This window comes from Rhipicephalus microplus, chromosome X, assembly GCF_043290135.1.
Source record: "Rhipicephalus microplus isolate Deutch F79 chromosome X, USDA_Rmic, whole genome shotgun sequence".
NCBI lineage: Eukaryota > Metazoa > Arthropoda > Arachnida > Ixodida > Ixodidae > Rhipicephalus > Rhipicephalus microplus.
The window spans coordinates 278,900,602-279,044,780 of record NC_134710.1 but is presented as its reverse complement, the minus strand read 5'-3'; the positions used below and the strand labels follow the sequence as shown (position 1 = coordinate 279,044,780).

Below are 144,179 nucleotides of genomic sequence, written 5' to 3'. Positions count from 1 at the left end.
TCTCTTGCAGAGAGGGTCTCCCCCCACCAAAGAGATGTCCGAAGAACGCGAACAGCAATTTAACAGAGGCCCTCGATTTCATCTTCCCCTCCCGCCAGACCTAGCTACCGTGGCGATCGGCGAGACATTCGTAAGAAATAAACAAAGAATGGAGAAAACGACGAGGACCTCAGCCCAGTCGCGCAAAGTGAGAGGAAAGGGCATTCTGTCCACGTGTCGCGTTGGTGTCGCCGTTGGCCTGCCACGCATCTGTGAAAATGCATCTCCTCCGCGCTCTGTTACCCAACAGGACCATCACTGCGGAACGCACCGGCGCACCTGGTATGCTCCGCGCGCGGGACGCCTGCGAAGAACGGCGCGAGGTGGTGCACATTCCGAACGGTTTATCTTGGATCTCAGAGACGAGCGGATTGTTTTGTCAGGCCGAAGAAAGGACACGCATCAGTGGACACCCCTCCTCCCACTTTCTAAAATGCTGCGGCACTGCTGGCTCTGGACAAATGGGAGAACTGAAGAAGGAGGGAAAGGAAGATGCTAAACAGCCCTCTCGTGCAGCGAAAACAAATAACAACACCTCCGAGGCGTTCTTTGTTTTCTAAGCCTATTTGCCTGGCCGCCACTTATTTCTCTCTCCCACAACGTCCGCGACAGACACGCACCTATGGAGGAGGAACGACCGCTGGCGCGCTAGAACAAAAGCTGATAAAGAACGCGGAGACGTACGTAGTTGAGTGTGTTTCGCGGCATTAAAAATCAGGGGAAGGGTGTGTATGTTACACTCGGAGAGGTGGTCACATGCGTGGTCGAAAAAAGGAGGGGGGAAATACAGGCCCCCAAGTACGGGACATCCTTTCGTTTCTGGAACACTTCGCACAACCGTAGCCGCGGATAACATCGCGCGGGGGTTCACTCACGCTGCAGTGGCGATAACTAGGACGCCGCGAGCGCGCATGCTGCGCTGTAGTATACTACGTGTACGCAAGAACACGATGCCCACGGCCGCTCCGCTTAGCATCGTCGCTGCAGCTGTTTTGGCACGAGTGGTCAGCTGCGAAGAAGGGGAAACAGAACCGGCAACCGAGAAAATAAGAAAGAAAGAGGGTCAGGCGCAAGAACGCGAAAGCAGAAGCGACGTCTCGGCCCGTTTTGCACCGGCGGCCGCCCGAAGGACCCGCGAAGAAAAACGCTACAGCTGATTTGCAATTGCAGAGAAAGGGGGGGGGGGGGGTTCATGCAATAAAGACATCTACAAAGATCGCAATCCGGACGGACAAAGTAATAGCGAGTAGCAAGGTGGTGTGCACCAAAAGTCTTCGCTTCATTAGAATCTCCGCGACACACATAGGCACTCCAACGCCTCCCTTCTCTATTTTCTGCGTGCTTTCTAATCTGGTGCTACATCGAACGGTGAACAGTTGAACGCCATGAATGGTGTCAGCCGTAAGCTTCCTGTAACGTTCGGCGTAGATTATTAGTCGGGAGTGTCCTACTCGGGTGTGGTCTAGAAAACAACCGCTCGTCGTTTCTGTTCATGCTCTCGTGGGGTTCAGTGGCCCGTTCGCCCGATTTGTGCGTATGCATGAGCGAGATTACCAGAACGGGTTTTCTCGGCGAACGCGCCACTTACCATTAGCCTCGTCCAGGATAGTTCAGATCAGTTCGTTCTCGTTGAAGCGTGCAGTAAAACATTGGTCCAAGCGCTGACTGATTGACTATTTGATCCGTTTTAACGGGACCGAACACGTCGCGCCTTGCAGTGAAGTGCTTCGTGTTAATTCTAGTCATTTAAGCTTCCGAGAGTGTGCTGAAAGCTAACTTCTCATGCACGAATGATTTTTGTTACACCTCCTTCTAATATCACTGCCGAAGTTGGGATCCGGCCTACGATTTTCGGTCTGGAGCTTCTCCTCCTAGGTAGAAGACACGATCACTGTACCATTGTGTTGACAGCGACCAACGACGGGGCTTCTCAGATAATTTTAGCCACGTTTGAAGATGATGCAGGCAATACAGACAAAAGCTCGTACAATATGGCAGTTGTTATATCATACATCTTTGATCATTCCTTTCACGAAAAATACAATTTTTGCACATAAGTGAGTAGGTAATGAAAAAACAAAAAAACAAAAAATAAAACAAGCAACACTTTGGCTAAGAATAGCTCATATAATCTGCATATGGCGCCGTCTGTTTCCCCAAACTTTGCACATTAAACATACAATGGCACCCTAAAAAAATCTACTTAGGGCAAAAACAGCAACAACAAGAAAGCTCCGTGGGAAAAAGATATAGCATATGAAGATTCTAATAAGAGGAACGCTATATGTTGTATCGTTTCATCCCTGTTGCATGGGTCTCATCTGCAGAGGTGTCTGCTATTCCTATGCGAAAAAGAGTACACTTTCGTCCTAACCACAGAAGATACAGTAAAGTTGCGTCACGACAGGAACGGTGTGATGGAACTTGAAGCTTCTTCGATGTGTACAGTTTATGTATAGGTGATAGTTCCCTCCACTTCGATCGCTCAACCAATTTTTCGATGTGTCAGCGAATGTTATGCAAGTGAACGCAACGTTTTTTGTAAATACGCTGAACCAACTCGACAGCAGACCTTTTCACAAATAAAAAATTTTTTGGTTGTGGCTCTGCGCTTCGCAGGCCAGCAAAGCAATGTACGCATTGGTACTGTTTTTAAAATCGGTCAGGTTAAGAGATCTCTGGTACGCGTGCAATGGACAGGCACGCATGTACCACGGCAGTGCTTTTCTTTCTCTTACTTCTTTTTTTCTTTATTTCTCTCTTTATTTCTTCCTTTCTTTTTCTCTTCCTTTCTTTCTTTTAATCCATTCTTCTGTTCTACTATGCAGTGTAGAGTAGCAAACCGGACGTGCGTCTGATTGACCTCTTTGCCTTTCATTCCTTTTCCATCCTCCCTCCTCCTCCTTTTAAGAGTTATCACCGTGGCCATTTATCGTTTCTGCGTGTCATCACGATAAAAAAAGATAATGAGTACGCGACAAAGCGTAATGTTTCTGGACGATAACATACATTGAGTGGATTAGGGCTCGTCGCTCACTAAGCTGTTTCTACGATGCTGGTTCTCTCATTTTTATTTGCTTATTACGTCATCATGAAATCAAAAGTGCGCATCTCATTTTTTTTACTTTCTTATCTCTTAAACCTTTTGCTGATAGACTAGCTTGTTAATATAAAAAAAACTGGCCTTATGGCCGAATAAACTAATGGATATCTTCACCTGCCAAGCGTCACTGCTTGAGGCACACCTTTATCAGGCATGACACGCGCACAAGCTCTAAGCTGTCATGCCACTGCGTGTAATGAAGTAGAAAAAAATTTCACCTGACCAAGAAATTAGACAGCGTAGTGTACCCTTATTAGGCTGTTAAAAAACAACAGCTTGTCATGGCCCTGAGGTGTATCTCAACCAATTACAAGTGTGAAGCTTCCTCCTCCTAAAGGTTACTCTTTTTGGGTTTAGAGCTTAGAGTTTAGAATCAATGAAAGATCGTGCCAGACAGACGAATCTTTGCTGACATGGTTGCGTGCGCTTTGAACAAGCACTAGAACGCAGCACTGTGACTTAAGGCTAATTTGTGTGCACCAACTGACGACAATGCTTGATGTAGTGCTGTCTATAGCTGCGAGCGTGTCTCACATCCAGTTGTAGCGTAGGCGAGAACGAACTCGTTCCTGAAGAAAAGATTGGTGGGGAAACTTTGTAGATGGGGTACATGGCGTAAGATCTGATCCGTTAATGCCCGAATCGTGAAGGAAGATTCATTATCAAAGGGAAAATTGCCATCTACCACGATGTGGCAAAAAGACGCTGAAGATACCGATATGCATTTCTGTTAAGCTAATGTCTCTCAGTTAAATAAATATTGTGCATAAGCAATCAACGATGATTGCCAATATAATACGAGTAGCCATATGTATTTGTTTCAAGAGACGTGTTTCGTTATATTACGTTAATCATGCGCATCACAGTGTAAGATACGTCACAGAAAAGGTACGTACGCATCACTTGTTGTTCTATTGTGTAATCTTGTAGGGAATGATGTTGCTATGACCCGAAAAACGTGGCACTTGATCTCGGCCATTGTTGTCGAATTTCGAGATCAAATTCTCGAGGCCCGTGTAATTAGTATTAGGAAACTAGAGCTATAGCATACTGTCGGGTTGTTATAACAAAGGTCTAGACCCTTTCACCATTTACAAACACAGGCTCTTGATGAAATCTGGTTTTCTTCATCGATGTGCCTCAATAGCATCGGTAGACAGCGAGAGCTTTAAAATATATCCCGCTGATTTTCAAAGTTTTCTTCTCCTAATGGGCAAAATATATTCAAATAAATGTTTCCTTGAGCTACATCAAATTATAAGAGCTTATGCACGTTCCTTTAATGTGAAAAACAAAAGAGAGACTTTCCTTACCCTTGAAAAGAACTTCAAGACGTACTTTTAGATTCGACGTTAGGAGCTGATAAATCAGGTGACCGAAAGTGTTTTGGGGTATACGCCTGCCACCTTGAAAGCGTCTATATCAACCCCAGCCATACGCCGTTTAGCAACGTTTTTACCGCGGTAGGTGCTTGGAAGCATGCTCCATCTGACGGAGTTGAAAGGCGGCGGACAACGAAGCGCCCAATAACTGGTAATCAGGATCCGCAGAGAAGTTAGATAAGTGTCGAAAAGTCAATTCGCGAACTAAAGAATTTTATTCGCAATAAAAAACCAGCCTGTTGTTTTCATGCGAATACAATCAGCCTGTTACAATGCATGCTTTAAGGTAGCTATAGACGCTGGTAGGTACGTCTTCATGTTTGTGATGCGTTGCTGGGTATGAAAAACGAGAAACAACCCAAAGTGATGCGCAATCACCATGTATTTTTTTCGCACCTTTAAGCGCATCACAAGCATGAAGACAATGCATGGTTTTCATTTATATACTTTACGTGTCGTTTTCAGTTTACTGTTTTTCTCGATTTAACTTTTTTTCCCCTTTTTATGTCATCCCTTCAACTTAATCACAATATGTGGGGTTTTGCGTCCCAAAATACGCGATATGATTATGAGAACGCTGTAGTAGAGGACTCGGCAAATTTAGACCATCTAGTGTTCTTCAACGCGCACTGACATCGCACAGTTCAGGGTACTCTATCCCACCACCATCAAAGTGCTACCGCCGTGGCAAACATTGAACCTGCGACCTGCGGGTCAGCAGCCGAACACCATAACCACCCCGCCATCGCCCGGACCACCTCCTAAACTTAGTGGAGTTCTATAATGTGGAGTTTCAGTAGCGTCACTGCACTTTACTATTTCTCTCATGATCGTCTCCAAAGGAATGAAGGGAACCGAAAGGCACAAGGCAGTATGGTTAACCAAGCGAGCACATAGTTGGCTACTCTACGCTGGGGAACTGAGAAAAATAGAGAGGATGGAGGGAAGAAACAAAAATGAAAGGTGTATTCACTGATGTACTTACGTGGGGTCAGACCACCAGTCAAAACAGCAAGTGCAGGGCCTTCGTGCAAGGCAGTACATTTACGAACTCTGTGTTCTTTTAAGCAGCACCTGCACCCAAGTCACCAATGGTAAAGTCGATGCAATGCGCTCGACAGTGTTTGTATTTCTGAAGCAGATTTACAGAGCAGTTAATAACGCTGCTTGTGACGGCTGTAGTTGTGAAGAGGACTTCAAACGCATGTCGTGACTGCACACAGGTGATCACTTGCGACGGCGCTATGAAGATTTAGCACCCGATGATTGCCAGAATAATCCCTTTAGAAATACCCACTTTATATGCCATTACAGCAAAGCTCTGTGAACGCGTTGCTGCAACAGCTAAATTTATACCCTTTGCCAGCGGCCGAGAGGCGCATATGACTAGGTATAGCTCTTTTGGGAATTCTTGCGTTAATCACTGATTAGTCATTCGCTTGTAGCGTGACTATAATATATAGGCTTTGTAATGATACCAGCTGTTGTAAATTAGACTGAGGTAATTTTTGATTGAAAGATCAGCGTTTTAGATCTAAAAAAAATGTACTGACTGCCCATGCTGAAGAGAAGAAACCAGGCTGCATCCTTTTCATGTGTTTTATTCAAACGTGTTCATTACAATGATTTCTTTTTTACCACAGATGATATCGCGGTAAGATCTGAGCACGCTTAATGAACTTCATATCCGGCTTAGTATCGCATGTAGGGAGTGACGGTGCCGTCGGCCATTGTCCCTCATTACGCGCCGGGCCGATCGGCAAAGCTATCAGGCCGGCTTGCCCTTTCACCTCAAGCGCGTTAGGCCGCGTGCAGCGCACCCATGAATCCTGTTCTCGATGCGATGCCATTGAGATGGCACGAGGTGCTAATAATTAGGTCAGTTTCCCGTGAGAGCCACTATGAGTACACGAACACTGGCTGGAAATATGTTATATGCACGCTCTGGCGTTGCTTTTTAAAACGAAGGTTTCTGTGCCAGGGATATGGCGGATTGAGACGGTTCATATTAGGATAGAGGTGCTTGAAGATCTCAAACTCGAACTCACTCCTCCAAATGCATGCTGGCCTCCTGCCTGGTTAACAATTTCGCTGCATAGGGATTTTGTCATTCCAAGTCCAATGCATAGGATAGAGGCAGTATTTAATAATTCCCCATGGATGTGCTCTTAACTTCGACTTATTTGTTCCACCGAGTCAAGGATTACCTTCATTACGGGTCACCTGTTTCAAACGGGTCGATGAGTGAATGCAAAATGAGCGAAAAATTTTTGAAAAGAAATCTTAAAAGCAATAGCAAAAGAAAAAAAGTTGGTCATTTCGATAATCGAAGAACGCCAGAAAGTAATATCTTTCTGAAGTGGGCGTTCATCTGCTTATTCTATAGTAGACAACCCTCAAGGAACAGGCAGTGAAAACCAGACCCTCACGTAAAAAAAGAACATCTGCCTTTATTTCCCTAGGGCATCTTCGTGCTTACACATACGTATTGTCGGTGACTATGACATGGCACTGGCAGGTTTTATGGTGGTTGCCTCGGACACTCCTATCCTTCTAAACAAAAAAAAAAGTACAGGTGTTCAGAAGGCCTTCGGGGTGATAACGGCTCAATTTATTTACTACCTTAAAAGGCTTGGGTATACTTTGTTCAGGAGTGGAAAAAATCGGAGAGGCTGACGTGCCCTTGATGTTGAAGCGACACCAGAGCCGTCGAATGTTGCGAGCTTTGTGGCCGCGCCGTGAGGCGTCACCACCATCGAAACGACGACAGCACACCGCCGGCGACGGCAAACGAAAATCTATCTAAGCCAGTTTTTCGACGATTTTATTTTAGGACGTAATGATGATACGCTTGAAAACTGCTTCTCATTTAATTTTAAGCATTTATAAGCATGAATAGTGGGAATGCGTTGAATATTGCAAAGTGATCCACTTCAGCTGGCAGCGCGAACCCTAAAAGAAGCAGTCGTGCCACATTGGTCGTGAAAGCACGCGGATTACGTTGATATTGAAAACAGAAAGTCTGCCGAATACTGTCAACAAGGTGTTACGACATCTACAGCTACACAAGTGCTGGATCAGTATACTTTTACTTACTGCAGCGAAGGTTTCGTAGAGTGCGATTGATATATCAGCCAGCGCTGGACAGCTTCTATGCTCCAGGCGTCTGCGTTGGGGCTACGCCTAGTACGTAGCTTGTTTGCACATGAACGCTAATGCTTGCATACTGTTCACTGCTATACACGCTAGAAGGTTACTTATGTGGTCTTTATTTCATGTAAACATCGATCGATTGACTCGCAATAAAACAATTTATTGCTGCAAGCTTGTGTGATCAGCGTTGTCATTTCGCTCGGCCTGTATGCGGCATCACAACTTACTAAAACAAGTCTGCAAGATACCTGTGAGATTCTAATAAGTAGTTTACTGCAAAGTACTATATACCAGCTAGAGAAATTGAGAAACGGAGCTGCTCCAACGAGCGGGGACAGCCATGACGCAGAAGCAGACGACCATGGTCGCGAACAACCAGCCGCCATATCGAAACGTCTCGGTGCTTTGAAACCTATTTCGTTTTATACGCAGCTGTATATTATACTAAGATATTGATACAAAACAGCCGCTAAACACGGCTGCATGAAACAGGAGGACGAAGTGGGTTTTTCCGTTGGATGCTGGTCTGGCGCCATCTTACTCGTCGAGTTCTGTGCGCTGTAAATAGATCATGAAACAAGTTACTCGTAACATTATTGGTGGAGGTGCGGGGTACACCACCCTCGTCAGTCCAAGCCACCACCTACGTCACACTCCCGCACCTCCGGGATCCCGGCACTTTCTCCGGTGATGGTACGATCGACCTCGACACTTGGCTGAAGCGGTACGAGCGCGTCAGTGCAACTCACCGCTGGGATCCCACGCTCATGATCGCCAACGTGCTTTTCTACCTGGACGGCACTCCCCGAACATAGTTTGAAAGCCACGAAGCCGACATAACGAGCTGGGATCTCTTCAAAGAAAAGATACGTGACCTGTTTGGCGATTCATTTGGTCGTCAGCTCGCTGCGAAGTAGGCTCTTGCCACACGGGCCCAGTCTTCTACCGAATCGTACGTCTCCTACATTCTTGACGCTTTGGCCCTTTCTTCCAAGGCCGACCAGTCCATGTCCGAAGACGAAAAGGTTAACCACGTCTTGAAAGGCATTGCCGACGATGCTTTCAACCTGCTGGTTTTTAACAACATCTCGAGCATCGACAACATCCTTAAAGAATGCCGACGTCTCGAACAAGCTAAAGCCTGCCGTGTAGCCCAAAACATCGTGCGCCTTCCAAACACAGCGGCCACCTCTTCGTGTGACGACGTCTTCCACCAGGCCCCTCCATGTGACAACCTCACACGCGTCATTCGTCGAGAGGTCGAGGCAGCACAACCGGTAGCCACGCCACTACCGACGCCTACGCCTTCCCCGAGCACGATTTCTTTGATACAAGCCGTCGTTCGTCAAGAGCTATCGAATGTCGGCCTACATCCTGTACCTGCCGTATACTCTGCTGCACCTTCTTTTCGTCCCCCTTCTGCTCCTCGCATACAACGCAATCCGTCCGAATGGCGTACCCTTGATGACTGGCCCATATGTTTCAACTGTCGACGCGTTGGCCATATCGCACGTCACTGCCGCAGCCGCTGGGCTCCACCATCCCATTATGCACCTCAGTATCACACCACTTCTGCTCGCCAATCGTCCCCATCACTTTCTCCATCAACGCCGACCACATTTTCCGCTCCTACAGCACCTCCCAGCAGACCTCACTACGACCGGTCACCGTCCCCTGCTCGTCGTCAGTCCCGGTCGCCCCCACAACGCCGTGCTGCCTCCCCGACCTATTCGCAGCATCTCCGACCGGAAAACTAGGCCGTGCAGCTTCTGGAGGTGGAGCTGCGTTGACGACCTTCGTAATAAATCCTCGATTAACGTTAACAACGAACCGGAACCTTTTGGACGTTACTGTCGACAATGTTCGTGTCAGTGCGTTGATAGATACTGGCGCGCATGTGTCCATTATGAGTGCTAACCTTCGCCGCCGACTTAGAAAAGTTGTCACACCCGCCCTCAACCGAGCTGTACGAGTCGCCGATGGAGGAACTGCCGCAATTCTTGGTATGTGCTCTGCGCGAGTGTCTATTGGGGAGAGAAGCACTGTCGTTCTTTTCGCCGTTATCGAACAATGCCCTCATGAACTCATTCTCGGTATAGATTTTCTAGCCACGCACTCTGCCCTCATAGACTGTTCAGCTGGCTCTCTCCATCTCGATTTACCCCTCTTTTCCGACCCGCCTAGCCCACCGCAAACCAGCCTCTGCTGCATTGATTTCACGCGTCTCCCTCCTAACTCCGTCACACATGTCGACTTATCCTCCACGCCGCCAGTACCTGATGGTGATTACATGGTGGCCCCGATTCCTGAAGTGATGCTTACGCATGGGGTTGCTGTGCCGCATATGATTCTGACGATTAAGAGAAACCGCACCTTCCTTCCACTGGTCAACTTTTCACTCACCACCCAAGTTCTGCCACAGGGTATCTCCCTGGGCAAAATTACTGCTCTCCAAGATGACCATGTCGAGCCCTTCAGAGTTGACGATTGCTGCAGCTCAGTCAGTGGTTCCACTTCATCACGTTCTTGGGGTGCCGACATTGAGCGAATGGTGTTATCGGACCTCACGTCTGAGCAAGCTTCAGCGCTTTGCCACGTTCTTGAGGGCTATCGTAGCATTTTCGACTTTGCCAGCAACTCTTTAGGCCAAACGACCATTGTCACCCATCGCATAAATACTGGCCATGCAACCCCCATTCACCGACGCCCCTACCGTGTGTCGGCGTCGGAGCGTGCAATATTACAACATGAAGTCGGCAAAATGCTTGCGAAAAACATAATCGAGCCTTCTTGCAGCCCCTGGGCTTCTCCAGTCGTATTGGTTAAAAAGAAAGATGGAACATGGCGCTTTTGTGTCGATTACCGTCACCTTAACAAAATTACCAAAAAAGACGTTTATCCTTTACCTCGCATCGACGACGCCCTCGACTGCCATTACGGTGCCACATATTTTTCAACTATTGACCTCCGGTCAGGGTACTGGCAGATCGCCGTCGACGAGATGACCGCGAGAAGACCGCATTCATCACTCCTGATGGTCTTTATCAGTTTAAGGTGATGCCCTTTGGACTCTGCAATGCACCAGCCACATTTGAAAGAATGATGGACTCATTGCTCCAAGGGTTGAAATGGTCCACCTGCTTGTGTTACCTTGACGATGTTATTGTCTTTGCGCCCACATTCGACACGCATCTTGATCGTTTGTCAGCTATTTTGGACATTTTTCGTCGAGCCGGACTCCAGCTTAGCGCCTCCAAGTGCCACTTCGCTCGTCGCCAAATTTCCGTGCTTGGTCACCTTGTCGATGTTCAAGGCGTGCGTCCAGACCCAGAGAAAATTCGTGCAGTCACGAACTTTCCCGTTCCGAGGACCACAAAGGATGTCCGCAGTTTTGTGGGGTTGTGCTCGTATTTCAGACGCTTTGTTAAGGACTTTGCGACCATTGCACGCCCACTCACAGACCTCTTGAAGAAAGACGTCTCGTTTACCTGGGGCCATGATCAAGCGTCATCGTTTTCGCAACTTATGACACTGCTTACAACGCCACCAATCTTGGCTCACTTTGATCCATTAGCCCCAACCGAGGTTCACACGGACGCCAGTGGACACGGCATAGGAGCTGTGCTATTGCAGCAACAACGCGGACACGACCGTGTTATAGCCTACGCAAGTCGACTACTATCTCCAGCCGAGCGCAACTATTCCATCACGGAGCGCGAGTGCCTCGCCCTTGTATGGGCAGTCGCCAAGTTTCGCCCATACCTGTACGGGCGCTCATTCCGTGTTGTCACGGATCATCACGCGCTCTGCTAGCTAGCCTCCCAGAAGGACCCCACGGGACGTCTCGCTCGTTGGGCTCTACGCCTTCAAGAGTACACGTTCTCGGTAATGTACAAAACAGGGCGATTACATCAGGATGCGGATTGTTTATCCCGCTACCCTGTTGACGAAGCAACCGATACCGACGCTATCACGGACGTTTTTTCCGTGTCGCAGCTGTTAAACATCGGCGAAGAGCAACGTCGGGATGCTTCTTTACGAGCCATCATTGACAAACTGGAGTCAACGCCACGCGACCCGTCCCTACGAATGTTTTTGGTGAAAGACGGGATCCTATATCGCCGAAACCTTGATTCCTTCGGATCAGACTTACTTCCTGCCATCCCAGCGCACCTGCGTTCCTCTGTCCTGCATCTACTCCATGACGCTCCCATAACGGGCCATTTGGGCGTTTCTCGCACGTACGATCGAGTACGACGTCGGTTTTTTTGGCCTGGACTTGCCCGCTCTGTTCGACGCTATGTCGCCGCTTGTGAGCCCTGTCAGCGTCGCAAAACGCCGTCTGCCCTCCCAGCAGGCTACCTTCAGCCAATCGACGTTCCCAACGAGCCTTTCTTTCGAGTTGGTCTCGACCAGTTGGGCCCTTTTCCACTCTCCACAGCCGGAAATAAATGGATTGCTGTTGCCACGGACTACGCGACGCGGTACGCAATCACACGAGCACTTTCGACCAGCTGCGCTACCGACGTTGCGGACTTTCTGCTGTACGACATAATATTAGTGCACGGTGCTCCCCGTCAACTTCTCACCGACCATGGCCGCACGTTCTTATCAGCTGTCGTTCATGAAATACTGAGGTCTTGTCATACCAAGCACAAATTTACTACGTCGTACCATCCCCAGTCAAATGGCCTCACGGAGCGCCTTAACAGGACCCTAACCGATATGCTTGCCAAATACGTTGCGCCAGACCACCACGATTGGGACATTCATTCGCCGTATGTGACGTTCGCCTACAACTCATCTCGTCACAACACTGCCGGATATTCGCCCTTCTATCTACTATATGGCCGGGACCCAACTCTACCTTTAGACACGTTACTACCTGCGGCCACTGAATATGCTGGTGAAGCCATTGCCCGCGCCGACCACGCGCGCCAAGTCGCCCGTAACCGTCTACAGGCTTCACAGGCGCGCCAACAACAGCTCTACAATTCTCACCATAGGGACGTGCACTTTTCTCCGGGTTCTCTCGTGCTCCTCTGGTCACCTACTCGGCGTGTGGGACTGTCGGAAAAACTGTTGTCGCCCTACACAGGACCATTCCGTATCGTTCGCCAAGTGACAGACGTCACGTACGAGATTGTTCCAACTGATCCAACAAAGTCATCGTCAGCTCCGAGCGACATTGTTCACGTGGCTCGGCTAAAGCCCTATTACCCCCCTTTGACATCATCTGCGTAAATTTAGCACCGGGACGGTGCTTCTACCGCCGGGGGTTATGATACAAAACAGCCGCTAAACACGGCTGCATGAAAGAGGAGGACGAAGTGGGTTTTTCCGTTGGATGCTGGTCTGGCGCCATCTTACTCGTCGAGTTCTGTGCGCTGTAAATAGATCAATAAACAAGTTACTCGTAACATTATTATTAATTTCTATTTGTTCAAAAAAGATGTTTGAGTGCAGGAGATAATGAACACTTTTTCAGTTGTCAGTAAAATAGTAATTTTGCAATCTTTGTACAGCTGCCGCCGGAATCGAGACGGCGCTATAATCGCGTACAATTTTCGTCTCCATTTGTTGCACACCTCCACCGCTTCCCTTTGATTGCGCTTCCCGTCATATTTCTCAAAGCACCGCTTTAGAAAGAGAGCTTTTTATTGAAGGAAGAAAAAAAACTAAACAGAAAATAGCTGGCGTAGACAAATCGCTAAACTGCAGCTGTGCGTGAGGATGAAGATGAAGAATGGACAAACAGGAACGGAGAGAGAAAAAATGAACACAATACAAACGAAGCAATAGAATAAAAATAAACAAAACACATTGAGTTTTCAGGCACTTAGGCGAGTACGCGCGCTATGGCCGAGTCATTCATTGTGTGAATGCAAGACACAACAAAAATGTCTCATCTATGCTACTATAATATGTAAGCATAAATTTCACCATACACGATCATGGAAACACATTTGCTGCAACGACGTTTATTTGCGAGTGTTCTTGGTGGTGTCATCAAAATCTAACGTCTGGCCAGAGAACATCCGCGAAGTTGCTGGTGGTGCAGTCACACATCAAAGCTGGCATCAAAGGTTATGTGGAACAGCTGTTTTATGCTCAGTTGGAATTTGCTGGCTGCGTTGCTGCTTGAGATGCCTCTGTTTCTCGAGTTGCTTCATTGAAACATTCGACCTCGTATCTGGATGCAACTGTTAAGGTTCAGCTGTTGTCTTTGTAGAAAGTGTCATGTAGATTATAAGCATACGATCTTTTTGGCACGTGAATCTGTCTTCGGTGTCTTTAAATTTGGCTTGATGATAACGCCAAAGTCTGTAGCACCATTCTAGACACCATTTGTGACCTAAGAAGCCATTCCATTTGCGATACCTTTTACCATTGTTCTCCGCCATGTTGATGGCTAGTAATGTCAGCAGAGTTGTGTGCCAATGAATGTATATTGTTCTGTGTACCAGCATCACTTAATACCAGTTGCACTTGATGTCATTCTTTGGCGCGACAGTCATCAGCGCTGCCGTGTTCATTGGCATTGCATCGGCACTGCCGCTTTCTAATATTCGCTTGTGGCTTCCATCACGACAAAGGTTTCTTTAGTCGTATAGAGGGTCACATTAGGAAGTCCTGCAGGCGTGGTCGTGGCGCTGATTCGTAATTAATGCCTGCCACTATAGGATGAAGCATTCTTCGGCCTTGGGACGTGTCAAAATCACCAAGAGCAAAGTTATAAGGCAAAGGGACGAGTTCCTGCTGCCTCGCTAGTATGACATAGTGTTCAATAAAACTTCAATGTTGTAACGACATCTGTTTGTTCTGGCGAAAAATGCTTTTGTAGAGCGCCAAACGTAGTTGGTAAACCTGTCCCAGACAGAATCGTTAGTGGCAGTGGATCCTGCAGCAGTGAACATGTGGCCGACCCCCAAGAGGGTGAACGCGGCTCACTATTATAATTTACGACGTTGCTAGCAATATAATACCCGGTCACACAGGAAACCTAGTGTCACTTACATAGAATGTCATTCGTTTTCAATGTAATTTGTTCATTGCCGCATGATAAACTAATGCCCTTCGATGAAAACATTTTCTGCTGAATGAGTTCCCGAAACAAATTCCCATTTGATCTCAGAGCGAACGCATATTCTCGATACCAAGGTACTTCTAGGAAGGTGACTGTTGAAGTCATCATCGTCATCATTATTCTCAGCCTGTGTTAGCCCACTGCGGAACAAGGGCCTCTCCCAATGATGTCCAGTTTACCTTGTCCTGCACCAGCTGATTGTATTTTATCCCTGCCCCGACTGTGTTTGTTTTCTGTCTCTTGGTAACCATTCTGCTGCTCTCACTGTCCATGGGTTGTCTATTCTACGCATTACGTGACCAGCCAATCTCATCTTTTTTTTGCTAGATGTCAGCTCTAAAATATCTGTAGCTCCTGTCCGTTCTCTTATTCATTCTACCTTCCTCCGATATCTCAATGTCATTGCGATATCATTCTACGTTTTATTGCACGCTGTGTAATCCTCTGGTTTCGCTCTGATTGGTTTGTTCTTCTCAAAAGGACAGACTGATGGCAAGTTAATTGGTAGTAGCGAAAAGAATCACACACACAGTGCTGTTTCCCGCCTCGATCTGTCCGTGTGCTTTTTTGCACTACAATTTTGAATTGTTATTCTCCATGATTCAGTGCCTTACGTCCGAACTGGCAGTATGCTGTGGGTGTATACTTTTCACTCTATTGATAGTTGCAGATTTTCTCACGTTACTTGAGAGTGCCCGCCTCATGCGCTCCGGTCAATTTTTATGCGTCAGTGTGTGTGTGTGTGTGTGTGTGTGTGTGTGTGTGTGTGTGTGTTTGGGTGTGTGTGTGTGTGTGTGTGTGTGTTTGTGTGTGTGTGAAAGAGAGAGAGAGAAAGAGAGAGAGAGAGAGAGAGAGAGAGAGAGAGATTAGGTTCTCCCATGAGTAGTTGCCTGTGGGCATACATATTCTTCTATGCCTTCCAATGTATGGTTTTCGATCTTAAATTATTTCTGCTTCGCCAGGCCATTTAAAATTATCTTTGTCTACGACATATTGGATTTGAGGCCTACCTTAATACTTTCTTGGTTTCATTTCTCAGTCATTCTTTTTGCAATTCGTTTCCATCGTTATCTGAAGAGCACGATGTCATATGCAAATAGTAGCTTGTCAAGCTATTATTCGCCAACCTCGATTCCCGTTTCTTTCCAGTCGAGATTCTTAAACGCTTCAGGTATTGGTTATTCCTAAATGGCCTATTTTTTTCTAGGTTAACTTATGACTGCTTTGAGGACATATTTGCAAGCGCGCAAGTTTCTAAAAGGAAAAGCTATTTTCAATCGCAGTGGCTGCATGCCGGCCTTGTATCATTTGTGCTCAGTTCTCGTTGTTGCCCTCAGAGGGGAAAAAAATGGCAGCATATCCACGGAGTAAATGATGGAGAGTGGGGCGAAGCATTCGTCCGTTAATTCGTTCTTGCTTCCGTTCGTCCATGCGTCCGTCTGTGTGACCGTCCACGCATCCATCCGCCCGTCCGTGGGTGCGTCTGTTCGTGCGTCCGTCCCTGCGTTTGTCCATGCATCCACCTCTGCGTCCGTTCATGCGTCCATCCATGCATCTGTCTGTGTGTCCGCTCGTCCATCTATTCAACACTCCAAGTACCACCATCTCGCATATTTTTATCATATTGTTACGGGGAAGATTTATTCACCGAGAGCTGGTCTTGCTAACAGCTTAAAGAGCGCACAGTCATGCAGGCCAACGGGAGAAGCTCGAGAGTCCAACCCACAACAACCACGTTGTCGTCTTCTTCATTCGGGTGCCAATTCAGCTGTGTCGGGGCGACAGTTCCATACACGTATCAATATATTCCCCATATAGAAGCACCGCCATCCAGCGGACATTCCAATTACTAAACGAGAGGTGGCACACGCACACTTTTTTACGGCTTGCGCTTCGGGTCTACTTCCCACCTTTAACCACCGCGAGTTCATGGTATATACTAGTTCACTGTATTCATGGCACTGCGGCCCAACGCTCTCTAAACCTTTCTAAAACCAAGGAGGTTGCGCCCAGCGAGCATAACGTAGAAACCTTTTTCTGTCAGATAGTGCTCAATGTACATGGCAATGGCCGCTAATGGGAAATGAGAGACAGGAGAATTCGGCTTTTACTTTCTTACGGCTTGTGCTTCGTATCTACTTCCCACCTTTAACCACCTCGAGTTCATTCGTGGTATATAGCTAGTTGATTGTATTCATGGCAGTGCGGCTAAATGCTCGCTAAACCTTTCTAAAACTAAGGAGGTTACACCCAGCGAGTGTAACGTAACAACCATTTCTTGTCAGATAGTGCTCGATGTACATGCCAATGGCTGCTCATGAGGATCGCAGCGAGCGCATTAACTAAAAGCCGAATGCTCCTGTCTCTATTTCCCCATTAGCAGCCATTGGCAGGTGCATTGAGCACTATCTTTTATTGTTCAACAACGCACAGAAGTAATCTCTCACCGGCACAACCTTGGAGGTCAAGATGTTATACTTGTTATACACTACAACGGCTACGAGGGACGAACGGGTGCCGTTATAAAGAGTTTCGCCTTTAAAACAAGCCTTTCCTTTCTCTGTTTTGTTGCCAGTGTGTTGATCGCCCGACTGCATTTGTTTTGGTTAATAAGGTGTTGACTTCACGAATTAGTTGCCGTTGTCTCATTTCAACCACCACGGCGCCTGTTGGGCTCCCACGCTGCCGTTGCCCCTCCCCCCCCTCCTTTTCAATTGGTGCTCGGCCTGACTTCATTGGTGTCGTGCACCTGTAGCAAGTTATCTAAAACATCTGCGTTTGTATTGTTGACGCAGCTTTTTAGCGATCACTTTTTTTTTTCGAGAATTCACGCATGTTTCATGCAATGTCAAATAGATTTTCATTTCTCCCAGAGTTATCGCTCAGGTGGGCTAAGGGAATGGTCAACACTTTTAAAATGCTATATATTTTCATCGTGTGACAGACAGGTAAAATGACATGGAGTTCACATAATGTCATTTGTTCTGAATGACGTTAGATTGGTCATGTAAAAGGGGTATACTTGACACAAGGTTTCCAATACATTTGCCTTAAACGGATCGAAGGCGAGGGCCACCTTCGACTTTTTCTTCTCCGTCGACTGACTCATTTCTCGACCCCCGAAAGATTCCTGCATCTGACGTGGCTTTGTACTGCCTCCGAGTTAGAAGGCGTTGCGAGCATTATATATCTGGAGCGTTTATTGCAGTGCCTCGTGAATCGTTCAGCTTTTGATGATCGTCCATCTCAGCGGCTCCGCTTGTTCTTACGTCCAATGACTCGAGCTTGCCAACACCCGGCATTCTGAATTCAAGTGGATGGCAACGTCCAGAAAGGAGCCTGACAGAAAGAGCAAGATCAAGTATTTCCCCTTCTTATCAAGTATTCCGCCGTGATAGATCGTCTAGGGGCGGCGGTGTTGCCATTCTGGTAAAACATGGAATTAACTGTACTGCTTTGCAACAGATAAGCAATCATGAGAGCCTTACTTTAAAAGCATCTTGTTGGGGGCGTTGTTTTCTCATTTTTGCGGTTTATCGTCCACCCGATTCCCCACCGGAGTACTTAAAAGCTTTATATGACCATATGGCGACATTTCGGCATGACAGAATTTTTCTGGTAGGCGATTTTAACTTGCCTGGCGTTGATTGGGAAATTACTATTTGCAGTACAGGATTAAGCACTCACGCGTCTTACCTTTTTGATATAATGTTTAGCTATGCCATGCACCAAATCATAAAACAACCAACACGTGTTTCAGGGTCAAGCAGCTCGATGCTTGATCTAGTTTTTCTGAGCCGTATAATTGAAAATGTTACCATGAATGTTAGTAGCGGTATTTTTGACCATTTAATTGTTGAGTTTTCCTGTGTTTTTGAAAATATACGCTACCCCGGGCCTCGGCCCAAATCTGTACTTGTCAAAAATTTTTCAATGGCCCAGGATGAAAGTGTGCTAGACCATCTCGACATTTCCCTCAGTTGGTTTTGTGGTTCCGATGCCGTCGAATTGTAGAATTAATTCAAAAACATTTGTTTATATTGCCTCGACAACTTCATTCCAAACAAAATAAGACATGTACGAAAAAGAACTCCATGGACAACGCGTGAAGTTTTGCATATCAAAAGGAAAATCAAAAGGCTAAGACGAGGAGCGGCTGACCATAATACTATTAGTGCCAACCAAATCGTTCTCAACTCCGCAGTCGCTAACTGAAAGCGTGTGTACTTTGAAAATACTTTGCCAAACTATATCAGGAATGCCCCACAGAAGTTTTGGCGTTTCCTGTCCAGTAAAAAAAAGCCTATAAAACAACTTAACTGCGGTGGCATGCTCCTTGTTGAACCTCTCCATATTGCTGAACATTTTGATGCTTATTTACAAAGTGTTTTTTTCTAAATCGAGTGATCCCATGGCTACAATCCATGTGCCTTCAGCTCCCGATGATGACTTTATATCTTTACCTGGTGTTGTTTCATTGCTCCTTAACCTTAAAACAAAAGCTTCCCCAGGCCCGGACAAATTGCCCAATATTTTTCTTCGTCGTTATGCCGAGATGTTGGCTCAATTTCTGGTTATAATTTTTCGCGCATATCTTTCAATCGCAATTGTACCTCCTGACTGAAAAATAGCCCGCTTGGTACCCGTCTTCAAAAAAGGTGACCCTGCATGCCCTTGTAATTACAGGCCAATTTCAATGACATCATCGTGTTGCAAACTTCTTGAGCATATCATAGCTAACTACATTCACAAATTTTTACATGACCGTAATTTGCTTTCTCCTGTTCAACATGGTTTTAGAAAAGGTTTCTCTACAGTAACGCAATTAACATCGGTTGTTCACAGTTTTGCCGCCATTCTTGACAAGTCGGGCCTAGTAGATGCTATTTTTCTAGATTTCTCCAAAGCTTTTCATGTTGTTTCCCATGTTCACCTTATCAATAAATTATAATCTACTGGTCTTCCTGCATTTATAGTTGCCTGGATATCTTCGTACCTGAGTAACCGCAAGCAATTCGTTCGCATTGATAATGACTGTTCACAATCCCTCCCCGTGTCATCTGGTGTCCCGCAAGAAAGTGTCTAAGGTCCTTTAATTGTTTCTCATATGTGTTAACGATATTGTGAATCTAATTACTGGCCCTGTTCAAATAAGGCTGTTTGCAGATGATTGTGTATTATTTAATGAAATAACATGCCGCGAAGACCAATTAGTATTGAATTCCAATCTTTGTAATATATATGACTGGTGTACTAAGTGAAATATAAACCTAAATGCCGACAAATCACTTTTTATGAAAATAACCAATAAGGAAAATTCTCTATCCTTCCCTTACAACCTTTCAGGACAACTTTTGAACGAAGTTACAGAATATAAGTACCTTGGTCTTACCATAACTAACACTTTAAGTTGGAACAAGCACATTTCAGACATTTGTTCGTCATCCTTTCGTAAACTGAGCCTTTTAAGACATAAGCTCAAACATGCTCCTGCAAGTGTTAGAATGCTAGCCTATACATCTATTGTAAGACCTAAATTGGAGTATGCATGTATAATCTGGGACCCTTACACAAAAACTAACATTCATGCACTTGAGATGTTTCAGCGTAAAGCGGTTCGGTTCGTTTACTCTAAATACCGTTCGAGCGATTCCCCAACCCAACTCATGAGAGACCATAACATACCAACCTTAGAACTAAGACGTAAAATCCAAAAATTAAAATTTCTTTATCTTCTCAAAAATAACAAATTGTCAATGAGACCAGGACAATACATCCAACCACTCACCACTCGCAGAACACGACACCGGCATGCCGACTCTCTAACGCCCTTCAATGCTAGAACTAACATTTTCAAGTTCTCCTTTTTCCCGCGCAGTGTAACCGAATGGAATCAATTACCAGCATTATTCATAAATAACATAGACTCAATTGAACATATTGTATCTTGACCTGTATTGTTAAAGTGTTAAATGTTCTTTCTTATTCATTGTTTGAGTTCTGTCCTTATTCTTCGCGCTTTTCATGTTCTTGATCTTCTGTTGTCCTTATTACGAGCTTTGTAAATACGTCCCTCCTGCTTGGGCCCTTCACTGGGCCTGCAGTATTAAGTAAATAAATAAATAAATAAATAAATAAGAGAAGAAAACAGTTTCTGTTGCTCTACCGGCAGTGCCAAGGTTCGGCATAAGCAAGCTATGTTTTCAAATAATAAGAATGCACGTAAAACCATCGGTTACGCTACTTCGCAAGAACTAATAGAAAAATAATTTTCAATTGTACTCTGAAAAATGATAAAAAAATGTCTAGAGGCAGCTTCGCACTAGTGGTACCAAGCCTGAAGGAAGAGTGGAGCTTGCTTGTTTGTTTGTTTCCAGTCTGGTGACCATGCGGCTATCCTGTTAATTATTTGCGAAGCATTTCTCGTTGAACTTCAGCGAGTTTGACCGTATCTATCTATCTATCTATCTATCTATCTATCTATCTATCTATCTATCTATCTATCTATCTATCTATCTATCTATCTATCTATCTATCTATCTATCTATCAGTTAATCAATCAATCAATCAATCAATCAATCAATCAATCAATCAATCAATCAATCAATCTATCTATCTATCTATCTATCTATCTATCTATCTATCTATCTATCTATCTATCTATCTATCTATCTATCTATCGATCTATCTATCTATCTATCTATCTATCTATCTATCTATCTATCTATCTATCTATCTATCTATCTATCTATCTATCTATCTATCTATCTATCTATCTATCTATCTGTCTGTCTGTCTGTCTGTCTGTCTGTCTGTCTGTCTGTCTGTCTGTCTGTCTGTCTGTCTGTCCGTGTGTCTGTCCAGACGCCAACGACTTTTAGCTCTCCTGGCCATTTCGGTAACGTGATCTCTACCGAAATTGGTTTGGCATGACATGACTGTATGATGAACATAAGTGACTAGTCATAACATGATAATCATGACATGTATGTTATGCATGTCATTATTGACATATCATGGTCTTGCTGCTCCCGCGGTGCTTTCGTTCACATGACTTATCGCAAATCTGGTTTAATATGACATACCTGCAGGGCGAACATAAGTGACAGGCCCTCACGTGGTGATCAGGACATGCGTGTCCTGTAATAACATGACTACATGTCATACTAATGATGTCCTCATGGTCGTTTTGCTAGCTTCGACGCTCACCCAAATTGGTATTACGTGACGGTAATGAATGATGAAGTTATATGACTGGTGTGAACATGATAATCATGACATGCGTGTCATGTAAGAACATGACTACATACCACGCCCTTGATGCACTTCTGGTCATTTCGCTAGCTTCACATTTGCGAAACTCGGTAGTATTTCGTGATGTGAATGAATGACGAACGTATATGACTGGTGCAAACATGATAATCATGGTATACGTGTCTTGGAAGAACATGACTACATACCACGCTCAAGATGTGCTCGCAGCCGTTTTGCTACGCTCACATATACCAAATTCGGTATTACGTGATGAGAATAGACAATGATGCAAAATGAAACGTCCAAACATGACAATCATGACATGCGTGTCATGTAAAATATGACTACATGCTACGCCCATAGTGCGCTCCTGGTCGCTTCCCTAGCTTCACTTATACCAAATTTAATGTTACGTGACGTCAGTGAATGAGTCAGTGAATGAAGAAGGCATATAACTGGTGCAAACATGATAATCGTGACATGGGTGCCATGTGAAAACCTGACAACATACCACGCTCATGGCGCGTTCGTGGTCGTTTTGCTGGCTTCGCATATACCAAATTTAGTATTTCGTAACGTAACTGTGACGACGAAGGTAACAGACACATCCAAACATGATTATCATGACATGCGCGTCATGTAAAACATGACTACATGCTACACTCACTGCGCGCTCACGGCGATTTCGCTAGCTCTACAGATACCCAATTTGGTTTCACATGACGTGAATAGGCGATGAAGGTAAATGACACGTCCAAACATCATAACTCTTATTACCTATAATCATAGTGCTACTTTCAAGCATATCTTGTCCGCAGACAAAAGAGATGCTATTCGGAAATTGCGGGACTGCACAGATATTGTTAGTAAGCTCGCCGACAAATGGGGCGCTGTTGTGATAATGAACGCTTCTGACTACATCGCCGAAAAAATGAGTTGTGGGATTCTAGATACTATAAACGGCTAGACCAGGACCCAACAAGGGAATTCAAACGCATTTCTGAAGACTCACTCGTATAGCTTTTTCAAAAATGGCTGCATAAGGTAAAAGATGAGGCAGTCATTAATTCCTTTCAGTCCTGTAGCAGGAAGGTTTTATTGACTTCCTAAGACACACAAGGTAAACAACCATGGTCACCCTATAGAGTCTGCTATCGGCAGTGTGATTGAACCACTCGCTAAGTATGTTGACAGCTTCATTAAAACAACACCTCATTCCTTCCCGTCGTATCTTAAGGATACGAACGACTTTCTAACCGACATTCTGGAACTCGATGTACCTAACAACTCGATACTCGTCACACTAGACTTGGCTTCACTTTACACAAACATTCCTCACGACGATGGCATTCGGTCAGTAGTTAACGCTTATGCCGACTAAGTCTTTCATAAACCTGTTGACAGCCTAACTCTTGCCAGTCTTCTTCAGCTAATTCTGCAACTAAACAACTTTGACCTCAATGGCTTGCACTACATTCAGATGAGTGGTACCTTAATGGGCACTAAGATTGGACCACATTACGCTAACATATTGTTACGTGAAGGCATACGGGGAACTACGCGTGTGAAGATATATTTGCACAGTGCCAACGCGCAAGTCAAAATGGAGAACAAGAGCTGTGTCCTACACCAAAATCACGTCGTCTTCTTCGGCGCCTATCTAACCGCGTTAGTGGGACACTGTCTCATAACATAACCCCCGGGTGCTGAAGCACCGTCTCGGTGCTTTCTATGATGTTTCCGAGTGGTAAAGTTTAAGGCGAAACACATGAACAATATCTGTAGACAGTGAAGGGGAGGAAGAAGCCTCAAGCGGGGCTATCTCGTAGGTCACATCTGTCACCTGGCGCAATATGCGGTAGGGTCCTAAGTAGCGGGAAAGCAGTTTTTCAGAAAGTCCAACGCGCCTAGTCGGAGTCCACAGTAGCACAAGAATATTTATGAGTCAATTCAAGAGCATGATACTTGATACGTGTGCCCTAAAACCATTCTTGTATAAGCGCTTCATAGACGTCATCTTTCTCATAAAGCATCATGGAGAGGCTGAACGTTTCTCTTTCATTTCAAACTTTAATGGCGTAATGGCGTTCATCCATCAATCTCGTTCTCGCCCATATACTCAAATTCCGCAATCAATTTTCGGGACGTCACAGTTTTCTTGTCTGATAATAAGTTGACGACAAATCTTTTCCGAAAACCAACACTACAAACACCGCTATCTGCATTTCGAAAGTAGTCATATGTCAAGCATAACAAGACGAGCATTCCATGCAGTCAGGCACTCATATTTAAAAGATTGTGCTCCACGCAATCGGGCTTTCGTGATAACTGTTAGAAGCTGCATAATGCACCTACACGTCATAAGTACCCGGCCCAAATAATCGACGATGCCATTCATCATGCCATGGCAGTAGGTAGACACGGTCTTTTTAACTGGAAGGAGCGCACTTGACAGCGACCATCTCCTAACCTAGTCTTGACGCATTCTGCATTCTTCATCCCTGCCTTAAGCCACGGTGCAAGGTGGGTATTCACATGACTACCACAGCGTTAGTCAAAAGTTCAGCGTCCAGTTTAACGATAAAAGTTAAAGGGAGCTTCGACTGTGGTACCAGCAACTGCGTCTATCTGCTGGAATACTCAGCTTGGAAATTTCAATAGGTCACACTGAAACGCAAATCTCGTTAAAGCGAGGCGTTAAACACTGAGTCACCCTGGAGCACGTCGGAAACGCCAATCTCCCCAATGCTATTTACCGCGTGCTTACAGGAGGTTTTCAGAAGCCCAGAAAGGGAACAGTTAGGGATAAAAGTTAATGGAGAGTACCTTAGTAACCTGCGCTTCGCCGATGACATTGCATTGCTGAGTAACTCCGGGGACGAATTGCAACTCATGATTATGGAGTTAGACAAGGAGATCAGAAAGGTGGGTCTTAAAATGAATCGGCAGAAAACGAAAGTAATGTACAACAACCTCGGAAAAGAGCAGTGCTTCGAGATAGGTAATAGTGCACTTCAAGTTGTAAAAGACTATGTCTACTTAGGGCAGGTAATAACTGCGGAGCCGAACCATGAGATTGAAGTAACTAGAAGAATAAGAATGGGGTGGAGCACATTTGGCAAGGACTCTCAAATTATGACAGGTAGATTGTCACTATCCCTCAAGAGGAAGGTATATAACAGCTGTATCTTGCCGGTACTTAGCTACGGAGCAGAAACCTGGAGACTTACAAAGAGGGTTCAGCTTAAATTGAGGACGGCGCAGCGAGGAATGGAAAGAAAAATGGTAGGTGTAACCTTAAGAGACAAGAAGAGAGCAGAGTGGATTAGGAAACAAACCGGGGTTAAGGATATCATAGTTGAAATCGAGAAGAGGAAATAGACATGGGCCGTGCATGTAGCACGTAGACAGGATAACCACTGGGTATTAGGGGAACTAACTGGATTTCTAGAGAAGGCAAGTGGGTTAGGGGGAGACAGAAGGTTAGCTGGGCAGATGAGATTAAGAAGTTTGTGGGTATAAATTGGCAGCAGCAAGCACAGGACCGAGTTGACTGGCGGAACATGGGAGGGGCCTTTGTCCTGCAGTGGACGTAGTCAGGCTGCTGCTGCTGCTGCTGCTGCTGCTGCTTATGATAATGATGGTGATGATGATGATAATAATGAAACACCATTCAGATTACGTTTCAATAACCCCAAGGCACACGTGACCACATATCCTAACCTTCCCTTTTCGAAGCACGTCAGCATACCGGGGCATTCGCTTGACCAACTTACAGCAACGATATTAGAATATGGTTTTCGATCAAACCACAAAAGAGAGAAAAGCGAATCCTTTCTTATCTATAAATTTGTGACCTTAATATCTGGTAATAAGGAAAGCGCTGAAAAGCTGACATTCATGACCACATAATAGATCAGCCATTCTCGCATACACCTGTTAATTAATCGCACTTGTACATTTTCTCTACTTGTTTTCGGCTGTTCCCACCAGCTTCTGTGGCGCGCCTTGCTGAGTTCATTTTAATCACTGCCACAGTTTTTATATTTTATATTTTTAGATTTTACCTTTTATTGCATTGTTGGTTTGCCCTTGTTACTGTTGGCACACTTCATTTGTCATACACGTTCACTTCACATTTTCACCGTTCTATTTTTTACCTTTTTATTCTTGTTGGTTTACCCTTGTTACCATTAGCACACTTCATTTGTTATATACGTTCACTGCCCATTTTCACCGCTGTTGCTGTTTACCTACTTGTTTTTGTTAATTTATACTGGTTTGTGTTAGCCTTTCAAAACGTTTTCTTCTTCTTTTTTTTCACTTCATTTGTTGTACACTTACCCTGTGATGCGCCCTGGCGAACCCTGCTCACTGCGCTTATACACCGCAGTGACGGTGTGAAAAATGTGTTGGTCAAATTTTCTTTTTCTTATTGATTTTTTCCTTGCGTGAGTTTTCGTGTCCACAAGTAAGCCTGTTCATGCGTATAGCCCACACTTTGTACTTGAAAGCTGTCTCTTACCCACAAATTTTTTTTCATGATGTCATGACTATCTCTCATTAGTGCCTATGTTTATTGATAATTAATGATATATGCTGTATCTATTACGATTATAGTTTAGCACGTGTTAAGGGCCCCCACCATACTCATGTATTTAAGAAGTGCGTTTTTGCCTGTGATCTGTATTTTACTTGACGAAGGCGGGCCCTCTTGCCAAAACGTCAAAAATTGGCCCTTTCAAGGAGGTGCCCCCCCCCCCCCGAAGTCAAGGATGCTCCCTCCCCCCCCGAAAAAATATTTCGGCCTGTATACGCCCCTGCTGCAGAGCACTGCTCAAATGTTTCCAGTAGAAAACATGGCATTTCTGCTTTTCAGGTTACGAATGCTGTGACTTTGGTATTTTGCAGTGCTCACCGATGGCAATAAATGCACTAAACAATCTGCATTCCTGAAATTTTTAGCTCAGTGTATCTATATTTAGACGCTTGTCGCTAATCGCAAGTAATGAAAGAGTTAGTGAATTTCAAGTTGATTTCTGGTTTATCTAACACCGACTAAGCATACTCACTTTACTTTGCCAAATACGCAATTGCATATTTCAGTAGCTGAACAGGCTGGGCTAAGCGCTGCTATAGGCTCAGCGGCGCGAGTGTGATTCCTATAGCCATGGAGGCTGCAATACAATGGGTAGCGAAATGAAATATCAGTCGAGTACTTAGATTTAGGTGCACGTTAAATACCCCCATGTGGTCAAAATAAATTTGGAGATCGCACTACGCAAGCTTAATCGCCATCTCGGCATGTAAAATCCCCTTTCAGTGTCTGCTGCTGCTGAGCGCGAGTTGGCGAGTTGGCTTTTGGCTACGGAAGACGTAATGAAAAATGTTTTGACACGCAGAGTTGGAGGCACCTCTAAAAAACCGAGAGTTTGAGAGTAAATATGAAGCACTCTATAAAGCTGAATGCCACATAACACAAGTATTCCTTCGGTATGTTATAAACTCAAATAAGCCAAGTGAACTGAGGACCGAACCTGTCTGCTCAATTATTAGGACAGCAGCAGCGATGACCCGGCATACGGTCAGCTTACAGAATTTGGACCTCAAATTTGGTTTGCGTAAGGCCTCGAAATGTGCGGCACTGCTTCCTGCCGCACATTTCGCAGCAGGAAGCAGTGCCGTAGGTCGTATCGCAAGAGAAATTAAACCGCAGCATCTTTTTCGAATGGCCAATGTTCTGACTGCAGGTCACACATCATATCGCCCAAGCTGACAACTAAACAATCACCGGTGCGGGGGCCAATCGCAGTCGCATATATAATTCGTAAAAAAATTGTCTGGAGAAGCGAGTGCTAGATATGGTTTTCGCCATGCTAATCGAGCGAATTTTCTAAGTGCACTATGCCGCTTATATTTATACGTAATTGATGCTATAACATATTTACATAGTACAATTGGAATACTATTAATCGTGGGAAATTCTCTGTCAGACAAAGAGGAGTGTTTATTTCATCCCGGACTTCTTCAAACAACGCTTGCCTACAGACCAGGCTATCAGTGGCAGGTTACCGCTTCACACCAGCAAACAAATTCGACTGCACTTCAGATCAAACAGTTCCCGCCCTCTGGTAACGATCCCGCCCTTGCGTGTAGACCCATGACACCGGAGCGGGCTGAGGCAGAGCGTGTGGTTTTCAATAGTCGGTGAATGGGGCCACACGGGCGACGCCCTTGGTGCGATGAGAAATGGCTGATAAGAGAAGGATGACAGTCGCCGGCTGTTGAAAACAGCCCCGTTGAAGCCGATTTCGCAAGGGTGCCGCTTGTGAGTCCCGCGCACTCACACCCGGAATGCCTCGGCTTTGTTGTGCAAACTGCATGTATGTAAACATGTATGTACACTTACCGTGTCCACCGCGGACAAGTATTGATGGCGACCACTAAGAGTGGGGGGTAGACTCCTCCAGGAGACGGTGCGTCATTAGGGATGGGGGAAGACCTAAGGACGACGGATGCACACGAAAACGATCATGATGGGCGAGGAAAGAAAACGTTCCCGCTTCCGTTTTGCGCAACCGAAGACGCGCTACTTCTTTGGCAGCAGGGTAATTGGGTCCACCCGGCGGTCTTTAGCAATGCCGGACGATTTTTTTACGCCGCTCAAGCACGCGAGGAGGCGGCGCGCTGTCCAGCGCTGATGCATGCACGCTGCATCGCCTGAAAAGGGGAATGAGGCCGTCTTCAGCGGTTGAAGCGAACGATGGCCGCGCAGAGCTCGTGTGACGGTCACGTTAGTGTACAATGTTCAATAGCGCCAACAACATTACACTTACGGGAGCTCTGGCGAAAGAATTCCTCTATCGAGCGGTAGAAGGGCAGACAGATAACTTTAAAAAGCTTCGTTACTACGAAGCACGAGCGTACGAGAGTGGTTAACTACAGACCTTCACAGAACACTCATTACAGTCACACCGTGAGCTAAAAGAGCGGCCGTCTAAGAGCTTGTTGTAACCTCTTTTAGGGCCCCTGCTGACGTACGCTTGCCATGCACACACTATGACCTAATCCATCATCACTTTGCGAAGTATCGAAGCAATAAGTACGCGTCTGTGAGCCAATATTGGCACCTATGTAGCAAAATATTTTGTTGGTGCTGTGGCTGGTGATGACAATGAAATATGCCAGAGCCGTTTGTAATGGGTGGTGAACTTTAGGCACCAGACTTAATTCGCAATTCACATGGTGGGACGTCTGACATCATTCCGTGTTTATATGACGCAATATTACATCTGCTAACGTGATTCCTCGGGTTCCTCGCCCGACATGACGCCTGTATAGGGCTTTTTTTCCAATACCCCTTTCACCAATGGCATGACTTCATGGTGAAATACTTAAGTGTCACGCAGAATACCATAGTTCAATTTTTTTCTTATTCGTTGTGCGTGACAGCTGTGACGACACATAGGGCGATGAATGACATTGATGGCAAAACCGGCTGTTGTAGCGTGCTCATAAAAGCTCACGTTGTAAAAACATTGATTTGACAATTCAACGACCAAGTTTCGGCGGGTGCTTTTGCAGTTACCCCACCATCGTAGATAGCAACAGCGTAAATTCGCAATCTGATAACGTAAATGATGCGGTCAGACGGTGGGTTCATGCACAGTAGCTTCGTGAGATTCGTAACAAGAACGGCAGTCAAAACAGCGGCAGCGTGCTCTCCCACTGCGCTAATCAGCGGTCTATATTCGACTCGTTTTGTCCGCAACTCTTGGAATGTACTTGTCAAAACCATCGTATATGAAAATAAGGAACGCCGTTTGTGGGGTCCCCGGATTAATTTTATCACAAGTGGTTATTTAACGTGCACGAAAATATAAGTGCAGCGGGTGTTCTTGTTCTTCGTGCCACTTGAAACGCGGCCACCATGGCCTGAAATTGAAGCCAGGTCCTTCAGCTCGGCAGCATGATACCTTACTCCTTGTATTGTATCGCATTCCGGCTCGTTACAGTCCAGATCGCATTCAACTAATACTATTTTCATCATCTCTGGCAGTTGCCTTCCTCAGTAACCCTTCCATTCATGCCATGTGGCGAAGTGTAAACGCTACCGACTCCGCAATACAAAAGTTCACCGGTGAGTAAGAAATAACAACGCTAAATAGAAATAAAAATGAGTTGTCCATCCATCCATCCATCCATCCATCCATCCATCCATCCATCCATCCATCCATCCATCCGTCCGTCCGTCCATCCGTCTGTCCATTCATGTTTAAATGGATATACATAACCCATAGACAGGGGGGGGGGGGCGGGGGGAGTAGGGCCGTCGCAGTAGCTCAGTTGGTAGAGCATCGGACGCGTCATTTAAAGGTCGCAGATTCGGTCTCTGTCCAGGGCAAAGTATCTTTTTGCCCACTTGTCTTTTTTCACCTTTAAACTACAATTACCTCATCTAACATCTATAATACTTTCCTTGGCATGATTTTCTGTTAGATCTGATTTGAAAATTCAGTGTCACTTATAGTTGGGACTCTTCCTTTTTCTTTTACAAAGCATTTTGTTATGTGAACGATGAGTCGATAGACGGTAGTCTGCAGCCTGTTTATTGAATGGATCTACAGTGGCGGTTGAAGTGTTAACAGGTTTAACGAATTCAGAGCCCGAGTAGAGATCTTCAATCACTCAGATCGACACACACGCGCACGGTATACTGAGAGGCTACCATTGTGCATGCAGCAATATTCTATGTATCCGGGTCATGACGTGTGAAATGTGTAAACGTACCTCATTTATTAGAGCAAAAGCTGTTATGAGATCACAACTGGGGTCACGCGCAGTTTTCCGACGCTGCCGTCGGTATCCGTAACCACATCGCGCGACATTGAAAAAAAAAAACCTAGCACCAATAGTACAGTGGGGCTCGAACCCGGGTTTGCTGGGTGCCAGCCCTGTATTCTACCACTAAGTATGTGTTTGTCAAACTTAACCTTAGGCAGGCTTGATGTCGGGAAAGCAATCACGTTAATTCGACTTATAAAGCGTTAAAACAGCGAAAGAACAACCAGTCGTCGCACTATGCGAGCAGCGTAACGAGTGGGCCGTCTAATGCTCCAAACCATCACAAAAACTTGTTCTTGTCCCCCTATTAATTGTGACGAACACCAATTTCAGCCATATTTTCTCATCGTCGTCAGCCACTGCATCAACAATTGGCACAAAATTCCGTGCAAGTGTTAAGCGGATACCATGCTTCTGAGAATAATGACAAGAAATACCATAACGAATGGCAGCCTACTACCTAAATAAATTTATTATTAATGACCTACTGGGTATGAAGCAAGCGTGCTTGTAGTAGTTACGCAATGAGTGTTTTGAAAAGGCTCGGAAAGGCTGCTCTTCTAGCTTTCGCTGTGACTGTGCTGCGCCTTCCGCTCAGGCCTCGCGTTTTTTTTATCTGATTAGGAATAATTTATTTACTCATTCTTTCATTTATTATGAATAATAAATAATGCCCGCAGGCGTAAAATATTAGCAGATTTTCGCCAAAATTAAAGTGTTTGAAGGGAACCCACTTTTATTGGAGAAGTTACGTGTTTCATGTACTCAACAGACGATGGACGCGGCAAGCGTTGGCTCGAAATTATTTTACGCTTCCCTCTGGCGACTTTTTATGCGTCAGAAATTTAAAACTCTTCGCACGGGTACATGTAGCGTTGCCACCTGTCCGGTTTATAACAGCGGGTGGGGTGCCGGTCCGCACCCGCCGTCAAAGGCCTTTTTTTTTTTTTTCAGAACGGCAAACGAAGCGTGATTCTAGTCCCGGGTGTTTTTATGTCAGGAATTGGACTATTAGGTTATCACAGTGTGCCGTTTTGTTTGTAGATCCGGTTTATATGGGCTCGAGCAAAGTAATAGTACATTAAATTTTTCTGCAAGTCAAAGACCCGACATGACGTCTATTATTCAAAGTTAATTTAATCTCCTGGTGACTCATCCCCTCTTCACAGACACGGAAACACACGTCGAAGTGCTGGTTTTTTGTTCGAGAGATGGTAGTAACCATGTATACATACCTAAGATGACTCATAAAATGACCCACTACAGGTCATAAAAAATTGGGGGACCCTAAAGCTTCAACTTTAGGAGTTGAACATGATAGTGATCTTCTTTTCCTAGTGCGTACTTCAAACACATAGTGCATGAAACCTTTCCAAACTTGCTATACCTCAACTAGGTGGCCTTAAGGAAACAGGTGCAGTACCTTGTGTACCTTTTGTAGTGCGTTACTGGCTTTAAACCACGAAGTCCTTATGATAATCACTTGTTCGGATGCCCGATTGCAATGGCCGCTTTTAATAACATTATTACGGCAATGTTTCATGTTGTATTATGACACATGTATACAGGACACCTACATGTGTTTGTGAAGCATGCCACTTTCACTGCATTTCCAAGAAGACGAAGGTAATTTCATTACAATCGCAAGCATACGCGTGAGCATGTGGTAGAACATCCACTGGCTACGCAAGCCACCCGAGTTCGATCTCCTCTCTATTTCTTTGCATCGCTCACGATTTTTCAGTTATGCGTATGATGATAAGTTTTCACTCATAATCAATGACACCGACGCCAGAATTTCTGCGAAACGAGGTCTTTAACACCATCGCGGTAATATATGCGGCCTGATGTAAGTACGAATCGCCACGCCGTAGTGCTGGAAAAATAAAGCAAGACCATACATTTGCTGCAGCAAGTAATCACATCATGGGGGTGGGACATGAGGGCAGCTGGAGGGCATATAGCTGCTGCGGCAAGAAAACGTGCCAAACAGTCGCAGTGGAAGTAAGTATGTCGACACAGTTGCCACAACAAGTCATTCTACCATAAGCTAACCTCCATTAAACTGACTGATGGTGGCTAACGTTCTCATATTCAAAAAGTGATTTTGCCGAGACAGTTCTCCAGTACAGCATTTCATCCACAATCTGATTTTTACTGAAGACCAAAACTGATTGACTCGATCAGGATCGCTAGGTTCATTACGTTCCGTGCATTTTCTCACGTGAAATGTCAAGGTTACGCCATGCTACGAAAAAAAGAGCAGAGGCTGACGTTGATCCTCAGAACTTCTGTCGAGTGTAGCCAGCCTGAGCTTGCCGAAAAAACATGAAATAACTTCGTAGCAGATGCGCACACCACACGTAGCAACCTACGGCACCTAAGCGTGCCCCGCCGTGGTGGTCTAGTGGCTAAGGTACTCGGCTGCTGACCCGCAGGTCGCGGGATTGAATCCCGACTGCGGCGGCTGCATTTCCGATGGAGGCGGAAGTGTTGTAGGCCTGTGTGCTCAGATTTGGGTGCACGGTGAAGAACCCCAGGTGGTCGAAATTTCCGGAGTCCTCCACTACAGCGTCTCTCATAATCATACGGTGGTTTTGGGACGTTAAATGCCACATATAAATCAATCACCTAGGCGCTCACCTGAAGTTGGCCAGGTGTGAAGCAGATAAAGCTGAAAATAAATCATAGAGGCTGTAGCTATAAAGTGCATCCGCTGCGGTTATCCGCATTGAGTGAAAATTGTTCACGTGCGCATGTGCAAATCATAGCATGCTGCGTATAGTTGTGCTACAACCCGCAAATCAGCTTTGCCTTCCGATCAAACAAGCGCAATATGTTCAATGAAATAACATCTAAAAGGCAACATTTTTCAGCTTTGGTGGTTCCACTTACTTCATCACTGCCCTGTGAAGCAGAGGATTCAACAAACCATACCGTGACGAAAATTTCCTCCTTATGCTAGCAAGTACATACAGTTACAACATGTCATCCTCATATATAAATAAAGGGGATCCTCTGGTTATGAACCAGATGAGCCCCTTCATGCTTTCTTTAGTGTTGATGGCTCGTTGTTCTGCTTGGTCAGACCAACGCACCACACCAACAATCCGGCCCCCTAGACAACACATGGAAGTAATCCAATAAACAAAAGAACTTCACAAAATGACGGTATGATCAATGGTAACCAATGGTTACAATTCATCTGCCGATAAAAAAAATTTTGGGCTCGTCCGGGATTTGAACCCGGGACCTCTCGCACCCTAAGCGAGAATCATACCCCTAGACCAACGAGCCGACACATGCGCTGGCTGTATCTGTGCAGTTATGCTACTTGTAATTTTGGTCAACTGCGCAGAATTAACACAGTTAAAGAAAGCCCTAAATTGGTAACGTTCATCTCATGCGAACGCAGCACTAAAAAAATTATCGGCATTGTGCATAATTTGCTCACAGGTACTGTCTCACAATGCTACATGACTTTTTAACTAATGCCTTCTGTATTGTCGTCTTCCTTTTTTCAGTGGCTTGGAAATTCAGCACAATTTGAATTCTCGCGTTCTTCCCTTTTCTTTCGCAGAACATATCTGGTCATGGGGTACGAAATGTGCAGACATATATGGTATTTACACATTTATTATGAATGATAAATATTGACATCAAGTGTGATAGAATACATGCTTCTCCCTTAAGTTAACTTTTTCTAAGTGAATAGACTATGATGGGAACAGTGGCGTATTTTATGTGCTCAAGTAGCTAAGGACGCGGCAGGCGTTGGCACGAAATGATTTTACGCTTTCAGCTAGCTTTTTTTTTATGCGAAAAAAATTGAAAACTATACTGCCTTTGGTAAACTGTACTTGCGTGCGCCCTTAAGCGGACTCATTACAGGCCATAGCAATATATAAAATTTATGTAGGTATTGGTCAGAATGCCGTTGTGCTTTAGACAACACCATGCCAATGCCGCAGCAAGTAACCAAATCAACAGCATCAAATTTGGGCTTGTTGTATATGCATGGTATTACTGTCAGTTCAAGCGCAACCAAATCATATAGATAAAGCATGAGGACAGCCGGAGCGTACACCTGCTGCAGAAACTCAATGTTCCACGAAGTCGTAGCTGAATAAGGTATATCGCTACAGTTGCTGCGACAAATATTATACCATAAGCTAAACTCAATTCAGTTGCCTCAGAGTGGCTAGCGTTGTCATATCCAAATAAAGATTATGCTAAGATAATTTCCCAGGAACGTGTTTCCCCCGGAATCATACTTTTACCCATGAACAAAACTGGTTTGTTTGATCAAGACCATTAGGTTCATTACGTTCATTGTACTCGTTCTGAAGGCTAAATGTCAGGGTTGTTCCACGTTACGAAAGCAAGACCTGAAGATAAAGTTGAACCTGAGTGTCATTGTTTACATGCTTTACGTTAACGTGACGTCCTGAAGGACATGGGAGGGACATGGCAGAATGTCTGTCAAGGGTAGTCAGTCATCAGCCTGTGAAAAACGGCCTAATAATCCCGATGGCGATGATCACGCCACAAGTAACATTCTGCGGGGCAATAGATTTCCCGTCACCATCTCAATTTAATTTAGGTTCCTTCGATTTTGTATGCAATGTGCATAATATTACACCATGCTTTGTATGTTTCTGCTACAACTACAAATTGAGCTAGGCCTCTTGATCAAACTAACGCAATGTTTTAAAAGAATAACATCTAAATGGCACTTTTCTCGGCGATGGATGTTCTCCTTGAATTTTCATGGTCCTGTGAAGTCAAGAACGAACGAAATTAAAATAAAGTGAAAAAATATCTTCCGCATGTTCGCTAGCACAAGCAATGACCACATGCCATCCCCGCACTTCTATAAAATTCTCCTCGGAATTTCGATTCAATAAGCCCACCCATGCTTTCTGGAGTGTCGACGGCTCGTTGGTCTGGGTAGTGAGACCGACGCATCGGCCACACTCGAGAGCACATGGAAGTTGTCTGGTGAACTGGAAGGCTTGATAAAGAAACTTCACAGAATAAAAGTACGATGAATACGAAGCAATGGTCATATTTCCTTTTCGAATAAAATAAAGATCCTGCCGGATTTGAACCCAGCACCTCTCGCACCCAAAGCGAGAGTCATACACCGAAACCAACAATTTTTAAAGACGATAGTCTTTCTTGGCGACCTTGGACAGAAAACTTTTGGTCTTTCTGTCGGTCGGTCTGTCTGTCTGTCTGTACAATTGTCTGTTTGTCCGCCCCAACGACACCTCAAACGGCACCAAACGGCCAACACCATCCGCAGCACCCGCCAATATTGCTCAAGGTTTAGCGCTCAGAGTTGTGCGATTGTCAATTAAAAAGCAAATATTGCGCATATATGAGGCGCCATAACAACACGTCTATGTTTTGCATGTCTGCCTTTATACTAGAAGAGGCACACAGAAGTAACTCTAAGGACTGCAGCGTTTATCGCGCTGCGCTGACAGTGCAACGCGATGCTGAAAGAGGTGTTTCCAACGCTTTGCTACGACGACACGGTGGTGGCACCTGCCCGTCGCTTTGCATTCTACACCTTATCACCTCCGAGACTGGCGCGTATCTTTCTCCGCGGTCGCGCGCGCTTTCGTTTTCGAAGACAACTTCCAGATTACGCTTGTGTCTAACGTGCCTAGATGCACTTGTTTGCCTCCGCTACACGCTCGAGGCAGTCTAACGCAGCACCTTCAGAATACCATTCACAGATTTTCTTGCGCAGAACATCAAATAAACGTTTTGTTCACTCTCTCCAGACGCTAGATTATCGTCTTTCGACGACATTTACAGTGTAACATGTAGATTCGGGCCAATTTGTCTTTTATTTATTGAGCCTAGACCAGCGAGTTCACATGCATTGCTGGGAAAACTTCTCTGGTGTGGAACGTTATCGGCTTTTTACTCTCGATGGTGAGACCAACGGGTAGACCAGACCGCACAGTACATAGAAGTTGTCTGATAAAATGAACGGCTATAGCAAGGAACTTCACCAAATAAAAGTGGGTTGATTAAGAAGCATTGGTCGCATTTTTTCCTCCGAATATTAAAAAAAAACATCACCGCATGAACACTCTGTACAAATGGTAAACCAGAGAAAGATGAAACGTACGGCCCCAGTATTTAGCAATGGGGTCAACCCGACGCTGTACGGAAGCCTTTCATAATTATTGGTTACAAATTCGTGCTTCTTAATTAGGTTGGACACACGTTTCGCTTGGATATACCACTGTTTAGTTCTCATGCCATATATGTATCTCGCTTGATCACGGTCATTGAGGAGTGTAATGAGCGGATTAATGCGCTTCGCAATGCTTTAATAGAGACTTTTAGTTTAGTGTACGCAAGGATGTGAATTCTCAACGTGCCGCGCGCTGCGTATACGCTACGTTTAAAGGTGCCCCCTACAGCATTAGTTTACCGGGCGCAACATCTGAAACGTGTACTGCACCTGAGCATAAATAGGCCTTCCTCCGAGTGTTGCTTCACACTATCTCTGGAAGCAAGCTGTAATAACCAATATTCATCGATGCAACACACACGTCAAAGCACGAGACAAGGCATCTTTGCCGAGGACGAGTGCTGGTTTGGCGTGTTCAGGCTAGGATGAATGAGGGACGGCTAACTTGACATTTACAGCTAACTTAACATTTATTGTGGCTACAGACACTTTCTTACACCACGAAAAAACACACAGGGGTTGCTAAACCCTCCATACAAATATTCCCAGATTCGTGCCGGCGTCTTCAAGTGTCACTGCTCACGTGCCGTGAAAGCTGCTTTAACAATGATGAGGGCGCCATGTGCGAGAAAAATCTCCCGAGTTTCGCAGAACATGAACGTGCATCCGCATGCACGCTATAAATGCTTGACTAGAACAAGCCTTTACTTTCTAACGCTTTGAATGCTTTGCTGCTGATCATTCAGACATCTTCCGGTTAGACACACGTCGCAACCACCACTGTTCAAAGGTATCAAACACAACACACGACGCCCCGTAAGAAAACCACAAATCCGTTGCGGTGCTTTTTTTCTTGACCTATCCTTTTTTACTCCCACTGCCCCATCCCCTGTGGCGACCTCTTGACGTGTCGTGCAAGTGATAGACAGTTACGGGTGGCACTTTTCTCTTCTTTTCCTTGTCATAATCACTTAGACAGAGAGAGAGAAAGAATGGTGCTTCACGCCACCATCGGGTTCCTGGTTCTTCTTGAATGAAGTTGTCCGGTCGTCCAACGTTGTACTCCGGCTTAGCAGCGATCGCCGTCCACTGAACCTGTTCACCTATTGGCCTCGGGTTACTTATTTAGGTTCCAAATCCATTGAAACGCACACAGACTTCGTTCGCTGCCGCGACCATCGTTGCGTGGCCGTTCGCAGACATCTTGTCTGTTTTAGTGTCGGCAGCTCGAGATCTCGCGAGAGCTGCCGGTAAGCTACGCAACGACCGTAGTGGGCGCAACATGAGCGCCGATACCTAGCGTGTGCATCTCCTGCGTGCGGAAACGTTGGCATCTACCTTAGGTTGAGCGCATGCGCACACTTGCCCCCTCTCGCGCGATGCGTACGCTATACGCCCTTGCGCGCACTGAACTAAAACTCTCTAATCGCAGGGGTTGTTCTCGAGCCACAGGCAGTCACAGGCGTCGCAGCCGAAACCAAAGTGCTGCTGGAGAAATTCCCACCGAAAGCGGGCATTCGCCCTGCCGAACGAGCTCCCACAGTCATCACGTTGACGCCGCAACGCCGCTTGTTCGGCGCGGCGTGTTTAAAAGCGCTTCACATCGCGAGCTAACTTGGCTTCGTGGTTTGCAGGTTCCGCACGGCACCTGCGCTTGCATTTCCGTTCGTGCTTTAGCGCGGCTTGGAAGGCTGCTGGATAATCCGTATGCAGTTCCTGCTGGCTTGCAGCCTCCTGGGCGTGTTTTTGTGCCCGGGCAGCACAATCAGCGCGGAAATGCGAGCGCTCTCACAGTTCCACTTTCAGCGCTCTTCTGGAGTTGTCCGTGGCTTACCCATGTGGAAAGTCTTAGTATAGGAACTGATGCCCGCGTGCTTGGCTCCCTGGCAGCGACGGGATGGATGACGCCACTTGTAACAGAACCAATGAAACGCGTGCTTGTGTATGACGCAGAAAACGACGTAACTCATAGTACAGCCACTGGAGACTGCTCGTGACACCGCTCCCGGACAGTTTTTCGTTTCTCCTAGCCATATGCATCTTCCGCTGTAAAAATGAGGTTTTGTCCGGGATTTGAAATCGGGACTTCTCGCACCCTCAGCGAGATTCATACCCCATAGACAATTTTCCCCAGCTGTTTTGTCCAGTCAAAGCTGGCATGTTAGCTTCTCACCTCAGTTACGGCCACGTCCTCTTCGCTTGCTCAATGCGCTCCCTGGGGCAACTGGCTGGGAAAAGGCCAGTTACGGTCACGGGATCAAACATGGTGGCAATAAAAACACAGTGAAAACAAGAGAGAAAGGAGAACGACATCACGTGGGCAGCCGTGGCAAGCCAAGTTGTTTTGAAGCCAGAAGTGTCGCACGTGACCTTTCCCGGCAAGATCAACAAAGCAACGAGACTTACCGATACTTCGGTATATCGTGCCCGGTAGCTTTTAGTCGAAGACTACTGCTTCGGCGCCGTCCAGTCGGTTCACGCAGGAGGTTCAAAAACAAATCGTTACTGAGACTACCGAAATGTACCGCACGCTATGACGTTTTCTAACGTGTCTGGCGTTCGCGGTGGTTGTGTTACGTAATGCTCCCTCCTTTGTTTTTCCTTCCTTCATGGCAGCGCCTGTGTGCCACTGCCATGGCCGCTGCGCAAAATTGTCTCCACCTCACGACCACCTTCTGTAGCAGCACAGTCAAGCCTACAAAGCCGAACCACCTACTTTTTTATACGCTTTTGCTTGTAGTCCGTCAAACCCCGCCGCGGTGGTCTAGTGGCTGAGGTACTCGGCTGCTGACCCGCATGTCGCGGGATCGAATCCCGGCTGCAGCAGCTGCATTTTTGACGGAGGCGGAAATGTTGTAGGCCCGTGTGCTCAGATTTGGGTGCACATTAAAGAACCCCAGGGGGTCGAAATTTCTGGAGCCCTCCACAGCGGCGTCTCTCATAATCATATGGTGGTTTTGGGACGTTAAACCACACATATCATTGTAGTCCGTCAAGGCTAATACTTTTGTTTATATAAGGAATGTTTAATTTTCGTCACCTTGATAGACCATTCTTTCATGTTCATCATGGCTTGTATCAATATATTCTGTAGCTCAAAAAAGTATAAAAAACAAATTATATCTATAATATGCTCAAAATCATTCGCGTTATTATGATAAAGCTTATTTCGTGTGGTATTTTCGTTTTTCCTAGTTTTCAGGATTTCTGGTGTCGATTGACTTTTTCCCTGCTCCACAAAACAACGATGGCCTCACTCGGTTGCAACAAGCTCACGTCGAAGCTCGTGAGTGACCATGAATACGTGATCCTTAGCAGAACTGTATTCATCGAGCTGATAGAAATCAAGACAGCGTGGCTTTGTAAGATTTTTCGTTCCACGTATGTGCAGTCACCGAGATAAGAGATGTATGTGATTGATAACACACGGAAGATAAAACAACGACAGCGCAAAAGTTCGCTCAATGCGATAGCCTCCTTGAAAGTGACACCGGCGACTGGTCAGTCTTCAGGAAAACCAGCTGCTTTAAAGCAAAAATTTATTGAAAACTGTACGTAAAGGCAATGTCAATTTTCGTAGATTGTAATCTATACGCGCTCGATATATCGATTACCTACTGTATCTTATAAAATGACGCAAGAGATTGCGAACTGTTACACCATGTGCACCATGCGTGTACACAGGAAGCTTCTTTGACACTTAGCAATGACGGCAGGCGCGTTTATGTCTGTTGAGTGGCTGACTGGGAAAAACAGTGTTCTTGACCGAGAAAAAAGTGCATTTTACGCGCTTGTATTTACGAACATGCGACACCCGCTCTGTGCCCGCTCGTGCCCAGTCGTGGCCGAAATATTTGTGACCCATCGATGCCTTCGCGTTCACAAACAAAACAGCGTGAGCGTCTCTAAATAGATTTCGCTGCTTCAAAAGCTAAACAGCGACAATAATACCCCATTACTCGCCGAAATTTAGGACATGGTTATTTGCATTGCGTTGCATTTCCTAGCAGACAGTTTCGGCTCGACCATGCGCTCTTTTTATCCTGCAAACTATATATACCACTTCCATAAACTTGCTCCATGTATTCCTTCAAATAGGACTATTTCATTGCTTTCCACAAAACGATTGCAAGCATTACTCTATGCTGCTACCTTGCACGCAGCCTTGAACTGCTGGCCGATGGCTGTTTTAATGGAATTGGTAGAAGATCATAGCAACGATTCCACGTGGTTTTCCTTCGTTAGTGTAGCCATGAGCATGCCAAGGCTTGTCAAATCTTTCAATTATTGCGAAATATAACCAGTCCTTTTAAACACAGTTTAAAAATATCATCAAAAGCCTAGGATGCTCGTGCGAAACAGTATGTGTTGAATGCACAATCAAAAAAAGTATTCGGGAGCTCACCCGAGAGTCTAACCTGGCACTTCGCGCACCCGAAGCATGACTCATACTCCTAGACCAACCGGATTCTTTTTGTTGTTCTTTGATTACTTCAGTGCTCTAGATTCCAAAAATGGCACAAAATTTTACAATTGTTTTATATACAACAATGATTCTATGAGAGATAGCCAGCCAGATACATTAATTGGCATTTTTTTGCAATCAACAAACAAAGTCAGAGAAACGCGCAGAAACACGGGCTTAGAAGACATCCCCAAAACACCCCAACCCGGTATTCCAGAAAACAAATGCTCAATGACTTCGCGTTTGCAAAAGTAAAAGCAGTGGTCAACCCACGGAACAAACACACTTTTTGCAGACAACGACGCCTTCAATGGCAAACAACCAGAATTAAGCTCAAAGAAGAAAGTTTTAACATCCAGGCAAACAGGCTGCTTGTTACGCTAAAGCTTCACCCGAGTCTCTTCTTTCTTCGGTTAGATTCAGAGGTCAAACACAAGGTTGGTTTGAAAAGATTATCGAGTCAAGTCGCTTCCTGGAGGCCCGATTCTCCATTAAATATTTAGGCAATGTGTCCCGTATAAGAAGGTATATGAGGATTTCTGTGATGTTGTTCTCTCGATTTCTTTTTACGGCCTTCTAAACAGCCATGGAACGTGCAGCCTCCTAGACCAATGAGCCAAATATTCCTCGAAACAATAATTCACTGGAAGCTCATTATTTTAACATAAGTATAAGTATGACCTGACAGCTCTAAATACAAGTTGTTTCCCATCCAGGCAATTTCTTGTGGTCTCCGGAACCACTTTGCCATATTGGACATGGGTGGCCTTATATTTTCCTAGCATTCCCTTCGGCAAGCATTAACTTCTGTCCAGTGACCTGGTAGCCCTTATGGCACGATCATATTCAGGAATTTTTAGTTCACAACATATGCATCACTCAACTGATTGGCATCGATCTATCTACTGGCGGATACATTTCTTCGTTTCCCAGTACGTGGCAACCATAAAACGTCCCGATAAAAAGAATCAAGTTTTCTAGTTTCATGTTTGTGTAAACTCCGGCACTCGCACCCATTGCAAGTTGGGCTTTAGTTTTTAAGCTGGGGCCATGTGTTACGTTTTTTGAAGGCGCTACACTGTTATTTGTCCTAATACATTTCTTTGGTGTATTTCTTTGATGGAGAATTATTTACAAAAAAATATGAAGAATAACAATACCGATAACCTCTCACGCCGAGGAAATACGCACCTATTGAATATCCCTGCCTTACGAAAAATGTGACAGGAAGAAGCTCTTGCGCTACCAACCACAGAGACAAGTTTGTGGCATACCTCACTTGTTCTCTTGTTATTGAATCAATCACCGTTAAATCGGCACACCTGAATCAAAAGCGAAGCAGAAGAGGAAGAGAATGAAAACAAAGAAGAGGACAAAGAGACCACATGCCGTGCATGATTAAGACTTTTTTTTGGCTATGCACGGACTGGTGGTCTTTTAAAGCAGATTGCTTATTAAAAATAAAGCTAGGATTTAAGATGAACAAGCATTTTCGGTCACGTCGTAGCGAATTGCCAGACAAAAAAAAAAATGAAATAAAAAATGGGCTCGTCCGGGATTTGAACCCGGGACCTCTCGCACCCAAAGCGAGAATCATACCCCTAGACCAACGAGCCGCTTTAGCGTAGGGCTAATTGTACTGTTCCAGTTTCTCGGTATGTTGATCGCGTACCAGAAGAGTGTAAAACAAAACCCTAAATAGGCATCATTCATCACATGTGAACAGAGCAGGCGAAAAAAATGATCGGGTTTGTCCAAAATTTCATCCCCAGTTCTTCATCGCAATACGACAATCTTTCTTCTTCATCAATGACTGCCTCATTGTCTTCTTTCTTTTCATCAGTCACATCAATTTCAGTGTCATTTAACTAGCTGGCGCTCTTGCCATTTCTTTCGCAGGATATATTGTAACGGAAATGACGAGTCAATAGACGGTAGTCTGCCACCTGTTTACCCGATGTATCTACAGTGGTGGTTGCAGCGCTAACCAGTTCAACTAATTCCGAGCCCGAGTAGACATCTTCCTTCTCATCGATCGATACACACGTGCTTGGTCTACTGAGACGATAACAATATGCATGCAGATAGATAATATGTATCCAGTCATGACGTGTGAAATCTGCAAACTTACCCTGTTTATTTTTATTCATTTTATAGGAATATTCTATTTACTCAATCATTTACTTATTCTGAAAAATAAATATTGCCCTCAAGCGTAAAATATTAGCAGCTTTTCGCCAAAACTAATTAGTTCGAAGGCAACGCATTAACATTGGAGCAGTTACTTGTTTCATGTATCTACAATTTTGCAAAGCGTAAGAAATTGTCAACGGCCGCCACACTTGGCAGGCAGACGAGAAAGTAAGCGTTCCCTTCACCGCTATTATGTCGTCTGTTTCTTTCTTTCGCCGTTTGGTTGTGCCGTCAAGGTGAATGGACAGTTATTTTATAATGTAATATGCGTAAATGAGAAACGCTAGTGAAGGTTTTCTTTTAAGGAAGCTTTATTTACGAAGCCGTGTTCACTTTTGAGCCGAAGCCTCACTAGACACTAGCCAACACAAGCCTCGCAGACACGCATACCGTCAATCCCAGTGCTCTAATGAGGCCCCTTAGTAAATTCGCATAGACGGTGGCGCCGCACTTTCTTCAATGTAGTATTGTTAGAAGCTCTGTGCTAAATTAATCTCCTGGTGACTTCTTCACCCCTACACACACACGCACACAAACGTCGAAGTGTCGCTATTTGTTAAGATGACTCATATTATTACCCTTAAGGAAACAAGCGCATTTGCTTGTATACTTTTTGTAGTGGGTTACCAGCTTTAAACCACGAAGTCGCAAGATAATCAATTATTCAGATTGTAAAGGGCGCTTGTAATAGAATTATATGGCAATATTTCATGCTGTCATGGGATGCATGCATACAGGACGTCTTTGTTTGTGAAGCATGTAACCTTCACAACATTTTCAAAAAGAAGAAGTTTTTTTTATTTATTATACTCACAAGAACACGCATGAGCGTGCGGTTGGACAACCACTGGCTACGCAAGCGATCTCAGTTCCATCCCCACTTTTGCCTAGGATTTTTTCAACTATTTCTGTGCATCACTCCCAACTCTTTGTTCAGGCATGTGATGATGTTTTGGCGTTTATAATAAACGACGCCGACACCGACGCCAGAATTTGAGCAAAACGAGATCTTTAAAAGCATCGCATTAATATATGCGTTCTGATGCAAATATCAGTTGCAATGCCGTAGTGCTGGAGAAACAAAGCAAGAATATACCGATGCCGCAGCAAGCATTCACATCATGTGGGTGGGGCAGGAGGGCAGCTGGAGTGCACAGCTGCTTTGGCAAGTAATTGTGCCCCTCGTGGCACAAATAATTGTGCCAGTCGTAGCGGAAGTAAGCATGTCGATGCAGTTGCAGCAACAAATGATTGTACTATATCCTAACCTCCGTTCAGCTGACTGAACGTGGCTATCGTTCTTATATGAAAAAGTGGAATAAGCTGAGACAATTCCCTATAGTAAAGCGTTTAATCCAGAATCTTATTTTTACTGAAGACCGAACCTGATTTACTCGATAAGGGCCATTAGGTTCATTTCGTTCCTTAAATACTCTGATTTGAAATTTCATAGTTGAGCCTCGTTACTAAAGCATGAGCGGAGGCTGACGTTGACCCTACGTGTCATTGGTTAGAGGCGTCACGTCAACGTGAAGTCCTGAGAGGCAAGGTGGGAAAAAGAACTTCTATCGAGCGTAGCCACCCTCAGCCTGCTGAAAAACCATGAAATAAGTCCGCAGGCGATCAGCACTCCACGTTTAGAAACCTGCGGCACCTAACCATGCTCGTCCACACCTTTATTTCAATTTAGGTCATTTCGATTCCTTCGTATGTACTACCTAAACGAGAATGTATATGAGGTGATGTAGCCTGCTTTTTTCCTTTGCCAATGCAACGATGCATTGCCGAAGGAAAGTCTCCGCTGTTTTTCTTCGCTCTACCAGGAGACCCTGCCGACTTTGTGTAGTGGTCCACATGTGAAGGAGACAAAGCTGAAGATATGTCATAAAAGCTGGATCTACAAAAGGGATCTGCTGCGATTATCCACTATGCATGAGGTTTGTTGACGTGCGCGTGTGCAAATCATAGCATGCTGGGTATATTTGTGCCAGAACCCGCAATTCAGCTGTGGTGTCTCATCAAACTAGCGCAATATCCTCTGATTTCGATGTGTCAACTACCAAGCCACCAAAATGTACCTCGCGCAATATATTTAATGAAATAACATCTTCAAGGCAACATTTCTGAGCTTTGGTGCCTTCGCTTCCTTCGTTATTGCCCTTTGAAGCAGAGGGCAAAAAAAATCACAAAGTGACAAAAATTTCTTTCATATGCTCATTTTCTTGAAGATGGTGCATGATATCCGGAACACAGGGTCAGGAACTTCCATGGAAATGGCATCGTACATACCGAAGTTGATCGATGTTTACGAAACACACTTTGCTTCCTCTTCCTCCGAAACGAGCAGTTCCGGAGGAGGAGGACGTATTTAATTGAAGACAACAATAAAATTTATCCACAATGTACGTGACTAGCGATAACAATATAAACAATAACAATAACACTTCAAACATTAGCGATTAGAACGTTAATATAAACAATAAAATTATAATAAAAACTATTAGCGAGATACGGGATTCATTTATCAAGAAATTATAATGTTCTTTCGCATAAGTACGACGTGAACGAAGACAGGTACTGGCCCCTAGGAAGTGGCAGCCTTGGGACAGGACAGCCAGCTGGTGCTGTGCTAACGTCCCTCCGTACACAAGCACTAGCTGTCTATTGGATGGAGTCGTAAGCGTACTTGTGTGCATCCTGGGCTACATGGATGGCCGGGCGATTTGCGGGTTGGCAACAGGACCACCGCCATGGGAGTCTGCGCTGCTGGTAGGACGGGTTCTCGAGGCCAGTGTCACTCCTAATCGAGGGTGGAATAGGCAGCACGAATGCCGCAGTCTTTCAAGATCCAGTATGTACGCAGCCAATCAAGTTCCGGACGGCCAAGGCAATCGTAACCGAGCACTTTTGCACAGGTGGCGGCTTGACATACTTGGCTTGCCGGAAGTCCAGCAGGAGGTCCTACAGGCTCATTTCCTCGACGCTGGTGAAAGACATCGAAAACTGTGGGTCATGAACTTCCAGGGGAACTGCATCGTACTTGTTGATGACGCCAGTCGAGATGAGGACACAAGGATTTTCTTCCTACGGATGAGGACACAAGGGCGTGTCCTCATCCGTAGGAAGAATTCGAGAACGTGGGAAGAAGGGTGCTTCCCCCTAGGGCCCTATCCAAGTCACAGGCTCGTTCTTGCAGCCGTTGGTTATATGGCCCTATTGCTGGCACTTGAAGCAATCGTGGGGCAGGTTACCCCCGTATTCAGAGCAGTCACCCCTCGTTCGTTGCCAGCGTCCGCGTTGTGGCACTCGTGGCTTATAAGCCCCTCATAGCTGTACTTGAAACACCACACACTTGAAACTTCGGCAGTCCCTACTGAAGTGCCCTTTTTGGTTGACTTGAAACATGCTCTGCTTCTTCCTCCACCTCCTCCGGAACGGCCCCCGCCACCAAACGTGTTGGAGCTTCGCCCAGAATTCGTACTGCGTTTCTCCTTCTAGCCACTGCTTGACTCTTGCTATGGGTCCTCCAAGGCCGTTGTGCCTTCACTATACTTGTTATCACTCGCACTATTGTTGTTCTAGCCACAGACGCCATCGGCCATACCATGCTGAATGCGCCGGTTCTCGTCTAGCCACAGCTGGCAGTACCATTGGTGCTGTCGCAGCTGAACTCTGCCGGTCCATCATTGGACTGGCTTCAGGCGCCCCACCGTGAAGAATCTGTCGTCTTGGTTCAACACCTGGCTGCCTTTCAGCTAGTGCACTTCCATCCATGTCTTATTCACGCCATGGCATCGCCGATAGAATACCGTAACGTAGACAAGGAGGGAAACGGGTTGGGGTTTTCAGCGTCGTCGTCTTCCTTGTAGCTGCTGCAGAGCAGCAAGCACGTGCACCGGTCTTCGTTTGCTTCTTCCTTAAGCGCAACAGTACTCAACAAAGTATAGATATCTTAATATATAGTAAGCCATAGAGAAACTATATATTACGTCACATGAAATGAGTGAAAAAGTTCATTTGAGTTGTCTTCGCAAAATGGATATGTAAAATAATTACACAGCAGAAATCCTCCATTGCTGTTCATCACTTAAAAACATTAAATGGTATGACTTCTTCCTAATATGAAATTCCCTTTATCGTGAATATGCCAGAAAACGGCGCAGCAGAAAGGAAGACGAAGTCAAGCGCTTGCTGAAAACTGATATTATTAAACGCTTGAATTCAGTCAAAAATATTCATACGCAGAGTAGCCATCATGATCTCAGAATAATGGAACGTTGGAAACAGAAACACGCGCAGCAGCTTTGATACCTTTTCAATGCTATGCTCCATCAAGCCATGTAACGTTGTGCCTACGCAGCATTGTTTTCATGTATATACCTGAAGGTGTGAAAATTTAGGAGCTCCTTTTCTTTGATGAACACAATATTAAGGAGATCTAACAAAAAATATTTCCAGGAATATTATGTGGGATGTCATTAGAAAACAAAGTAAGCCCCCCCCTCTCCAAACAGTTTCTGAGTGCAAAAGTAAATAAGCTTGGCAATGCAAAAATCAAGAGAAAATAGAACCAGGACGTGCTTCTCGCTAATGCCTGCCTCTGCCATTGGTTCCAAGCTTTTCGGAAGTCAGTATAAAGTAAACAGTTCTCTGAATGACCCATCAGGGGTTCTCGGTCACACAGTTTCGGAAGAAAATATATAAAGCCATAACCCAGTATACAACAATAATGTTAAATATACGTTGTCTTTATTGTAGGAATTTTTGGCAACTTATTTTATATCTACATCAGTCCCACCGCAGTATTCTTGTGGCCAAGGTACTCGGTTGCTGTACCGTAGCTCACGGGATCAAATCCCGGCTGTGGCGGCTGCATTTTAGATGGAGTCTAAAATGGTGTAGCCGTCTTCCTTCCCCCCTATTGTGGTCAAAATTACCGGAGCTCTCCACAACGGCGTCTATCATACGCTAATGGTGATTTTGGGATGTTAAACCCCAAATATATATGAACGAAAAAGATCTGACTGACCCTAAGCATGGGGCGGAATCGGCGCCACACTTTGAGGGATATAGAGAGGGGGAGTACCATTCGTCCCCTTTGTCCCCCTCCTGCACTTGCCTATGTCTGCATCGCCTTTCTACCACCACTTTCTAACTATACAGCGTGGTCGCTCAACTAACCAAGTAGCGCTCTCACTTCCGAATCTGACAAGAACTTTTCTGTGACATTGTCAGGTAGTGCAAACGATATTTGTTATTACTTGAGACAACATCATTATAGTAGCGTCATTTCAACATTGAAGCTGTTTAGGTCTACGACATTCGCCATATGCTCACCAAAAAGTTATCATGATTACGAGCTATCTCTACCACAAAACGTGTGTATGTGAGAAGCAGGTCTGCGAGCATAATATAGAATAGAATAGAAAGGTCGCGGGGAAGGTAAATGAGGATGAGTAAGGTATATGTAAGGGCAAAGAGGAATTAGAAGAGTAGGGGAGAGGGTTGTGAATGGCCCAGCCTTGAACTCGTGCGCCATTGGTGGTATGTATGTTACAAGCAGTTACTAGCATAGCGTAGCCATGCGCAGTATAGAATAGCAAGGGCCCACGCAAAGTCACGCAACACTAATCACGTCACGTAAAATGATGTATCAGCTTGTCGTCACACAGAATGCGCCCACCAAAATTATGTTATCAAAGCGTAGTGGGGAAATAGGCTTGGCAAAGCAGCTCCTTCCTCGTGAGTCCGAACACTCGCTCCGCTGTTTGTTTCAGCCTTGCGTCACTAGTGAAAGCTGCCCACGTTATTTTTTCTTCCGGCGCAGACTACACCCTGTGGTTACTTGTTGCGGAAAAACTGCCATGGTGTGCTCTTTTTCAGAAACAACGGTGTTCAATCAATCAATCAATGTTTCTTTATTAGCATCAGAAATGTACATTGTGAGTAAGTATGCAGGAGGAGGCCCCAAGGTAGTAAACCGCAGGCGGGACCTGCTCCGTGTGTTGTAGAGCTCTTTGAGGCAACGCTTGTAAGTTTGTGGTGTTTACCTTCCGTTTTGCCGAAATATCATCACGTAATTGAAGTTCAGCGGCAAAAGAATGGTAGCTTACCATTTTTCCGTACCAAATAGATGGCACAATCTCTTATTGTGGAAACAGTTCTCTATTATTTATTTCTTCTTTTTTCGTCATAACCTAGACCGGGGTGCTTGCGGCCCCAACCCAAAGACGTATCACTAAACCTTCCACTCACCCCAACAGTCTGGAATAGGTGGTCGTTCCGGAAACCTCGAGCGGCCTATTTGTCTGCAGAGTAAAACTGCGTGTGGCAGCTGGTGCTGCGTTTCTCGCTTTTCGGACTAACTGTTGCAGCATCTGTAGATGTTCTAAATGTTTTCATATAGGTATACGATGAGCTAATAAAATGTCCTGTGGAGCCTTACTTGGAGCACCTTTAATACTGTCGTAGTTTTGCGGTTGCTGTATTTGTGGTCATTGATGTTATTCTTCTTACGCTGTCATACTTTTTCACATCGACATTCAAAAACAAGCGCTTTTTTGGTGATTTCTAGCCGAAGATTGCTTTCGCATTCAAACCTGATAGCGAGCAGGACATCAAGAATCTATACAGGTGACAAGCCAACCTCATCTGAAATGATCCCGAACCTAACAACGCGATAACCCTGGGATATGACTCAGTCCTCCATGGTTGCCATGTTTGATTGATGGCAACATTCACTACCATCTGCCAATGTGGTACTGCTATCGGGGTTATGGTTGTCTACGTTAAAAAAGCACTGACATGAAATTTACTCATGTCAAGATGTTTGCGTCAACAAGTAGCTTCGAACCCCAAGGAGTGATTCGCGACCTAAAAGGCATATGAGTGCCGAATAAATATCTGTAATATTTATTAATATATCCGCTAATGAACGTGGTTCAAACTGGCTCAAAAGCCCGCCAAATTGTAGTGCTGCCAGCGCTACCTCGTGGCCACGTCGAGGCCGCTGCACAGCTGACGCTGTTTCCACAAAAAATGGTGACGTCACACACACTGGCATTTCGTCTGTAATGAGCGCACGTGCAGAATGTACAGCTGTGTCTTTAATGATTTAGACTGAAGCCTCTCCAGGCGTTTTCCGCCGACTACGTTAAGTAGCGCCAACTCGTTCCTCCATTTAGACCTGACCTTGAGAAGGAGCTTGGTACTGCCAGTTAAGCCCAATTGGTTCGCCTACACAGAATTTACATGCGACATTAAACCCTACATGTGAATATCAACACAGGATTAACCCTGTAGGATCTCGACGCAAAGTGAAGCGAGAAAATGCGGCTGTTTTTCACAGACGTCCAGTCTCTCTGTTCATCGGCGCGTACAAGGTCAACCCACTGGATGAATTGAGTTTCGTTACTTGGAAAGGCAAGAAGCGCCAGGCACTTTCCGCTTTTTCTGCGCTTTGACGTGCTGGGTGATTCCCCTATATTCTGGCACGTATTGTCACTCTGAATGATCGTACTCACGCTGTGGAGTACACGTTAAATCACTTGATGTGACTTGATGAATCGCACGCACGCTTCAACACAGCAAGGAGAGCCTTTAGTGAAAGCATGGCCGGCAGTCAGCTCCAAACACACTCAGATTGTCGACGTCATTGTTACTAGCGTATCGTCACTCAGGTTGGTATTTGTGGAACGTATCACACCGAACACGTAGCACTATTGTAGATGTCGCAGGGCAGTCTACTCTACGTTTTTTTTTTTTTCGTAGCTTTTCTACGTTGTTCGGCACCGAATTAAAATATCTTCCACGTTACGGATGCTATTCAAATTTGGCCAAGACCTTTTCATAGTAAGTGATCGAATGATGGGCCCATCTCTATCTTGAAATTTGATGAGAGTGCTCCTTTAAGATGGTCCAATCGTTATTTCAAAATTTTTTATGTTGTTTTTGAAAACACACTTATATCACACGTGATCATTTGTAATGGCATCTTGTTTTAGCCATCTATATAAACATAACAAGAGCATTGAGAGCTAGCGATTCACTACAGCTTGAGGACCCCTTTCTGTCTGTAAATATATTAGCACTACGTTTCAATACTTCCACAGTACCCTATATCTTAGACTGTCCTTTTTTTCTTCCTGCGCGCAAGCCAGAAAAACTTGCTCTGTTGCTCGAGCGTGGGCCCTCCTTGGGTGGTTTTTGGGGTCGTCGTAAACGCATCAGTTACTGCAGGCATTTCCATCTCCAAAGCTGTCAATATTTTCTATAAGATGCTCTACCACAAAGATGTCCGAGTCATATCCTCCACGTTTGTACTTGCGCGCATATTCGGATCTCCTTTTGGCCGAGGAGATCTTGCTATCAACGCCTACCCAGTGGCGGTCCGAAGACGAAAGAACAGCCTTGTCACAATGCAAAGTTTCGACCGCATATTGTCGATTCTCGCACATGCCTTAGTTTGAAGGTCACTGGCAGGTGGGTGTAAGGCTCAATATCACAAAAATCAGTTCGCCGTCTTGTTATGGTTTCTCTTAACCTGATCGATCGATGAATAGCTGGGAAAAGTTCGTCACGCATATATCTCCATGTTCCAACTTTACTGCGCCACCTGTGGTTACCAGTGACTTTTAAGAAATAATTATTTTTTCTGTATTGGAGTTTTCGACACCCAATTCTCCTGGCTCGGTAGAGGTGGTAGAACACATACTATGTTTTTGCAATCGCTTCGTCACTGAACGCCACTACATTGGCCCTGTGTGAAACCAACTGAGTCATAAAGCATTTTCACAGCAAAAGCTCCTCAATCCACAATCCTACTCATGCCAAGCCTGCGAAGCGACGTGCGCATCGGTACTTGGTTTCTGAAATCGGCCATTAATATCTATCAGTTGTAGATGTGATGCACCCTGCTAACACATACAACTCTTTTCAAATAACATCCAAGTCCTTGCTCATTATTTGTGCGCTCAGATTTGGCTGTACCTAAATAACCCCAGGTGGTTGAAATTTTCGGAGCCCTCAAGTGCGCTTCCTCACATAATCTTAACATGGTTTTGAGACGTTAAACCTCACATATCAGTCCCTCAATCTGTTACTTCCATGCTTATCTTCCTGTGGAAGAACGGTAGCAAACCGGAATCCCATGTGGTCCAACCTACGCACTTTCTTCCTTTTTCCTCCTTCTCTTCATCCTGTTACTATCCATTACCTTTTCACACGGTAATAAAGGCGCCTACATCCATGTTTTGCGAGCCCACCATGCCGTAGTTAGTGGATCTTAAAGGTCACGCTGTTATCACAGGAAAAAAAAATAAAAAAGGTGGTTCTTTTTGGTGATAAAAGTCTATGCTACAGGAATGCTTTTTTTGTCCCCGTCACTGAACATGACCAGCCAGAAGTGGGTAAGTTAACATTCGTAAAGAAACGCTACTTACGACAATAGCTTCAGCTAAACCTGGGCAACTCTGAAAATCCTAATGGCTCAAAATATCACCTGGAGAAAAATGGCTCTATTCAATTAGGTTAGGCAACATCTGCTGATAATCTTTTTCAATCCTCCCCGTTGACGGCAAGCCACGTCAAATAAAAGACGCGTAATCTTCTCCTTCTGATAAAACACACGACCGCGTGTTACTTTGGTCAAAAGAACGATAAAAAATTAAAATACCCAATGGGTCTCGCTGATCCACACAAAAATAGAACTCCGTATGAGCTGCTCCTTCTGGCTTACAACCAAGGAAATATTTCCTATTTCATGATCATTATATGTCTAAACAGCTAATTGCACGTGCTTGGTTAAAGTACCATGGTAAAATATCAAATTTTTTGTACTCTGCTGATATAAACGAATTGAAAATGACAAATTGGCATACTCACAAACACAAAAACAGTATTCGCGAGCTCACCCAGGCTTCTAACCTGGCACTTCGCACCTCCGAAGCATGAATCATACCCCTAGACCAACCAACGTCTTTATGTTGTTCTTTGATAACTTCCGTGCTTCAGTTTCCAACAGTGGCACGAAATAACAGTCTGCTTAAATTGTTGCATATGCAACAGTGATTCTATGCGAGATAGCCAGTCAGGTAACCTGATTTTCATTTTTTGCAAATCCAGAAACGAAGTCAGAGACACGCGACAAAACATGTGCTTTGTAAGTTGTCCCCGAACAACACCCCGACCCACTATTCCATAAAAAAAAATGCTCAATCATTTCGGGTTCGCAAAAGTAAAAGTAGTGGTCACCCCACAGAACAAAAACACGTTTTGCAGACAACAACGCCTTGAATGGCAAGACTCCAGAATGAAGCTCAAACAAGAAAGTTTTAACATCCAGGCCCACATGCCTGCTTGTTACGCTAATGCTTTGCTTGTGTCTCTTCTTTCTTCGGTTAGATTCAGAGGTCAAACACAAGGTTGATTTGAACAGATTATCGAGTCAATTCACTTCCTGGAGACACGATTCTCCATTAAATATTTAGGCAATGTGTCCCGTCAAAAATTTATATAGGAATTTTTATGGTGGCATTCTCCCTATTCCTTTTTACAGCCTTCTTAACTGTCGTGGAACATGCAGCCCCCAAGAACAATGTGCCGGATTTTTCCTGACACAGTGATTCGCTGGTAGCTCATAATTTCAACATATGTATATGTATGACTTGAAAACTATAAATACATGTTGTTTCCCATCCAGGCGGTTTCTTTTGGTCTCCGGAATGCCAATTTGCCAAATTCGGCATGGGCGGCCTAATTTTTTCCTAGCATTCCCTTTGGCAAGCATTAATTTCGGTCCATTGACCTGGTAGCCCTCATGGCACGATCATGTTAAGAAATATTTAGTTGATTACATATTCATCGCAAAACTGATTGGCATCGATCTATCAACTGGCGGATACATTACTTCATTTCCCAGTACAAGGCAACCGTGAAACTTCCCGCTAAAAAGAGTCAAGTTTTCTAGTTTCGTGTTTGCGTTAACTCCGGGACTGACGCCCACACATACTACTTTAAAGAAGGCCACAGCGATTGCCATTTGAGCTTTACTTTTTGCGTTTGGGCCGTTTGTTCAAATTTTTTGAAAGCGCGCACACTGTTATTTTTGCTAATACTATCCTTTGGAGTATTTTTTTGATGGAGCTTTCGTGACACTCTCTTTTGAATCCTAGAAAAACAACTTATTCTCAAGCATTTATCAATTAGGTCGTTGTTTATCCGAATTGCCTGCGCTTCACCTGGTGTAAATATTTTAATCAATTTTCAAGGCTACCCCCATCCATCGTTCTACTGTTATCCCGAAAAACAGTTTTTTCAAGCATTCTGTGTACTTTCTACCACACGGGGTCCTTGTGGTGTCGGTTTCATTTTTTTCTGCAGCTGCTAACGTTATGTTGCACTTAGCCAGATCGCAGTTACTGAGTGCATATTCTGATTATAGTTGAAGTGAGTGTTTGAAAAAATCCTGCCTCATCCGCTCTAGCTCCCTTGTGTAAATTACCAACATTTTTGAAAACGAGGATTTCTGTTGCTGTGTTTATTTTCCGTACAATGAAATTGTGGGGTGTGCGAAAATTTCCAATTCCCTCAAAACACACCTGGATCTTGGAGTATTCGAGCCAAAATCTTGGCTTGCTATCGATGAAACAACGATTAAACGAATTCCAGTATATCGGGTAACGTTACTTTGCTCTCCAATGAACTGGTAACTCTCAAAACATGGCCATAGTAATTGAGTTTACACGTTTATATCAAGCCTCTTTTTTTCTCAGATGGTTTCTGTAGTATCATGTTAGTTTCGGCAGCCTGCTTGTTTTGTTGGATCTCTTTCTCCCTGTTCTCGGTTTAAACTTTTTGTATTAGTTTAAAGACTACCTCGCAGTTATGAGGCGTTAACATTGATTTTACGGTTCGAGAATTCAAACGCGTCACCTTTTTAGGAAGCGCAATAAACGCAAATCTCCTCCAGTCTATTCTTCAATCTGAAGTCAACCGATTTTGAAAGATTTTTATGTTGTCAGTCTCTGGTTCAAGTTCTTCGACCAGTTTTAAATGTATATTGTCTAGCCCACTTTCCTTCATCGTTATTGTAGCGGCGTAGAGCCCATCGTACGTTAGCTTCTAAAACGTTTCATTCTTGTCGTCACTCTACCTTTAGGCCTGTTCCACAACTACATTTTCATTTACCACATTTCTAGTGTATTCTGTCTATATTTTGCTCAGTTTTTTCACATCGTGCGATTTATTTCATTTTTAGATACTGCATGTGCGTTTGCGTTAAGCAATTCTTTGATTGGTTTTACTTTGATGAAGGGGTTTTTTACAATTATTGTTGCCCTCACATAACTCTCTTCAATTTTTTACATTGTGAATTTAGGTATTTTTGCACGTCTGTACTTGTTTGTAAAAAAATGCACAGTTACTCGTATTGCCTGTGCCCAATCCACTAGGCTCGGCCAGTCTTCTTTCTTGGCTAAAGCTTCAATACTTTTTTTTTTCAGAGCCGAGGTTTTTTCTGTATTTCCCTCTCACGAAAATATATTCCTCTTTACGAAAGTAGGTAACAGTACTCGTTATGTCTCATTCCATTTTTCGTTCGGTACCTTTTCTGCTCTTTCCGAACCTTGAAATATATTGCTGATAGTAAGATTATTAGTAAAATCCCATCGGCATGCAACTGATACGGCTCGCAAAGTTGTTCAAATCCAGGGATATATACCTATAGAGAAACGAGCCAAAAGGGGAGCGCTGTTCGTACACGTGGCGCATGTCAATGCTGTTCTCATGTATAATTCTCGTAGTCATAAAGTTCTCCACAAGCACAACGTCAACATATTTTACCATATGGACGAGCATTCGCATGCTCAGTCTGAGTATAGTAATATAAATGTCCACACTGCCGAACAGTTTACATTGGCCACGCTGGTCGCACTGTACTTACGGTGCTCGCCGGCTGACCCGAAATACGTGGGTTTGCCGGCAGGGGCGGTCGCATTTCAGTGGAGGTGAAACATTATAAGACTGTTCACCAAGCGTTACGTGTATGTTAATAAACTCCGAGTGAAAATAATCTGAAGCCCTCCACAAGGACGTGTCTCTTAATATATTGTGATTTTGGCACATAAATTCTCATAAGTTATTAGTAAGAGTTCAAGCTGCATAAGTATTTTCGTATATAGTGAACTGCCAATAAATTGCTAACTTCAAGAAAAAAAAGGGTGTTTCGTCAAAAAAAAAAAGACTAAAGCATTTTTTTGCTCTACCGGGTTTCGGACCTGGTGCCTCTCAAATGAAAACTTCAATTATTACCCTACACCAATGAGCCAGACAGTGGAAATGGCAGTCTCGTGGTGACGCCTTTCTAACACCTCACTTATCTCAAAATAAAACAAAGAGAAATACAAAGATGAATGACAGGAAAGCTAAACATTTGCAAGTTTCTGGTTCACCAGCTGGGTAGCATGTTTGTGGAAATTGGGCTATAAATAGAAGTAAGCAGACAGAAAAAAATTACAAGAACCAGAAGAACACAAACACCAATGTCCAACTAACTTTACTTCTTTCTACACATAAGCGTGTGTCATTGTATTTGCTTTATGTGTATCATCACATAGAATAAGACGCCTATTTCAACAGCGTAAATAAAATTAAATTTTGTGAAAAATTTGTTAAAGAGAGTTTCGGGATGACGGCAAATATACTGATGATTGATTTGATTTGATTTGTGGGGTTTAACGTCCCAAAACCACTATTTGATTATGGGAGACGCCGTAGTGGAGGGCTCCGGAAATTTTGACCACCTGGGGTTCTTTAACGTGCACCCAAATCTGAGTACACGGGCCTACAACATTTCCGCCTCCATCGGAAATGCAGCCGCCACAGCCGGGATTTGATCCCGCGACCTGCGGGTCAGCAGCCGAGTACCTTAGCCAGTAGACCACCGTGGCGGGGCGACGGCAAATATACTGAAGCGTCTACTAAAGATCTGGCAACGTAGGTCGCTTTGTAGGTACTGAGTTAAAAATGCTAAGAAAGATTATCTCGGTTAGTGACGCAAAAATTTACAAGCTATACTAGCTGCTGGTTAGTGAAGATATGCTGGAAAGACAGTGATATACAATGGAATCGGGTAAATACACGCGTTTAATATCTGTTTGCACACTTTGATTTTCCTGAGAGCGTGCGACATCAAGGCAGAGCTCCTGTTCTTCGGGGTCTCTCGTTTTGAGGCTGCGCAAGCTCCGTGTACTTGGCGGCTTAGTCGCTTGCCGGTAGAGTAGCTGCGTGCGTGGCAACAAAGGGGACATGGCCCTCGTCGAAGAGCCTGTCTACGTAGGTGCAAAAAAGAGCGCTGCACGCCCCAGTGTCGGTCTCGCGGTCAAGTTGTCGCAGGAAGAGTACCATATGAGCGAGAAACCGCATGAAAAGAAGCGGTGGTTCAATCACCTGCGCGGATACCCAGTCGTGTATCTCTTCGATCGTGGAAACAGCATCGTCCAGCACCAAACCTCGCTGCAGAATGTGCGTGATCTTTTGGCCTCGCGTCTCACCCTCACCCGCAGCCACCTGCAGGTCCCGGAAAACGGCTTCAAGCGTTCCACGGCCACAGGGATAGTCCGGCGGTTGTGGTTCCAGGCTTCTAGCTTGCTGCGTGGCAGTGCGAAGCTTCTGCTCCACGCACACGTCAACCACAGCGCGCATGCGAGCCCAGAGTTTGTCTTCCCATGTGGTACACGCGGGCAGCATTGCTTGTACGTTGCCACTCAGAGCACCATACACGGCGCGCTCGTACAGCGAACACGTGGGATTCGACGCCGCTTCCCAGCAGGCGTGCTTCGAGAGGTTCCGGTAGAGGTTGCCTCTGGCGGGTTGCATGGAGTCAGCGCCCATGATGCTGCCATTATTCGGGTCGTGGTAGGGCCTCCATTCTTCGAGCGCAGCGGCTAGCGAATAATGACTGTTGTCGGCAGCCAGCTCTTGAGCTCGCTGCAGTTGGCCAGCTCGCAGGTGAAAGAATACGCTGCGGAAGAGGCGGCATTCGTCTTCATGGTCGCGGTTGTTTGTCGGTAGCCGCTCCCTAGAGGGCGTGTCCGGGTCCAGCTCAGTCACGTAAGACGACGGTGCACTACCGGCATCGGCGCAGGCCTTCACATGGTGCAGGGTGTTTTTCCAGGCGGAGCCTCTGCCCGCAAAGCACTCGAGCCTTTCGACGTCATTGCCCACACCACGCTGATGTGCCGCGCAGCTTTCCAACCAGTCGACCACTAGTTGCGCCCGGCGTGCGAACGAGTCTCTCGCCATAAGCGCCTCCACGATTTCCTTTTCGCTAGCTTCGCGAGATCCGTCGACAGAGATGGTGGTATCGGCATCTTCTTTCATTAACTCGTCCGCCTTGAGGCGGTCACGCAGGAGGGTACCCGTGAGCCTCCAAGTGTTTAGCTCAATAGTGAGCAATGATTCACACGTCATGGCTTCCATCCACACCGGCTCGCCCTTGCGAGAAGCCAGGATCTCAGTCACTTTTCTCACTTTGGCTAAGTAATCTTCGCACAGGCTTGCGTATTTCTCGATCAGCGTGAGGACGTCTTGGCTAGTACTATGAACAATGTACGCTTCCAAGAAATCCGCGTGTAGGCCGGCAGTAGCGATTACCGCAGGATGTTCGGTCGCCAGCACTGACGCGGTAAAAGCGGTCATGTCGGTGGCATCGAAATTGGCGCTTACATTGCCTGTTCCACGCGAAGGCCTGCTGCCACCGGGCGCAGCGAAGTCTGCCATCGATCCTCCCGTCAAGGCGCTCGCAGTTCTTCTTGAGGTAGAGGTGGTACCAATTTACGAAGCTGCCGAACGCTTAAATCCTGCTGCTGCCGTAGAAAGAACGCCCTCCGGTTGCTGAAGCGGCTTCAGAATCGTAGCTCGGTCACCGACGTGGCGGCTCGTGCTCCAAAGCACGAGCGAGTCTTTGTCGTCGTCTTCTTCTTCTCCGCAAATGGCACACTCCATCTGGAGAAAAGCGGCTGAGAAGAAACTGAATTGTTTCCATCAAACAATATTTTAATAATATTAGGCCCAGTAGTTATTATTCGTAAATAGTTGCTGATTTGAAGTCTCAATTGAATGAAAAATCTTATGCCCACTGAATTTAGTAGGAGAATATTTTTGTCGCAGTGATATAGTCCTGAAGGGCAAAGAAAGCATCTCTGTGTCTTTACCGCGCAGGAAACGCGCAGGTGGATTGCTACGAACAGGAGATCAGTGACTGACGTTTGCCTGCTCTGAGGGTTTGGCCAAGAATTTAGTAGTTGTGATTGATTTTGTTTATTGTTTTTTATAAGCGTTTCTATAGTGTCCTAATTGATTAGCGAGTGTATTTTCAGATAGTACGACCAGGCAGATGCCGTTTTCCTCACCTGGACCAGAGGCTTCCCTCTGGTCTGCTTCTCTTCCTTCGCAGGAATTGCCAGTGGACTTGTTTCTACGCAATGGCATCTCATCCGTGCCTGTGGCATTAGTTCCAAGCAACGATAGTATCACAGGAATGAAGAATCCAATAATAATTCAGACTCAACTGAGAGCCGCTACAACTCGCTACCAAAGCATCGCAGAGGTCAGGCAGTTTGGCAAGCGTGGCATTCTCTGCTACTCGTCTGACCAGCTCTGTGTTCGAGACCTACTAAAATTCTCGGTATTCACTACCAACCTGGTGAGCGTATTCATTCCACCTCACTTATCTTGTGTCAAAGGCCTCGTTCGGGGTGTCGACGTCAACTTGATTCCAACTGAGATATTAGATATGTTTTCAGAAGCAGGTGTGATAGCGGTCTATAGATGTAGTCAAGTTGGGGACAAGAACAAGGTCCCAACGGAGTCCGTGATTGCTGCATTTGTCAGGTCGAATCACCCAAACAAAATCAAAGCGTGGCCTTTGATATACACAGTGGAGCGGCTATCATATCATCCCCTATAGTGTATTAGGTGTTGCAGTTATGAGCTCACAGTGAAAGGATGCAGGTCAGTATACCTATATGCAGAATTCGTGGTGATACGCGTGTGCTCAGATTTGGGTGTACGGTAAAGAACCCCAGGTGGTCAAAATTTCCGGAGTTCTCCACTACGGCGTCTCTCATAATCATATGGTGGTTTTAGGACGTTAAACCCCACATATCATCATATCATCATGTGGTGATACGCACAACTCAAACGACTGTAAATGTAATGAAGAAAAGTGCTGTCTTTGCCTTGAAGCGCACTGTGTTGATAACCCAAATCGCTTAGCCAAGGCACGTGAAATCGAAATTCTTAAAATTGTAGAAAGAAGACGATGCTCACGAAGGATGCCATTGCTGAAATTCAGGCCAAAACTCAAGGATTCACAGGAGCAGCTGCCCGCCATATTATAGAAATGGACGCATCATTTTCCCTATCAATGGCGGACATGATCGAGAAGGCTGTGCATAAGGCTAATCAACGCCTTGCTACCACCCTGTGTGAGTCGCTGTCGCATACTATAAATAAACAAATCGCACAAGTCTATGGAGCGCAGATAGATATAAGTAAGGCTGTAGAAAATTTTCAGTCTGTACACCCGACAAGTGAGGCAGAATCTGAGATGACTCCGTCGGATTCACAGTCTGCAGAGCCCTCTGGGGAAGGTGTTCAAAGGCAAAGCGAGGGTGCACACGAAGCTTCTCAGGATACTCAAGATATGGACATGGATCTCAAATGTCTAAAGCGTTGTAGATCCCCTGTATCGAAAAAAAACCTGGCACGCGGAAACATGTAAAGAGCAAAAAAAAATACCAGAAGGACAACGTTTCGAAAACCAATTTTTTAAAAGAAAGTATTTTAGATAAGGTAGTTGACGACACCGTTCTCACGAAATCATAGTGTCTGTTAAATTATACATTCAAGTTGCCGATCTCTTCACTCAGCTATGACAGAACTGTTATACCTGTCTTCCAAATTCGATCCGGCTATTATTGCAGTACAAGAAAATTGGCTTTCCACACATCACTTGTTTCACCTAATCAACTTCCAAACTTTTCGTCTAGACCGCCCATCCAGAGGGGCAGGTTTAGCGTTCTTTAAAAACTATAAAGTTAATTTAAATGTTAAAATCTCATAAATATGTATGTCTCCTGAATTCAAAATTTTCGCGTTAAACATTACCTTTTCAGGGCACTTGCCTGTCCCGATAATAAACGTCTACTTGCCTGCAGGCGTTCAAGACACGAGATTGTTTGATATGGCTGCCAATTCAGGCTGTAAAAAAAATATACTTGGCGATTTCAATTTTCACCATACATGCTGGGGTTTTAGAACAGATCAATGGGGGCAATGGTTGCGGGACTGGTCGGTAGACAACAATTTGTTGTGCCTTAACACTAGAACTCCCACATTTATATGAGGTCATTCACGCTCCGCCTCAGATTTAAGCTTTGTAAGCTCGGCTATTGCTAGTACATCGTGGATAGTCGTTGATTACGCCTCCAACAGTGACCACTTTTCTATAATGTTCGAGATCACTTGTCCCGTCAAACCATCATGCTTCCATGCCCGGACGTATATAAATTATCCAAAATTTCAACACGACCTAAAAGCTGCTTCAGACTCTCCCTCTCAAGATGTTGATGACTCTAAAGCCATCAAATTAAGCGCAGTAAACTAAAGGGCATACAAAAACGCTGAATTCGCTGTTCAATCGGCGAAGACAGTACCCTATAGTCTCTGGTAGAATTGCGACTGTTCACAAGATCACAGACGACGACAGGCAACTTGTAAGAACCTAATACTTAATCAGTCGCCTAAGAACTGGTCAGAACATAATTTCTTGCAGCTTTAGCTTGGGCCACACACGGTGGCCCAAGCTAAAGAAGAATATGATAAAAGACATTTCGATTTTCTCTAGAAACCTAAAAATAAGAAAGCTTTATTTCGATATATGCGCAAAAATCTGCCGTGTACAGTGAATACTGAATATGAAAAAACAAATGGAAGAAATAGAGAACTCCTTATAGTCAATCGGCAGAGGTCTAGAAATTAGATTTTCTTTGACTATGGCTTTCAACTGACAAACGTCTAGCATAAGCGGTGACTTCAAAAACGTAACGCTGTCTGAAGCATCAAAAGTAACTCGAGAATCATCAAAACTAAGTCAAAAGTAATTCGGCTTCGTTAAATTAGGTTAGGCTACACCTGCTGATATTCTTCTTCAATCGTCCTCGTTGACGGCGAGCCACGTCAAAGAAAAGCCGCGTAATATACTCCCTCTTGCCACTAATGAGCTTCTTACTACCATTGCGCCTCCATCGTCTGACGAGCGCCTTGATGTACGTTTTACAATACATGAGCTTGACGCTGCGATTTCTGCCTCCCGCCGATCATCGGCACCAGGACCTGACGGAATCACGTATGCTGCACTCAACCATCTTGATACCGAAGCACGACGTATCCTGTTATCTCATTATAACACCTCATGGGAGTCAGGAGAAGTCCCAGCTCACTGGAAATGCAGTCGCATTATTGCATTGCTCAAGCCGGGGAAGTGTCCTTATGCACTTTCCTCCTACAGACCAATCGCGTTAGTCAGCTGCGTCGGAAAAGTGATGGAAAGAATGGTACTGGCACGATTAGAGTGGCTTCTAGAGAGCAACAACTCCTTTCCTGCATTTATGAACGGCTTCAGAAGAGGCCGATCTGCCATTGATGGTGTGGTCGACTTGATCACCAGCGTTGAAGAGGAAAGAAGCCGACGCAGACTAGTGGCGGCGGTCTTCTTAGACATTAAGGGTGCCTACGATAATGTGCTGCATTATGCGATCCTTGACGCACTGGAAGATTTCGACATCGGTGGACGACTGTACGCTTGGATTTTTAGCTACCTTAGGGACCGCGCCATTTACATGACGACAAGTAACGGAGACACCGATTGATATAAGGTTCATCGTGGTGTTCCCCAAGGAGGAGTTCTCAGCCCGATCCTATTCAATGTCACAATGATCGGCCTAGCAGCAGAACTTCCCAGCATGGTGAAGATCACTGCATACGCTGATGACATATGCATATGGGCATCCGGAACTACTCGTCCGCAATTGCGAGCTTGACTACAGCGTGCAGTGACGATCACATACAAATATCTACGACGTCAGGGGCTCACTCTTTCAATCGACAAATGCGCAGTGCTTGCGTTCACGCGCAAGCATATGTCGCAATACCCGATATTTATTAATGGGACAGCGATACCTGCTGTAACGCACCACAAGTTCCTTGGGGTTCTCGTACACAGAGATCTATCGTGGACGAGGCATGTCGCCGTACTTAAATCTAAATTGAAGAGCTTTGCTCTCATTCTTCGCCATGTAGCAGGAGCAAGATGGGGCCCATCAGAATAATCGCTACTTCAATTATACAATGCTCTATTTGTGGGGTACATTCGATACAGCATGCCGGTGCTTTCCAATATGAGACCTAGTTGTGTGAAGACACTCGAGAGTGTTCAAGGCTCAATGCTTACGAAGATGCTTGGGTCTACCACGCTGCACTTCAACAAATGGGACAATCGCAGAGGCTCGGGCTTGTCCCATCAGTGTATAGATGCTCTGCGAGCCACTTAGAGTTCACCTACGATTACTGAGCAGACACAGACAGCACCCACTGTCAGTACTACCCGCCACTCACCCAGATTGCAGTTTCTCAAAAGTAATATTGCGGCATGAAAATATTATACCATCAAGGTTTTCTCCGCCAAATGCCCCTGCAGTGCCACCATGGGTTCTGCCTAAACCACCTATCTCTTTTACGATACCTGGAATCACGAAGAAGTCGCTCATTTCTTCTGTTGGCCTCAGACAAATGACCCTATATCACATTTATACAACGTACAGTGATTCTCTGCACGTGTACACCGACGGATCCACCACGCTAAACACCGCCGCCGCAGCCTTTGTCATCCCAGACATGGATATCTCTCGATGATTCAAAGTGGACCATAAAACTACATCAACTGCCGCAGAGCTTGTCGCTATCCGAGAGGCAATAAGGTTTATTTCTGGAGAGCGACCTCGAGCCTGGACGATTTTCTGTGATGTCAAACCCGCTTTGCAAACCATTAATTACATCATGAAGCAATGTCCATATTGCAGCTTGGCAATAGAAATCACAGAACTTATTCAGGTTGCTTCAACAAATGGCCATCTTATAACTTTCCAGTGGATTCCCGCTCATTGCGGCGTGATGGGAAATGAAGAGGCAGACGCTCAAGCTAAAAATGCCTTAAGCAGTGCCCCTGAAGTACGCACTGCGTTTTCACGAGCTGACACGAACGCCCTGCTTCACTGCGTGATGCGCAGCTACACACTTCAGCACTGGACCAAACCGGAACGGCGACACCAATGACTTCACAAATGGGACCCGGAAATGAGGTTTCGCATGCCTCCTATATTGAAACGGCAACTCACAAGTATGATCCACCGCATTCGTCTTGGTGTAGCGTACACTAGACGTTACGCACATATCATTGGTCGCAGTGACACCGGTCCTAATTGTGAACACTGTGATGTGCCAGAAACACTTGAGCACATATTTTGTGTCTGCCCAGCATACGCACGTGAACGACAAACACTGATTTCTTCTACTGAACAATATCGCAGTAGGTCATTAACTGATGAGACCATGTTGGGCCCTTGGCCAGACACCAACAGTGCAACTGCGGTCACAAGAGCAGTTATTACCTTTTTAGAAACAACTGGACTATGTGCGCGGCTATAAAATGTGTCTCAGCTAGAAAGAACACTACATACTCACCTCTTTATCTCACCATCGTCATCCAATTATCTTTCTTTTCCCCTTTCCCTTCCCCCAGTGTAGAGTAGCAGGCTAGAGCAAACTATCGCTCAGGCCGACCTCTCTGCCTTTCTGTAAATAAACATACTTCCTTCCTTCAAATAGCAAGAAAAAGTAATATTCTCTACAATGAAACAGGCAATTGGAACAAAACCTGGAAGTGGCTTTCAAGGACGAAGAAGACGGAAGGCGGCCGACATCGTTGGAATCATTCATATTTTTATTATTTGTTTTTCTAGGCGTACACATCCAATCTTCTTTGTTTGTGTTGCACTATCTCGCAGTTCAAAATAGGAAAAAAAAATTAACAAGAAATAGTTACCATCAGCTAGAAGAGTGCATGCGTTCGGAAAAGATAGGAAGGCGCTTTTCAGTGAGGATGAAGACGACCGATTTTGGTCTTTTTATTTGAGAGGGAAGGGGGGGGGGGGGTATGGGTATTGAATATAGAAGTGTCACTGAATGATGATATCTTATGGTCATAATGTGCTTTTGGAACATACATTCTCGAAATTCCTTAGCAAGAGTTCAAGCAGCATGAATATTCGCGTATAGTGCACTGCCAATAAATCGTCAACTTTTAGAAAATATTGACGTATTTTGTCAAAAAAGACAGAAAAAATATACGGCCTCATTCGGGTTGGGAACCCGGTACCTCTCGCACTCAGTGCGAGAATTATACAAGCACACCAACGAGCCAGATGGGGAGAACGATAAAAACATGGTGACATCTTTCTAAGAACTCACCGATTGCAGAAATAAATAAACATAAATATAAAGGTGAATAACTGGCAAGGTAAATATTTGCTAATCTCCGGTTTGCCAGCTGGATAACACTTGTCAAAATAGGGCTATAAATAGAAGTAGGCACAGTGCAAAATTTTGAAGACCAACATGAACACAAGCGCATATTTTCAACTAAATTTATTGGATTGATCGATGTATTGATAATGTACTTGAGCAATCGCATGCAACGGTTACAGAAGGGAAGTTACCAGAAGTTTTTTACAAAATTGACTAAAAAAGTACGATGGCGATAGCCCCTGATGCCAAAAAAATACGCCTATCGCATATCCCGGCCTTTCAAAAAATGTCTTGCGCTTCTAACTAGAGAGACAAGTTTGTGGATTACCTTACTCCTTCTCTTGTTATTGAATCAATCACCATACAGATTGGTGCGCCTGGCTTGAAGGCGAAGCAGAAGAAGAAGAGGATGGAAAGGAAGAAGAGGATGTACAGAGCACATGGTGGGCATGAATATGACGGTTTTTTCTTGGCTATGCATGTACTAATACCCTACTTAACGGAGTTGCTGTCAACAGAAAATTCGGCATTTAAGACAAACAAGCATATTTGGTCATGTTGTAGCTAATTGTCTACCAAAAAAAGACAAATTATTGCGCTCATGTGAAATTTGATCCAGCAGCCACTCACACCCTGAACCAGAATCATGCCCCTGGACCAACGTGCCGCCCTGAAGCAGTGTGAACTGTACTCTTTCACTTTCTTTGTATTTTCTTCGCCTGCAGGAATACTGTAAACCACGCAATAAATAGTCACCAATCATCACATGTGAACATATCACTGCAAAAAAAAGAAATATTTACTTTCTCATAATTTCATCACCGGTTCTTCTTTACAATACGACAACTTTACTCTTTGACCAATGACCTCCTCATTGTTTTCTTCTTTTTTTCAGTGAAAAAGAATTCAATGTTATTCAGATGGCTGGCGTTCATTCTTTTTTTTTTGCACAGCACATTGTTTCGAATGACGAGTCAATAGATTGATCGCCGGTTTTTCCTCACAGTACGACAATCTTTCTCCATGATGTATGACTTCTTCATTGTCTTCATCCTTTTTTTTCAGTGGCATAGCATTCAACGTCTACTAGGGAACTGGCGTTCATCTCTTTTCTTTCACAGAAAATATTTTCAAGTGAAGGACGAGTCGCTAGCGGGATTTCTTCACCGGTTCTTGCTCACAATATGGCAAATTTTCTCTTTGACCAATTACTTCCTGATTGTATTCGTCATTCTTTTCAGTGACATTGAATTCAGTGTCATTTAGGTAGCTGGCGCTCATCCTTTTTCTTTTGCGGCACATATATTTACGTGAATAACGAGCCAATAGACAGACTTCTTCACCAGTCTTTCCGCTCAGTGCGAAATTCTTTCTCTTTGACCAATTATTTGTTCAGTGTGTTCTTTTTTTAGTGGCATTGAACTCAGTGTCAATTAGGTAGCTGGCGTTCTTCATTTTTCTTTCGCAGAACATATTGTTACGTGAATGACAAGTGAATAGACTGATTTCACCACGGTTTTTTTCTCAGAATACAATATCTTTCTCATTGACCAACTACTTCCTGATGATCTTCTTCCTTTTATTCAGTGACTTCGAACTAAGTGTCAATTAGGTAGCTGCTGTGCATTCCTTTTCTTTTACAAAACACATTGTTGCGTGGATGACAAGTCAGTAGAATGATTTCATCCCCGGTTCTTCCTTACAATACGACAATCTTTCTCCTTGACCAATGACTTCCTCTTTGTCTTCTTCCTTTCTTAAGTAACATAGAATTCAGTGTCATTTAGGTATCTGACGTTCTTCTCTTTTCTTTTGGAGAACCTACTGTTATTTCAATAACGAGTCAATAGACTGTAGTCTGCAGTCTATTTACTCAATATATCTACAACAATGATTTCATTATATTGCTACGATACTGAGGGGGCGCGTGGAAGAAGAGGAGAACGAGGCTGGCACGAGCGCTGATCGGCCAGATCCCTGTACTCTCGCATTCATCATCTTCTGTAAATAAAGGCATCTCACCGTAACAAGATTAGTGAAGGTGCGGGGTACAGCGGAGCAATACCAGGCGAACGATCACGGAAGCGCTACCTCAAGAACTACGCCGAAGCCGCTGACTGGCTGGTCTACCACCGCTCTCTATGGATCCGATTGATGACGGCGACACCACGCACTCTTCGTCTGGCACTACGTGGCCCCGACACATAGTACCACGAAGCTTCTCTTGAAGGTTCGGAGAAGACGTCGACGAATGGCTGAAACACTTCAACCGTGTGAGTAAATACGATTGTTGGGATGCGGCCTCCCGGTTGTCCAACGTCGGATTGTTTCTTCAAGGGACGGCAATGGTGTGGTTTGAAAACCACGAAGAAACAATAACGACCTGGGAAGCGTTTCAGAAAGAAATAGCGAGCTGCTTCGGGGACCCATGGATGAAGAAGAAGTGCGCTGAGCAAACAGTGCGCTGAGGATACAAACAAACAAAACAAACAAACTTTGATGCAGCGTGCCCAAGTCCCCGGTGAAACATGCACAACGTACATTGAAGAGATTCTGAAATTGTGCAAGTCTGTAGACCCACGCAAGTCTGTAGACTCCCGCCAACCACCTACAATGGTGTCTTCGTGGGACGATCATGGGCACATGGCGCCTCGTGAAAGATTTTGCGACGTGCGTGAAGCTCCTGTGTGCTATAACTGCGGTTTCCGTGGACATGTGGCTCGATTCTGTGGTCAAAGGCATCGCCCACAGCAGCGCTACTACGAGGGATCATCAGCTTCTTCTCGACAAAACCGCTGGCGTGGTGGTATGCGTTCAATGCGGGACGCGTACGTTGGGGACGGCTTCCAGCAAACGACCCACAGTGATACACATGTAGGACGCAATTTCTACCGGAATTTACGCAACGACTCCCCTTCCTCCGTGCGAAACTTGACACCCCCCACAACACGCCGGTTCCGTTCCCCATCTCCTGGTCGACGCGTCACCTCCGCGCCTCCGGGAAACTAGGTGGTGCGGCAAATGGAGGTGAGGTCGACGAACATTTGTCACTACATCCGCCTATGCCTCCACCCGTTTTTATGACGCAAAATAGGGTCGCCGTGCTTATTGATGGACTTCCTACGATGGCTTTGATAGATACTGGAGCAGCTGTTTCAGTGATGAGTCTTGACTTCAAATTTCAGCTAGAACATAAAGTGATGTTTCGCGGGGACAGTTGTGCATCATTTCGTGCAGTGAGCGGGGAGACACTTCGCCCGATCGGTTTGTGTGTTGTTAGTGTCACTTTGGGTGACAAGGTCTTCGAGGCTGAATTCGCTGTCCTGACCAGCTCCACCCATGACATCATCTTGGGGATTGATTTTCTACGCGAGTGCGGGGCTACTGTAGATTGCGGTGCTGGCGAGATTATGCTATCGGCATTTACTGACGATCCTAGGTGCTGTCAAGGATCTATCACCGTCATTGGGGATGTTGTCTTGCCGCCCAACTCGATGAAGACCGTACGCGTTGACGCCTCTGCCTCGGACGCCGGAAATTTTGATGTTCTTGTGGAGCCCATTCCTCTCAATTGCACCAAGAAAAATGTGCTCTTTCCACATTGTGTTCTGTCGATCAGTGATAGGCGATCGGTCTTATGGGTGTCTAACTATTGAAATGAACCTATTATGCTACCCTGCGGAATGCGACTCGCCCTCTTCGAACAAAATGCGACAAGTTTTATTGCATCTTTAAGCGACGAGAAAGTAGATCCTATTCGTGCAACGTACCATACAGAAGCCAACTTTCTGAGTATGGTAAACAAGTCGCTATCATCAGACAAAAGTCAAGATTTGGTCGAAGTCCTTGCGAAGCACGCTGCTATATTTGACTTTGCGCAGAATAAAGAGCAAATAAGTGTACCCGAGTCACGTACTCGCCATGGGATTGACACAGGATCCGCTCACCCTATCCGGCAGAAACCATACCGTGTCTCATCTGCGGAGCGCAAGGTCATTGCTCAACAGGTAGAAGAGATGTTAAAGAAAAGGGTCATCCAAGAGTCGTGTAGCCCTTGGGCTGCCCCTGTGATTTTTCTCCGAAAGAAGGATGGTACATGGCGATTCTGCGTGGATTGCAGACGGCTCAACTCTGTTACTAAAAGGGATGTCTACCCGCTTCCCAGGATTGATGATGTCATCGATTGTTTGCATTCGGCATCGTACTTCTCCTCCGTGGATTTGAGATCTGGTTATTGGCTAATCCCCATGTACCCGAATGACAAAGAGAAAACGGCATTCATAACCCCAGATGGTCTATTTGAATTCAATGTAAAGACGTTTGGCCTATGCAACGCTCCAGCCACGTTTGAGCGCTTGATGGACTCTGTGTTACGTGGACTAAAGTGGGAAGTTTGTCTTCGCTACCTGAATGACATTATAATTTTGGCCGTACATTCGATGAACACAAACATCGTCTAGACATTGTTCTCACCTGCCTTGAGAGAGCTAAGCTAACCCTGAACTCTAAGAAGTGTCACTTTGGCAGCCGCGAAACTCTCGTTCTCGGTCACCTGGTGAACAAGCATGGGGTTCGACCCGACCTCCAGAAAGTCGCTGCAGTCAGCAGCTTCAAACAACTCAGTCGGTACGAGAGTTGCGAAGCTTTTTGGGCCTATGCTCGTACTTGCGTCGCTTCGTGCCCAGGTTCGCCAACCTCGCTTACCCTTTGACGTCCCTACTCAACAAGAACGCACCTTTTCGGTGGTTAGCGGAATATGAGTCGTCTTTTTCGCAACTCAAGTTTGTTCTTACGTCAGGGCCCGTACTTCACCAGTATGACCCATCTGCTGCCACAGAAGTTCATACCGACGCCACTGGTGTAGGTATTGGCACCGTCTTGGTCCAACGCCATGGTGCTGCTGAACACGTCGTTGCCTATGCCAGTCGCTGTTTAAGTAAACCGGAGCGAAACTATACTGTCACAGAGCAGGAATGCCTCGCGGTCACATTCGCCGTGCACAAGTTTCGCCCTTATATCTATGGACGCCGATTCTCGATTGTCACGGACCAAAATTTTTTATGTTGGCTCACTGGACTACGGGACCCATCTGGTCGTCTTGCTCGTTAGGTGTTACGATTGCAAGAACACGACTTTGAAGTCTGTTACAAAAGCGGTCGTCGTCATGCCGACGCCGATTGCCTTTCACGACTTCCCCTTTCGACACCCGAGTGTGATGCTGACAACTTTGATGAATATTTGGCTGTAGTGGATACTCCGTTTCTTGACCTAACAACTTTTCGAGCAGAGCAACGCAATGGCGACAGTCTCGCTTCTTTCTTTATTTCTGGAACGAACGGTTAACGTGGTTTCGTCGTAAAGGATGGCGTTCTTTACAAGAAGAATTATTCCGGCGTAGGCCCTCCCCTACTTCTAGCTGTGCCTACAAGTCTACGACAACACGTACTTCGAGCAATGCACGACGACCCAACATCGGGCCATATGGGTTTTTCTTGGACATTTTATCGCACGCAAGAACGCTTCTTCTGGCCGAAGATGCGTAAAAGTGTGACTGCATACGTTGCGAGCTGTGAGCAATGTCAACGCCACAAGCGTCCTGCAACCCCGCCAGCCGGACTATACTTCATCCCATAGCACCCCCGAGTTCACCAATTGACGTCGTAGGTGTCGACCTGCTTGGCCCTTTTCCGCGATCAACGAACGGCAACCGATAGATTATTGTGGGCGTTAACCACCTCACACGTTACGTCGAAACTGTGGCGATTCCTGCGGCAAGGGCCACTCAAGTCTCACAGTTCATGCTGTCACATGTATATTACGCCATGGATCCCCCCGTGTCATAATCAGTGACCGCGGGCGGCAATTGGTTGCCGATGTAGTTGAAGACCTCTTTCGTCTTTCTTCTTGCCATTTTCGTCACACTACCCCGTATCACCCGCAGGCTAACGGTTTGGCGGAACGAACTAATAGGACTCTCGTCAACATGATTTCTATGTATGTTGATTCTGGACACAAAACATGGGACGCGATTTCGCCATTTATAACTTTCGCCTACGACACTGCACAGCACGAAACAACGAGATACAGTCCATTTTATCTGCTCTACGCACGCCAACCCCGCACAGCTCTTGACACTATCCTTCCTTTTTTGAGACTGATCAACCTACTCTCGCCAAAACCATTTGCCGCGCAGAAGAGGCCCGGCGCATCGCCTGTCTTCGAACTTTCCTTTCCCAGAAACGCTCCAAGAATCGTTACGACAGAAGTCACCGGCACGTATTGTTTGAGAAAGAAGATTAGGTGTGACTTTGGACGCCGCTTAGCAAGCACGGCCTCTGCCAAAAGTTTCTGGCCAACTACACTGGTCCGTTTGTTGTCCTGGGACGTCTCAATGATGTCAAGTAAACGTGATATCTCAGCTGTTGTCAACTGGCCGCCGCTCAAGCAAGACCAACGTCGTTCATGTTGCCCGTCTAAAACGCTATCATAATCGCAAGGAAGCCTAACTCGCCCGGTGGGCATCGTCTGCAAAGGGGGAATGTCTACGATACTGAGGGGGCGCGTGGAAGAAGAGGAGAACGAGGTTGGCACAAGCGGTGATCGGCCAGATCCCTGGACTCTCGCATTCATCATCTCCGGTAAATAAAGGCATCTCACCGTAACAATATACTTGCCGGTTCATTTCAGAGCCCAAGAAGAGAGAGATCTAGCTCCTCTTCGTTTGGCAAACACACGTATTTTTCAAGAGGCTTTCAATGTAGATGTAGCAATATACTGTGAAACGCCATCATGTATGAAATGTTTAGACGTATCGCATTTATTTATTTATTTATTGTTTGTTTGTTTGTTTCTTTGTTTGTTTGTTGAAAAATTTAATAGGAATCTCAAATGTATGCAGCAGTGACGTAGTTCAAATACTCAATCGACAAAGGATGCAGAAAGCGTTGACTCAAATTGATTTTACACTTCGAGTTGCCGTCTTTTTATGCGTAAGAGTTTTAAAGCCACTTCTCGCGGAAAGTCATAAATGCGTTCGCCCATAAGATGATTCGTTACAGGCCACAGTAATATATGTGGTCTTGCGTAGGTAAAAGTCGCAATGCCGCATTGCTGGAGAGAGAAAGCAAGACAATACCAGTGCCGCAGCAAGTAACCAGATCACATAGGGTGGGATATGAGGCTAGCAGCAGCAAACAGCTCCTGCACCAAGTGAGTGTACCAAGCTGCCTCAGCATAAACAAGTAGGTCACACATATTGCCGCAACAAATATTTATACCGTGGCTAAATTCGGTTCAGTTGACTGAAGGTGGCTAACATCGTTATATCCAAATTTTGATTGCACTAACAAAATTTCTCAGCAGCGTCTTTCACCTAGAATATTGTGTTTTAAAAGGTCTGGGCCATTCGGTTTACTACTTACCCTGCATTCTTTCAGCTGAAATGTCAGGGTTGCGCCACGTTACAAATGCAAGCTGACATTGAGCGTGTGTGTGTTAGCTTATAGGCGCTGCGTCTACGTGACGTCCTGAAGGGCTTCCCGTGGGCAAAGAATGGCCGATGAGAGTATTCAGCCTCAGCTTGTCCACAACAGGCCAAACAGCCCCGAAGCCGTCGTTCACTCGACACGCAGCAACTATGAAGGACCTAGGAGTTCCTGTGAGCCGGAGGCTGAAGCAAAATTTAGGTTTTTTTTTCACCCATATGCTCCGCTTTTAACAAGAATGTTGACCAGGTGATGCGACCTGCCATTTTTTTCTCAGCAATACAACGTAGCAACTTTGAGACACTCAGCTCGATTCGCAAGGCGAGGGAAAGCCTTCACTATTTTCATTCGCTCTACCTGCAGAAGGTGTCGACTTCGTGTAGACGGGCAGGTTCGTGTAGACTGGCAGCCAAACAAAAGCAGATAATAAATCATATTGGCTAGAGCTTCCGAAGCGACTCTGCTGCTATATTAAACGCCTGAGGAATGTTCTCGTGGGCATGTGCCAATCATAGCAGGCTGTGTATATTTATTCCAAAACCCGCCATTGAGCTGTGTTATTGATCAAGCTAACACAATGCGTATAATGGCGTAACACCTAAATGGCGACATTTCTGAGCGCTCGCAGCTTTTCTTTTTTTCTAGGGGTGGAGCCCTTTAGGGCGTGGGAGTGTCTCCTCCTCCGTATGTATGTATGTATGTATGTATGTATGTATGTATGTATGTATGTATGTATGTATGTATGTATGTATGTATGTATGTATGTATGTATGTATGTATGTATGTAACCCCCGGCGGAACATACATGCTCTAGAGCGGGTATGTGCCACAGGGGATGCGAGATGGCTGATGACGGTACTTGGCGTGATCCCTAGATGGGCGCACGAACGGCAAACGGATGGATATACGCGCGGACGTACGAACGGACGGATGCATGAACGGGTGGACGTATGAACAGGCGGACAGACGGAAGGACGGACGCGTTGGCGGACGCTCGGACAGACAGACGGACGCATGGATGAACGCACGGATGGTCGTGCGGAAATACAGAAGCACGGACAGGCTGACGGACGCTTCACCCACTCATCATCATTCAGTCCGTGGATATGTTGATTGTTTCATTGCCCTTGAAGCAGAGGACAAAACAAACGTTAGAGCAAAAAAAATACCTTAATTATTTTCGCCTGCACATCTAATGAAACCATACTAACGTAGCGGTGTCAACACGCGTGAATGTTATCTTATACACTGTGGAGTTATAAGAAAATTCGAAGAAAAACGTGCTCTTTATACGAACTAAAGGTCACTTTTCTTCCTCCAATGAAGCCAGAGGACAGATGAGGTCTTCGAGGGTTCAAACACCCATCCACATTCCGCAATATTTTACGATGGCTGGGTAGGGCTTATGATATGGGTATATATGCCGGTACACAAACAAAAACACCTACCAAAACGCATGAAAGGAGCCTAGAATACGCTGCATTCGCGTCAGCTCGTCTCATCATGTTCGGAGCCTTCTTCCCGGCATGGGTTTAGGTCTCTGTGTGAAAGCGTACTCGCGAGGAATGCTGCTTTGTGCGGGTGAGAAGCCCTTGTTCTCTCTTTCTGTCTTCACTTCTTTATTCGTTTTCTGCCCCTTTCCTTCGTCTCTCTTGATGGTTTCCGTGCTGAACCATTGTGTAGAGTAAGATCTCCCAGCCACCCCAGAATTTCTCGCTAATCATGCCCTGACTTCGGAACCCTTCGACCATGTCCCAATCACTTTTTTTCTCCATATTCAAATTGTCCCTCTATCTATTTTATACCTCTATATCTCGCTAACATGTGAGTACTTCTGTCGAACTTCACTGCAAAAAATAGTTTATTGGCAATCATCAGGTGTCATTTTAGATTTTGCTGATCACTGATAAAGTTTCGATAGAGATTGTTTAGTTTTTGGAGGAGGGTGCATACAATAGGCGGGTGACATCCCATGTTTTAGAGCCATATTTTTTTACACTTGCCAGCGGAGGGTATTACAGTGAAATATTAATGTGCCGGTTGGTTTCTTTATGTCGAAGCGCATTAGAACAGCTTTCCGCTCTTCCACACTAAAGGACCAAGTGCTCCGAGTCGCTGAACGTTGGTAAATATGAACGATCTCTCTGCGTACTTCCGGCACTTCAAGTGTATTTACAAACCACTCTCTCGTCCCGCTTACGTCAACATGCCCTCAAAATCACCCGCTTAACATGGCGTAAATCAATACAGAATGGTAGGATAAGAGAGATTAGCGAATATGACTCAGCACATCTACCCTGGTTTTTAGTTTCATTAGTGTAACTACCCATTTTATGCAGCCACAAGCTTCTATTTAGTATTTACGTGCAACTAGAATACTTATGTCTGCATTCCATGCCTCGATGGGCCTACGTCACAGGCTGCTTTAACGTAATAGCGTAGACATGCATCACGTGATACTCCTCTCAAATTTCTTGTGGGCAGAATAACGAATACGATGTGGTTTATTGCCAAACCTGTTTTCCAAAGTTCAATAAATTACGTCTTAGTGCAACATGGCTCTCTAATAGTCAATGATAATGTGCTGTCGTCCGAGCCACAAAAAGGGGGGCTTCAACTCTCACATATGGAAGGAAATACCGTTTCAGTTTAGAATTGTAAGCGAAGACCAAAGCTTGTTTCTTCAGTAAAATGATACAACTGAGACTATACACAGTATTTCCCGAGTTTGTTGTATCCACAGATGCTGCAAAAGAAAGACGCATGAGGTGGTTTGAGGAACTATTGAAAAAGAGAAACTAAGAAGAAAACATTGGGGGCAAGTGGTTTACAAAAGTATTCTCAGTGTTATGGGGTGGAAAATGCTCATATATTGATTGATATGTAAAGTTTAGCGTCCCAATACACCATACGTATATTGGAGACACTGTAGTGCAGAATTTCTGAAATTTTGACCACTCGAAGTTCTCAAACGTGCAACCGAATATGAGCACACAGACCTACAGCATTTTCGTTTCCATCGAAAATACAGCCGCCGCAGCCTGAATTCGATCCCGTGACCTGCGGCTTAGTAGCTGAGTACCTTAGCCACTAGACCTCCGTGGTGAGGCAGTGCTCATTTACAAGCAATGTTAACCGTAGGATGGGAAACAAATAAGGCCACCCGCTAAGTCCTCCTTTCTCCAATTGTACTCGAATACAGTAAAAACAAAACCGTGGCTTCAAGAAATGGCTTTCTTTGTGCAATCGCCCAACGAGACCAGCGTGCCTGGACCAAGCACCACCGATACCGGTGGTGATGACACCACTTTTTTTTTCTTTCAAAGCTAGAAAAACCAGTGTAGAGAACAAGACATGAAGCAGGAAGATTGAATACAGATTTCACAATCATAACAATGAGTGAAGAAAAGACAAACTTGTAAGCGAACGTATCAAAAAGCCTCTACAATGCAACAGAGGGCAGTAATATTCAAGCAGTCTTGCATGAACACAAACAAATATAGTTATGACACAAATACTAGGTATATTTCAAATCCTGGCATGCTGGAATAAATAAAATGCTTTGAAAAGGGGTAAAACCGGTGTATACCTACATAAAAAACAGGGTCGTCCGGAATGGGAACCTGACTCCCCCGCCCCTTAGGCGAGAATCGAAACCCTAGATAAACGAGCTTTTTTTTTACTTTCAATTGTTACGTATACACTAGGAAGATTATGATGACGCTCCATCTTCCCCAATATTTCTGTTATTGTTGCTAATCCACTACGGAGGATAAGTCATGAACTGGGTAGTACAAGTCAGAAATATTAGCGATAATCTCATTTCTCGAGTGGCACCTTTAGTATCATGCCCTTCTCTGAAACCCGTTTGCTTTGTTGCATCTTTTTCTCCCCGTGCAAGGCTTTAAGCTTTTATGCAATATTTTAGTGGTTAGCTTACTATTATGGGGTATTTAATAAGGTTCTATGGTTCGAAAATTTTTTCGCATCACCTTTCATTTTTTATATAAACTGTAGTAAAAATATCTGCTCCAGTCCATTTGCCATTCTGCAGTCTTCCGAACTTGACAGATTTTTGTGGTGTCGGTCTCTGGTCTAAGTGTCTCAACCAGTTTTATACGGACGTTGTCTAGTCCACTTTGCTGCATTGTTATAGTCTACCCTATGTCAACTTCTAAAAGTTTTTGTTCTTATTCTGACTCCAAGACTGTTCCACAATTACGTTTCTATTCAACAGATTTTCGGTGTTGTGTATTCTTTCCATAGTTTGCTTGAGTTTTTCACATAATGAGATCAATTCCATTCTTGTTAGTGACTGCATGCATGTTTGGGTTAAACAATTCTTTTTATTTGTTCTACTTCGATGAAGGCGTCCCTTTTTTTTCTTTTCCTCATCCTAATAACACTCTTCAATATGTTTACATTGTGCTTTTGTGTATTTTTTCACATCTGTGCTACGGTATTTGTAAACATGGACAGCCAATGGTGTTGCCAGCAGCGCATTAGCTTTGGCCAGTCTTCTTTCTTGAGCTATGTTAAAGATTTTTTTTGAAAGACACTGGTTTGTTCTCAATTTCATTTTCTCTGAATGCGTTTCTGAATCTTCACAGGTGGTGTAGTACACGTTACAAAAAAGAAGTAACTAAATACGTTACAATACTCTAAGAAAACAGGAACGCGTTACCACCCTACGTTATCTCGAAAAACATGTAACGCATTGCCATTAGTGCTACCAAAAAAATTAACGGACGTTACCTCTGATGATACTCCACAATCATATGTTTTACTCAATGTGTGCTTCCTTCATAAATTAACAATAATTGTTTTTCTATCTCCCATTTATATTTCACATAAAGCTCCTAACGCCAGCAAGGGTTATACGCAAATTCTCACTTAACAAGAGGTATGTGCACAAATTTACAGGACCTTAGCAATGTTAAAGCAGGCTAAATATTCATGTTGTGTTTGATGTGATGGCTTCTGATTGTGGGATATGGTTAAGCCATTTTTTCCATGACATAAAATCTTCCGCGCTATCTGCAAGAAAAGTCCCATTGAACTCTCAAATATTTAAAATGATTGCGGTATTTTTCTGTCTGAAGAGCATTTCTAGTGGAAATCTAAATGGAAACTGGTGGTTCTTAGCCTCCAAAAATGCCCGCCGCGTGCCAGTAGGCAATCGCGGAGACCAGTAATGGCGTTTTTAAGGAGAAAGGGGGAACGAGAGACATCAGCACGATTGAGACATCACGCCACTTCGTCGCAGTTCGTCACCGGGGCTGTCAGATGTGTGGCCGCTGGGAGTTAAAAATCAACCAAACTATCTCATGCTGTATGCACTGTAATTTTTTTACGATTAGTTAAACTGAATGAGTTTCAAATATTCACAGAATATTCCAGTATAGGTCGAATGCAGAAATCTGTCAAACTAACAGATGATGCAGATAACTTCAATGAGCGTCTTAAAGAAACAGCTTCCACATTGAATTAGAAACAACGTTGTCAACGGACTTATTCCGAGAAACATTATTAGTGATCCCTAGGCGTAAGCATTTGTACTCTGTATGGTGGTGTACTAGACACAGCATATGGGAATGAAGAGGTCTTTTCATTGGTAATACGCATATGAAAAGTGTTAAAAAAATATTTGAAGTTTGCCATTTTTCTCACCATGAAGTAACCTTTGCCCGGACAATATTTAGAGCCACCATATCATTACCTGAAAATACCTTTTCATATGAAATACAGTCATCTGCATGAACTTTCACACGAAATGATAGTTCCTTCACAATTCTGTTAATACAGAATAAAATATTGAATAATAGAATATACATTGAGCATTACGAGTGGAACAAAGAGAACATCAACAAAAGCAGTGGATGAGTCTATGAATTTTTCGCACATAGAAAGAAAAATGAACGGTAAAGCTTACTAAAAGAGAAGCGGGTCTCACCGAGATTTGAACTTGGATCGCTGGATTCAAAGTCCAGAGTGCTAACCGTTACCCCATGAGACCACACACTTCCGACGCCGGGAATTGAACCCGGGCCTCCTGGGTGACAGCCAGGTTTCCTAACCACTAGACCACGCCGGATATGTGTGGCGAGCAGACATACGGGCTAAAAGTTACATCTTTATAATCTCAGACCACTATGAATATCACCTACTTAAAATATCACCTACTTAAAAATAAGAAACCTGAAATAGCAAGAAAAAATAATATTCTCTACAATGGAACAGGCATTTGGAACAAAACCTGGAAGTGGCTTTCACGGAGGAAGAAGACGGCTGACATCGCTGGGATCATTCATATTTTCATTATTTGTTTTTCCAGGCGCACACATCTAATCTTATTTGTTTGTGTTGCACTATCTCGCAGTTCAAAATAGGAAAGAAAGAATTAGCAAGAAATAATTACCATCAGCTAGAAGAGTGCATGCGTTCGGAAAAGATAGGAAGGCGCCTTTAAAGAGGATGAAGAAGACCGATTTTGGTCTTTTTATTTGAGAGGGGGGTATGGGTATTGAATATAGAAAAATTGTCACTCAATGATGATGTCTTATGGTGATATTGTGCTTTTGGAACATACATTCTCGAAATTTCTTAGCAAGAGTTCAAGCAGCATAAATATTCGCATATAGTGCACTGTCAATATATCGTCAAAGTTAAGGAAATATTTACGTATTTTGTCAAAAAAGACAAAAAAAATATACGGGCTCATTTGGGTTTGGAACCCGGTACCTCTCGCACTCAGTGCGAGAATTATACAAGCACACCAACGAGCCAGATGGAGAGAACGATAAAAACATGGTGACATCTTTCTAAGAACTCACCGATTGCAGAAATAAATAAACATAAATGTGAAGGTGAATAACTGACAAGCTAAACATTTGCAAATCTCCGGTTTGCCAGCTGGATGACACTTGTGAAAATAGGGATCTAAACAGAAGTAAGCACAGTGAAAAATTTTGAAGAACCACATGAACGCAACCGCATATTTTCAACTAAATTCATTGAATGAATCGATGTATTGATAACGTACTTAAGCAATCGCATACAATGGTTACAGAAGAGAAGTTACCAGATGTGATTTACAAAATTGACTTAAGAAGTACGATACCGATAGCCTCTCATACCGAAAAAATACGCCTATCGCATATCCCGGTCTTTCCAAAAATGTCTTGCGCTTCTAACTATAGAGACACATTTGTGGATTACCTTACTCCTTCTTTTGTTATTGAATCAATCACCGTACAGATTGGTGCGCCTGGTTTGAAGGCGAAGCAGAAGAAGGAGAGGATGGAAAGGAAGAAGAGGATGTACAGAGCACATGGCTAGCACGAATATGACGGTTTTTTCTTGGCTATGCATGCAGTAATACCCTACTTAACCGAGTTGCTGTCAACAGAAAATTCGGCATTTAAGACGAACACGCATATTTGGTCATGTTGTAGGTAATTGTCTATCAAAAAAAGACAAATTAATGCGCTCATGTGAAATTTGATCCCGGAACCACTTACACCCTGAACCAGAATCATACCCCTGGACCAATGAGCCGCCCTGCAGCAGTGCGAACTGTACTCTTTCAATTTCTTTGTATTTTGTTCGCCTACTGGAATACTGTAAAGCAAACAATAAATAGTCAACAATCATCACATGTAAACGTAGGACTGAAAAGAAAAGAAATATTAGCTTTGTCCATAACTTCATCACCGGTTCTTCATGACAATTCAACTTTACTCTTTGACACATGACCCCCTCATGGTCTTATTTTTTTTTTCAGTGAAATAGAATTTAGTGTTGTTTAGATAGCTGGCGTTCATTATTTTTTTTTTGCAGAACACATATTTTCTAATGACCAGTCAAGAGATGGATTCAATCGCCGGTTTTTCTTCACAGTACGACAATCTTTCTCTTTGACGTATGACTTCCTCATTGTCTTCATACTTTTCTTCAGTGGCATAGGATTGAACGTCAATTTGGTAACTGGCGTTCATCTCTTTTCTTCACAGAAAATATTTTTAAGTCAACCACGAGTCACTAGAGGGACTTCTTCACCGGTTCTTGCTCACAATTTGGCAATTTTTCTCTTTGACTAATTACTTCCTGATTGTTTTCGTCATTTTCTTTCAGTTATTTGAATTCAGTGTCGTTTAGGTAGCTGGTGTTCATGCCTTTTTTTTTTTGCAGAACATATATTTACGTGAATAACGAGTGAATAGACAGACTTCTTCACCAGTTTTCCGCTCAGTGTGACATTCTTTCTCTTTGACCAATTATCTGTTCAGTGTGTTCTTTTTTTTTTAGTGGCATTGAATTCAGTATCATTTAGGCAGCTGGCATTCTTCATTTTTCTTTCGCAGAACATATTGTTACGTGAATGACAAGTGAATAGACTGATTTATTCACGGTTTTTTTTTCAAAGTACAATATCTTTCTCTTTAACCAACTACTTCCTGATGGTCTTCTTCCTTTTTTCAATGACTTCGAACTCAGTGTCATTTAGTTAGCTGGTGTGCATTCCTTTTCTTTTGCAAAACACATTGTTCCGTGGATGACAAGTCAATAGAATGATTTCATCCCCGGTTCTTCCTTACAATGTGACAATCTTTCTCCTTGACCAATGACTTCCTCTTTGTCTTCTTTCTTTTTTTTCAGTTACATAAAATTCAGTGTCATTTAGGTATCTGGCGTTCTTGTCTTTTATTTTGCAGAACCTACTGTTAATTGAATGACGAGTCAATAGACTGTAGTCTGCAGCCTATTTACTCAATATATCTACAACAATCGTTTCATTATTTACTTGCAGGCTCATTTCAGAGCCCGAGACGAGAGAGATCTACCTCCTCTTCGTTTGGCGAACACGTATTTTTAAAGAGGCTTTCAATATGGATGTAGCAATACACTGTGAAACGCCATCAGGTGTGAAATGTTTAGACGTAGCGCATTTATTTATTTATCCATTTATTTATTTATTGTTTGTTTGTTTGTTTGTTTCTTGAATTATTTATCATGAATCTCTATTGTGACACTTCCAGTTGCCGTCTTTTTATGCGTAAGGGTTTTAAAACCACTTCTCGCGGAAAGTCATAAATACGTTCACCCATAAGATGATTCGTTACAGGCCACAGTAATATATGCGATCTTGCGTAGGTAAAAGTCGCAATGCCGTATTGCTGGAGAAAGAAAGCAAGATAATACCGGTGCCACATCAAGTAACCAGATCACATAGGGTGGGATATGAGGCTAGCAGCAGCAAACAGCTCCTGCACCAAGTGAGTGTACCAGGCTGCCTCAGCATAAACAAGTAGGTCACACATATTGCCGCAACAAATATTTATACCGTGGCTAAATTCGGTTCAGTTGACTGAAGGTGGCTAACATCGTTATATCCAAATTTTGATTGCACTAACAAAATTTCTCAGCAGCGTCTTTCACCTAGAATGTTGTGTTTTACACGGTCTGGGCCGTTCGGTTTACTACTTATCCTGCATTCTTTCAGATGAAATGTCAGGATTGCGCCACGTTACAAATGCAAGCTGACATTGAGCGTGTGTGTGTTAGCTTATAGGCGCTGCGTCGACGTGACGTCCTGAAGGACTTCACGTGGGCAAAGAATGGCGGATGAGAGTATTCAGCCTAAGCTTGTCCACAACAGGCCAAACAACCCAGAAGGCTTTGTTCACTCGACACGCAGCAACTATGAAGGACCTATAAGAGTTCCTATGAGGTGTAGGCTGAAGTAAATTTAGGTGTTTTTTTATTTACCCATATGCTCCGCTTTTAACAAGAATGTTGACCAGGGGATGCAACCTGCCATTTTTTTCTCAGCGATACAACGTTGCAACTTTGAGACACTCCGCTCGATTCTCAAGGCGAGGGAAAGCCTTCACTATTTTCATTCGCTCTACCTGCAGAAGGTGTCGACTTCGTGTGGACGGTCAGGTTCGTTTAGACTGGCCGCCAAACCAAAGCAGATCATAAATCAAATTGGCTAGAGCTTCTGAAGCGCATCTGCTGCTGCTATATTAAACGCCTGAGGATTGTTCTCGTGGGCATGTGCCAATCATAGCACGCTGTGTATATTTATTCCATCACCCGCAATTGAACTTTGCTTATTGATCAAGCTAACACAATGTGTATATTGACATAACACCTAAATGGCAACATTTCTGAGCAATGTAGCTTTTCTTTTTTTTCTAGGTGCCCCTTAGGGCGTGGGAGTGTCTCCTCCGTATGAATGTATGTATGTATGTATGTATGTATGTATGTATGTATGTATGTATGTATGTATGTATGTATGTATGTATGTATGTATGTATGTATGTATGTATGTATGTATGTATGTATGTATGTATGTATGTATGTATGTATGTATGTATGTATGTATGTATGAATGTATGTAACCACTGGTGGCACATACCTGCTCCAGAGCGGGTATGTGCCAAAGGCATGCGAGATGGCTGATGGCGATACTTGGAGGGATCCCTAGATGGGCGCACGAACGGCAAACGGATGGATATACGGGCGGACGTACGGACGGATGGACGCATGAACGGATGGACGCATGAACAGACGGACAGACGGATAGACGGACGCATTGACGGACGCTCGGAAAGACAGACGGACGCATGGATGAACGCACGGATGGTCGTGCGGAAATACGGAAGCACGGGCAGGCTGACGGACGCTTCACCCACTCATCATCATTCAGTCCATGGATATGCTTTGATTGTTTCATTGCCCTTGAAGCAGAGGACAAAACAAACGTTAGAGCAAAAAAAATACCTTAATTTTTTTTCGCCTGCACATCCAACGAAACCATGCCAACGTCACGGTGTCAACACACGTGGAAGTTGTCTTATACCCTGTAGAGTTATAAGAAAATTCGAAGAAAAACGTGCTTTTAATACGAACTTAAGGTCACTTTTCTTCCTCCAATGAAGCCAGAGGACAGATGAGGTCTTCGAGGGTTCAAACACCCATCCACACTCCGCAATATTTTACGATGGCTGGGTAGGGCTTACGATATGGGTATATATGCCGGTACACTAACAAAAACACCTACCAAAACGAATGAAAGGAGCCAAGAATACGCTGCATTCGCGTCAGCTCGTCTCATCATGTTCGGAGCCTTCTTCCCGGCATGGGTTTAGGTCTCTGTGTGAAAGCGTACTCGCGAGGAATGCTGCTATATGCGGGTGAGAAGCCCTTGTTCTCTCTTTCTATCTTCGCTTTTTTATTCGTTTTCTGCCTTCTTCCTTCGTCTCTCTGGATGGATTCCGTACTGAACTGTTGTGCAGACTACGATCTCCCAGCCAGCCCATAATTTCTCGCTAATCGATGCCCCGACTTCGGACTCCTTCAACCATGTCCCGATCACTTTTTCTCCATATTTACCTAGTTTCTTTATCTGTTTTCTGACTCAAAACCAGCCTTACAGTGCCTGATATCAGTTCTCCGACGCGGGTGCCACGACCACTTGACCTACCAAACCGTGAAACTTCCCCACCTTTTAATACAAAACGGCCATGACATCGTCTTTCAGTGGTTATCTGGGCATTGTGGTATAGGCGGCAATGATTCTGCAGATCATGCTGCTCGCACGTCACATAAAGAAGCAAACAGCGTTCCGATTCCTCTTCCATGAGCGGATGCGGCGAGGCAGATTCGTCAACTGGCCCGCAGTCTCACACTGACTGAGTGGAACACACCAAGCATACGACATACAAGACTGCAGGAGCTCGACCCTTCACTACAACTCCGGCCTCCACCCAGCCTACATCGACGTGCAGCTTCGCTTCTCTATCGTCTTTGGCTGGGAGTTGCTTTCACGAAAGCTTATACTACGTTAATCGGAATTATTATAGTGCGGCGAGCGATGTTTGCGGCACCGACGAAAATATCGCACACCTGCTGTGCCATTGTCCTCGATTTGCCTCAGATAGCCAAGTACTTGCCAACGCAATGCGGCGACAGGATGATCGGCCTCTTTCTGTGCAGGTGCTATTACAGCAGCGTCCACATGCCTTGACATCCCCCAAGGCAGTGAAAGCCCTGCTGTGTTTCCTGAGAAAGACAGGCTTGTGTGAACGCCTCTGACATGCGGTAGAGTTCTACACGCTGCAGCGAAATTACTGTCAGTCTCTCCCCCACCTTTTTTTTCTTTTCCCTTTCTTCCCTCTTTTTCGTCTTTCTTGTCCCTTTCCCTAATCCCCCAGTGTAGGGTAGCCAACCGGATGTCTTTCTGGTTAACCTCCCTGCCTTCTCCCTTTTGTTGCTTCCTCCTCCTGTCCATTTTATACCTCCTTATCTCGCTAACCTGCGAGTACTTCTGCCGAACTTCACTGCAAAAAATAGCTTATTGGCAATCATCAACTTCTCATTTTAGATTTCGCTGATCACATAAAAAATTTCGATAGAGAATGTTTAGTTTTTGGAGGAGGGCACGTACAATACGCGTGTGACCAACCCATGTTTTAGAGCCAAATTTTTTTACACTTGCCAGCGCAGGGTATAACTGTGAAACATTAGTGTGCCGGTCTGTTTTTTTATCTCGAAGCGCTGTATAACAGCTTTCGGCTCTTCCGCACTAAAGGACCAAGTGCTCTCAGTCGCTGAACGTTGGTAAATATGAACGATCTGCCTTCGTACTTCCGGCACTTCAAGTGTATTTACAAATCACACTCTCTTCCCGCTTACGTATTAATGCCCTCGAAATCATTAGCTTAACACGGCGTAAATCAATACAGAATGGTAGGATAAGATAGATTAGCGAATATTACTCAGCACATCTACCCTAGTTTTTCAGTTTCATTAGTGTACCTACCCACTTTACGCAGCCGCAAGCTTCTCAGTTAGTATTTACGTGCACCTAGAATACCTACATCTGCAATTCATGCCTCCATGGGCCTACGCCACAGGCTGCATTAACACAATAGCGTAGATATGCATCACGTGATACTCCTCTCCGATTTCTTGTGGGCAGAAAAACGAATACGATGTGGTTTACTGCCAAACCTTCATTGTATTACGTCTTAGTGAAACATGGCTCTCTATTAAGCATTATGATGTGTTGTCGTCCAAGCCACAAAAAGGGAGGCTCCAACTCGCGCATATGGAAGGAGATAGCGTTTCGGTTTAGATTTGTGAGGGAAGACCAAAGCCCGTTTCTTGAGTAAAGCGATACAACCGAGACTATACACAGCATTTCCCGAGTTTGTTGTATCCACAGATGCTGCAAAAGAAAGACGCATGAGGCGGTTTCAGGAACAATTGAAAAAGAGAAACTAAGAAAAAGAGAACATCGGGGGTAAGTAGTTTAAAAAAGTATTCTCGGTGTTGTGGCGTGGAAAATGCTCGTATATTCATTGATGAGAGATATGTAAAGTTTAGCGTCCCAATACACCATACGATTATGAGAGACGCTGTAGTGGAGGCTTCCGTAAATTGCGACCACTCGAAGTTCTCAAACGTGCAACCAAATCTGAGCACACGGGCCTACAGCATTTTCGCTTCCATCTAAAATACAGCCGCCGCAGCCTGAATTCGATCCTGCGACCTGCGGCTTAGTAGCTGAAAACCTTAGCCACTAGACCTCCGTGGTGAGGCAGTGCTCATTTACAAGCAATGTTAGCCGTAGGATGGGAAGCAAATAGAGACACCTGCTAAGTCCTCCTTTCTCCAATTTTACTCGAATCCAGTACCAACAAAACCGTGGCTTCAAGAAATGGCTTTCTTTGTGCAATCGCCCAACGAGACCAGCGTGCCTGGACCCAGCACCACCGCTTCCGGGGGTGATGACACCACATTTTTTTTCTTTCAAAGCTAGAAAAACCAGTGTAGAGAACAAGACATGAAGCAGGAAGATTGAATACAGATTTCACAATCATAACAATAACTGAAAAAAAGACAAACTTGTAAGCAAATGTATCAAAAAGCCTATACATTGCAGCAGTGGGCAGTAATATTCAAGCAGTCTTGCATGATCACAAATAAATATAGTTATGGAACAAATACTAGAAATATTTAAAATCCTGGCATGTTGGAATAAAGAAAATGCTCTGAAAAGGGGTAAAACTGGAGTATAACTAAAAAAAAAAAACAGGCTTGTGAGGAATCGGAACCTGGCTCCTCCCTCCCCTTATGCGAGAATCGAACCCCTAGATGAGCGAGCTTTTTTTTTTTACATTCAACTGATACCTATACACTAGGATGATGATGATGGTGCTCCCCCTCCCCCAATCGTTCTGTTAATAATGCTAATCCACTATGAAGTTGAAGTCAAAAACTGGGTAGTACAACTCGGAAATATAAGCGATAATCTCATTTCTCAAGTTGCATCTTTAGTATCATGCCCTTCTCTGAAACCCGCTTGCTTTGTTGCATCTCTTTTTCCCCGTGCAAGGCTTTAAGCTTTTATGCAATATTTTAAGGGTTAGCTTACTATTATTGCGTATTAAAGTAGGTTCTATGGCAGGAGAATTTTTTCGCATCACTTTTCCTTTTTTATATAAACTGTAATAAAGCCTGCTCCAGTCTATTTGCCATTCTGCAGTTTTCCGAACTTGACAGATTCTTGTGGTGTCGGTCTCTGGCCTAAGTGTCTCAACCAGTTTTATACGGACGTTGTCTGGTCCACTTTGCTGCATTGTTATAGTCTACCTTATGTTAACTTCTAAAAGTTTTGGTTCTTGTTGTGACTCAGAGGCTGTTCCACAATAACGTTTTTATTTAACAGATTTTTTGTGTAGTCTTTCCATAGTTTGCTTGAGTTTTTTCACATCATGAGATTGATTCCACTCTTGCTAGTGACTGCATGTATGTTCCGGTTGAACAATTCCATTTATTTGTTTTACTTCTATAAAGGGATCCCTTAGTTTTTTTCCTCATCCTAACACCACTCTTCCATTTCTTTACATTGTGCCTTCATGTATTTTTCCACATCTGTGCTACGGTATTTTTTAAAAATTGACAGCCAATGGTGTTGACTGCGGCGCATCAGCTTTTGCCAGTCTTCTTCTTGAGCTATGCTAAACATTTTTTTTTCAGAGACACTGGTTTGTTCTCAATTTCATTTTCTCGGAATGCGTTTCTGAATCTTCACAGGCGGTGTAGTACACGTTACAAAAAAGAAGTAACTAAATACGTTACAATACTCTAAGAAAACAGGAACGCGTTACCACCCTACGTTATCTCGAAAAACATGTAACGCGTTGCCATTAGTGTTACCAAAAAAATTAACGAACGTTACCTCTGCTGTTACTCCACAATCATATGTTTTACTCAATGTGCGCTCGCTTCATAAATTGACATTAATAGTTTTTCTATCCCCATTTATGTTTCACATAAAGCTCCGAACGCCAACAAGGGTTATACGTGAATTCTCACATAACAAGAAGTATGTGTACAAGTTTACAGGACCTTAGCAATGTTAAAGCAGGCTAAATATTCATATTGGGTTTGATGTGATGGTTTCTGAATGTGTCATATGGTTAAGCAATTCTTTTTATGACATTCAATCATCTGCGCTATCTGCAAAAAAAGTCTCATTGAACTCTCAAAAAATTTAAAATGGTTGGGTTTTTTTCCGGTCTGAAGAGCACTTCTAAGACAAATCTAAATGAAAATTGGTGGTCCTTAGCCTCCAAAAATGCCCGCCGCGTGCCAGTAGGCGATCGCGGAGGCCTGCAATGGCGTTTTTAAGGAGAAGGGGGGAAGGGGAGACATCAGCCCGATATAGACATCACACCACTTCGTCGCGGTTCGTCACCGGGGCTGTCAGATGTGTGGCCGCAGGGAGTTAAAAATCAACCAAACTATCTTATGCTGTATGCACTGTAAATTTTTTACGATTAGTTAAACTGAATGAGTTTTTTACGATTAGTTAAACTGAATGAGTTAAACTGAATGAAGTATTTGTACTCTCTTATATGTCATGGTGGTGTACTAGACGCAGCATATGGGAATGAAGAGGTCTTTTCATTGGCATTACGCATATGAACAGTGTTATTATAATATTTGACGTTTGCCATTTTTCTCACCTTGCAATAACCTTTGCCCGGTCAATATTTAGAGCAACCATATCATTAACTGAAGATACCTTTTCATATGAAATACAGTCGTCTGCATAAAGTTTCACACAAACTGAAAGTTCTGGCACAATTCTGTTAATACATAATAAGATATTGAATAGAATATACATTGAGCATCACGAGTGGAACCAAGAGAACATCAACAAAAGGAGTGGATGAGTCTATGCATGTTTCGCACATAGAAAGAAAAATGAACTGTAAAGCTTACTAAAAAAAAAGCGAGTCTCACCGAGATTTGAACTCGGATCGCTGGATTCAAAGTCCAGAGTGCTAACCGTTACACCATGAGACCATACAGTTCCGACGCCGGGAATCGAACCCGGGCCTCCTGGGTGAAAGCCAGGTATCCTAACCACTAGACCACGCCGGATATGGATGGTGAGCGGACATACGGGCTAAAAGTTACGTCTTTATACACTCAAACCCCTACATATATCACAGTGTTTCCTATTTAGAAAAAAGAAACCTCAAATAGCAAGAAAAATAATATTCTCTACATTGAAACAGGCGATTGGAACAAAACCTGGAAATAGCTTTCAAAGACGAAGACGACGGCCGACATCGTTGGAATCATTCATATTTTTATTATTTCTTTTTCCAGGCGTACACATCCAATCTTCTTTGTTTGTGTTGCACTATCTCACGGTTCGAAATAGGAAAGAAAGAACTAGCAAAAAATAGTTACCATCAGCTGAAAGAGTGCATGCGTTCGGAAAAAATAGGAAGGCGCCTTTCAAAGAGGATGAAAATGACCGATTTTGGTCTTTTTATTTGAGGGGGGGGGGGGGTATGGGTATTGAATATAGAAAAAGTGTCACTGAATTAAGTCATCGATTATTGCACGATCCCCCTGAGTGGGTACGAGCCTTGGCTGTGGATTTAACATCATCATCGGTTGCATGCACCTATTATCCGTTGTTTCAAGAGCGAATCTGTTTTCGAGCCGTAATGTGGTGACACTGTCTCTATCATCATCATCATCACCATAAACAGGTAACAGATAAATTGGGCAAGTCCCTCTATACTCCCTGCTACGTCGTCGCCATTGATAACCCTGATAGGTGAGAGAGAGAAAGAGAACGAAACAGGGGCGGAAATATACAAAGTGCAACGAGCAAGGTTGCGTAAAAACACAGGTTATTATTCCAGAAACGTTAGCCGCAACAAGCTGGTACAGGCAGGAACCCGGCAAGCACGAGCCACACACGGACGTCAACGTCTTCTTTCACGCTGGCACAGAGCTGGCGCCACTATGCTTCGGTACAATTACTCCCCGCGCAGAAAGGAGCCAACCTGGCGACCTAGGGAAAGGACACGACAAGGGGGTCATAGCACGGTTTGAGGCGTGATACGTGTACTGTTTCACGCCCACGGCAGCGTTGGTCCGAGGGTGGATCAATGGGCTCAACTTCATAGTTGACAGGAGATGTTTGCCGCACCACACGGTAGGGGCCATGGTATTTCGACGAAAGCTTCGGGGAAAGACCAGGAGGGGTAGACGGGACCCTGAGCCAAACCAGCATTCCTGGGTTATAGTGTACAGTAGACGCAGAGGAATCGTGGTCAGTTTTCTGGCGCCATTGGTCTTGTGCGGTAAATGAGCGAGCGAGTTGACGACACTCTTCGGCATAAGCAGCTGCTTCGGAAACAGGCGTCGCTTCGGAAACATCAGGCCTGTAAAGGAGAATGGTGTCCATGGAGCATGATGGCTCACGTCCGTACAGAAGGAAGAAAGGAGAAAAGCCAGTGGTTGTTTGTGGCGCAGAGTTGTACGCGTACGTGACAAAAGGGAGCACTTGGTCCCAATTAGTGTGGTCGTCAGAGGCGTACATGGCAAGCATATCTCCAAGGGTACGGTTAAAGCGTTCTGTCATGCCATTGGTTTCGGGATGGTATGCCGAGGATTTCCTATGGACAGTGCGACATGCCTTGAGTAGCTCGTCGACGGAGTTCAAGAGAAACACGCGTCCACGGTCACTGAGTAATTCACGAGGTGCACCGTGTCGCAAAATGAGATGGTGAAGAAGAAAGGACGCAACGTCTTTCGCAGTGGTAGCAGGCAGCGCAGATGTTTCAGCGTAGCGTGTTAAATGATCCACGGCGACGATAATCCACCGGTTGCCTCAAAGAGAGTTGGGTAGAGGACCATAAATATCAATTCCGACGCGGTCGAATGGTCTCGCTGGGCAGGTTAAGGGTTGCAAAGGGCCAGCAGTGCTGTGAGAAGGCGTCTTGCGTCGTTGACACGTGGTGCATGACCGAACGTACTGGCGAACGTGCCGATACATGCCGCGCCAGTAGTATCTTAGACGAAGGCGAGAGTAAGTCTTAAATACTCCAGCGTGGCCACACTGGGGGTCATCGTGAAAGGCAGCGCAGATGTCCGAACGCAAATGACGAGGAATGACAAGGAGCCACCTACGGCCATCCGTCACGTAATTGCGGCGATACAACAAGCCTTCACGGACAGCAAAGTGTCTTGCTTGACGAGAGAGGGAGCGTGAAGTCGTTTCTGACGAACTGTGAGAGAGGACGTCGAGCAAAGTATTGATCCAGGGATCCTTGCGCTGTTCGGATGGCATGTCAGTGATGCTCAACGATGACGAATCGCAAATGGCAGTTGATAGGCAGGCAAGGTCAGGAGGCAGTGGAGAACGGGATAGTGCATCGGCGTCTGAATGTCTGCGTCCTGAGCGATAAACAACACGGATATCGTATTCCTGAAGGCATAAAGCCCAACGAGCGAGGCGGCCAGTAGGATCTTTCATGGACGCTAACCAGCATAAGGCATGGTGATCTGTGACAACATCAAACTGGCGTCCGTAAAGGTAGGTGCGAAATTTTCCTATAGCCCAAATGATAGCCAAGCACTCCTTTTCCGTGACGGAATAGTTGGACTTTGCCTTCGTTAGTGTACGGCTGGCATAGGCGACAACGTACTCGTCGCAGCCATCCTTGCGTTGAGCGAGAATGGCACCGAGGCCGACACCGCTTGCATCCGTGTGAATTTCAGTGGGTGCATTGGGATCGAAGTGGCGGAGAACTGGCGGAGAGATGAGTAGCCGGCGTAGCGCCGTGAATGCCTCATCGCAATGGGAATTCCAGCCAGAGAGGTCCGTGCTACGGGAGAGAAGCTGAGTCAGAGGGGCAATTATAGAGGCAAAATTGCGTATGAAACGCCGAAAATAGGAACACAAGCCTATGAAACTACGAAGCTCCTTTAGGGTAGTAGGCTTGGGGTACTCGGCAACGGCACGCAGCTTGGCAGGGTCTGGCGATATTCCTTCTTTTGAAGCGACGTGGCCGAGAATTGTGAGTTTGCGGGCGCCAAAACGACATTTCTTGAAGTTAAGTTGCAACCCGGCTGCCGTAAGGCACTGGAGAACTTGTTCCAGACGGGAAAGATGAGTTTCGAAATTCGCCGAGAATACAACTATGTCGTCTAAATAGCAAAGACAGATGTGCCATTTAAGTCCCCTGAGGACACTGTCCATCATTCTTTCAAAAGTCGCAGGCGCATTGCAAAAGACCGAAGGGCATTACATTAAATTCATATAAGCCGTCAGGGGTCACAAACGCCGTTTTTGGACGGTCTGGTTCAGCCATTGGTACTTGCCAATATCCAGAGCGCAGATCCAGTGAAGAGAAAAACTCCGCACCTTGAAGGCAATCCAAGGCGTCATCAATGCGTGGCAGGGGATAAACATCCTTGCGTGTGATGTTGTTTAGTCGACGATAATCCACGCAAAACCTGATGGAGCCATCCTTTTTTTGCACGAGGACCACTGGCGAAGCCCAAGGACTGTGTGAGTGCTGAATAACACCACGTTGCAGCATCTCGTCGACGTGTTGAGTGATGACGTCACGCTCGGCCTGCGAGACGCGGTAGGGGCGCTGACGAAGTGGAGTATGATGACCGGTGTCGATATGGTGAGCGACAACTGACGTGCGTCCCAAGGGAGGTTGTCCGTGGTCGAAGGAGGCGCGGAAACGGTTAAGTAGTTGAATGAGCTGATTGCGCTGGTCTTGCGTAAGGCCGGTGTCTACGCTGCGCAACAGAATGTCTTCGTCAGGTAGTGAGGGCGCGGTGCCAGCTGTGACAGCATCCACGGACATCGGTGTCGTATCAGAACGGGCATCGAAAGGAAAGATGTCATCATAAGTGTCAAGACTCCCAATGCATTCGCCATGCAATAAGGTAGCGGGACAAGGGAACGGATTGCACACGTACACGGCACTGGAGCCATCGGCAAGTGTTATGACGGCAAACGGGACGACAAGGTTCCGGCGACGAGCGCATTCTTGTGACGGCATAAATAGGGCAGTTGAATCGGAAACGGAGTTGCACAAAAGAGATACCGCGGTGACCGAAAAAGGAGAAATGACGACGTCAGCAGCGACGATCACCTTTTTGGGTGAGCGAGGGAGATCTATGAATGTCGTGCTGAATGGAAACAAAACGAGTTGAGCACGAGCGCAGTCGACAACCGCATGATTAGCGGAAAGAAAGTTCCATCCCAGGATGATTTCATGAGACGCATGCGGAAGGACGACAAATTCTACGATGTAAAGCACTCCTTGAATCACAACACGAGCAGTGCATGTGGCAGAAGGTTGGACGTGTTGCGAACTCGCCGTGCGTAAAGAAATTTCAACCAGTGGAGTCGTCACTTTGTTCAGTTTGCGGCATAACACTTCACTGATTATACAAATAGCGGCACCTGTGTCGACAAGAGCAGTTGTGGCGAAACCGTCCACAAACACGGCAATCTCGTTAGGGGGCGATAGATGAGGCCTTGGAAATTTCGTCGGTGGCGCAGCTCTTGCCTCAGGAACTGCGACTGTTAGTTTTCCTCCTGGGCGTGGTTGGAACGGCGAAGCATGGGGGAAGGAGACCGAAGACGGGGTGAAGGAGATCGACGTCTGCTGAAGTCTGGTCGACGTGAGCGGGGGTCATGCGAATCAGGTGTCACATGCGATTCTGATGGCCGAGGTATGTTGCCGGAATGCTGCACATCATTAAAATAGAATCCACGGCGACGACAGTAGCGCGCGACATGTCCTGGAATACCACAGTTGTAGCAGATGGGCCGGTTATCCGGAGTACGCCAAGAGTTGACAGGTGCTCGAGGTGGTGGAATGGGCCGATTTACCGGATAAACTGAAACTGGTGACCTGTAGTAGTTGGTGGCTGGACTGTATGAAGGGAGCGGCCGTTGGGCAGAAGGTCGGCGGACGGCTTCTGCATAAGTCAGCGGTGCAGCCACTGATATTGGGGATGTGGGCGAAGGGAGAGCCTCGGCAACTTGCGTCTGAATAGCACGGCGAAGTGAGTGGTCCAGTGTTGTGGGGATCTCGTTGATGGTGGCGACAAGAGAGAGCTGTCGAGCAACTTCCTCCCGGATGTACTGTTGAATTTGAGGCATTAACACGCTGTAGTCGGGGCCACTGCTTTTGCACTCCAAGGCCGAAATATCAGCTGTCTGCGTATTAGCGCGACGTGTAGAAACTCGTTGCTTGCGCAGCTCATCGAAATTTTGACATAACTGAATCAAGGCCGTGACGGTCCGTGGGTCTTTGGCCACAAGCATATGAAAAGCGTCGGCATCAATGCCTTTCATTATGTTCTTTATTCTGTCAGCCTCCGTCATCCTGGCATCAACTCGCCTACAGAGGCTGATCACATCCTCAATGTAGCTTGTGAAGCTCTCACCATTTCGCTGAAATCGTCCCCGCAGTCCCAGTTCAGCGCGAAGCTTACGCATGGCTGGACGACCGAAAAACGAGGTGACGGCCTCTTTGAAAAGCGACCAGGTGGGGATGTCGGCTTGGTGGTTGGTGAACCATAGGTTGGCCAAATCCGTCAAGTAGAAGATGACGTGAATCAGCTTCGCAGGGTCATCCCACTTGTTAATCGCGCTGGCATGCTCGTACTCTGCCAGCCAGTCCTCGACATCTTGATCTTCAGTGCCGTTGTATACTGGTGGGTCACGCAGACGAAGTACACCAGAACACATGACAGGTGGCAGCGTGGAAGAACCTTGTGGGGGATCGACGCGCTCGGTCATCGCGGACTGATATGGTAGCTTACGGCTGCGGAGCTCCAGGACGTTACCCAGCACGTTTCCACCAAATGCAACGAGCAAGGTTGCGTAAAAACACAGGTTATTATTCCAGAAACGTTAGCCGCAACAAGCTGGTACAGGCAGGAACCCGGCAAGCACGAGCCACACACGGACGTCAACGTCTTCTTTCACGCTGGCACAGAGCTGGCGCCACTATGCTTCGGTACAAAAGAAAGAGAAATCGGAACATTCTTGCCGAAACAGATATTTTTCACGAAGTGGGATTCGAAGCCGTTTCGTTTCCCTCGACCTGACGGTGAGCTAGAGTTGACACGGGGTGGGAAAGATGATGATGATGTTTTGTGCTTTGTGCCGCAAGGACCATACGATGGCCAAAAAGCACGTGCCAGTTCATGAGACTAGAGATAAGGAGAATGATTGTGATTAGCGGCTGTATAAGGATCTTAAAATTCCTCGTGCTAAAGCGGGTAAAAACATAGAAGTAATAAACTCATGGCCATGTGAAATGTGTGTGGTGTCAATGGATGACAAGAAAGTTTGTGATAATAAAAATCATGGCGGACATGCATGGCATTAGCAAAAGTGCCTTGATCGTTCACACCCTTGCGTCCAAGGGCCGTGAGGCAAGTGCTTTGTTCAGTGTCGCCCCCGCAGCGGAGACCTCTCTGGAAAGGTCGTGCTGCGGAATACCCGGGTATATCACATGAAAGGTACGGACTTCTCTCAAAAGAGCCAACTAGCAATTATTTGTGAAAAGTGGTTGCCTCCCGACGAACATTGCAGGATGAAGTGGTATCTCTTGTCGGTAGGGTAACGGAAAGTGTTGTCTTCTCAGCGTGTCTAATTGTTTACACTGGATTAAAATGTGAAGTTCGGTAAGTGCTTCTCCCCATCTGTCACACAATGGTGGATCGCCACCAGATCGAAGAAATGAATGTGTAGTGTTTTTATGTCCTATTTTTATCCTAGTGAGTATTACTTCTGTGTGGCGTGATTTTGGTACTGGCGGCCAATGACCAAGTTGCGGCTCTATATTATGCAGTTTATTACCGGTTTGTATGTCCCATGTGCTCTACCAATAACCCCTGAGCTCTCGTTTCAGAAAAGGTTTTAAGTCGAGTGCCGGAATCGGTATCGATGTATTGGTAGCAGTTTTGTTGGTGGATCCAATTAGCTGTTCCACCAAAACGTTGCCTTGTATTTCGTGGTGTCCTGGCACCCAGCAGACTACAACGTGCTGTTTGGATGAGTATACTGTGCATAAAAGCGAATAAAGCGAGACAAGGACGGGGTTTTTGTGCTTTTTAAGACTTTTTAGAGCTTTACTACGCTTAGGAAGTCGTTGTATATTATCGCCTTCTCTGGTTTTATTTGTTTAATATGTTTAACAGCCACAAGTATCGCATAATCTTCGCCGGTGAAAATGCTTCTATCAGTGTGCAGAACGCCGGCTTCCGAAAAGGATGGGCTGACGGCTGCATACGGGACAGAAGTGTTGGACTTTGAGGCATCTGTGAAGAACTCGGGACATGTGTATTTCTGTTGTAAATCTAAGAAGTATGTCTCAATATGTGCAATTGGTGCGTTCTTCGTAACCTCCAAAAAAGCCACCTCGCAATCTATCGCCTACCATTGCCACGCTGGCAGGCATACTGCGGGTGCCATCAAATGGTGGTCAAGTCGCACACCGGTTTCCTTCGCTAGGCCCCTCACACGGAGCGAGTAGGGCTGTCTAATAGAAGGCCGTTTCTCAAACACAGCCAGACTTGACATGTCAATAATTGTAAAATGTGAAGGGTGTTCCTTGTCTGCGTTCACTTTTAAATAATATTTAAAAGACATGTAACATCTCTGTAGGTTTCCACGGGGCTAGTGCGAAAAGCACCCGTAGAGAGGCGGAGGCCTAGATGATGAACAGGGTCAAGCATGTTAAGGGCATTAGTTGTCGCAGAGTGATTTGCTATTGTCCCAGAATCTAGGCGAGTATACGTATGAAGCTTGTATACAAATTGATCACACACTTTTTTTCATATCGTCACGTAGTGCGTGACAATACTGTTGAAACGTTTATGGCTTCTATGCGCTTGTTTTTAAATGCTTGATTTGTGGTATGAAGCTAAGCTTGGTGTCCAAGATTAGGCCTAAGAATTTATGTTCAGCATTAACAGACAGATGTTGCCCACGCAGTTGAATACCAGGTTGGGAATCAATGCCTCTTTCTGGAGAACTGACACACGTGCTTTTCTGTGCATTAAGTCAGAACTCGTGTTTTTTTTTTTTTTGCCCAATCGGAGACTTTGTTCAAACCAAGCGGAACTTGCCGCTCCAATATTGCCAGATTACAAGACTTAAAATTAAGATGGACGTCGTCAAAATATCTGTTGTAAAACATATTTCGAGGGATGGACCTGTGCAAAGAATTCATTTTCATATTAATAAGGTTGCAGCTAAGTACACCACCTTGCGGCACTTCTGTTTCTTGGACAAATGTTTGGGAAAGAACGTTGCCCATTCGGACACGCAATGTCCGATCTGACAAGTAACTTTCGATTATGGTAAACATTCTGCTACGAGCGCCAAGGTGGGACAGGTCCCTCAATATTTCAAAGCGCCATGTTGTATCGTAAGCCTTTTCAATATCGAGGAACACAGAAAATATTGTTTCTGGACGAAAGCGTCTCTAATCTGTGCCTCGATAAGAAAAAAGGTGGCCAGTGGTGGATTTACCTTTTCGAAACCCGCACTGGCATTGGTCGAGAAAATTGTTTGTTTCAGGAAAATGTACAAGTTGGCAGTTTAACGTTTGTTAAAAAACTTTGCACAGGGTGCTTGTAAGTGCAACAGCTCTATAACTCGAAACTGAAGAATGGTCCTTGCCCTGTTTCAAAATAGGAATAATAATAGCCTCTTTCCAGGAAGTAGGCATAGCGACAGAAAACCAGATAGCATTGTACAAGCAAAGTAAGCTCCTTGCGTTTCGATAGGTAGGTTTTTTAACATTTCATACACCCCACGATCAGAACCTGGGGCGAAATTAATGCAGCAGCTTAGTGATGTTTGAAACTCAGCTAAGCTCAAAGCTTGGTTGTATGCCTCGTGTTTGTGTTCTGGACAGTTGTGTTCTAGTATCTGCTTCTCTAGTCTTGTTTTGTATTTTTGGAAAGCGTCAGTATAGTGCGACGAGCTGACCACCCATTCGAAGTGTGCGCCGAGGAAGTTCGCCTGATCTTCCGAGGTGTCACCCTGTGTGTTTTCGAGTGGGAGTGAGTGTCGTTTTCTTTCTGCTATCGTACTTACGATGTTCCAGACTTGAGTCTCCTGTGTATATGAATTGATCCCTGATAGAAACTTCTACCAGCTTTCTCTTCTGGCGTGGCGAAGTTTTTCCTGCCTTGAAACTTTATTTTCTCAAAGCTGTCAAGATTTTCGGCTGTCGGTGAGCTCCGAAGCAACCTCCATGCCCTATTCTGCTCCTTTCGCACATTCTTAAACTCAGTGTTCCACCAAGGGACGCATCACTTGCCGGGCTGTCCAGACATTTGCGGGATGCACTTGATTGCTGCGTCAGTTAGAAAAGCTGTGAAATACTACACAGCTTCATCTATGCTTAACCTCCATATGTCAGTCCAACCTAAACGAGTAGTGTTGCAATGGTATTTCCAGTCGACTTTTTTTATCAGCCAATTTGGAAACACGTTAAGGACATTCGTAAAATGTTCGTGTACTCAGAACTACAGTAAAATGGTCACTTCTATGTAAATAATTTATGATAGTTCATTCTAGTAGGGGAACAAGTAAAGCAGATACAATACTGAGGTCTTTAGACAAGTAAGATTTGTTGACGAGGTTATAGTACGTTGGCTTTTTCCCATTTAACAGACAGGCAACGGAAGAGAAGAGAAACTGTTTAATCAGACTACCTCGTGCATCACATCGAGGATCATCCCACAGACCGCTATGTGCATTCAAGCCCCCAAAGACCAGATAAGGTTCATGTACTTCATTTAATAAAAACTGGAATTCGCGTTTTTTAGGATGATGGGGTGAAGGTGTGTACAGAGAGCGGACTGTGACGAGTTTGCTTAGAAGAACTGCTCGAACAGCCACCGCCTCAAGCCCCGCCGCGGTGGTCTAGTGGCTAAGGTACTCGGCTGCTGACCCGCAGGTCGCGGGTTCAAATCCCGGCTGCGGCGGCTGCATTTCCGATGGAGGCGGAAATGTCGAGGCCCGTGTGTTCAGATTTGGGTGCACGTTAAAGAACCCCAGGTGGTCAAAATTTCCGGAGCCCTCCACTACGGCGTCTCTCATAATCATATGGTGGTTTTGGGACGTTAAACCCCACAAATCAATCAATCAATCACCGCCTCAAGAAATGTCTGGAGTGGTAAATGTGTACACGCTACTCCTTGATTTACTATAATATCCACGCATCCAGATGACGCCACAGCATAATCTCGGTCCTTTCGAACTGTGACGTAAGCACGTAGAAAACCTTTATTGGGGGATTTTACGTGTGTTTCCTGTAGACAACAACACTTTTGGTGAGTGTTTGTGTAAGAGCTCCTGGACATCGTCGAGGTTTATAAGCAGTCCTCTGACGTTCCAGTGTATAATTTGTGTTTCCATATTGGATGTAAAGTAGTGCTGTGTGTACATTAAGGGAATGAGTTGTTTAAGCTGGAAAGTTTAACTCAAGTAAAAGAACTGTCATAAGGCCCCGTTAGCAGCTTTTTATTTCTCTTGGCGCACTCCAAGGAGCCGCGCCGCTTTTTCGGCACCAGGGGTGACACCGTATCTATTGCCTCTTCGGAGGCACTGAATTCCCGCTCATGCGGGCTGGTTGTTCGAGGTTTAGGCCACGCCCGGTGAGTTGAGGCCATGAGACCTGAAGACCCTGGAGTCTCCTCTCTCAGTTCGCAAGTAGACGGAGCAGACTCAACTAGTGTCGCCTTGGGGGCATGCGCCCAAGTCAATGGCTTGCTCTACGCAGGCCGAGGGAGTGGCGAGGGCTGGTGCGGCGCTGAGCGAGACGCGCCACATCAGCATATGTGGGGCTATAAAATGGCAACACTCTTCTTCTTGCTTCTTTAAATGTAATGTCTTCTTTTACCTTCAATGTGATCATCTTTTTTTTTCTTTTTTCCGAAATGAACTCCTAGGAACGTGAGTAGGCGGCATGATTTCCGCCACAGTTCACACAGTGGGCCGGTTCTTTTCAGTTGTCGGATTTGTGGCTTGAAACTGCACATCGTGCACAAGTTTGTCGACCACGACAGCTTAGCGAGCCGTGGCCATACCTCTGACTTTGGAATCAATGGTAGGGGTTAAGAATATATGGCCTCACGGAAGTTTTTGTATACTCGGTTTGAATAGTTTCCGACAGATCACTCGAAGCAAAGGTCAGTATTAGGTGTTTAGTTGGTGTTTCCTTATTTTCTCTTTTATTCTCAATCCGCTGCACGTTGGTTACGTTCTGGCGCTTCCATCCCACCAGAAGTTCAGCTTCGGTCAAGTCAAGAAGATCTGCGTCCAATACTACCCCTCAAGCTGAGTTCATAGATCTGTGTGGTGTGATATTGATTGGTGTGTCGCCAAAAGTTGTAAGAGAGTTGAGATTTTCGAATTGGTCTTTTTCTCATATCTCAAGCAGCAGATTTCCGCTGGCCATTTTGGTGACCTTGTACCCGGCATTGATAGTTTCTGTTAAACACTTAGCAACTACAAAGGGGGATACAGTTCTGGCTTGCTTATTACCTTTCTCGCAGTGTATAACATGGAAGTGAGTCTTGGCCGATTTAAAAAAATTGAAGTTTTCGGTGCGTACCCGCTTTGAGGAGGCACGATCACTAAGCAAAGGGAATGGTTTCTGCATGCTAATTTTATGTCGTTCAGCAGCGTTGACGGCCACCCATCACGGAGCCCAACAAGGGGACGCTGCAAGTTTGCGGGTGATGAAAGCTTGCACACGTCAGCCGTACAACGTTGCCATAACCCAATGCGCCTAGACCAAGGTAGGCTGTTTGCACAAGGTTAACTCTTGCCGCCAGGAAAATTGGAAGTAAACAGAAGGGGAAAGTAAAGAAGAAAGATTTTAAAAGATGAGAAAGACGAAGATGTAGGAAGAGAGAGATAGGAAAAGGTGACTGCCGATTTTCCCTGGGTGGTTCAGCCCAGGGGTGCCGTCTACGTGAAGCTGGGGCCAAAGAGCTGTGTTGCATTTTCCAGGGAGCCCTAAAGGTCCATCGTCGGTTCAACCCCCCGGATCCCCTTTTCCCCGGACACGGCAAAGCTACGCATTGCTAGGCGTGGAAGAAAGTCGAACCCCTCCCCCCCCCCCGTCAGCTCAGGACCGTGGAGTCGCTACACACCAAACACCTGCTTACGAAACGGCGGGGGGATGGCGAGAGGTGAGCCCGAGGAGGGTAGAAAGTAACGCGCAGCACAGAAGAAAATGAGAAAATGCAGAAATAATTGCAAAAACAACATCAACGAAAGAAAGAAAGAAAGTAAACTATGGACCATCTTCCCAAACGGAACCCTGATGGGATGCGAAGCAGCAGCGGTACGCACGGCGTTGACCTGGTATAAAAGGGCGTCGACAAGTGGGATGGAAGAATGGTTTGAAGCGAAACTCGGTAGAGAGTTTGCTCGAGTATATCATTTTTAAGGTTAAGTAGCACAGTTTTTAATATGAACAAGAGGCATAAGAAGGACACGACACAAGAGAGGTGGCGCGGGTGAGGAGATGATTCCGACGTGAGGAGTGGCCTTGGGCGCCGCGAGCGGTGGAGAGGGTAAAGCGAGAAACATGACACGTGGCGATGGAGAGAGTGACATCACGTGTGCACTGCGAGGGAAGGCTGGCCTAGTTGGCACCGCCCCGGTGTGGAGGGACAGCGTTACACAAACTAGTCAAAGAGCTGCTTCGCATCTAAAAAGACAGAAAGAAACGGGAAGCAAGCAAGCAACACACGTCCATGAAGAGATCGCGCCCAACCACCGCTACACCCGGTTATGTAAGGAGAGTCATGGGGCGTCCTAAAAAATGTGTACTGCCGAGTAGGAAGTCGCGGATGCTGAAGCTAGATGGGTCGATCGACGAAAACTATATCAGTGGCAACGGGCCTGTTCGTTGGGCTAAGCTTCACACGACCGAGTGCAAACATAAGAAAATAAATGAGTGTGCTCACATTCAATACCTCTTGTTGCTTTGTTTGCTTGTTTTCACGAACGATTTCTCTGGTAATTGAAGGTCCAATACATCGCTTTACGTAGACTGTGCCCCGTATAGTGGAGTCATAGTGGCTGCCATGCTTACGCAATAATCCTGTCCCACGGATGTCCTTAACTTCGGTTTAGCTGACTACGGTTACGAACGTGAACAAAAGAAGTGTAGTCGAGACGGAACGCAGTTGACAACATCATGCGTGAGGATGGGCAAGGAGCTGGGGGGGGGGGGGGGGCAGGTATGTGTTCACAAATGCCAGTCGGTTTCAGGCTGCAACTACAACTCTAACATATTGAAGGCATGCCAGCAATTCATAGTGGCCGCTATGTGCGGTCATTGAATCTCAGCAAGTTACCTGTATTCATGGTTAGTTGTAGTGCTCATGTTACAGTGGCACTAATGGGCTATAGTTGTAACAGTAAGACGCCTAGCGTGTTTTTTACGCTACCATACTAAATACGACGTTTCACGTCCCCGTCATGGGGTCATGCCGAGTCTTTATGGTGGGCTAAATTCTGTTCATACTCTCGATCGGCACCACACTTGTAGTTGAATTTACCGGCTGTCTCCTGAATGTACCAGTATTCCACCAAAAGCCGCTTATAGCATTTGGCCACTAAGTAAATGACGTGGAACTTGTCAAACTGAAGGCGCTGGTCGTTCACCACGCTGCACCATGCTCAGTGAGGAAACTCCTTTTTAACTGGTACTTGCGAACATCGTCTTTATATTGCGTCAAGCTCTCGCGGAGGTTCTTTGCTTCCCGCACTACCGAAGTGGCGCAAAAAGCCCGTTGTATGCACGATTCCACCCACGACTTCTTTGTCCATGCCTGGCAGGCTGACACCAGTCCAACACGGCGACGAAAACGTTCGTCGGCGTAGAGTACTGAAAGAGGGCAGTGGGCTTGATCGGCCGCTCCTCTGACGCAGCTGGCATCGCATATGATAGGTGGCGCCACGGGCAACTTCAATAGAAGCATCACTTGCATAAGCTGCTCGTGACTGGCCGCACGCGAGTTGCGACACGCGATTCTTTGATATTTAAAATAATCTCGCTTCCATTAACTGTCAGCTGTTTATATTGAGAGTGTATGTTGCTCTCGGTTTGTCTTTTTTTTTCATTTTCTTTTGCTACATAATTAGCCGGAAGTGAGCCCGATAGCAGCCCACGCAACCCATGCTTTTTTTTTTACTGCGACGCAGTTAATGCTTTTCTTTATTTTTGTGCGCTTGAGTTCATTGCCTGTTCACTATAGCTTTTCAGACCACATCGCGTTTTCCGCTATATGGCACCTCGCGGAAAAGGACGATGTCTCCAAAACATGCGGTTTCACACCGTGTAGGCTTGACCTTTTGTATCAAGATTATGCCTAAATTTCGCCTTACAGACTAGAAAAAGGTAGAGAAGAGAAGCAGAGGAAGATGACGAGTCTTAGCACGATCGCAGTGTGCTGCCGCAAACGACCATCGTTCACCTCCTGTAAATAAAACCATCTTATCACAGCTCGCTGTTACAATATTAAAACCTAACTCTCCAGCTCGAAATTATAAAATAGAGGATGCCCGATTTTTGGTCAAGCACGCAAGTATGCTTGCTGGGTTTGTGGCTTCATTATGCTGGAATGGAATTTTGTACCTTGGTTATTATTGCTACACTTTGGTTGTTGCACAAAATATAGTAGTTTTCTGGAAACTATTATTAAGCATTATTATTAAATATCACTAACAGAGACGGGGGGCCACTGCAATGAACATTTTCCCTTCCCCCTTCCTCTAATAGGGAACTCTGCGTGCGCCTATGTTTGTCGGTCTCAAACTTTTGATCTTTTCCTCTTAAAACGGTCCTCTCTTGCGTCGGCATTTTACTACGGTAGGCTGGCAGAATGGGAAGAATCACGGCACAGCCTCACCGCGGAGAACGAGTCTCCCACGAGGTATCCAAACTTATTTTCAATCTATAATGTGAACATAGCCTACGGGCTTATGACTCAGCTTGAAGTGGAGCTCATGCACTGCACTGCGCTGGTGTCTTTCAGATGCTTGTCCGCTCTCACAAGTTCTTCTCGCATTCCTTACTCCTGTTCTGACTGTTCGGGCCGACAAACAACGACAGCTTCGACTGGAATCGTTCACACCCAAAACTAGAATTATACCTCAGCACAGACGAGCTGGAAGTGATGTGTTTCGGTACTAAGAATACATATTCTTATATCTAAAAACCTAATGTGTATAAGGATAGGAGGGGCATACAGGAGGTGCCAGCCACTCTTGTTCTCATCATGTATAATAGTTGTAGTCATAAGGTTTTCACCAAACACAACCACCGGACAAACAAACAAACGGGTGAACATTCGCCACATACTCAGTCTTTGTACCTCAATGTAAATGTTCACGCTGCAAAGGAGTTCACACTTGCCGCGGTTGTCGCACAGTACTTGCGGTGCTCGCCTGCTGACCCAAATGACGCGTGTTTGATCCCAGTCGGGGCAGTCGCATTTCAATGGAGGTGACATGTGAGAGTCCCGTGTACCTAAGCTTATGTATATGTTCGTAGTGTCTAGGGGTTCGAAAATTATGGAGCTATTCAACACTGCGTGTCTTTTATTCATATTGGGATTTGGGTGCGTAAATGCACGAAATTTATCAGTAAGAGATCACACCGCATAAATGTTGCTTTAGTGGACTGGCAATAAATAAATATTTACTTTTAGGGTAAAATGTTGCCCCGCCGCGGTGGTCTAGTAGCTAAGGTACTCGGCTGCTGACCCGCAGGGCGCGGGTTCGATTCCCGGCTGCGGCGGCTGCATTTCCGATGGAGGCGGAAATGTTGTAGGCCCGTGTGCTCAGATTTGGGCGCACGTTAAAGAACCCCAGGTGGTCGAAATTTCCGGAGCCCTCCACTACGGCGTCTCTCATAATCATATGGTGGTTTTGGGACGTTAAACCCCACAAATCAATCAAGGGTAAAATGTTCATGTGTGTTTTTTTTTCAAAAAAATAAGGACAGAAAAGAATAATTTACGGGCTCGCCCGGGATTTGAACCCGGCACCTCTCGCACCCAAAGCGACAATCATACCCTTAGACCAACGAGCCCTACGATGGAGTGGCAACGATGTGGTAACACATTTGTAATATCGCACCGACTGCAAAATGATATGAACAAAAATGAAAAGATAGATGACAGAGAAGCTAACAATTGGCCTGTCTCTGGTTTACTACCCTGGAAGGCAGTCAGTGAACATGGGGCTAAAAAGTAGAAGTAGACAGAGAGATTAAAAAAAATGACGAAGATGGTTAGAAAAACTAGGTGCGAAAAATTCTCTATATTGCATATCCCTGCATAACGAAAAATGTGACGGGAACAAGTTCTTCCACTACAAACCACGGAAACAAGTTCGTGGATTGTGTCGAAAAGGAGGTGTAATATGAGCGTCAAATGAAACTTGAACAGCAGCAAACTTTCCCCATGGCATAGTGCACACCATCTAAGTATCACCACTGACAGGCGCACGCATTCTGTTCGACATCTCTGCGCATATATCCGTGGCTGTCCATGGTGATAAGTGAACGGCGCGCACTATACCATCGCGAAGGTTTCATTTGACGCTGATAGTACGTGATTCCGCTCACATGTAGGAAGAAATATTGAAAGACTCTGGGAGAACAACAACGATTTATATATCAGTGCAAGGGCACCTAGGCTTGCATTGACGAGATTGCGATTGCAGCTGAAGTTCCGTGAAAACAAAGTTGTCACTCTCTCTCTGTATTTTACCCCTTTGTTTCCTTATATTCCTCTTTCACGATAGATAGATAGATAGATAGATAGATAGATAGATAGATAGATAGATAGATAGATAGATAGATAGATAGATAGATAGATAGATAGATAGATAGATAGATAGATAGATAGATAGATAGATAGATAGATAGATAGATAGATAGATAGATAGATAGATAGATAGATAGAAACAGACGCGTGGTTTATGGGCGAAGCAGAAAAGCAAAAGAATGAAAAGGAAAAAAAGGATAAAGAGAGCGCATGCCGGTTCACGATTATGACAGTTTTCATTTCGCTCTGCACAGACTAATGGTCCGCTTAAAGAGATTTGCAGTTAAAAATAAAATTGGTGTTGACAAGCATTGTTGGTCAAGTCGTGGCCAGCTGCTAAATAAAAAAGCGAAAAAAAAAAGGTTGGACTCATCCAGGATTTGGAACCCGGGACCTCTCGCACGCTAAGCGAGAATCATACGCCTAGCCCAACGAGCAGACACATGTATTGCGTGGATATGTACAGTTTACTTTGCTTGGTATTTTGGTCAACCGCTCAGAATAAAGACAGTAAAATAAATGTTAAATAGGTAATGTTCATCATTTGTGTACTGAGCACTAAAAAAAACAGAAGAAACGAATAGCTCTGTCCATAATTTGCTCACGGGTTCCGCCTCACGTTGTTACATTATCTCTGAATCTATCAGTTTTTCGTTGTCTTCTTTTTTCTTGAGTGACTTAAAAATTCAGCTCATCTAAGTAGCTGGCGTCCTTCACTTTGCTTTTGCGGAACATGTGTCATGTATCGGTCTTGACCTACGAATTGTGTGGCCGTATCAGATTTATTTATTTATTTATTTATTTATTTATTTATTTATTTATTTATTTATTGGCTCAAAACTATATAACGCTTCGAGCTGGTGTATTTCTATGCGTAAGAATTTTAAAAAATACATTTCTCTAAAAATCGTATGGGCGTCCGCCCATTACATGATTCATCACAGGCCATAGCAATGTCATCATCATTCCTACTACGCCTACTGCAGGGCAAAGGTCTCTCCCATGTTCCGCTAGTCAACTCTGACCTGTGCATGGTGCTGCCAGTTCATACCAGCAAACTTCCCAATTTCATCTGCCCACCTAACTTTCTGTCTCCCCTTCACCCGCTTGCCTTCTCTTGGAATCCAGTCTGTGATTCTTAATGACAAGCGGCTAGCCCCGCCGCGGTGGTCTAGTGGCTAAGGTACTCGGCTGCTGACCCGCAGGGCGCGGGTTCAAATCCCGGCTGCGGCGGCTGCATTTCCGATGGAGGCGGAAATGTTGTAGGCCCGTGTGCTCAGATTTGGGTGCACGTTAAAGAACCCCAGGTGGTCTAAATTTCCGGAGCCCTCCACTACGGCGTCTCTCATAATCATATAGTGGTTTTGGGACGTTAAACCCCACATATCAATCAATCAATCGAATCATCAATTAATGACAAGCGGTTATCTTTCCTTACCACTACGTGTCCGGCCCATGAACAATTCTTGATTTTGACTTTCATGTCCTAAACACCCTCTTTTTCCCTGATACACTGCTGATTTTTCTTTTGTTCCGTATGGTTACACCTGTCATTTTCCTTTTGATTGTTTGCTGCGTCGTCCTCAACTTAAGTTGAATCCTCTTTGTTATTCTCTACCATGCATAAAGAGGGCGCTCATGTCTCAGCACTCCAGCTTTCAATTCATGTTGTTCTGGATCGCCGTTCAAAACTTAGGTGGTTCGTACTGTGTCTGCTTGCCCATCTGCAGTGAGTAATCGCAACGTTGCAGAGCAAGTATTCTTCAGCTGCGTTTGGCTTGCTCTGTCCCAAAAAGGGCAGATTAGATGTGAGGGAAAACAAACTAATGAAGAAAATACTATCTGGTAATTAGCATTCAGCCTATTTCAGCAGGGTGGGTTGGCATCAAAGTAACGCAATTTGCTGCTATTGAAAATCATCAAGGAGAGCGACCCCACAAAAGCGTTCGCACGCTGCTACAGTCACCTAGAGAGCGTATCGACACTACCAACGTCAAGGCACCATGATATTTTTCTCAAGGTACTTAAGCAATCGCGAATAAGATTTCCTGGCATAAAATTGAGAAATTTCATGACTTTACGGGTTTTGCTTTACTTGGGCGTGTTATTGCTGCTGCTGTTGGGACTGGTGGTGATTGCTGGTCTTGAGCGTCTCCGGTCCTTCTGCATGGGGGTTGAGTGAAAGCACTACACTCGTTAACCAGGCTTTCTATGTAAAAAGACAAATTATAGCCAAGAAATTGGGAAATCTAGCCCGAAAGTAGCCATCTTGAGGCAAGGGCAGTAGAAGTACAGTGTCTAGAAATATACTGCCTAGTGTGCTGAGCGCGCGCATTCCGTTCGAGAGAGGGTGGCCGCGCATGTGATGAGTGCACTAGATGCCACAAGCGGCGGTGCGTGTCGAGAGGGTGCATTGAAATATCAGAAAAAGAACGCAGGTCCCTGTGGCTAGCATTTTTGGATATCAAGGGAGCGTACGATAGCGTGGTTCAAGAGGAATTGTGGGGAATACTGGACACACTAGGCGTGGAACATGTAGTCACTAATCTTTTAAAGGGTGTCTATAAAGGTAACAAGGTAGTTATAAAGTGGAAAAAACAGGTATCCAAGCCTGCAGAGGTAAAACAGGGGCTTAGGCAGGGGTGCCCCCTGTCACCCTTATTATTCATGATGTACCTACAAGGATTAGAGGCAAAATTAGAGGGAAGTGGACTGGGCTTCAACCTCTCTTTAGTCAAACAAGGAAAACTTATTGATCAGGCACTACCAGCATTAATGTACGCAGATGATATAGTGCTAATGGCCAACAACAAGTAAGATTTGCAGAGATTGATGGACATCTGCGGTAATGAGGGAGATAGGTTAGATTTTAGATTCAGTAGGGAAAAATCAGCAGTCCTGATTTTCAATGACAACGAAGGTAGTGAGCTTAGAATACAGGAGGTCACGCTAGAGATAACAGATAAATACAAATATCTGGGCGTATGAATAAGCAATGGGACCGGGTATCTGAGGGAACACGAAATATACGTGACGACTAAAGGTAACAGGAATGCAGCAGTCATGAAAAAAGGGCACTGTGGAATTACAATAGGTATGATGTTGTGAGAGGAATATGGAAAGGGGTCATGGTTCCTGGGCTGACGTTCGGCAATGCGGTCTTGTGCATGAGATCAGAAGTTTAAGCAAGATTAGAAATTAAGCAACGTGGAATAGGTAGGCTTGCTTTAAGAGCTCACGGGAATACACTAAATCAGGAAGTACAAGGTGATATGGGATGGACATCATTTGAGGGCAGGGAAGCTAGCAGCAAGATAAAATTTGAGAAGCGATTGAGAGAAATGGGGGAAGAGCGTTGGGCTAGGAAGGTTTTCAGCTACTTGTACATGAAGAATGTCGATACAAAATGGAGGAAGTGAGCGAGGAAGTTGACTGGTAAATACTTAGAAAACAGCAGGTGGCCAAACCAAAAAGAACTATCGGTTAAGAAGAAAGTGAAGGAAACGGAGACTGACATGTGGAGAATGGGCATGATTAAGAAGTCCGCACTAGAGATCTATCGAACTTTCAAGCAGGAAATTGCCAAGGAAAGGATCTATGATAATACTCGGGGTAGTTCTCTACTGTTTGAGGCCAGGACGGGAGTACTACGAACCAAGACATATTGGGCCAAATACGAAGGGGTAGACACAGTATGCAGTGCGTGTGGAGAGGAAGAAGAAACTGCCGAACACTTGATAATGTTCTGTAAAGGGCTTCACCCTATAGTTCAGGATGATGGCGCAGAGTTTTTCAAAGCACTGGGGTTTAGGGACCGGGAGGGCAAAATAAACTTTAAGCGGGTAGACTTAACTAGAAGGAGGTTATCTGATTGGTGGCTAAAGTCAAGGCACGAGTGAAAATTAAACTCTTCACTGCAAAGTACGAATCCTCAAACTCAATTTTTAAGGAAAAAAATATATAGTTTTTGGTTCATTAGGTAATACGGCTTGGCGGCGCTAGCCACCACCTGATCTAAAGGGTACAGCCATATTCATCCATCCATCCATCCATCCATGAACGCGCGAAATTCTTCTCGTCCTGTTGCTGCCGAAGCCTCGCCACATTTAAAATCAGTGTGTGACAGCTGCCATCTGATTTACTGTGAAGCTCGACGGTGCCACATGTACACTGCAACACCCTGAGATGTTAAAAGCTAAGCGGCAATGCAAAGAAAGGACGTGTATTGTGCCGCCGTGTCAAAGAAGTTATCCGTCGAACACGGAAAAGGTGTCTTGTTCCCCGCACTAACGGATCCAGCACGATGGTTTCCTGAATGAAAAAGTGGGATCAAAAGGGCAGACAAAAGGCTGAATCCGAAGGCTGTCGTGTGGGCAAAGCATTCTGAGAGTGACTCCATCGAACTACTTTTTCGGATTAGGGTTAATGGTGTCGGGAATGAAGTCGCCGTTTAGGCAAAATTTCAAATATTAATACTTATCTAAAAAATTGAAATTCTCTTTCAAATTTCATTCACACAGTTTTTTTTCCCATGTCAACATCGGACTCCCTTTACAACAACGTTTGAGTACCCTATGCGGCGAGTGTCAGATTATTCATTGGCATGTTATCATTCTTTGTTTTCACTCGAATCCTAATGGAATGCAGGATAAGAGGTAAAGGTTTTAGGGTCTTCTGTGATAATTCTTGCTCTCAAGAATAAAGCACATTTAAAAAAAAACTCTGGTTGTTATACTGTCAATGGTTTTTAAAATTAATTTCTTTGCGTACTGCAACCGCTTTGAGCATTTATCTATCTATCTATCTATCTATCTATCTATCTATCTATCTATCTATCTATCTATCTATCTATCTATCTATTTATATATCTATCTATCTATTTATTTATCTATCTATCTATCTATCTATCCGTCTGTCTGTTTGTCTGTCTGTCCGTCTGTCCATCTGTCCATCCATCAGTCAGTCCGCCCGTCCGTCTGTCCGTCCGTCCGTCCGTCTGCCCATCTGTCTGTCTGTCCGTCCACCTGTCCGTCCGTCCATCTGTCCGTCCGTCTGTCTGTCTGTCCATCCGTCCGTCCGTCTGTCTGTCCGTATGTCTGTCTGTCTGTCCGTCCGTCCGTCCGTCTGTCTATCCGTGCGTCCATCCGTCTGTCTGTCTGCCTGTCCATCCGTCTGTCCGTCCGTCTGTCTGCCTGTACGTTCGTATGTCTGTCTGTCCATCCGTCTGTCCGTCCATATGTCTGTCTGTCCGTCTATCCGTCCATGCATCTGTCTGTCCGTCTGTTTGTCTGTCCATCCGTCTGTCTGTCTGTCCATCAATCCGTCCGTCTGTTCGTCTGTCTATCTGTCCATCCATACGTCCGTCTGTCCATCTGTCTGCCTGTCCATCCGTTTGTCTGTTCGTTCGTCCGTCCATCTGTCAATCTGTGTTTGTGTCCATTCTGTCAATTCCGTCCATCTATCCGTCCGTCCGTCCGTCTGTCTATCCGTCCATCCGTCCATTTATCTGTCTGTCTGTCCGTCGTCTGTCTGTATGTCTGCCTATCTATCTATCTATCTATCTATCTATCTATCTATCTATCTATCTATCTATCTATCTATCTGTCTGTATATCTATCTATCTATATATTCATCTGTCTATTTATCTACCGAATCGCCTACGTCTGGGTGCCCTCACGATCACCTCCTTAACTTAGGGTATTCGAAATACTTTGCAATAAGAGCCAAATGTTCGTGAAACACCAATGCTGGTTCCAGTGCTGACTATCCAGTTTCTTGCATATAGTTATCGCCACTTCAGAATGTTTACCTTAATAAAAAAACTACAACAGAGTCACCTTGCATAGCATTGATTTACAAGATACGCGGGATCTGCGTCTTTTTTTTTCCTTTTCTTTTTTGCGGGCAATAGCGGATGGCGAAATGAATGCCACGAAATGATCTTCATTTGGTATTGCAAAGCGCCAGTACTGTGAAAGCAATCGAGTAGTTCTTATACAATAAAGCATAATTAAAAAAAAACCTCTGAAAATGCAGGAAAATAATAGTTGGCCTCGCGCGGCTCGGCCTCCTGCAGGCTTCGCAGCGCTTGCGGAGCGCAAGGATTGAACGCAAATCCACCCACTCGCACAGCAGCGCACCATGCGGGCGCTGCCGGCAGTCATCAGCTGTGGCGCCATCTCCTAGCCCGCGCTCAGCACACTAGGCAGCATATTTCTAGACACTGTAGTAGAAGTAGCCAATAGTAGTCACGCCTTTAGTAAAACATTCTGGGCGAGTTCCTGTGTATTTTCTCGGTGTAGTTCGCCGGTCGTTTGCGTTCTACAACTGTAGGCCTGTAGCTGAAGGTGACCAAGGAACTGCCGAGGTTTTTGAGGAGACGGACCTGGTCAAGCAGCTGTGACAGTGATGTCGCGTTCTACGCCAGATTATTGAACTCTTACCGACTAGGCGCATGTGCCCGAGCTGTGTGATGTGCTCTTTGTCCCTTTCCTCTCTTTTCTCTCCTTCTTTCCATCTCTCCCATGCATTTCCCACTTTTACGGTAGCGAATCGGTTATCCTGGATTGGTTGACCTCCCTACCTTTCCTTCTCTACCATCTTCTTCTCTCTTTGTAATCCTCCTGGTTTCTACTCCGTAGCTGAATACCGGTAAGATGATGCTGTTATACACCTTTCTCTTGAGGGATAGTGCCAATCTACCTTTCGTTATTTAAGAATACTTGCCAAATGTGCTCCACCCCAGTCTTACGCTTCCAGTTAAGAAAGATCGAATATACTACTACCACAGAAAGTAACCGCATCATACAGGTGAAGCATGAGGACAGCCGCAGTGTATAGTTGCTGCAGCAAGTAAATGTGGCACGCAGTCGAAACACAAAAAAGAAAGTCGGTACAGTTTCCGCAACAAATAATCATACCATAGGCTAAGATCGGTTCAGCCGACTCATGGTGGCTAACGTTGTCATATCTAAATAGTGTTTACGCCAAATAGTAAATAAGACAATTATTCAGTGGCGTGTTTCACCCAGAACCTTATTTTTACTGATCAACAAAACTGTTTTATTTGATCAGTATCATTAGGTTCACTACGCTCCTTGCATTTATTCTCTCAGGTGCACATGTCATGGTTGTGCCACGTTACGAAAGCATGATCGGAGGCAGATATTGACTGTAAGATTTGTTGTTTAGAGAAGTGACGCCAACATGAAGCTCTTAAGTACATGGCAGGGACATGTCACAATGGTCTCTCGAGAGTAGCCAGCCTCAGCTATAGCCTAAAAAGGCCCAATTAACTCCAATGACGGTGATCACGCCACAAGTAACCACTGGCAGAACTCCAGTGCTCCCGTGACCACCTTCAATTCAATGTTCATTTCAATTTAAGTTTATGACGGCACAAGCGCTAAAAATACACACACTCAGAGAGGACACAGACAAGAGCTTACTAGCAACTAAAATTTTATTTGGAAGCGAACACTAATGAATGTGTAACACGCATGTACGTCATTCGGAATCTCCCCCTGTCATCATAAACAACGTAATATACCAATATAACCACTCTCATAATCAATGGCACACAACCAGAAGCAAACACGCGTAAAGCCCCCCAAAAACAAAGAAAACTTGAAATGAAAATGCACTGGGCTGAAAAACATTGGTTGAAAAAAGTTGCATTAAGTTTTGGCATGCGCGTTGTTCTTTTTTTTTTCGCTGAAAACAAATTATCGAAGATTTGCCCAGCAGTAGAAAGGCTAGCCAAAGAGAAAGGAATCTCCGGGAGAATCGGACAGATATAGCTTAAAACATGGCAGGAGGCACGTTGATAGCAAAAAATCTGTTGTATACGGGACTCCTTTCACGTGTAGAAAGGAATACGTCGGTCAGATGGGTCGGTGTCTGAATGTGCACCTTCGTGAACATGAGAGTTCATGAAAGGGGGCCCCTTACTCACACTTGGCAATGCACTGCAAGGAGTGCACCTGCCAATCGAAATTTTCAGACATACAAATAATTGACAGACTCAAGAAGCGGACAACGAGGGAAATAATGGAAGCGTATAGAATTAGGAAAGGAGGTGACAGTTACGTCAGTCAAGCGTCTTTTCTACTAACAGATGCGGAATTTGCTTTTCTGGACGTAACATAACCCAGTGCATTTTCTCTTTCACGTTTTCTTTTCTTAGTTTTTGGGAGGCTTTACACGTGGTCGTTTCCGGTTGCGTGCCATCGATTATGGGAGTGGTTACTTTGGTATATAACGTTGTTGATGATGACAGGGGGAAGTTCGGAATGACGTACATACGTGTTATGCATTTATTAGTGCTTGCTTCGAAATAAAATTTTCAGTTGCTAGTTAGCGCTCATCTGTGTCCTCTCTGAGTGTGTGTATTTTTTAGCGTTGGTTTCATCATGAACTTTTACCAACACGCCCAGCTGGCAGTCTTCTCAATTTAAGTCTTTCCGATTCACCCGTATGCACCGCCTTAACTTGCCATTTTAAATGCGAAGCATTTCTTTGCGTATTGCAGGCCCTTTAAGCGTCTATCAACGTTTCTATCTATCTATCCGCCAATGTGTGGGTGCTGTTTTGATCCCGCCTTTAACGTGGGGTAAACCAAAATTAGTATAAGAAGGTAAGATTGTTTGAAAAATATGAATCACTGGTCAAGATGTTATTAATGTCACAATTACGACGTATGCGATGGCAAACTGATTCTGCCAAACGGGTGGCGCATACCCGCGAGAGTATATGTGCCACAGATATGCGAATATGTGCCGCAGGTGTTTGACTTTTTGTGTCTACCATGAACGGTGAAACATACCGGGGTATTTTAATGCATGAGTGTTAAGAAAAAGCTAGCATAAGCAGTGTCAATCCAACGAGTGTAAAAAATAAAAGTCAAGGTCCAGCAGGAATCGAACCCCAGCATTTCGCGTAGCAATCAAGTATTCTACCACAGAGCTGCGCCAGGCTTCATTACCACTCTACAAGTAGACCCTAATGTTCGTGAAATGTCAATCGTAATTGCAGTCCTGGCTATCTAATTTTATGAACATTGCATATATACTCTTATCATACAGCGGTCAGGTCGGGTTTGTGTCAATTGTAGTTAGGAGCCATCCAGTGAAGTTGATTTATGCAGCAAAATCCAGGCCTACCATCCTTGCGAGAACCAGCGCTTCATTTCAACTTACCGCTTCTGGTGTTGCTGACGCCATGTTTCTGTTTCCATCACTACTCAACGTGTAAACAACTGGGTATAGAAAACATATGTGGCTTTATAACCTATGTCTAGAGTCCTATTGAAGGATCTTTTAAGTATTGAAAGACTCAGGTATGTCTTTTGTCTCTGCATGTATTTTTACATATCTTAACTGCTACTTCGTGATGTTTTGCTCAAAAAAATATTACAACACACTCACCATCCATCCACATGCTTTCCATAATATCGATGCCCAAGGTAAGCGGTATCTGCCATTTTCTTAGGGGCGCAGCTCCCTAAAGCGGCACCCGTTCGTCCCTCGTAGTCGTAGTCGTAGTGTGTAACAAGTGTTACATTTTGACCAGAAAGGTGGTGCCGGTGGAAGATTTCTCCTGTGCTTTGTCGAACAATAAAAAGTTCGCGGCATGCGCGTTACCTAAAAGCCGAATGCTCCTGTCTCTCATTCCCCATTAGCAGCCATTGGCATGTACATTGAGACTATCTGACAAGAAAGGCTAGCTACGTTATACTCGCTGGGTCTAACCTCCTTAGCTTTGGAAAGGTTTAGCGAGCGTTCAACCGCAGCGCTACGAATACAATGAACTAGTATATACCATGAACTCGAGGTGGTTAAAGGTGGGAAGTAGATACGAAGCGCAAGCCGCAAGAAAGTAAAAGCTGAATTTTCCTGTCTCTAATTTCCCATTAGCCGCCATTGGCATGTACATTGAGCACTATCTGACAGGAAAAGGTTGCTACAATATACTCGCTGGGCGTAGCCTTCTTGGTTTTAGAAAGGTTTAGCGAGCGTTGGTCCGCAGTGCCATGAATACAGTGAACTAGTATATACCATGAACTCGAGGTGGTTAAAGGTGGGAAGTGGACCCGAAGCGCAAGCCGTAAGAAAGTGTGTGTGTGCCACCTCTCGTTTAGTCATTGGAATGTCCGCTGGATGCCGGTGCTTCTAATTGGGGAATATATGATGAAAAGATGCGAGATGGTGGTACTTGGTGTGTTGAATAGATGAACGAACGGACACACAGAGAGATGCATGGATGGACCCATGAACGGACGCAGGGGCGGATGCATGGACGACCGCAGGGACGTACGCACGAACAGACGCACGCATGGACGGGCGGATTGACGCAAGGATGGTCACACAGACGGACGCATGGACGGACGGAAGCAAGAACGAATGGACGGACGAATGCTTTGCCCCACTCTCCATCATTCACTCCGTGGATATGCTGCCATTTTTTTTCCTTTAGCGATGCAACAACGCAACGGTAACCACGCCGCTCAATTCAAAAGTTGAGGTAAAGGCTCCACTACATTCCTTCGCTCTAGCTATAAAGTGCGCAGACTTGGCGTGCACGTGTACGTGCGAAACAGCAACCAAGCATACGATGAATCTCAGAGGCTGGAGCTTCCTAAGTGTATCTGCGGTGGCTATACGCAACGCGTGAGGATTGTTCATGTGCATATCGTTGCATACCACGCATATTTCTGCCCCAACCCGCAATTTGTCTATGCTCAAACTAACAGGTTTTAAATAAAAAAATACACCTAAATGGCAATGTTTCTGGGTACTGGTGGTTTACCTTGTGGCGGGCAGAAGCAACGGCACCACAAAGAAGACCGAGACGCTGGCTCTTGCACGAGGCAGGTGCCGCTGCCACAGGCCTGCGCACGCTGCTCTTCGAGGCAGTCTTTAAAATATTTCTGATCACATTGGTCGTATAAGGCTAGCACTCTCTGGCTCGAAAGGCTCCGACTTCGTCGGTTTGCGAGGCTGCTCATAGCCACATCCTTAACTCTTTGTTGCAATGTGAAGACAAGGACAAATGAAACGATAGTGCGAACAAACTTTCTTCTGCGTGTTCTCCAGCGCATGTAACCAGCACATGTAATCTTCTTATTAAAATAAAATGGCTGCTTGGGTTTTGAACCCGAATAAACTGGAGTGCTAGAGAAAGGAACTTCAAGAAGGAAAATTCAATGAATACAAACAAATGGCCGCATTTAATACTCCGACATAAAAGAAAAAGGAGGGCTCGTCCGGGATTTGAACCCGGGACCTCTCGCACCCTAAGCGAGAATCATACCCCTAGACAAACGAGCCGACACGCAGTTGCATGACAGTTATCATGGGGTGTGGAGTGACATCGGCCCACAGGGCTGGGTGGTCAGATCAACGATCCGATCACACTAGGCAACACTTGAAAGTTGTCTAATAAACAGGCGTGCTTGATAAAGGAACTTTACTTAATAGAAATGCGATGAATACAAAGAAATGGCCGCATTTAATACTCCGACATAAAAGAAAAAAGAGGTCTCGTCCGGGATTTGAACCCGGGACCTCTCGCACCCTAAGCGAGAATCATACCCCTAGACCAACGAGCCGACACGCAGCTGTGTGGCAATTATCATGGGGTGTGGAGTGACATCGGCTCACAGGGCTGGGTGGTCAGACCAACGATCCGATCACACTGACCAACCCTTTAAAGTTGTCTAAGAAACTGGCGTTCTAGAAAAAGGCACTTCACTAAACATAAATGCGGTGAATGCGAACAAGTGGTCGCATTTAACCATTTCGGCCCTGGCGTCCTATAGAAAGGACATGAAATTTTGCTGCGAAATTTGACACAACAAAGTCAGAAATATAAAAAAAATGTCCGAATTATCCTCAGTACACCTGCGCAAGCATTGGTAGTAATTTTTTGTCGTCTTCTTCTTTGGAACTCTGCAAAGCCGAAAACAAAATGGCGAATTTCGATAACGATGACACTAGCCACAACCAAATATTGAATGACACCTTACTGGTTGACTATTAGATCAGTAGCTACCGTGTTTTTTTTTATGCGGTTTTTGAGGTACCTACCTTGCTGTTTACAAATTGGGTCTTTCCTAGCACTAACGTATCACCCGAAGCAGTGGACAATTTTATGTTCTTATAATAGGACACCAGGACTCAGTGGTTATAAGACCAGTGAATGCATTCAGGCTAATCCATATGTGTAGCTATTGTAAAAGCTCCCGATGTCTTGTTATTCTAGTTGGGAAACCCGCTCACATCGCTCGAATAATATGCGAGGGTATCTAATAGCGAGAGTGTACCTAATAGATTTGAATTAGTTTTGTGAAATATAATAATGGTGCGTGATGGAGCTAGAAGAAGATGACGATGAAGTGTAGTTCAATCAGATGGCCCGTGCAAATATTGGCGCGGTTTCTTTTGATGCTGCAAAGCTGTATTCAGAATTTGTTTAGGATTTTGGATCTTCCAAAGTGTTCAATATGTAGACTGTGGCCATTCAAGTGCGATAAAAAAGCTTTGTATCACGAGCACAAAGACTTGCTATTGGAAAGTTTAGGCGCTGTTACTAATGCTTTGGTAATTGTTTAATGTTACTTTCACGATGTTAACTTGCACTAACAGAGTTAAATAGATGCATTTAAATTCCCCATACTGCACTTTCCAATCACTAATCCCTGGTGTCCAATATTTATGAGGCGGGCCATTTTTTTTACACTGAAAGAATACTTAAAAAAATGCTGTTGTGTTCTTCAGGTTGTAGTATCTCCAAATCAACGAAAAACAAAAATATCTGCCGGTTAAAAAACATTTATGCCTGAAAGGGGTAACACTCCAATATAAAAACATAAATGAGGGCTGTGGGATAAAAATCACATGAACACGCCGCTGTGGGACAAATATCATGTGGTGAGGAGTGACATCGGCCTAGTGGGCTGGGTTGTCAGACCAAGGAGCCGACCGCTAGTGGCGTAGCCAAGGGAGAAAAGGGGGCTTATATTTCTTTTCCCTGAAGTTTTTGCTCGCCCCCCCCCCGTGCCACCTACCCACCTTTTTTTTTCTTTTTCGTCGCTCCGCGCTGACATTATTTGCAAACTAAGCAGTGCTACTATCCAGGGATGGGCAAAGTTACTTTGAAGTTGTATCACGTTACGATACAAGATACTCTAACAAAAAGTATTGGAGATACAGATACAAGATACTGGCGCAACAATTGTATTAGATAGGATACTTGTCGATTGTATCTGAAGATACAACGATACATTCGCAATTTTTTTTTTCATCATAGACCCCCCCAATCTTGTGGGGAACGCGTGGGAGAAAAAGCGAGCGCTTGAAAATTACTGAAATGTGCCCAATTTTATTTTACTGAAATGTTTGTGGGCATGTGCAAAAGTATTGTCTCAAAGTAACCTAGTATACTTCCACAAAAACGTATTAGGGTTTGATTCAGCTGCCTAACAGGACCGCTCTGTAGACACTTCTCTGATAGCGGATCTTGCTTGTCATTTTTGTAAGTGAAGGAGTCGCTGCTTAGCTTACCGACCCGCTGGCGGATTGCTATATAAACACAGAAGTTTCAATAGGCAGCATTCGCCTGATGTAGCAAATGCCAGTGTGCAAAGCTTGTTCATGAACGATTGTTTTGCCATACTGAATCACTGGTGTACAGTAGCAACAACGCAAGTGGCGACATTTTTGTAGAACATTCTGCATATAGGCAGCCCTACACAGACAACATAGAGATGTTTTACTGTTATTATTCCTCTTATTTGTCAGCGTAAACCATGCGTTATCTATATAGCTACGAACTAACGAGCAATTTTCTCAAGAGAGAAAACATGTGGACATAAGAAATAGAAGTCTGAAGGAAACACTGCAGTGTTTTATTCAGACGTTTTTTTTTTTTGCGCTTCAAATTTCAGCGAGCGCAATCTGACCAGCGCTTCCGTTTTGAACTTCTGCTTTAAACACTCCCACTTCTCTTGCCCCGCCGCGGTGGTCTAGTGGCTAAGGTACTCGGCTGCTGACCCACAGGGCGCTGGTTCAAATCCCGGCTGCGGCGGCTGCATTTCCGATGGAGGCGGAAATGTTGTAGGCCCGTGTGCTCAGATTTGGGTGCACGTTAAAGAACCCCAGGTGGTCTAAATTTCCGGAGCCCTCCACTACGGCGTCTCTCATATTCATACAGTGGTTTTGGGACGTTAAACCCCACATATCAATCAAATCAACTCCCACTTCTCTGCGAGTTTCTGTTTTTTCAATGAAAATTTTGTTAAGTGCCTCGTGTACTGCTTCTACAAATGGTTCGTATTTTAATAATAACACATTAAGTTTCCATAAATTTTAGTAAAAAACCTCACGCTATTTCTTCATACCTATACGACACACAACCAAGCAGTGATCTGAAAACGACACTGACACCACCGAGAAGTCATGACACATAGGCAAAAAATGTAGGGATAGATATATGCGGTGTCACGACGCATGACTATTGCCTTTAAATCGTGTGTACATCGCTTTGTGATTTGCTTTCACACATTTCGACACACTATCCAAGTCATTTTTGCTTTTTTTTAAATTTACCTCGCACGTCACTACTTTTGTTAGGAATGCGAGTGTTAATAACTCAATCGCGAGCACTTAAAACACAGTTGAAGTCCCCTAACAATGCAACCCGCTTATCACAATTCGTCCACCGAAAGAGGTTAAAAAACTGGGCACGTGCTTCTGCATCATTCGGTGCGTATATGTATATAGGTCTGAATTCAGTTGAACAAAAAAACAGTCACAATAAACAGTCACAATAAACGAATAAGCTCCCCAGAATTGCTGGTACATAAAAGGCCGGATCTCATCCATGCTCGCTGTTCACAATGCTTTATTACGATAAAAAGTTGCATATTCTGCAACAGTCTTAGACGGCCTTTCCCGCACTTCAGAGGAGCGACTTCAAAGACTATTAGCTAGAGGACTGCGCGTCTGCATAGGTGCTCCACGAGTGACTTCCAGCAGCCTTGTCATAGCAGAGACTCGACAACCACCCTTTCCAGTCATGAGGACAACCGAAAAATGCCGCCATTTTATTTCGCTTACAGACGCAATACAAGGAACACCCATTGGCACTGGAGATTTTACGAAGGTATAAAAGCAATGCTCATAAAGATATACAGAGTAATGTACATATATGACCAAGAAATGAATTTTGGAGCTCTGAAATGAACTATCCTCCATGGCTGCTTGCAATACCAAGCATTGAATTCTCAGTGGATGCATTATCAGAAAGAGAGACATGTTAATCGAAGCTGCTCCACAACTAGCGCTTTTTCAGATAGACATGCGGTATCCAGGGTATATACACATATACACAGATGGGTCAAGTATCACAACGTGTTCAACATCGGCATTTATTATACCACAGCACAATATTCAAGAATCGATTAGGTTATGTCACATGACGTCATCTACTATAGCTGAGCTCTTCGCTATTCTGTGTGCTATAAAGTTTATAAACTCGGTAGCTAGAAAATGGGTACTTTTCAATGACTCACAGGCCGCATTAGGATCTCTCTGCAGTACAAATACGACAGTGATAAGTGATAGTATGACATTCACAACGCGGATAAAGCTCACCAAAGCAAACAAGGCGCAACATGAGATCAAATTCCAGTGAATACCTGGCCATTGCAACATTCCTGGAAATACAACTGCCGATGAAGCAGCACGACAAGCACATCGTAAATACGTTACTGTTTCTTTACCAATTTAGAAAAATAAATAGCGTAGTATCATAAAACTACAACTTTCAAAATGAGCAAAACTGCTTGGTTTGACCAAAGTACAAAGAGCTGCGATTTATATTACATCGATTCATTTATTGAATTCAAAATTACGCTGGCATTAGATAGAAGTATGGAAACTCTAATTTGCCGATTGAGGCTAGGCACCGCATACACAAAACATTTTTTGCACAGAATTGGCAGAGCTGAAACTCTCGAATGCGAATGTGAATTTATGGATGAAGACGTATGCCACGTTCTCATAGACTGTCGACATCATGACACGCCGAGACGCCGCCTTAAATCCGAACTGTTGGTATTAGACCGCAGACTGTTTAGCGTGAAGAAACTTCTGGGCCCATGGCCAACTGGAGTTTTACAGTCGCATGCTTTAAAACCATTAACACGTTTTTTTAAGACAGCGGAATGGCTGGCAAGTACTAAGAAATAACGAACTTTCATTTGTATAATACATGTATCTATTATGTGCAGTATCACGTGATACCCATCATGTGTGTGTTGTGAAGTCAATGACGTGTCGACTATTATGTACACATGAGCGAATACATCTTCATAAGGACCAGGCGTGTGCTCTGCTGTTTTGTGTTGGGTGGACCGAATATTAACAAGGACATTATCACAGACTTCATTCATTTACTTTCAAACATTTCCTTATCATTATGATGTGATATGTGCGTATAAGTGTGTCTTTACATATCTGTGTCCGAGTGTTCTATTTTGTATGCACTGCTTTGTATGTTTTCAAAAAACGTGTTCAAGTTTCACTCAACAGCTAAGGAGTAGCCACCGCCATAATATGCGCCAACATCTCCTTATAAATCATGTCAATAAAAAAAAACGCCGGTATGTGCCATAGCAAATCGATGCGCCGTATAATATAGCAAGAGGATGTGAAAGGATGGTTGGTGGTAGTTTTGCGCTGTCATTCTGTTGCCCACAGACATTCAAGCACGCACGCTTTTCACTGGACATCTGTAGCCACAGAACGTTTACGCATTCAAATCTAATAAGAAACGTGGCGTGACTAATCCAAACCCTTAAAAAGCCAACTTCCCCGTAAATAATCAGGGACATAACAGTCTGATGAATATATGGGACGATTGAGCACTCCATGGTTGCCACGTTTGGTCGAAGGTAACATTTACAAGCATCCACCAAAATATGGTATACTACCTTCGCTTCGCGAAGCCAACCAGCTGCTTTAGGACTAAGGAGCCTTTTTTTCGATGTTCTTTTTTGTTGTTAGTGGTGCTTTTGTATTCAAAAGGCACTTTTATTTGCTTTAGATTTTATTGATCCATGCTTCAACCAGTATGTATTAGCGGCAGCTCAATGCTCCTGCTGAGATGATTTCTTAGTTTTTTATTGCGTTACAGGCCTAACAAAAACAAATCTGTTGCAGAACACGATCGCGGAAGCCTTAGCACGTAGCCATCGAGCCAGCCAAACCATTGAGGCAGAGAAGCCATACAATGCAAATGTTTACGTTTCACATTGCATCTATCGCACAAGCAAGCATTTGTAATTAAAAGAAGAGGAGTGGGAGATAGCGCTCGCTTACAGCCTGAGGATTCATTTCTCCATATAATTGCGTTAAGGCTAAGTTTGAAAACTGTAGAACGTCACGTTCACCCACAAAATGATGACAAAAACGCAGTAGCATTATGGGATATTAAGGCGATGGTTTTAAAGTCTCAGTATTTTCTCACGTTGCCTTTTTATACATTGTGACAAAGAGATATCTCCTTCAGTTTATCGGGAATTCTGCAGAGTTCAGACTTTAGTGACAGATTTCATTCGTGACTTTTACTGTCTCTGGTCGTTTGACGAATACCATTACGCATGTTGTCTAGCCCATTTGCTTCATCGTTATTGTGGTAACTGTATAGCTCATCTTATTTCGCACTCTAAACCTGTTGGTTAGTCCATACCGCAACTCTACGTAAGACTTTTTCACAATTATACTTTTCGGGAAATCATTTCCCATGTGTTCCTTGCATTGTTTCTTATCACACGCCGTGGGGTATCAATATTATCACATGCCATGGGGTTTTAACAATATCACATGCCGTGGGGTATGAGCATAGCAGGAGCAAACAGCTGCTGCAACAAGTAAGTGTACCAAGCTGTCTCAGCATAAAACAGTAGATCACTACAGTCTTCGCAAGAAATATTTATACTGCGGCTAACCTCGGTTCAGTTGACTGATGGTGGCTAACATCGTTATATCCAAATTTTGATTGCACTAAGACAATTTCTAAGAATCGTCTTTCACCTAGAATATTGTGTTTTACACGGTCCGGACCGTTCCGTTCACTACTTTCCTTGCGTTCTTTAGGCTGAACTGTCGGGGTTGCGCCATGTTACAAATGCAAGCTGACATTGAGCGTAAGTGTGTTAGCTTATGGGCGCTGCGTCGACGTAACGTCCTGAAGGGCTTTCCGTGGGCAAAGAATGGCGGATGAGAGTATTCAGCCTCAGCTTGTCCACAACAGGCCAAACAACCCCGAAGGCGTTGTTCACTCGACACGAAGCAACGATAAAGGACCTAGAAGTTCCTGTGAGCCGTAGGCTGAAGCAAAATTTAGGTATTTTTTATTCACCCATATGCTCCGCTTTTAACAAGAATGTTGACCAGGTGATGCAACCTGCCATTTATTTTCTCAGCGATACAACCTTGCAACTTTGAGACACTCAGCTCGATTGGCAAGGCGACGAAAAGCCTTCACAATTTTCCTTTGCTCTACCTGCAGAAGGTGTCGACTTCGTGTAGACGGGCAGGTTCGTGTAGACTGGCAGCCAAACAAAAGCAGATAATAAATCATATTGGCTAAAGCTTCCAAAGCGCATCTGCTGCTGCTATATTAAACGCCTGAGGATTGTTCTCGTGAACATGTGCAAATCATAGCATGCTGTGTATATTTATCACACAACCAGCAACTGAGCTGTGCTTGTTATCAAACTAACACAATGTGTTTAACAAAATAACAGCTAAGTGGCGACATTTCTGAGCGCTCGTAGCTTTTCTTTTTTTCCAAGGGGCGGAGCCCTTTAGGGCATGAGAGTGTCTCCTCCGAATGTATGTATGTATGTATGTATGTATGTATGTATGTATGTATGTATGTATGTATGTATGTATGTATGTATGTATGTATGTATGTATGTATGTATGTATGTATGTAACCACCGGTGGCACATACCTGCTCTAGAGCGCGTATGTGCCACAGGGGATGCGAGTTCACTGATGGCGGTACTTGGAGTGATCCCTAGATGGGTGCACGAACGGCAAACGGATGAATGTACGCGCGGACGTACGGACGGATGGACGCATGAACAGACGGACACACGGATCGACGGACACATCGGCGGACGCTTGGACAGACAGACGGACGCATGAATGAACACACCGAAGGTCGTGCGGAAATACGGAAGCACGGACAGGCTGACGGACGCTTCACCCACTCATCATCATTCAGTTCGTGGATATGCTGTGATTGTTTTATTGCCCTTGAAGCAGAGGACAAAAAAAACGTTAGAACAAAAAAATACCTTAATTTTTTTCGCCTGCACATCTAATGAAACCATACCAACGTAGCGGTGTCAATACACGAGGAAGTTGTCTTATACACTGTACAGTTATAAGAAAATTCGAATAAAAACGTGTTTTTAATTCGAACTTAGTCAATTTTCTTCCTCCAATGAAGCCAGAGGACACACGAGGTCTTCGAGGGTTCAAACACCAATCCACACTCCGCAATATTTTACGATAGCTGGGTTGGGTTTACGATATGGGTATATATGCCGATAAACTAACAGAAACACCTACGAAAACTCATAAAAGGAGCCCAGAATACGCTGCATTCGCGTCAGCTCGTCTCATCATGTTCGGAACCTTGTTCCCGGCATGGTTTTAGGTCTCTGTGGGAAAGCGTATTCATGAGGAATGCTGCTTTGTGCGGGTGAGAAGCCCTTGTTCTCTCTATCTGTCTTCGCTTTTTTATTCGTTTTCTTCCTTCTTCCTTCGTCTCTCTTGGTGGATTCCGTGCTGAATAGTTGTGTAGACTACGATCTCCCAGCCACCCCGAATTTCTCGCTAATCGATGCCCCGACTTCAGACTCCTTCGACGATGTCCCAATCACTTTTTTTCTCCATATATAAATTGTCCCTCTATCTATTTTATACCTCTATATCTCGCTATCATGTGAGTACTTCTGTCGAACTTCACTTCAAAGAATAGTTTATTGGCAATCATCAGGTGTCATTTTATATTTCGCAGATCACAGATAAAATTCCGATAGAGAATGTATCGTTTTCGGAGGAGGGCGCGTACAATACGCGTGTGACCATCCCATGTTTTAGAGCCACGTTTTTTTACACTTGCCAGCGCAGGGTATAACAGTGAAACATTAATGTACCGGTTGGTTTCATTATCTCGAAGCGCATTAGAACAGCTTTCCGCTCTTCCGCACTAAAAGACCAATTGCTCTGAGTCGCTGAACGTTGGTAAATATGAACAATCTCTTTGCGTACTTCCGGCAATTCAAGTGTATTTACAAATTACTCTCTCTTCCCGCTTACACTCTAAATGCCCTCAAAATCACCCCCTTAACTTGGCGTAAACCAATACAGAATGGTAGGGTAGAATAGATTAGCGAATATGAATCTCACATCTATTCTGCCTTTTCAGTTTCATTAATGTACAACCCATTTTATGCAGCCGCAAGCTCCTAATTTAGTATTTACGTGCACCTAGAATACTTACGTCCGCATTCCATGCCTCCATGGGCCTACGTCACAGGCTGCTTTAACGTAATAGCGTAGACATGCATCACGTGATACTCCTCTCAAATTTCTTGTGGGCAGAAAAACTAATACGATCTGGTTTACTGCCAAATCTGTTTTCAAAAGTTCATTGAATTTTGTCTTAGCGCAACATGGCTCTCTAATAGTCAATGATAATGTGATGTCGTCCTGCCACAAAAAGGGGGGCTCCAACTCGCGCATATGGAAGGAGATAGCGTTTCGGTTTAGATTTGTGAGGGAAGACCAAAGGCCGCTTCTTGAGTAAAGCGATACGAGCGAGACTATACACCGCATTTCGCGTGTTTGTTGTATCCACAGATGTAGCAAAAAAAAGAGGCATGAGGCGGTTTGAGGAACAATTGAAGAAGAGAAACTAAGAAGAATAAAACATAGGGGGTAAGTGGTTTACAAAAGTATTCTCAGTGTTGTGGCGTGGAAAATGCTCATATATTGATTGATGATTGATATGCAAAGTTTAGCGTCCCAATACACCATACGATTATGAGAGACGCTGTAGTAGAGAGAGAATTCCGGAAATTTCGACCACTCGAAGTTCTCAAACGTGCAACCAAATCTGAGCACATGGGCCTACAGCATTTTTGCTTCCATCGAAAATACAGTCGCCGCAGCCTGAATTCGATCCCGCGACCTGTGGCTTAGTAGCTGAAAACCTTAGCCACTAGACCTCCGTGGTGAGGCAGTGCTCCTTTACAAGCAATGTTAACCGTAGGCTGGTAAGCAAATAGGGCCACCCGCTAAGTCCTCCTTTCTCCAATTGTACTCGAATCCAGTACCAACAAAACCGTGGCTTCAAGAAACGGTTTTCTTCGTGCAGTCGACAACGAGACCAGCGTGCCTGGATCCAGCACCACCGATACCGGTGGTGATGACACCACTTTTTGTTCCTTCAAATCTAGAAAACCGAGTGTAGAGAACAAGCCATGAAGCAGGAAGATTGAATACCAATTTCACAATCATAACAATAACTGAAAAAAAAAACTTGTAAGCGAACGTATCAAAAAGCCTATACAATGCGACAGTGGGCAGTAATATTCAAGCAGTCTTGCATGAACAAAAATAATATAGTTATGGAACAAATACTAGGAATATTTCAAATCCCGGCATGCTGGAATAAAGAAAATGCTCTGAAAAGGGGTAAAACCGGTGTATAACTACAAAAAAAAACAGCCTCGTCCTGAACTGGAACCTGGCTCCTCCCGCCCTTTGGGCGAGAATCAAACTCCTAGAGAAGCGACCTTTTTTTTTTACATTAAACTAATACGTATACACTAGGAAGATGACGATGACGCTCCCCCTCCCCCAATCTTCCTGATAATATTGCTAATCCACTATGGAGGATAAGTCACAAACTGGCTAGTACAACTCGGAAATATTAGCAATAATCTCATTTCTCAAGTTGCACCTTTAGTGTCATGCCCTTCTCTGAAACCCGCTTGCTTTGTTGCATCTCTTTCTCCCCGTGCAAGGCTTCAAGCTTTTATGCAATATTTTAAGGGTTAGCTTACTATTATGAGGTAATAAAGTTGGTTCTATGGTTCGAGATTTTTTTGCATCACCTTTCCTTTTTTATATAAACTGTAATAAAGATATCTGCTCCAGTTTATTTGCCAATCTGCAGTCTTCCGATCTTGACAGATTTTTGTAATGTCGGTCTCTGGCCTAAGTGTCTCAAACAGTTTTATACGAAAGTTGTCTAGTCCACTTTTCTGCATTGTTATATTCTACCTTATGTCAACTTCTAAAAGTTTTGATTCTTGTTCTGACTCCAAGACTATCCCACAATTACGTTTTTATTTAACAGATTTTTTTGTATTCTTTCGATCGTTTGCTTGAGTTTTTCCACATCATCAGATCGATTCCATTCTTGTTAGTAACTGCATGTATGTTTGGGTTGAACAATTCCTTTTATTTGTTTTGCTTCCATAAAGGGGTCCCTTATTTTTTTCTTTTCCTCATCCTAATACCACTCTTTCATTTCTTTACATTGTGTCTTCATGTATTTTTGCACATCTGTGCTACGGTATTTTGTAAAAATGGACAGCCAATAGTATTGCCTGCGGCGAATAAGCTTTGGCCAGTCTTCTTTCTTGAGCTATGCTAAAAAGTTTTTTTCAGAGACACTGGTTTGTTCTCAATTTCATTTTCTCGGAACGCGTTTTTGAATCTTCAAAGGCAATGTTGTACACGTTATAGAAAAGAAGTAACTAAATACGTTACTCGTTACTCTAAGAAAACAGGAACGCGTTACCGCACTACGTTATCTCCAAAGACAGGTGACGCGTTGCCATTAGTGTTACCAAAAAATTAACGAACGTTACCTCTGCTGTTACTCCACTATCATAAGTTTTACTCAAGGTGCGCTTGCTTCATAAATTGACAATAATAGTTCTTCTATCCCCATTTATGTTTCACATAAAGCTCCTAACGACAGCAAGGGTTATACGCGAATTCTCACTTAACAAGAGGTATGTGTACAAATTTACAGGACCTTAGCAATGTTAAAGCAGGCTAAATATTCATGTTGAGTTTGATGTGATGGTTTCTGACTTTGGCATATGGTTAAGCCATTTTTTTTCATGACGTTCAATCATCCGCGCTATCTGCAAGAAAAGTCTCATTGAACTCTCAAAAAACTTAAAATGTTTTTTGAGAGTTCAATGAGACTTTTCTTGCAGATAGCGCGGATGATTGAACGTCATGAAAAAAAAAAACTTAAAATGGCCCCGCCGCGGTGGTCTAGTGGCTAAGGTACTCGGCTGCTGACCCGCAGGGCGCGGGTTCGCATCCCGGCTGCGGCGGCTGCATTTCCGATGGAGGCGGAAATGTTGTAGGCCCGTGTGCTCAGATTTGGGTGCACGTTAAAGAACCCCAGGTGGTCTAAATTTCCGGAGCCCTCCACTACGGCGTCTCTCATAATCATATAGTGGTTTTGGGACGTTAAACCCCACATATCAATCAATCAATCAAAAACTTAAAATGATTGGGTTTTTTTTCCGGTCTGAAGAGCCCTTCTAAGAGAAATCTAAATGAAAACTGGTGGTCCTTAGCCTCCGAACGTACCCGCCTCGTGCCAGTAGGCGATCGCGGAGGCCTGCAATGGCGTTTTTAAGGAGAAGGGGGAAGGGGAGACATCTGCCCGATTGAGACATCACACCACTTCGTCGCGGTTCGTCACCGGGGCTGTCAGATGTGTGGCCGCAGGGAGTTAAAAATCAACCAAACTATCTTATGGTGTATGCACTGTAATTGTTTTACGATTAGTTAAACTTAATGAGTTTCAAATAATCACAGAGTATTCCAATATAGGTCGAATGCAGAAATCTGTCAAACAGTTGATGTAGATGGCTACAATGAGCGTCTTAAGAAAAACAGCTTACACATTGAATTAGAAACAACGTTATCAACGGGCTTATTCCGAGAAACATTATTAGCGATCTCTAGGCCTAAGTATTTGTACTCTCTTATATTTCATGGTGGTGTACTAGAAGCAGAATATGGGAATGAAGAGGTCTTTTCATTGGTAATACGCATATGAACAGCGTTATTAAAATATTTGACGTTTGCAATTTTTCTCACCTTGCAATAACCTTTGCCCGGTCAATATTTAGAGCAACCATATCATTAACTGAAGATACCTTTTCATATGAAATACAGTCGTCTGCATAAAGTTTCACACAAACTGAAAGTTCTGGCACAATTTTGTTAATACATAATAAGATATTGAATAATAGAATATACATTGAGCATTACGAGTGGAACCAAGAGAACATCAACAAAAGCAGTGGATGAGTCTATGAATGTTTCGCACATAGAAAGAAAAGTGAACTGTAAAGCTTACTAAAAAAAAAGCTGGTCTCACCGAGATTTGAACTCGGATCGCTGGATTCAAAGTCCAGAGTTCTAATCATTACACCATGAGACCACACAGTTCCGACGCCGGGAATTGAACCCAGGCCTCCTGGGTGAAAGCCAGGTATCCTAACCACAAGACCACGCCGGATACGGGTGGTGAGCGGACATACGGGCTAAAAGTTACGTCTTTATACACGCAGACCACTATGCATATCACAGTGTCTCCTATTTAGAAATAAGAAAGCTGATATAGCAAGAAAAAATAATATTCTCTAGAGTGAATTAGGCATTTGCAACAAAACCTGGAAGTGGCTTTCAAAGACAAAGAAGACGGTCGACATCGGTGGAATCAATCATATTTTTATTATTTGTTTTTCCAGGTGTACACATCCAATCTTCTTTGTTTGTGTTGCACTATCTCGCAGTTCAAAATAGGAAAGAAAGAATTAGCAAGAAATAGTTACCATCAGCTAGAAGAGTGCATGCATTCGGAAAAGATAGGAAGGCGCCTTTCAAAGACGATGAAGACGACCGATTTTTGTCTTTTTTTTTAGAGGGGGGGGGGAGGTATGGGTATTGAATATAGAAAAAGTGTCACTGTATTAAGTCATCGATTATCGCACGATCCCCCTGAGTGGGTACGAGCCATGGCTGTGGATTCATCATCATCATCGGTTGCATGCACCTATTATTCCTTGTTTCAAGAGCGAATCTGTTTCTCGGGCCGTAATGTGGCAACACTGTCTCTATCATCATCACCATCACCATAAACAGGTAACAGATAAATTGGGCAAGTCCCTCTATACTCCCTGCTACGTCGTCGCCATTGATAACCCTGATAGGTGAGAGAGAGAAAGAGAACTAAACAGGGGCAGAAATATACAAAGAAAGAGAAATCGAAACATTCTTACCGAAACAGATATTTTTCACGAAGTGGGGTTCGAAGCCGTTTCGTTTCCCTCGGCCTGAGGGTGAGCTAGAGTCGACACGGGGTGGGAAAGATGATGATGATGTTTTGTGCTTTGTGCCGCAAGGACCATTTGATGGCCAAAGAGCACGTGCCAGTTCATGAGACTAGAGATGTGGAGAATGATTGTGATCAGCGGCTGTATAAGGATCTTAAAATTCCTCGCGCTAAAGCGGGTAAAAGCATAGAAGTAATCTAGTTATGGCCACGTGAAATGTGTGTGGTGTCAATGGATGACAAGAATGTTTGTGATAATTAAAACCATAGCGGACATGTATGGCATTAGCAAAAGTGCCTTGATCGTTCCCACCCTTGCGTCCAAGGGCCGTGAGGCAAGTGCTTTATTCAGTGTCGCACCCGCAGTGGAGACCTCTCTGGAGAGGTCGCGCTGCGGAATGCCCGGGTATATCACATGAAATGTACGGACTTCTCTCAAAAGAGCCAACTAGCATTTATTTGTGAAAAGGGGTTGCCTACCGACGAACATTGAAGGATGAAGTGGTATCTCTTGTCGGTAGGGTAACGGAAAGTGTTGTCTTCTCAGCGCGTCTAATTGTTTACACTTGATTAAAATGGGAAGTTCGGTAAGTGATTCTCCCCATCTGTCACACAATGGTGGATCGCCACCAGACCGAAGAAATGAATGTGTAGTGTTTTTATGTCCTATTTGTGTCCTAGTGAGCATTACTTCTGCGTGTTGTGATTTCAATACTGGCGGCCAATGACAAAGTTGCGGCTTGATAGCATGCAGTTTATTACCTGTGTGTATGTCTCTTGTGCTCTGCCAATAACCCTTGAGCTTTCGTTTCATAAAAGGTTTCAAGTCGAGTGCCGGAATCGGTATCGATGTATTGGTAGCAGTTTTGTTGGTGGATCCAACTAGCTGTTCCATGAAAACGTCGCCTTGTATTTCGTGTTGTCCTGGCACCCAGCAGACTACAACATGCTGTTTGGATGAGTAGACTGTGCATAAAAGCGAATAAAGCGAGACAAGGACAGGATTTTTGTGCTTTTTAGGAGTTTTTGTACCTTTACTACGCTTAGGAAGTCTGTGTATATTATCGCCTTCTGTGGTTTTATTTGTTTAATATGTTTAAAAGCCACAAGTATCGCATAAGCTTCGCCGGTGAAAATGCTTCTATCAGAGTGCAGAACGCCAGCTTCCGAAAAGGATGGGCTGACGGCTGCATACGGGACAGAAGTGTTGGACTTTGAGGCATCTGTGATGAACTCGGGACATGTGTATTTCTGTTGTAAATCTAAGAAGTATATCTCAATATGTGCAATTGGTGCGTGGTTCGTAACCTCCAAAAAAGACCCGTCGCAATCTATCGCCTACAATTGCCACGCTGGCAGGCATACTGCGGGAGCCATCAAATGGTGTTCAAGTCGCACACCGGTTTCCTTCGCTAGGCCCCTCACACGGAGCGAGTAGGGCTGTCTAATATAAGTCCGTTTCTCAAACACAGTTAGACTTGACATGTCAATAATAGTAAAATGTGAAGGGTGTTCCTTGTCTGCGTTCCTTTTAAATAATATTTAAAAGACATGTAACATCTCTGTAGGTTTCCACGGGGCTAGTGCGAAAAGCACCCGTAGAGAGGCGGACGCCTAGATGATGAACAGGCTCAAGCATGTTAAGGGCATTAGTTGTCGCAGAATGATTTGCTATATTCCCATAATCTAGGCGAGTATACGTATGAAGCTTGTATACAAATTGATCACACACTTCTTTTCATTTCCTCACGTAGTACGTGACAATACTGTTGAAACGTTTATGGCTTTTATGCACTTGTTTTTAAATGCTTGATGTGTGGTATGAATCTCAGCTTGGTGTCAAAGATTAGGCCTAAGAATTTATGTTCAGTATTAACAGACAGACGTTGGCCACGCAATGAATGCCAGGTTGGGAATCAATGCCTCTATCTGGAGAACTGACACACTTGCTTCTCTGTACATTCAGTCAGAACTCGTTTTTTTTTTCTGCCCCTTTGGAGATTTTGTTCAAACCAAGCGGAACTTGACGCTCCTATTATGCCAGATTACAAGACTTAAAATCAAGATGGATGTCGTCAAAATATCTGCTGTAAAACATATTTTGAGGGATGGACAAGTGCAAAGAATTCATTTTCATATTAATAAGGGTGCAGCTAAGGAGACCATCTTGCGGCACTCTTGTTTCTTGGACAAATGTTTGGAAAAGAACGTTGCCCATTCGGACACGCAATGTCCGATCTGACAAGTAACTTTCGATTATGGTAAACATTCTGCCACGAACGCCAAGGTGGGGCAGGTCTCTCAATATTTCAATGTGCCATGTTGTATCGTAAGCCTTTTCAATATCGAGGAACACAGAAAGAAAGTATTGTTTCTGGACGAAAGCGTCTCTGATCTGTGCTTCGATAAGAAAAAAGGTGGCCAGTGGTGGATTTACCTTCTCGAAACCCGCACTGGCATTGGTCGAGCAAATTGTTCGTTTCAAGAAAATGTACATGTTGGAAGTTTAACGTTTGTTCAAAACTTTGCACAGGGAGCTTGTAAGTGCAACAGCTCTATAACTCGAAACTGAAGAATGGTCCTTGCCCTGTTTCAAAATAGGAATAATAATAGCCTCTTTCCAGGAAGTAGGAATAGCGCCAGAAAAGCAGATAGCATTGTACAAGCAAAGTAAGCTTCTTGCATTTCGATAGGTAGGTTTTTTTAACATTTCATACACCCCACGATCAGAACCTGGGGCGAAATTACTGCAGCAGCTTAGTGATGTTTGAAACTCAGCTAAGCTCAAAGTTTGGTTGTATGCCTCGTGTTTGTGTTCTGGACAGTTGTGTTCTAGTATCTGCTTCTCTAGTCTTGTTTTGTATTTTTGGAAAGCGTCAGTATAGTGCGACGAGCTGGACACCCATTCAAAGTGTGCGCCGAGGAAGTTCACCTGATCTTCCGAGGTGTCACTCTGTGTGTTTTCGAGTGGGAGTGAGTGTAGTTTTCTTTCTGCTATCGTACTTACGATGCTCCTGACTTAAGTCTCCTGTGTATATGAATTGATCCCTGATAGAAACTTCTACCAGCTTTCTCTTCTGGCGTGCCAAAGTTTTTTCTGCCTTGAAACTTTATTTTCTCAAAGCTGTCAAGATTTTCGGCTGTCGGTGAGCTCCGAAGCAACCTCCATGCCCTATTATGCTCCTTTCGCACATTCCGACACTTAGTGTTCCACCATGCGACGCATCACTTGCCGGGCTGTCCAGATGTTTGCGGGATGCACTTGATTGCTGCGTCAGTTAGAAAAGCTGTGAAATACTGCACAGCTTCATCTATGCTTAACCTCCATATGCCAGTACAACTTAAACGAATAGTGTTGTAAAACTATTTCCAGTCGTCTTTGTTTATCAGCAAATCTGGAAACGCGTGAAGGACATTCGTATGATGTTTGTGTACTCAGAACTACAATAAAATGGTCACTTCCACATGAATTATTTATGATATTGTTGCGAATGTATTTACTACTTTAGAGTAGAAAAGTACTCCAGCAGTCAAGATGGCAGCCGTTGTGTATATCGAACAGCCCAAAAAACGTCGTCGTCTTCTTCTTCGCACCGCCCGCATAGCTGCATAGCCGCGAACCCGCAACATCGACCTCCGGCGGCGAAAAGCGCCGACCCGGCGCTTGTTAGCAGGTGTTGGACGAGATGTACGGCTTGAGGCGAGCGACGTGGACGATGTCGGAAGATGTGGAAGGTATCGAAGGGTTTAGAGGTGCTATTTCATAGGTAACATCAGTTACCTGCCGTAGCACACGATAAGGTCCGGAATACTTGGGTAGAAGCTTTTCAGCCAGACCAACATGTCGCGACGGAGTCCACAGAAGAACGAGGTCACCTGGACTAAAGTGGACGTCCCGATGGTGGCTGTCATAGCTACGTTTCTGACGGAGCTGCGAGTCCGAAAGGCGCTGGTGGGCAATCTGACGGGCTTTCTCCGCGGTGCTAATAGCGCGGCGAGCATATGCTGTGGACAGGTCGGTAGGGTTGGGTACAAGCGTGTCGAACGGCAATGTCGGGTCTCTTCCATACAAAAGGTAAAAGGGAGAATATCCAGCAGTGTCGTGGCGTGAGCTATTGTAAGCGAAAGTGACAAAGGGTAGCGCAATGTCCCAGTCACGATGATCCGTCGACACGTACATGGCGAGCATGTCAGTGAGTGTGCGATTCAGACGTTCTGTGAGGCCGTTTGTTTGAGGATGGTAGGCCGTCGTAAGCTTGTGCTTGGTTGCACAAGAACGAAGTAGATCGTCAATTACCTTAGATAAAAAGTAGCGACCGCGATCGGTGACCAGTTGACGAGGAGCACCATGATGTAAGATGACGTCTTGAATCAAAAAGTCGGCGACATCTGTAGCGCAGCTGCTTGGAAGAGGTCTCGTAATTGCGAAACGGGTCGAGTAATCTATGGCGACGGCGACCCACCTGTTACCGTCGGTAGAAAGAGGGAAAGGGCCCAGCAGGTCGAGGCCGACACGATAGAAAGGCTCGGCAGGTACGTCGATCGGTTGAAGGAGCCCGGCGGGGTGTACCGCTGGCCTTTTGCGGCGTTGGCACGACTCACAAGACCTAACATAACGTTGTACAGAACGGTAGAGGCCGGGCCAGAAAAAGCGTCGGCGGACACGGTCGTACGTTCTGGCAACACCAAGGTGGCCAGCCGTTGGTACATCATGTAGTTGCTGAAGTACGGTCGAGTGCAAATGAGTGGGTATTACGAGTAGTAGTTCGTTTCCCACATGGTGCATGTTGCGGCGGTATAAAATGCCGTCTATGACAACGAACATGCGAAGCGAACTGTCTGTACAGCCTGTGTTCAGGCGGTCGATTAGCTCGCGTAGGGACGCGTCACGCCGTTGCTCACATCCCATGTTGCCGAAAGCAGAGAGCGAGGAAATACAGATGGACGCGTCGTCGGTTACTAGATCTGGAGCGTCAACGGGGTACCGAGAGAGGCAGTCGGCGTCTTGGTGTAAACGGCCAGACTTGTAAACCACTGTGTATGTGAATTCCTGGAGGCGCAGAGCCCAACGAGCAAGGCGCCCCGTTGGATCTTTGAGGGCTGAAAGCCAGCATAGAGCGTGATGGTCAGTGGTAACTGTGAAAGGCCGGCCATATAAATAGGGGCGGAATTTACCAACTGCCCATACAAGCGCCAGGCACTCGCGTTCCGTAATAGAGTAATTGCGTTCGGCAGGAGAAAGGAGCCGGCTGGCATACGCAAGAACTCGATCGTGACCGGATTGACGCTGGGCTAAAACCGCGCCAATACCGTAGCCACTAGCATCAGTGCGGACCTCGGTTGGAGCAGACGGGTCGAAGTGGGCGAGAATCGGTGGCGTGGTCAGAAGTGTTATGAGCTGGGAAAAGGCCGTGCCTTGATCAGGACCCCACTCAAATGGTACATCTTTCTTCAAAAGATCAGTGAGGGGGCGTGCGACCTCTGCGAAGTTTCTGACAAATCGTCGGAAATATGAGCATAGGCCCACAAAACTTCGAACGTCCTTGGCACAAGTCGGTACAGGAAAATCCAGGACAGCTCGGACTTTGTCGGGATCGGGGCGGATGCCGGAGGAGTCAACGAGATGCCCTAGAATAGTAACTTGGCGATGCCCAAAATGGCATTTCGAGGAATTAAGTTGGAGCCCAGCCTTTTGAAATACTGAAAGAATTGAGGAAAGGCGCTCGAGGTGAGACTTAAAGGTTGGGGCAAACACAATCACGTCGTCCAGATAACACAGGCAGATAGACCATTTAAAGCTGCGCAAAAGCGTGTCCATCATCCGCTCGAACGTTGCCGGCGCATTGCACAAGCCAAACGGCATTACCTTGAATTGGTAGAGACCGTCAGGCGTTACAAAGGCGGTCTTCTCCCGGTCGAGGTCGTCCACGGCGATCTGCCAGTAACCGGAGCGTAAGTCTATCGAAGAAAAATAGGTTGCGCCATGAAGGCAGTCCAGGGCATCATCAATACGAGGAAGCGGGTAGACATCCCTTTTGGTGACCTTGTTTAAATGCCGATAGTCCACGCAGAAACGCCAGGTATTGTCCTTCTTTTTAACTAAGACTACAGGGGACGCCCACGGACTCGATGAGGGCTCTATGATGCCTTTTGTGAGCATCTTATTCACCTCCTGTTGGATAACTTGGCGTTCTGATGGTGACACTCGATAGGGACGCCTGTGAATTGGAGCTGCATCACCGGTATTAATGCGATGTTTGACTTGCGATGTTTGACTTATGGGCCTACCGTCAAAGTCAAATATGTCCGAATAGCTCGTGAGAAGATCAGTGAGGTCTTTGACCTGAGACGGCAAGAGGTCTGAGGCAATCATCTTAGTTACATTGTTGAGCCGTGTAGATTTGGCTGCGTCGGTGCTATGCGGGTTCGGCGAGGCGACTGTGGCCAGTTCACGTGACACTGATGAGATCTGGCACTCGTGTGACGGTGAAAGAGTGGCGAGAACAATGCCTTGTGGTAGGATTTGAGGGCTGAGTCCGAAGTTCAGAAGAGGAAGGCACGTCTTGTTCGCTGTGACAGTTAATATGGTGTACGGGGAGGAAACGTTGCGGGCCAATAAAACACCGGGAGAGGGAAAGACCACGTAATCCCCATCCGGAACACTGGGATATGGTTCAACTGTGACACAAGTTAGGGCTTGGGGTGGGAGGCGAACAAACTCAGCGCACGAAAGCTTGTTCTGTACCATCTTCGACTCTTCGGTGGCCGCAGGCAAGTCAAGTTGCACGACGCCGGCTGAGCAGTCAATTACAGCGGAGTGGTCGGACAAAAAATCGAGTCCAAGGATGACGTCATGTGGACAGTGAGCGAGAACATGGAATAGAACGGACGTCTGGCGGTCGGCGAATCTCACACGCGCGGTGCACATTCCGAGCACAGCCGGGGTCGCTCCACTAGCGACACGTACAAATAGGGACTCTGGCGGCGTAAGGACCTTGTTTAATCGTGCACGGAGGTCAGAGCTCAGAATTGAAATATGTGCGCCGGTGTCAATAAGGGCAGTAACAGGAAGGCCATCCACTTCTACATCAAGCAGGTTCTTGTCCGTAGTCAAGGTCAGCAGAGGGTTTTCAGGTCGGGAGTCCAATGCAGCGTCACCTCCGGGAGCTGCATTGCTCAGTTTTCCGAAGAAGGGCGTCCACTAGGGTGGGGCGACGAATAGCGGCGGTGCTGAGGTGACCTGGAGCGACGGTCATGCGGGGACGGCGAACGGCTGGACCGGCGGACTGGTGTCGCAGGAGTGCCATTGTACGGTCCATCGTCACGAGCGCTGTACTGCAGGGGCCGGTGGTTGTCGTCACGTCGATAGCCAGGAAACGACCGGGGTGGATACGTGCGGAAACGACAGTAGCGGGAGATGTGTCCTACACCATGACAATGAAAACATATAGGCTTGTCGTCCTGTGTCCTCCACTGAGCAGGATCACGATAGCGGCGGAATCTTTCTGGTGCAGGAGAAGGCGCTATGGTACTGACCCGAGGTTCCGTCAACGAACACACAGGCTGCAGCCCAACGTTTGCCAGCTCCTCTCTCACGACCTGTTGGATCAACGAGATCGTTGGTCGATCATCAGATGGGCGGGTCAGAAAAGACGGAGACGCGGCCTCGATTTCTCTACGAACGATGCGAACCACACTTTCGTTGTTATGTGGTTGACTGCATGGCGGCTGAAGGTCCTCGCAAGATGACGTAGCGGCCGTGTTCGGAAGTCGCAAGAAATTCTTGGCGACCCGGCGACTCTTCAGCTCTTCGAATCGGCGGCACTCTTTGATGATGTCATCAATGGTGGAACAGTCTTTGGAAACCAGTATGTTAAAAGCATCATCTGCAATGCCTTTAAGTAAATGGCTTACTTTGTCTTCCTCGGACATGTTGGGGTCGGCACGATGGCAAAGGGCGAGAACGTCAAGGATGTAGGTGACATATGATTCGGTCGTAGTTTGTGCCCGACCAGAGAGTTCTTTAGAAGCGGCCCGCTGGCGTCCGACGGCCTTACCAAACAGGTCACGAAGCTTCTGTTTGCAAGTATCCCAGCTGGTTATGTCCGCTTCATGAGCCTCGAACCACGCGCCAGCTGTTCCGCAGAGATAGAAGCCAACGTTGGCGAGCATCATCGTAGGGTCCCACCGGTACACTGCTGCAAACCGCTCGAACTTCGGAATCCAGTCGTCAACGTCAACATGGTCGGTGCCGCAGAAGTTGCCAGGGTCGCGCGGTTGCGTCAATACGACCGGCTGTACAGGCTGCGCCGGAGTCGCGGCTGAAACAGGAGCGGCAGAATTGGTTTCTGTTGCCATGGTCGGGCAGTCGAGAACACGTCCGCTTCGAAGTTCCGTCTTGCGTCGTACCCAGCGCCACCACCAAAATGTTGCGAATGTATTTACTACTTTAGAGTAGAAAAGTACTCCAGCAGTCAAGATGGCAGCCGTTGTGTATATCGAACAGCCCAAAAAACGTCGTCGTCTTCTTCTTCGCACCGCCCGCATAGCTGCATAGCCGCGAACCCGCAACAATATTTCATTCCAGTAGGGGTAGAAGTGTAGAAAATACAATACTGAGGTCTACAGACGAGTAAGTTTTATTGACGAGGTTATAGTACGTTGGATTTTTCCCATTTAACAGACAGGCACCGGAAGAAAAGAGAAACTGTTTAATCAGACGACCTCGTGCATCACATCGAGAATCATCCCACAGATCGCTGTGTGCATTCAGGTCCGCAAGGACCAGATAATGTTCATGAACTTCGTTTAATAAAAACTGGATCCACGTTTTTCAAGACGATGGGGCGAAGGTGTGTACAGAGAGCGGACTGTGACGAGTTTGCTTAGAAGAACTGCTCGGACAGCCACCGCCTCAAGGAATGTCTGGAGTAATAAATGTGTACACGCTACTCCTTGATTTACTATAATGGCCACGCATCCAGATGACGCCACAACATCATCTCGGTCCTTTCGAAATATGACGCAAGCACGCAGAAAACTTTATTGGGGGATTTTAGGTGTGTTTCCTGTACACACAACACTTTTGGTGAGTGTTTGTGTAAGAGCTCTTGGACATCGTCGAGGTTTTTAAGCAGCCCTCTGACGTTCCAGTGTGTAATTTCTGTTTTCATATTGGATCTAAAGTAGTGCTGTGTGTACATTAAGGGAATGAGTGGTTTAAGCTGGAAAGTTTAACTCAAGAAACAGGGCTGTCATCAGGCCCCGTTATGACCTTCTTATTTCTCTTGGCGCCCTCCAAGGAGCCGAGCCGCTTTTTCGGCACCAGGGGTGCCACCGTATCTATTGCCTCTTCAGAGGCACTGAATTCCCGTTCATGCGAGCTGGTTGTTCGAAGTTTAGGCCTCGCCCGGTGAATTGAGGCCTTGAGACCTGAGGACCCTGGAGTCTCCTCTCTCAGTTCGCAAGTAGGCGGAGCAGACTCAACTACTGTCGCCTTGTGGGCATGCGCCCCAGTCAATGGCTTGCTCTACGCAGGCCGAAGAAGCGTCGAGGGCTGGTGCGACGCTGAGCCAGACGCGCCACATCAGCATATGTGGGACTATATAATGGCGAGACTCTCCTTCTTGCTTCTTTAAATGTAATGTTTTCTTTTACCTTTATTGTGATCATCTTTTTTTCTTTTTTCCGAAATGAACAGGACCGTGAGCATGTGGCATGATTTCCGCCACAGTTCACACAGTGTGCCGGTTCTTTTCAATTGTCGGATTCGTTGCTTGAAACTGCACATCGTGCTCAAGTTTGTCGACCACGACAGCTTAGCGAGCCGTGGCCATATTTCTGACATTGGAATCAACGGCAGGTAAGAATATATGGCCTCACGGAAGTCTTTGTATACCCGGTTTGAATAGTTTCCGGCAGATAACTCGACGCAAAGGTCAGTATTAGGTGCTTAGTTGGTGTTTCCTTATTTTCTCTTTTATTCTCAATCCGCTGCACGTTGGTTACGTTCTGGCGCTTCCATCCGACCAGAAGTTCAGCTTCGGTCAAGTCAAGAAGATCTGCGTCCAATACTAGCCCTCAAGCTGAGTTCATAGACCTATGTAGTGTAATTCTGATTGGTGTGTTGCCAAAAGTTGTAAGAGAGTTGAGCTTTTCGAATTGGTCTTTCTCTCATATCTCAAGCAGCAGATTTCCGCTGGCCATTTTGGTGACCTTGTATCCGGCCCCGATAGTTTCTGTTAAACACTTAGCAACTACAAAGGTGGATACAGTTCTGGCTTGCTTATTACCTTTCTCGCAGTGTATAACATGGAAATGAGTCTTGGCCGGTTTAAAAAAATTGAAGTTTTTGGTGCGTACCCGCTTTGAGGAGGCACGATCACTAAGCAAAGGGAATGGTTTCTGCATGCTAATTTATGTCGTTCAGCAGCGTTGACGGCCACCCATCACGGAGCCCAACAAGGGGACGCTGCAAGTTTGCGGGTGATGAAAGCTTGCACACGTCAGCCGTACAACGTTGCCATAACTCAATGCGCCTAGACCAAGGTTGGCTGTTTGCACAGGGATAACTTTTGCCGCTAGGAAAATTGGAAGTAAACAGAAGGGGAAAGTAAACAAGAAAGATTTTAAAAAGTGAGAAAGACGAGATGTAGGGAGAGAGATATAGGAAAGGGTGACTGCCCATTTCTGCTGGGTTGGTCAGCCCAGGGTTTCCGTCTAAGTGAAGCTGGGGCCAAAGGGGTATGTTGCATCTTCCGGGGAGCACTAAAGGTCCATTCACCCGGCGTTGGCTCAACCCCCCGGATCCCCTTTTCCACAGACACGGCTAGGCATGGAAGAAAGTCGCACCCCCGCGTTAGCTCAGGTCTGTAGAGTCGCTACACACCAAACACCTGCTTACGAAACGGCGGGGGGACGGCGAGAGGTGAGCCCGAGGGGGAAAGAAAGGAGGAGGGTAGAAAGTAACGCGCAGCACAGAAGAAAATGAGAAAATGCAGAAATAATTGCAAAAACAACATCAACGAAAGAGAGAGAAAACTATGGACCATCTTCTCAAACGGAACCCTGATGGGATGCGAAGCAGCAGCGGTACGCACGGCGTTGACCTGGTATAAAAGGGCGTCGACAAGTGGGATGGAAGAATGGTTTGAAGCGAAACTCGGTAGAGAGTTTGTTCGAGTATATCATTTTTAAGGTTAAGTAGCACAGTTTTTAATATGAACAAGAGGCATAAGAAGGACACGACACAAGAGAGGTGGCGCGGGTGAGGAGATGATTCCGACGTGAGGAGTGGCCTTGGGCGCCGCGAGCGGTGGAGAGGGTAAAGCGAGAAACATGACACGTGGCGATGGAGAGAGTGACATCACGTGTGCACTGCGAGGGAAGGCTGGCCTAGTTGGCACCGCCCCGGTGTGGAGGGACAGCGTTACACAAACTAGTCAAAGAGCTGCTTCGCATCTAAAAAGACAGAAAGAAACGGGAAGCAAGCAACCAACACACGTCCATGAAGAGATCGCGCCCAACCACCGCTACACCCGGTTATGTAAGGAGAGTCATGGGGTGTCCTAAAAAATGTGTACTGCCGAGGAGGAAGTCGCGGATGCTGAA

General features: G+C 45.0%; 1 protein-coding gene and 9 non-coding genes across 10 annotated transcripts; all 10 read right to left on the bottom strand.

Moving 5' to 3' along the window:
* Positions 1–34,087: 34,087 nt before the first annotated feature.
* TRNAP-AGG (transfer RNA proline (anticodon AGG)) lies at positions 34,088–34,159 on the bottom strand. The gene has a single exon. It is a non-coding gene; the product is annotated as a tRNA-Pro (tRNA).
* Positions 34,160–43,088: 8,929 nt separating this feature from the next.
* Positions 43,089–43,160, bottom strand: TRNAP-UGG (transfer RNA proline (anticodon UGG)). The gene has a single exon. It is a non-coding gene; the product is annotated as a tRNA-Pro (tRNA).
* Positions 43,161–57,993: 14,833 nt separating this feature from the next.
* On the bottom strand, positions 57,994–59,543 carry LOC119168316 (nuclear pore complex protein Nup107). The gene has a single exon (XM_037419717.2). The coding sequence runs from the start codon at positions 59,512–59,514 to the stop codon at positions 57,994–57,996; it is 1,521 nt and encodes a 506-aa protein (XP_037275614.1). The 5' UTR covers positions 59,515–59,543.
* A 20,344-nt stretch (positions 59,544–79,887) lies between these two features.
* TRNAD-GUC (transfer RNA aspartic acid (anticodon GUC)) lies at positions 79,888–79,959 on the bottom strand. The gene has a single exon. It is a non-coding gene; the product is annotated as a tRNA-Asp (tRNA).
* A 10,220-nt stretch (positions 79,960–90,179) lies between these two features.
* On the bottom strand, positions 90,180–90,251 carry TRNAQ-UUG (transfer RNA glutamine (anticodon UUG)). Its single transcript has one exon. It is a non-coding gene; the product is annotated as a tRNA-Gln (tRNA).
* A 6-nt stretch (positions 90,252–90,257) lies between these two features.
* On the bottom strand, positions 90,258–90,329 carry TRNAE-UUC (transfer RNA glutamic acid (anticodon UUC)). Its single transcript has one exon. It is a non-coding gene; the product is annotated as a tRNA-Glu (tRNA).
* A 28,034-nt stretch (positions 90,330–118,363) lies between these two features.
* TRNAP-AGG (transfer RNA proline (anticodon AGG)) lies at positions 118,364–118,435 on the bottom strand. The gene has a single exon. It is a non-coding gene; the product is annotated as a tRNA-Pro (tRNA).
* A 208-nt stretch (positions 118,436–118,643) lies between these two features.
* TRNAP-AGG (transfer RNA proline (anticodon AGG)) lies at positions 118,644–118,716 on the bottom strand. The gene has a single exon. It is a non-coding gene; the product is annotated as a tRNA-Pro (tRNA).
* Positions 118,717–131,603: 12,887 nt separating this feature from the next.
* Positions 131,604–131,675, bottom strand: TRNAQ-UUG (transfer RNA glutamine (anticodon UUG)). Its single transcript has one exon. It is a non-coding gene; the product is annotated as a tRNA-Gln (tRNA).
* A 6-nt stretch (positions 131,676–131,681) lies between these two features.
* TRNAE-UUC (transfer RNA glutamic acid (anticodon UUC)) lies at positions 131,682–131,753 on the bottom strand. Its single transcript has one exon. It is a non-coding gene; the product is annotated as a tRNA-Glu (tRNA).
* Between the last annotated feature and the right edge of the window lie 12,426 nt (positions 131,754–144,179).

Coding starts and splice junctions, on each gene's coding strand:
- LOC119168316 (XM_037419717.2), bottom strand. CDS start 59,514: ATGGCAGACTTCGCTGCGCCCGGTGGCAGCAGGCCTTCGCGTGGAACA.